The sequence below is a fragment of the Ostrinia furnacalis genome, unplaced genomic scaffold (assembly GCF_004193835.3).
Source record: "Ostrinia furnacalis isolate ACB-3 unplaced genomic scaffold, ASM419383v2 OfSCF7334, whole genome shotgun sequence".
In the NCBI taxonomy this organism is placed as follows: domain Eukaryota; kingdom Metazoa; phylum Arthropoda; class Insecta; order Lepidoptera; family Crambidae; genus Ostrinia; species Ostrinia furnacalis.
Genome location: NW_021137573.1, coordinates 28,318 through 148,105, shown reverse-complemented (window position 1 = coordinate 148,105; position 119,788 = coordinate 28,318). Strand labels below are relative to the sequence as shown.

At 36.4% G+C, this 119,788-nt stretch overlaps 8 protein-coding genes and 1 long non-coding RNA gene across 11 annotated transcripts; 2 read left to right on the top strand and 7 right to left on the bottom strand.

The window, feature by feature from the left end:
- Positions 1-1,386: 1,386 nt before the first annotated feature.
- On the bottom strand, positions 1,387-1,873 carry MED21 (mediator complex subunit 21; the record flags this gene model as incomplete). Its single annotated transcript, XM_028319807.1, has 2 exons — positions 1,742-1,873; positions 1,387-1,665 (listed from the first exon to the last, which is right to left on the bottom strand). Coding segments are annotated over exons 1-2 (321 nt in total), but the record flags the coding sequence as incomplete, so codon positions are not given.
- Positions 1,874-7,643: 5,770 nt separating this feature from the next.
- spir (spire type actin nucleation factor) lies at positions 7,644-73,017 on the top strand. Its single transcript, XM_028319805.1, has 14 exons — positions 7,644-7,688; positions 9,042-9,263; positions 10,863-11,035; positions 11,174-11,237; positions 12,337-12,451; positions 47,044-47,159; positions 58,445-58,562; positions 60,867-60,978; positions 61,586-61,733; positions 63,101-63,247; positions 64,818-64,919; positions 65,167-65,301; positions 67,412-67,611; positions 68,466-73,017. The coding sequence occupies exons 1-14, from the start codon at positions 7,644-7,646 to the stop codon at positions 68,665-68,667; spliced, it is 1,899 nt and encodes a 632-aa protein (XP_028175606.1). The 3' UTR covers positions 68,668-73,017.
- Positions 51,353-53,436, bottom strand: LOC114363911 (uncharacterized). The gene is made up of 2 exons (XR_003656817.1): positions 52,840-53,436; positions 51,353-52,553 (listed from the first exon to the last, which is right to left on the bottom strand). It is a non-coding gene; the product is annotated as an uncharacterized LOC114363911 (long non-coding RNA).
- Positions 73,018-73,091: 74 nt separating the features above from the next.
- LOC114363907 (Rieske iron-sulfur protein) lies at positions 73,092-85,264 on the bottom strand. The gene is made up of 4 exons (XM_028319799.1): positions 84,945-85,264; positions 84,713-84,856; positions 75,200-75,377; positions 73,092-73,454 (listed from the first exon to the last, which is right to left on the bottom strand). Exons 1-4 carry the CDS (start codon positions 85,147-85,149, stop codon positions 73,169-73,171), a joined length of 813 nt encoding a protein of 270 aa, XP_028175600.1. The 5' UTR covers positions 85,150-85,264; the 3' UTR covers positions 73,092-73,168.
- Positions 77,523-80,646, bottom strand: LOC114363910 (hsp70-Hsp90 organizing protein 3). Its single transcript, XM_028319803.1, has 5 exons — positions 80,279-80,646; positions 79,995-80,148; positions 79,817-79,917; positions 79,286-79,409; positions 77,523-79,042 (listed from the first exon to the last, which is right to left on the bottom strand). Exons 1-5 carry the CDS (start codon positions 80,522-80,524, stop codon positions 78,945-78,947), a joined length of 723 nt encoding a protein of 240 aa, XP_028175604.1. The 5' UTR covers positions 80,525-80,646; the 3' UTR covers positions 77,523-78,944.
- LOC114363906 (UDP-GlcNAc:betaGal beta-1,3-N-acetylglucosaminyltransferase-like protein 1) lies at positions 81,381-82,488 on the bottom strand. The gene has a single exon (XM_028319798.1). The coding sequence runs from the start codon at positions 82,424-82,426 to the stop codon at positions 81,386-81,388; it is 1,041 nt and encodes a 346-aa protein (XP_028175599.1). The 5' UTR covers positions 82,427-82,488; the 3' UTR covers positions 81,381-81,385.
- Positions 85,265-91,434: 6,170 nt separating the features above from the next.
- On the bottom strand, positions 91,435-93,363 carry LOC114363905 (solute carrier family 35 member G1). The gene is made up of 2 exons (XM_028319797.1): positions 93,150-93,363; positions 91,435-93,069 (listed from the first exon to the last, which is right to left on the bottom strand). Exon 2 carries the CDS (start codon positions 93,052-93,054, stop codon positions 92,014-92,016), a length of 1,041 nt encoding a protein of 346 aa, XP_028175598.1. The 5' UTR covers positions 93,055-93,069; positions 93,150-93,363; the 3' UTR covers positions 91,435-92,013.
- A 155-nt stretch (positions 93,364-93,518) lies between these two features.
- Positions 93,519-98,520, top strand: Rad1 (Radiation insensitive 1). 3 transcript variants are annotated; one of them, XM_028319802.1, is made up of 7 exons: positions 93,519-93,731; positions 93,925-94,365; positions 94,471-94,608; positions 94,853-94,956; positions 95,825-96,056; positions 96,597-96,728; positions 98,272-98,520. In XM_028319802.1, the coding sequence occupies exons 2-7, from the start codon at positions 94,273-94,275 to the stop codon at positions 98,383-98,385; spliced, it is 813 nt and encodes a 270-aa protein (XP_028175603.1). In that variant the 5' UTR covers positions 93,519-93,731; positions 93,925-94,272; the 3' UTR covers positions 98,386-98,520. The 3 variants fall into 3 exon arrangements, with proteins under 3 accessions (XP_028175603.1, XP_028175601.1, XP_028175602.1); XM_028319800.1 differs by having other exon boundaries at positions 93,519-93,854; XM_028319801.1 differs by lacking the exon at positions 96,597-96,728 and adding an exon at positions 97,631-97,762 and having other exon boundaries at positions 93,519-93,854; positions 98,272-98,498.
- An 8,736-nt stretch (positions 98,521-107,256) lies between these two features.
- On the bottom strand, positions 107,257-114,928 carry LOC114363912 (SH2B adapter protein 1-like). The gene is made up of 3 exons (XM_028319804.1): positions 114,830-114,928; positions 110,871-110,915; positions 107,257-108,836 (listed from the first exon to the last, which is right to left on the bottom strand). Exons 1-3 carry the CDS (start codon positions 114,926-114,928, stop codon positions 108,636-108,638), a joined length of 345 nt encoding a protein of 114 aa, XP_028175605.1. The 3' UTR covers positions 107,257-108,635.
- Between the last annotated feature and the right edge of the window lie 4,860 nt (positions 114,929-119,788).

Below are 119,788 nucleotides of genomic sequence, written 5' to 3'. Positions count from 1 at the left end.
CTCTACGCCGAGGCATCTAAAACAAAATGTGCATTTAGGTACTTATATCACCTTTTTATCTACTTATTTAATAAAATACATTAAGTATGTATCTAATTAATACTAATATCTAATTGAAGCCACGATAGCCGAACGGTGAAGGGGTCGGACTGGTCGACTCGTGATCCGGGGAACGCGGGTTCGGTCCCCGCCGCCGCTCGACTATTGTGGTGAGCTCACTCGTGACACAAGCATATTTAGCATAGTACGAGGGGCTAACGGGAGTATTAGTAATTTGTGAAATAACAAATTACTAATAATCTTTTTAAAAAAAAAAAAAAAAAATGCTTAATGCATGCAACTATGAATGAGCCTAGACTATATTTTCAGTAGGTAGGTGTGCCTGTAATTGTAAAAATATAATTGTAAAAATGTAAAATAACCACGNACTCTAAAGTAAACAAAATGCAAGGGATCTCTTACCACATGTGATTATGCAAAATTATTTAGTATTTATATTTTCAATTATTTATGCAAACAATCAAGACGCCATGCGCCATGTCCAAGTTAAGAAAGAGAAAGCGATCTTGTTTTGACGTTAGAGCGATAAGGATGCGTGCGCTGCGGACATAGATTGGTTAGTGCAGAATCGTTAAAACTATAGCTATCTCTTTCATTTGCGTACTATTTCGTATCTTTTGTTTCACTTATCAGTTACATTTGTCAATGTGTGCAATTTGGAATAGCTCGGAACGGATTAAAATCGTAATTTCTATGAACGTAACATATCTATAGTTCTATAATATCATTGGCTGCAAACTATATAACAAGGGATACTGCAAGTATAGTGATTATATTTATGGCACAAAACCTTGAAATCACTGAACTAATAGGTAGGTACTTTGTTGTAATATCACAGAATAATAATAAGTACTAAGTACAGAAGTTTTACTTCGCGAAGGTGTTTAAAAAAATGTATGCTCAATGTCTCTAACAATATGGTGTAATTTAGCCTGTCTCTAGAGTCAAGCACCATTTTGTTGACAAACGTCAGTGATCCGCACTGCGTCGAAGCTATAGGGCTGACTTCGGTAAAATGATGTGATGTGAGGTGCCAAACTGCGGAAAATGGCGGAGGAAATACATGAATTATCATGAATAATATTTATTCCTTATTTACCTCTCAGTGTCTTGAGGCAATTTAAAAAAGTGCATTCTGTGTTTTTATTAGGTATTATTTAGGCAATTAAATACTGAACAGTATTTAGTACACCACTTTCTTTCGCTCGTATGTGAGGCCTTGTCGAATAGTATCCTGTAGGTGGGCCATCGTGCGTGTTTTATTTTCGATGTAAACTCTCGGATATAAACAGGCCTGGTAATATTAACAACATAAAGAACACTTACTTCTTCCAATTGCTCAGCAGCTTCCTTATTCTCCGCCTCCAAACGCCTCAAGCTTTGCACCTGCAGCTCTGCCGAGCTCTCCTCACTCGGCAGCGACTCGATCAGCGTGTCAATATCCTTCGCACACCGCGAAATGAGCGTCGCAAACAACACTGCATAGTCCTCCTGATTCTGCTGTTGTTGAGGCGTTTGCGAACCACTCCGGTCAAACCCAGGGAACTTGCTAGGCGTGGAGAACTGCTGCAATATGCCTATGCTGTTGCAGAAGTGCTCAGCTTGCTGCAGAAAAGAAATAAAGTCAAAACCAGGGAAGAAATGGTACGTACAAAGTTTCCAAGATTTGTAGGTCGTTTACCTGGTTAATGGTGTCTTGCAGTTGTGTAAGACGATCTGCCATGATGAAGGCTTATTGTAATGAATGAAGTAAAAGGATTTGAATATGATTTTTGAAGAAATTAGCAAAATTTTAACACCCACAACTGACACAGCAAAGCAAACAATTTTGACTGTGATTTTGACAAATCTTTGACAGTTGACACTTGACAGAGGCAATGCAGGTTTTTTTTAATACAAAACACGCAAGGGAAAACTCACAAAACACCTTTATGTTCTCCTTCAGTCTCTCCTTGCAATTAGGGCGTTTGCTGTCCACTGTGCACTATGCAAGAATCGTATTAAGACATCAAACTACTTTTTATGTCCTTGTGGCTTGGTCTCAGCCTTGTGTACTATTTTGCAACTAAAATAAAGCGCGGTGTTTGGCATGAAGCTACAGATAAAAATGGAGGGCAAAGTTGGGAACAAAACTTGAGTCAAATACCTACTTATCTCTATCTCGCTCTCTGTGGGCCGACCTCTCTTTTTAGTGTGAACTGTAGTATTGCTATCTTCTTATTTAAATCTCCTTGTAAATTCTTCGAAATAGCCAATTCACTAACCAAATAAGAAGTTAAATAAATAAATTATTAATATTTGAAACTTAGATTACCTAGTTAAATAAAAAATCACAAAATTGTCGGCCATTTAGGCTTAATGTGTTGGCGAATCAGGGAATTACAATCCCAATTTCTGAGGTATCGGTAATGTGGCAACATCGGCCGAATCCGGCCCATCATGGCGGTTGTTTACTATGCAGTTGATTTCGTTTGAGATTTTTCAAGGGACGTTATCATTGTTTTGTCTGAAGAAATGGTGCAAAATTGTATAGTGCGTGGTTGCGGTAGTTCGTGTTATCCTGGAAGTGATATAAAATTCCACGCGTAAGTGTTTATTTCGTGATTTCTGACAGTGGATCATTGTTAACATATTTCTTTGTATTTTCACAGTAATTACTTCCTAAAACGTTTTACCAGTATTTAAACTTATTATTAAATGTTACATATGTCAAGAAAAAGAAGATTTTACATTGAGTTTCATTGACTTTGAGCAAATTTAAAATTTTTGTTTCTATAAAAAATGGCTACTGGTTAACATCGCGCGTTAACTTGGAGCTAAAAATGGGTCAAAGTTACGCGTCGTGTCACAACGCTTATAATAAAAATGTACGAGCACTTGCACAAAATAGTTGTTACAACCAACCTTTTGTTGGGTCTAATTCTCGTCACTACACTGCACAACTTAAAATAATTACGTTTTTTGTCGGTAAAAACGTCCTGGTGACGTCACTTAAGCATTTTTCTTATACTGCGTGCGGTCGTTGCGCGTGCGCACAAAGGAATGAGACCGCTCGGACACCGAGCCCACAGCGTGGTAGGGGTGGGGTGCACGCTCTTTTGTTTTTTAATACTACTACGCTGAATATGTGTGCGGATTGGGTTGTCGTACAGGGGTACTACATGGTAAAATAAATCTCGGAGGCGAAAGCAGGATAATAGACGATAATCACCCTACGGTTTTAAAGATCTTCCTTTTGTCCATGTGGACCTCATTTGGCTGAATCGAGTGGACAAACAAAGTATTCCTTAAAATTGAATGTTGTCCCTGAGGATTTTACTTCGCCACAGCCCTACTGCATTATTGCATCACCAACCTTTGATGACGCTTTCACTGTCGCGTATTAGCGCTTATCTGGGGATAACACTCCCGCTTATGACGCTATGCGATCGCTTCGTTAAGTGAATCGCTATGGGCTCACTCCAGAGGTGACGAGAGCCACTTTCTATTTTATTATTTGTTGATAGATTGTTGTTACGAGCGCATTCGGTGGGAGCCAGATGCATTTGGAAAAGTTTTTATGGTTATGTAATACTGAACTGATCTGGGAACGTTTTAGGGATCTCGGTGAATACTTCGAGATTGAAATTAGAGCCGACTTTTTCTCACCTATTAAGCTAGGTTCACACGGGACTGTGCCGTACGATTTATTGCCGGGTAAACGTCATGGAATTTGCTAGGATAGATGACCATTCAAACGTAAACGTAGAGCTAAATACTCGATCCAATACTCACCGTACCTACCTGTCAAGTTAAATGAATAAACAATGATGTCTATGTCTGCGACGAAAATATTATGTGGTGTGTGCATATTTAATAAATCGAAATTTAATAATTATGTAATACCAATCGACATTTAATAGTATGTAAATCAATCGACATTTAATAATAATAATATGTAATAACAATCGACATTTATAATCTACTAGCTGACCCGGCGAACTTCGTACCGCCTTAGCGTAGAGATTTTCTTAATATTTTTTTCCGTAAGAACCATCCTTGGACTTCCACAAACATTTAAAAAAAAGAATTATCGAAATCGGTTCAGCCGTTCACACGTGATGCCGTGACAACGCGAAACGGGTTTCATTTTTATATATATAGATAATTTGCATGCTAACTGACATTGGCTAAATAGGACTGCACTTTTATAAAATACCATCCACCACTTATGTATTTACCCTATTTATAAGCAAATAAAGAATTTGAATTTGATACGTTAATAACCAAATACTGTTAAAATTTTCTAGTACGATGTCTTGTGAATTCAACTTACTCTTCAAAGAGCTGAAAAAAAACTTTTCCTCCAAACACACCACTGTGTAGAGTGGGCCAGATATACTTCTATACTATCTATTTGAGTATTGTATCTTTTATTCCAGTGAAATGTAGTGGCCAGCCGATACTTCGAAATATTCGATAGATGGGTTTGATGGACCATTGATTGATGTGGCAATTATGTAGAAAAGATATCGGGTTTCATGCATAGGAATGATACGTATGTGGGTCGTTGGATGTCCAGTAAAATTAACTGATTAAAATTTTAAGCTTGACAATAATAGTAGGGTAGACCGGGGACAATAGTACCATTTTTTGGAAATTGTTCAATATTGAGAAATCTAATGAAATGTAACTTATTCTGTTAGGATGCTGTAAAAACTAGACTCTTAAGCTACAAATTTAAGCATGCAGAGTTGAACTATTATTTCGAATACTTAATGAAAAACGAATTTGAACTGTACGATGTCTCATGTTACAATTGACCCCTACAACGGGTCAATTGTACCAATAATATATGAGGCAATAAAAGTAGTTATGTTTATCTAATCATCACCTTTATTGGTATTCTGTTCTCTTAATCTCCTACAATCATCAGTCTTTATTAATTGAGATCGAAAATATTTAGAAACAAGTATGAAAAATCAACACTTAAGTTTAAAAACAACACAATAACTTTTCTTCCATAAAAACGAATAAACTAACTGTTTCTACATAATATGCCATCTATTTGGCTCGGATATTGCTTCTGAAACAACAATAAGCATAATAACAATGATAGAAATATCAAAACTGAAAAATCTATTTTTGTATGAGGGTACAATTGACCCCTGGTACAATTGACCCTGATTATTTATACCTACTACTGCTTCGACCTTTTAAGATTTTTTCATAAGCCTGTTCATAAAGGAATAGATCCGTTGATCCGCGATCCGTACTTTTGACTCTACGCCGAGGCATCTAAAACAAAATGTTCAAATACTTAGTTACTTACTGAATTAAGCTAAAATGTACATATTCAGAAGGGTTTTAGAAACCTATATTAAAACATTTTAAGTAGGCATTTAGGTACTTATATCACCTTTTTATCTACTTATTTAATAAAACACATTAAGTATGTATCTAATTAATGCTTAATGCATGCAACTATGAATGAGCCTAGACTATATTTTCAGTAGGTAGGTGTGCCTGTAATTGTAAAAATATAATTGTAAAAATGTAAAATAACCACGTGAATGTTTTATAATAACTTATCTTATTATAAGTATAGGTACTTTAAAACCAATTTAAAATATTATGTAGTAAGTATAAAATAAGGTTCCGGGGGTTAATTGTACCACGGGGTTGATTGTACCGCTACAATTGACCCCATGGAGACTGGTACAATTGTTCCAAGTAGGTAGTCAAGAGAACTTCACCTAAAATTCAGTCATTTTCACAGAGAATGCCAATAATTCGCTGTCATTACAAAGTTTAGAGCCTGGATAAACTATTGACAACAATACTTTGGTAACAAATAGCATATTAGGCAACTTATGGGCTCATATATTTGACATAAAAACTTACTGCGGCTGGGCAAAAAACAAAAATCCTTCCTGTACACCTTCGTTTCTCAGCACAAGCGCCGCCGACTGGTGAGCGGATGGAAACACAAAAAGCGCATATTCTGACGCTATGCACACAATCTAACGTCGCTTGTATGAAGAAATATCGCCGATGGTACTATTGACCCGTGGTACTATTGTACCCGGTCTCCCCTACTCAACTAGTTATTTTGAAACTTTTACTTGTCATTAAAATTAATTAAAAGTCTTGCGCTCTAGTGCTGTAACTGTACCTGAAACTAATAAATATTCCCAATAAAGGAAGTCGATTTTAAACAAATCAAATAATTTTAAATTTTAGGTGAGCAAATAAATACTTTGACTTTGACTTTGACATACAACATTTGTAGTGCCCGTAATTTGACAGGCAATTCATGCCGGAATTGCGTGATGCGTTTTATTTATTTTTCTATGAAAGAAGCGTAAACATGGGTCCGTAAAGAAAACAGCCCCACAGCCCCCGTGTAAGGAACCCGAAGTGGGTCAGGGGGTCACCTCATCAATACTAAAGTAGTTCCCTGTAGTTCTGCTGTAAGATATAAACTGCTGTATTTGTGCCCGGGAATTTGATTATCTCGAGGAAAATGGTTGAGGAAATCGTATCATAAAGATGGCAATGTTTTTGTCGAAAACTAGACGATCTTTCAACTTAATTATGGTCTCTTGACGCAAGCAAAAAGAGAAAGAAGATAATATTCTGTGTTGTGTTTGTTGTTTGCTGTCATCACCATAATAAAAATAAACTTAACACTGCAATGACTGTCTAGAAATACTCGTAGACCGTTTTGTGCAACTCGTAAATATCTCATAATCCAAAGCATTCCAATCCAGCCGGTGCATTTAATCTGACATTGAAATAACAATTTGTACTCGCAATACTAACAACAGTAACAACCGCACTAAACTGTGGCAAACGTCCACGTTCCGGGCAAATAGCCGCGATTTCACGCACAAAATGAACAACAATTAAGAGTTGTCAAAATGTCCGACACCCGTCCATAAATCCGCATTGATTTGCGATAACAACCGTGCGCCGGCGATCGCGAACGCCATGCTTGGTTAAGTCAAGACCACACTGTCTGCAGACAAAGTAACACCCGTGACAGATTCAATTTCGTGATCGCTCCACTAAGCGTAGTTATTATGAATTAAGAGAAGTTGTGAAGCGATCACGGAATTGAATCGGCCACAAATATTCTCTACCCTGAAAACACTGAAAAGCTTTAAATATTAAGTTAAAGGTTTTCAGTGTTTTCAGGGTAGAGACACAACTTTGAGCAATCTTAGTTTAGCTAATAAACTAAGATATTGCTCTTTCTCTTCGTTACCATGAATATACTCGTAGTAAGCTTTCCTGCGTCCAGCGCTTCCCTGCTACCTTTACGATGTCGTCGGTCCACCTTGTAGGTGGACGTCCCACGCTGCGTTTTCCGGTACGCGGCCTCCATTCCAGAACCTTTCTGCCCCATCGCTGCCGCTACCAATCGATCAACATGGAAAGCATTGGGGGTGGCCTATGTTCAGCAGTGGACGTCCTGTGGCTGAAATGATGATGATGATGATGATGAAGCTTTCCTAGAAAGTTATGAAATTAATTGCTTTACAGTCATTAACTTGTTCCTGATGATAAACCTACAAATCGTAGTTAAACGATTGGACATGATGTCTTTTAAAAAGATAGCCATCCTCAAAAGTTCAGATCTGAAGGTTTACCAGTCAGAGACTAATTTAGGTAGCTAGAGTAAGCGATATAAGCCGGCCATCATGGCGCTTAAGCTGTCGCCTTCCACTAAACCGTGAGATGAAGCGGCTGCAGTGTGCTCTTAGCTTAACTTGCGTAACCTTGCATCCATAACTCATATTCGTCGACGCATAACTCACTGTTCGAACCAATTTATGGACCGCGAGCAGAGTGGTAATGATAGCTCACCGCGCTGCAGCGTCAGCCGTGGTAGCTACAACTTTGTTGTGAAGCTTATTCAGCTTTTTAAAATAAAAAATGTTTCGCCAATAATTTTACACACTTAAAGTTGCAATAATTATGTAGAGCTTTGGGTTAAGAAAAATGACGTGCGAATCTATACAAATCTAATTAATACAATGTAATTTTATTCTATGTTCTTTATTGGTATTTTATAGATTACAAAATATATCAAACATTATAAAAGTATAAGCAATAAACTCGCATTCAAATTTAAATGGTCTTGAACTCATGAAATTGACAACATTTCGAAATTTTATTTGAATCGAAAGCAATTAGATAAAATCCAATTTAGTTTTAATGATACGACATGTTAGTGACACTTTCGAGTTGATTTGACTTGAGGTAAGCTACTATTGTAGTTTGATGTCAATACACCTGAATCTACAAAGCATAATGAATTTCACCTTGTAAAATGCTTTTACTATTAAATCAGGTTCATTCAGGTGTAAGAGCTAACTGTTTAAGCTTACAATAAGGTTGAATATATTTGAAATTATAATTTGATTGACTTAACATTTACTTTGATCCTACATGGAATTCACAGGAAACTATTACTACGTTAAGTTTGCAAACAAGGTGGTTAATAATTAGCTCCACAAGTGCTGGACAAGTTCACATACACATATTTGTTTTTGAAAGTACTATTATACTCATACATTTCCTGTATTACCATTTACCATATTATTAAAATGCAGAATGATAAAGCACACAAACTTCAATAAGTCGTAATTAATTGATATTTTCGTATAATATTGTATGTCGCCTTTGATTATAATGATCAAAGTTCTTTGTTCCCATTAAAGCGTCTTCAGTGGTAAGCTTTTAAAAGCTCACTGAAACCTTTCTTGATTATCCTATATTTAAACGTGATACTATTATGGCTTAGACGACTTATTGAGTAATTACTCGTTTGATGGCTATTCTGTATTATCAATCAATTTGTAAAGAAAATCATCATTTTAGATTACATGACGGCTGCTGAAGATAGGCCTCTCCCAATTAACGATTGTAGCCTAACTTTGTCATTTTCATAATGACATGATCTCGTGATCTTGATACTTTATACAATAACATAGGTTTCTCTTGTTTTACAGCGATGCGTGTGGCACTGCGGCGGCGGCGGCCGCAGCGTGAGAGAAGCGGCGGCGATGCACTACCGCGCCGTGTGTCGCGCGCTCGTCGCCGAGGCTTTGGAGTTGGCGTCGTTCCTCGCCAGGGTGCGAGTGGGCGGTGCTAGGGACCTAGGGGCTGCTGAAGACTCCGCAACACATCTGGACACGTTGAAGTTCTCTGACTGGGTACGTGTCTTGTTCACAACTTACAGCTTGTTCTAGCACCACAAGCTTTTAGTGCCGCAGCGTGCAAGAAGCGGCGGCGGCGCGCACTACCGCGCCATGTCGCGCGCTCGTCGCCTTGGCTCTGGAGTTGCCGTTGTTCCTTGTAAGGATGCGAGTGGGCGGTGCTAGGGACCTAGGAGCTGCCGAAGACTCTGCCACGCACCTGGACACATTGAAGTTCTCTGACTGGGTACGTGTCTTGTTCACAAATTCTAGCTTGTTCTAGCACCACAAGTTAAAACTTTTAGTGCTGCAGCGTCCGAGAAGCGTCGGCAGCACACTACCGCGTCGTGTGTCGCGCGCTCGTCGCCGACGCGTTGACGCGGGAATGTGTATTCTACACACGCAAAGTATTCTGGAGCGAGATCAAACGCGAAGCTCAAGACCGACCGCGATGGACGACTGTTGGACGCCCTCTGCCTCATCTAGGGGACATAGGACCATAAGTCAAAGTATTCTGACAAGGTGCATTTCATATCAATAAGTAAGTGCGTGTATAGCGCAGTGATCGCAGATCGAAGTGAAATCCATTGCTGCCGTTGCAGTTTCTGACTAGGTAATTTGGTTTTTATGGGCGCGCATGAAGGGCTAAAGGTTTTAGAATAGTACTTAATACCTAGTATACAGTTTAGTGTGTGGTCCCAATTGTAAAAGAAACTGCAAGTTTTCATTGTAATATTGCCAGAGGTCGATCAAAGTTGATCTTGGTATGTTGAAATGCCAATCGTCAACCGTTCATAACGAAGATTGGCGTGCACAACGCACTTCGCTTTGGCAATCGAAAATTTGCGAGTCTAATGCACAAATATGCGGTCCCAGACTTGCATAGAAACTTCGAGTGCAAGGACCTGTGTTACGCATGCGGTCTGCATGTTACCTAATGTACTATGTATTATTAATGTCGTCCCGCTGCTAAGGAATTTAGACTTGAATTAATTAGGGATATGTATGCTAACGTTTACAACGGCAACTTTTAAGTAAATTAGAAATCTTTATACCTTTCTCCTTTTATTGACTTCTTTGGATTAAATTGCATGAAAGTTAAAATCTTCTACATACCTACTGTAAATAATATAAAATTTTTCTAAAGTCTATGTTAAAATCATTGTGTTCTGTGTTAGGCAAGATGTTTGAACGACATTGACCAATCTAATAATGTAACTTTTTCAATCATAGTCGAACCGAAGGATTTGGAGAGCTCTACAAGTACGTAGACAATGGAAAATGATATGAAAGCTTGCTTGTACACTACTGTATGTTGGAACACATGAAGTCGAATGTACATAGTTCTCATGTAGGTGACAATGTAGCAGTACCTACAAACGACCTACTGACCTGTACTAAACCATTTAACTACTTAGTGCATGCGATAGTTACTTTAATTATAGTTAGTTACTTCACTCTTGTCGATATATGTAAACCTACTAACTGTTATATTATTTTAACTTATTCTCGTAACTTCCATTTAAGTTGGTCATTTACATACACTTCACTGTACGCCTTTTGCTTTAGCCTAGCAATGTTGCACCAAGAGAACTTATTGCTATTTCGTTTTTCCAGGCGCGGTTTTGGATGCAAGTGATCGGAGAACTGAGGATGGGTGTAAAATTAAAGAAAGTAAATTATTCAAGGACTCCAATAGAATATGAACTGACCCCGTACGAAATTTTAATGGATGATATCAGATCTAGAAGATACACACTGAGGAAGGTGGATGGGGCGATACCTCAAAAGTGAGTTAATTTTTCCTGACACATTTTTATCATCCTTCTTGATTGTTTCTAAACTCAATATTCTGAACATTTTGATATTGAATTAGTATAAATTGTATTTAACATTATTTTATTAATTTTCTTTTTCATTGTTTGCAGCGTGAAGAAAGACGCACATGCCATGATACTCGAATTTATTAGAAGTAGACCGCCACTGAAAAAGGTAAGCAAAAATATCTTTATAAGCACAACAAGTAAACAGTAATTATATCATATTTTAACGAACCCACGTCGAATAAATAACGATACTTTAAAAACAAACCACATGTTGCTATGTAGGTATCTAGGTTTATTTTAAGGCAAACTTTATGAAGTTGTTTATTATAACAGTAGCTGAAAGTAATGCCCCCACTAGTTCTTACACAAGAGCTTTTCATAAATGTAGAGCCTTTATAGTTAAGCTTGTTATCTACGAGACACACACTGATCGAACAGGCGCTTTAAAGCTTTTATTCCTTCCAAGCTCAGAGAGCATTGTGAGCTTAATCCACCCTTTATCTGGTGCGTTCAGCATTCAGTCGTGCACCAGACGGAAAAGCTTTCCAGTTTTAATACCAAAGCTTCAAATGCATTGTTGGGTTGCTTACACAAAAGTAGGTGGTTTGATTTTGCTGGAATATAAGTGATTTATACAATAAAATATACTTACTTTGATTAAAGAATTATTTTCAATGGAAATTCTAACACACTTTATTCAAAAACCTGAAATGTAATCGCTGTGTAATGAAAACAAAGTTGCTATAAAACTATAAGTTGTTTCTTTCTCACTGTATAGAAATAAATCATTCTATACTTCACTTTGATGCATAGTTTCTCTTTCTTCATACTCCTCAAATGATACCAGATATACTTTATAGACAGTTACTTATATTATAAGATCCCAATAAATTCGTCATTACAAATGTTAATCATTCACAATGATTATGGTAGTCTACAAAGACCACTCTACATTGTAGAGTTCCAATCAAAATCAAAATCAATAATATTTTATTCAATTTTGACCACTGGTGGCACTGATGAACAATTAGAAATGGGTATTGTATAATATGTATGTATTTACAAAAAAAAAGTAGGTATGTTTTTATCCGTTGTCTAGTACCCATAGTACAAGCTTTGCCTAGTTTGGGACTAGAAGCGCAGTGTAAAATGTCCAAGGATATTTATTTTATTTTTATTTTATTTTAAATGCATCGCTTAATTTCGCATTCAGCCTATAGTTTTACTGTACCAACCTCTCATAACCCACTTGTCTTGTTGTGCAGGCATCAGAACGAAAACTACCACCACCACGGCGGGAGACCACGCCAAGAGAACAGCTGCTCGCCTCGATACAGGTCGGCCGGACGCTGAGGCCGACGCCGTACTCGAGAAGATTATGTGAGTACATTTGTATTTTAATTTAAAATAGAAGAAGCGTGATCGATGTTGTCGAATAAAGGACACTTATTAACCCGGAAAGGGATCGTAACCGTATCTTTTCGAGGCGAAACTCCATGAAACTCCATACTGCAACGCACACTTATCCGCCCTAACGCCTTGGCTCGCGGATGACAGCGCGCGAAAGGCGATGACAGCTTTCAAAAGGCGATACGGTGTTAACCCTTTCCGAGTTGATAAGTCTGCTATGATCTTTATCGTGTGTTGTATTTGGTCCTCAAGTGGCTGGGGACAGAAGTCGATGGAATGGAAGGAGGCCTAGGTTTAAAGACGAACCCAAAGTATAGATAGTATTCGGTCTCTAGGCTAAAAATATAATTATAAGAGGAGATTAACGGGCTTTTAAATCACCCGGTGTTAAGCTATCACCGTTAAATAAGTAAAATACTTAATCCCTTCCTTTTTACTCTCGTTTACAGATTCCCTATCCTTCCCGATACATCCTCTCCCCGAACGTTAACTTTCAATCCTGAAAAGAAGAATTTTAGCATGCAGTTTTTGAATCGTTTTGTTTATTTATTATAAGAACCAGTGAGTGAATAAACTTTTACTAAAAAGCTTAATGAAGTGCGTATGATTTCGTATTTAGTTTCATCTTTTAAACCGTATAACAGGTATATAACTCGTCATGTATACATACACAGTATTTCCATTTAGCAATATACTGAGATATCATTAAATGTAGAGTTTAGAGAGCTTTTAAGTACTTTTAAGCTCCTTATAGGAATGAGTTATAAAAAGCACGTTGTTTGCACTCGTTGCTATGAGTGTTTTTGCAGGCGTTTTGGTGCGAACTTTTTTCAAACAAAATAGAGTACATAAGTAGCTTTAAAGTATCTCGCTATTATTATAAAGTTATATTTTATTTAACTAAATAACTGCTATTTTTATTTTACTTTAGTTATGATCTCGACTAATCATACTCTGACAAAGGTAATAAATACTACATAGTAGGTCGTTTCATGTCTTTGTCTAAAAAAATATGACAAACAATATCACGAACCTATTTTATCAAGTACCAAGTGTTCTTTCACAACACGTGTACTCCGTACCCACGTACTTATCAGATCCAGTTTCGCAAGGCGCCACACAATGCGGCGAGTGGTGCAGTGATACGCATACTTAAGGTCATCTCTCACAGCATTCGTTGTTTTTTGAACTCTGATTTTATCAAATGCTCATAGGAGGTATCTCCCGAAATAAATGTATGGTATTACGAATTAAAAAAATCAAGAATTTTACTCCTTTTCGTGATCATGATAGAAGTTATAAACTGCAAGTAATTGATATTTAACAAGTCAAAATCGATGAATAAGTACATAATCGTTCTGCTGTGGAAAACTGCGCCGAATCATTTTCAGGCTGAAACAAGACAGATCCATTTAATTTTTGAGGTGAGCAGTGTGCATTATGTTGATAGTAAGAGTACAAAGTGGTACAAAGCTCTTCGCTCCGCATTCACTGACACAGTATGTGTGCTACCAATCCTTAGTGGCATTGAAAGTGAGTCTGGACTGGTTTCGATTGTTGTATTTGGAGCTTCTTAAAAGGTCTAAATTGTAATAACAGTAGCTTCCTGCAGATTAGTATTTAAATATTTCGATTTTATACTTATACTAGCGATCCACCCCGCTTTTGCACGGGTGCTAAGTATACATACTCGTATAAACCATCCTATAAAAAATCTAATAAAAAAATCATGTAATAAAAAACACACATCTAAATTCGTTGCGTCGTTTTAAAGATTTAGGTAAGCATACATAGGGACAGACAGACAAGAAAGCGACTTTGTTTTATACTATGTAGTGATGAAGATAGATAAGTATATCACGGTGACCGTGAGGTCGGGTCTTATTAGGGAAACTTACCTCAGTTTTGGCCCCTTCTCTAAGTTACAATGTTCCTCATCATACATCTACCTTTCAGCAAAATTGTTCAGATGTAAAAACATATGAACAGACGGAATTATTACTAAGTACCTACATATTATGATGACGATTGAATCAAAGTCAAGTTGTGGTGAGAACACAGTATCGCTTACCTATTACCTGGGATGTCCGAGTGCGGTTTTCGTTAGAGGATAGGGTTGTTTTTATTACTAGTTTCTAGCTAAAGTGTCTCATTAATGTGGGGAGTATTGTCTTGTGAGGGCCAAAGAAAGGTCTATTCTTGATAAACTATGATTCCATTTTCCTTTAGGTGGAGTATTTTAAATTTTTCGAGTTACATAGAGTTTGTATTTTAAACAGTAAACAAATACGAGTAATTGTTACTATATAAATAAGATCATAAACTTCCATCATACTCGGAAGGAATGCTCGTGCTCATTACAAAAACCTTAGACCGCGGAGAAATTTACAATACAATAGAAATAATACCCATAATGTCAGCTAGCGTTATAGATAATCTGGACCCCGACTAATCAACTTTATTTTTCATTTTTCATTTCGTCACTATTTTTCAAACATGATGTTGGATGTCAACAATATTTCTTCTCAGCACTGCAACTGGCCTATTTATTGTCCAGAAGCAGTGGTAGAGTTAATACTGGGACGTGTAAAAGTGCTTTTTAAAAGCCTATTTGCAAAAATAAATGAGTTTTATGACAAGAGTTTTTTTTCAGGCAGCCTTTAGATGTATTACAATAACAATATTATTAATTGTGTGCCTATCTGCCTACTACGCATGAAATATCGCAAACATGCACAGCCGTGACCTGAAATTCGCTGCCCTATTACACGGCATATTTCAGTTTACAGGCGGAAAGGTTCTCGCGTCGAAAGCGAATGATACTCCGGCGGATGAATAAATTCTTCGCCCACGTTTTGTCGTAAAATGAGGCCTTTCGTGAATGGAATACTTTTGTATGGAAAGGGAAATGATATGATATTTAGGCATTTTGAACACGTGTAAAAATAAGGCAGCGTTGTCACACTGAACATTTTTAATCACGAATTTACATACTTTTACTTACGTGACCTACTTTATCAAAATCAGTAATGAAAACAAAGCTTTTTTTGTGTGTACCTAGGTGGTTTTGTTATTTTTGGTGAGTTATAAATAAAAGTAATTTAATTTTATTGATCTATACTAGTACCAGTATTCAAAATTTACCTTGATAATAATTGATAATTATCATTTAATTTAACCCAATTACAGAACTTTACATTATTGACTAATTAACATAACTATAGTCTTTTTCACGTAAGATGATCCGTATGACACTTCAAGGTTATCCATATTACGCATACTACATATGCAGAATATTTTCGAAAAAATATTTGTATTTTATTAGCAATGTAATAAAAAAAAATTAACTACTTGTCTTGAAATATATAGTAAAATCTGAGTCTATTGATTATATTTTAATTAAATACGATGTAAAAATATGTTTTATTTAATGTACGCAATGTGTGAAACGGAATAGATTTAGTGCTGGGGTATTTCTTGTATAATAAAATCGATTATTTCCGCGGTTCATTAATCGATTGTGCAGTGAATACTTAGTTATTAAAAACATCACGAAAATCAACTATATTTTTCGATTATTGACTTTAAACGCATTGAAAATTAATTAATAGTTTTTAATTTAAAGAAACAGAACCAGTACTTTTTAGGAATCGTTTTTTTGAACACGAACCATGAAATTTGAATATATTCAATAAAAAAATTGTAACAATAATATTTGTAATTAAAAAAAAATGTTTTTGTTAAATAACACCTATCTATACATACTATACTTCTCGAGTGGCGACCACGGGCTGGAAAACGTAGCGTGGGCAGGCCTCCTACTAGGTGGACCGACGATCTGGTAAAGGTCGCGGGAAGAGCCTGGATGCGGGCAGCGCAGGACCGTTCATTGTGGAAAACCTTGGGGGAGGCCTTTGTCCAGCAGTGGACGTCATTTGGCTGAAACGAACGAACACCTATACAAAATAATTCTCTAAAAGTAGGTTTTACTAACTCTTCGAAAAAAATCGATAGATAAATCGCTATGGTTTAGTTATGTGACATCTCTAAATCTTTCAAACTCGAAACGTCATACGGATCATCTTAGGTGAAAAAGACTATAGATTGTATAGAGTTATCTCATTATTTTTGTACTTTATCCACATTAAAATGAATATTCCATTAGCGACATTTAACTAATAATTTAGTCGAACAAGTCGTCCAAACCAATTATGTAGGCTGGAGACGAAAATAGGTCATCTGCCTTAATCACCAGCAGTGGCCCGTCTGCGAGAGCCTAGGTATTCTAGGGAGAGGGAAAATTTATGTTTGGTACCTATTTATGTAAGCCTTTCATTACTTGGGATGCCTTTTTTCTAAATTCACAATAAGCCTAAGATTTGCGATCATACATAAGTATGCAGCAGTAATTATGATAAGTGTTATTCTTCAGGCTGTTGATTTCATGAAATATCTCGTGTAAAGTAAATTGGTACTTAGTTTTTATTAGATGAAGGGACTGCATAATCCGAGTAAGCTTGAGATTTTGGTTGATAAATGTGCAGCAGTAATTATGTAATTAGAAATATCTCTTCACGCTACTGATTTCATGATAGGCAGCAGACGAAATAAAGAAAGAAAGGACTCAAAACTTATAGATTGAAAACTGTTTGAGGCACACATCTTTAAGTCTCGTCGCAGATTCAATCTTGAGTGTATATTCGTGCTTAAGTTGTCTCATAATACGGCCCTTGTAGCAAAAAGGAAGAACACAGACCAGTGAAACCGTGAACTGTTTATATCAAGAGATGGAATTAAACCAGAGAAGTGGGTCATCGGTAATACGAGGCGCCGGGCTGTCTGGGCACCTATTCCAGGCTAGGCCGCGGGAACATTGATCTGGAACTTCTAGATGTTATGTAATCTATGATCTTGGTGTTACTTAACTCATCTTGGCAAAGAAAATATTGTATTTACATGTCTTAATTTGGAAAAAAAATAAGTTTAAAATGAGCCTGTAACTTGACCTTCACCAGAATCGGAAACGGAAAATAATGAAAAAAATATACTTAAATTAAAATTCAGAGCTTAATTTGGTGATACCACTTGCTATTATTGACTCTGTAACCCTGGTGCCAAACATTTCGCTTCGTAAAAAATACCGCAACACATAATTAAAATCCAGCGTTTCTCAAAGGGTTATTCATTTTAATTCGTTTTTACTATCGAACTCATATTATGTAACTATAATAAGGCTGCTTGAAGTAAAAACTCCGAACTCAATTTAGAATGCTGTGTTGTATCGCAAAAACGCGTAATGAGAAAAGTGCGGTCGCCGCGGGGTACAATAGATCTGACGAGAAAAAGGAGCAAAACGTTGCTAAACAGGTTTGTTGGTCTCGGGTTCGGTAACTTTACGACGAACAAAGCCTGCTTTATTACTGCAGAAACAAAAGTTTGTGATTTCCCCAAAGATTGGCCGTTTAAATGGCACGTAAATCTGATCTTAATGTTACAGATAAAACCTTTTTTTTAAAAGAGGATAAATAAATAATCCTATTGGATATTACATACATCTTGTCGTAGTGTTGATTGATGTTGAGAACTCAGATAAATTGTTTCAGTTACAGTACGAGTATAGTTCATATACCTAATGCCTTTCAATATTGTGGTATTATCTCACCTTATAGATGTTAATAACTTTACTTACTTAACCTAGTTTAACAATAATGTTGTTTTCAGCTATAATAGTGAAAACCCAAATAAAACTATGTCAATAAGACACAGCTAACGCAAACAAAAATACAATTGCACTAATCAGAAAATCAAATATAGCAGTCGCAGATTACTTATTCTATTGTATTCTTCTCGTACTCGTATTAAATAATATGCTTGAGTAGTAAGTCCCACCCTGTATATTGTTAACTGACGGATACTAATCGATTTACAAATTCGATAGCATAAAGTTGCAAGAATATGATGATGAAGTTGATAGATCCTTTCATTTTAAACGGATAAGTGCTAGCCAAAATTATATTATGCAGAAAATCTATTAACGAAGTTTGAGAAGCGCTGCTGCAAACCAAGACGTAATCTTTTGCCGCCGCAGTCTCTGGCGGGCGGCACCATCGCGCGGTTGCGTGTGCGCGCTGGAAAACTCGGCATTTGAAAACTTAAATTCAGAACGAGCATTTTCTTTTTCCTTTCACGTCAATGCGGCCAGTGTTGTGGTGATTTTTAATTTTTTTTTTGGATTTGGACAACTTTGAATATTTCCGGGCAAAGGAATGTGGACCTTAATTAGATTATCAGAAGCACCATGTCCGGCTTCCTTTCAACCCTTCGCGTGAGGTTACATTCGCGTTAATAGGATTTTGTTTTATGTAAAGTGTATGAATCTCAGTGAGATCGTGTTGTGTTTCGCGGATTTTTCATTTGTCACCACATCTGACATTTGTCGCGCGTACTGAAGTTCGATTTTCAGACAGTGTTTTGTTTTTCTTTTTAAGTTTACGTACTTTTTAGTAATGGGTGTTTGTATCACGAATACGCTCGCCATGGAAATCAGCCGTAAGTAAAATTATTTCTACTATTTCTTATATCACCATACGTCAATACGTTGCCCCAGTGCCCATGAAAGTAATTGGTTACACTATAATAAAACCAATCAAACATTTATTTTAACCTTTTTAATCAGAACTGGAATAGCGTCTACTTTTGAATGTGAATTAACTATTCTAATATTTTATGAATTTACTGCGGTGAACTAATATTTGTCATTCAAAATGGGACTTGATAATAGGTAGATATTTCGGAGTTTTAATTAACGTTGACTGAAAATGGCAGTGAAGGTTAAACATTGATGGAGTAAACAAGCAATATCGCCAAAAATACGTGCTTATCTTAAATATGAAAATTGTGGCTATGAATTTTGCTTGTGTAAAGAAACGGGCCCAACTTAACTAAGGCTATAACAACGGGGCTATAAAAGAGATTAATCTACTTCAGCTTAGGCTGGGTTGCACCATCTTACTTTAACTTTGACAAACATCAAAAATCTGTCAAATTCTATACAAAAAACCACCGGTTGTCGTTATAGTTACGGTCAAAGTTAGGTGGTGCAACTCAGCCTTAATGTTTTGTTATATTTTTTGAGTGCTATAAAATGATTCAGCCCAATATTATGTTGCCCTACCTTCTAACTTATCTTATGAGCATCGGGAGACACCGTTCTTGTTATCTTATCAAGATAAGTTATCAGGAATCAGTGTTTTCAGAAATTCTTTAACCATCTGTAAAAATGTAAGGCCTTCTGAAAATTCTTTTGGAAGTTTACACAAGTGTTTTGAATATGAAAAGATTTTTTATTCAATGACGTATGATCTGAAATAATCGAGTAAGTAAGAGCTAAGAGACAATCGTAGCGTATTAACAAAGTAAAGTGAATTGTCGATAGAGGCGTTTGGCTCGTATTTCGGGATGCTGTAAAAGAAAATTGATTTTCTCGTAGTGTAAATTTTCAGGCAAACGGCATACCTACTATAGAAGTTATGATTTTGGAAGAAAATAAGCTATAACTAAACAATATTTCAACTACTACTTATTACTGGATATTTTAGGCATTGAAGTAATATTACTAGCGTAGTACATTATAACTCAATGGTTTAGGGAAGAAACGAAAGACTACTTTTTGGTACAGGCTGTGTTACGAAACGACGTTAAAAATCGATTCAGACTGAAGCTTCATATTGTAACCGGCTATTAATATTTTGCGAGTGACCATAAATCCTTTACTTACACCGGTTACTACCAGTATTTTATCGCAAAAATGAATGAGGCAAGGCCCTCCACTAGGTGGACCGACGATCTGATGAAGGTCGCGGGAGGTGCCTGGATGCGGGCGGCGCAGGACCGGTTGTTGTCGAAATCCTTGGGGGAGGCCTTTGTCCAGCAGTGGACGTCATTTGGCTGAAACGAACGAACGAAAGAGTGAATATCCACCAAGGCCATAATAATTATAAAGAATCCGCGAGAATTTACAGACTCCCATAGGTACTTATGTTACTTAAGCTCAGCTGTTACTTCTTTCTGAGAAATCGCTTCGTTGCGGGTCATTACGCCGCCATTTCATCAGAATCGCTAGAAAGAATCGAAACTTTCGATAAAATGATGATTTATTACGCTTTTGACTCCGTCTGCGGTTTATCGAAGATTTAATGGTTAATATTGTTGTCTGAAATACGGAAACTTGGTGAAATGATGATTTAAACGAGGAATATAATTTTATTTACTTTCATTTTAAAGATCACTGTGTATCTTTATTCTTTGCTGACTCAAAGTAATTGGAGATTCAAAAATGTATTTTCCGTGTTTGGGATGGCTTCATAATTCTCGGTGGTCGTTATTTTCGAGGAATAACCAGCTTTTTATGTAATCAAGTTGAAAAGGTATTCGAAAGGGCAGTCATTCTTGTGAAATACCTACGTATCCGTCAGACAATGATGATAAGTTATTTTTAACGGCAACGAGCCTTAAATAATAAGGTTCAAGGATATAATTTTCGTGCTACAGAGATCTTCACGAAATGAACGGAGACATACGAGTAGATTAATCAATTTTGTGTACCAATTAAGCTAATTACTATTTTGTATTCATGAGCCAATGTTTGATTGCAAAGTAAATAATTTTGCTTTTACTAAGTCGATTTTTATATTTATAATCGCTTATAGGCAGCTCAAGTTGAGGTACAGGTACTGTAATAAGTAATTTTGTAAGTACTTAAAGTTGCAACATCTTCCTTTCTTCTCGAGTTGTTGTGTCGTTGACATCAAGACAGACTATAATGAAGCGGTAATTATGGGGACCGAGTCTGCGCCGTTCGTGGTTACTATCGGTCGGTAATGCGGCAATCAATTTTATGTAACGTATGTACAGTCAGCCTCAAATTTGTGGCACCCAAAGTAGCCTAAAAGTTCGCAACACTTCTTTGTTACAATAAAAAAACTCATAAAACTCTTTTATTTTTGCAAATAGGCTTTTAAAAAGCACTTTTATACGTCCCAGTATTAACCCTACCACTGCTTCGGGACAATAAATGGGCCAGTGCTGAGAAGAAGCAGCTCAAGAAACTCAGTCACTATTGTCAGCTTCCTTTTCAAGGGTTTACAGTCTTTAAAATATACAAATTATAGTCGTAAGTATTGATGCGAGCTAGGCAGTTAAACATTTGACGCTGACTTTACGGGCAATGGCACATTAAACTATACATTCTTGTTGCAAAACCACATCTATTACAAATGCATAGAATACCACAGTATTTAGCTTGATGTGCTTTATTGATACGTTCACTTCATGCAAAAGTGCCGCGTCCTTGCTAGAACTATAGATAAAAGGCGAGTAGAATACAGTTTCATTTTACAAACAAAACAATCTGAATCTGAATTTGCATAGTTTGATCACGGAAATTTACCCAGGTTATAGCTATAATTATTAATACAAAATGCTTCCTACAACCTTAATTTCAGTCGACGAAGTATTTCACGTTCAAAAACAAAACTACTCACATAATCACAAAACGCAAGGTTTTCCATTCAACAAAGAATTCTAAAAACAGAACGTAGGAGTTTTTCAAAGTAGGCAAACAAAATGTAAAACAGTGCATGTTCTCCCCAAAGGAATCCACTTTAATTTTCACATAGGCACGTAGAACAATACCGCCATAGCTCACGTCGAGGTTTTATCACCGCGTTTTTAACTTAACCTACTTTTGGCCGCCATTTTTAGTCCAATCGTGACCGAAGACGGCGCCTTGGCTAGGCTTACGAAATGACTGCAAGATATGCACTTCAAATGTACCCACGACTTAACTTTGATTGTAACTGTACTCACAAATAACACGATAAGATGACAATCATAAAAATAAAAACAACAAAAAACCGAGGGAAAGATTCGGATCTTTACATTGACTAATGATTAAATGATTAACATTGTATAGGTATGTAGTAACAATATTTAATTTTAATTTTTCTCTGCATTTTTTATCTTTATTAGATAGATTCCCTTAATCACGGTGGTTCTTAGGTTTTAAACGACATTTCAAGTGTCAGTTCTTCGTTTCTTTAAGGTAGCCACATGCACCTACAGCTTGCGTAATATCGTAATAGTTTTTGACATTGCCCTTTCCTTGCGATAATATTGATATTGGGTAGGTACAGCTGGTAGGATCAAATCTTTGCTGTAGAGGTACTACGTTGAAATACTCAAACATCATCACCAACGTCCAACCGCATCTTATCTCCGATGCAGCTATCTATGTATCTGCGCGTGCGCCGATCTTGAGAAGCTCGCAGGCGTGAGACACGCGACTGACGAGTCACGAGACTTGATAATGGACTCGCCAGAATCTTAGGTTCCCTTTTATTTCGCAAGCAATTCCGCGAAGCCCGGGCCTGAGGTCAACGGTGACCGTTCTAAAAAGTGAAGGCTTAAACGAACGTTTGCAGTTATTTTCTTTTCAAACCAAAGAATTTAAAAAGTTATTTTTTTTACAAAACTTAAGAGGCTTAATTTGGCAAATGTAAGGAGCAAATATGGAAAATATCCTTATGATATAAAACGATATCATCACGTCACACTATACACACAGATAGCTTCATATTATTATTTTCAATAAAAAAATACCTTCAGAGGACCATAAAATTTAACGTGCGTGCGCCTGTTTATAAAACTGAAGTACTTTCAAAATCAGAAGAGTGCTTGTTTACATGAAATCAATTCATGAAAATAACTACCACTTATCATTACTATCAGATGATAAAAATCAGGATACTCAGACTCTACGACTCTACTAAGTATGAATCCACAAATTAAGCATAGATTCAAGTGACTGGTCTGGCTATTGAAATCATTCCAATCACAAGTTTTATACGCTTGAATTTGAACCAAAAGCTTCGATACTACGAGCTTCAGCCTGTATTAAAAGCAAAAGTTACGTTTCATTTGCGTCGTGAATGCAAAAACGAGGCATTGAACTGTTCTGATTGTGAACATTGCGAATAGAAACTGCATTTGGGTCGGTTATCTGTTGTGCAAACATAACTTGACTGCCGTTTGACACGCTTGTAAGGTTACAGGTCAATGAGCGTACAGTTTAGTTATTCAAACATTATACTGTAATAAGGAGCTAATTTTAACGAACACGGAATCGAGTTCGAATCTATTTTTAACCAAAAACTTATTAACTTAATTGACTCTACATTTTAAAGCATTAATGATGATCAAATGATAGTTTTATTAATGTTTATGTAAGTTAATAACTTCGTAACCACAATAAATATTCAAAAGAGTGAATATTCAGTTCGGTGCTTTTAAATACCTATTACAAAGTCATAAATAGTAAATAAGTAATTATATTTCGAATCGTGATAAATGAATCGATATCTTGTCAATTCAAAGACGTCGTGCACGAGACTGGCCTTGCTGTAATGAAAATGCTTTATTTTCTCATGGCCGATGTGTAACAGAGACAGATGCCAAATTCACTAAAGCTAAGGTCACACTTAAGACATCTGTAAAAGCTCTTCTGGAGCTTTCAAAGCAGTTAGTTTCTTGTTATAATTCTTAAAATTTCACACTTCTGTAATTGTAACCTATTGATATTGACTGCCACTTAGAAAAACTGTAGCGCTCACTCAAGTTAAGCGAATTAAAATGTGCTATACTCAATTAATTCCTGTATTTGGAACTGACGCAAGTTAAACTGATTAGACTAAATCGGTTGATTCTATTCTTGATACTTGGAATTCATTCCACGATACGGGCCTAAGTTTCTTTGTTTTTATTTGCCCAGGTCTGTTCATGTATCTTTTACGTCAGCCAATATTCTTACAGAGCTGTTTACTTTTTCGGATACGGATCACGAGTAGGTAGAGAATTTTATTACTCCCCAATTGATGCCAGCTAACTTTATCTTTGATAACTTTGATGCCATGAAAAAGCTTGCAAGTTCCAAAATGAGTATAACAGTCGATTGCACAGTTTTTCAGTAAAATAATCTATCTTTTAGTGTGGCTAAGGCTTAACTGGCAGAGATAAAAACTAATCTGTTAAAGGGGATGTTAGGCTTGGAGTGTGGCCAAGTCAGCTGAAGTCTGCAGCCGATGGCCTTTGTCGCTGAACGGAAATTTACTGAAGCGAATTCTTCTGTTAATTGCGAAAATAAATTGCGACTTCAAAAACAATAGTATGTATACATTTGGTGTTCAATGCTAACAACAAAAACAACTTACTACAAATGAAATTAATAAAAGCTGAAATTTTTATGACATCACGACAGAATTTATTACATTTGCAAAAAGCAAGTCGGCCATATTTAACGAGTTCTACCTCTGAAATATTAAATCTGAGTATCCAGGTCAAGATTGATGTCTTATTAAATGTTAATCTTGAATTCATATACATATGTTTTTAAATGAAACGATGATGAGTTTTTAAAGGCGTTGTTTTATGAAAACCTATGAAGCAGCTTTCAAGTCATTTGTGTCAGACTAGCTCTTATTGAAAGCTGGAACGCGGACGAATGCTTGAGGCAAAATGCCGATAGTGATGGCCCGCGTTCCCGACTCATATGGCTACCGAGGGCAACGTCAGGTTTTTAGTGGGTAGGCCCTGCCCTTCTGGCAGGGAGAACCCCACATAACCCACTAACCGCCCCCCCGGGTGGTGGGTATACAAATCAATGTATTTTCCTGACGAAAAAAAAAAAAAAAAAAAAAGCTCTTATTGAAAGCTAGGTTAGATAGAAACTGTTTGTGATTAAGCTTCAGTTTTTGCTCGTGTTTGTCTACGTCGCTTTCTCAATTTGTCAGCGTCAATCAAGACCTGTATTAGAGATACCTAATTTTAATTTACTGGTTTATGATTTTTCTAATTACATTTACGTTTTGTCGGCCGTTTGGTGTAGTGGTTCGAAGCGGACTACTATTCCGGAGGTAGCGGGTTCGATTCCCGCACAGTACAAACATTTGTGTGCATGAACATATTTGTTTGTATTGGACTGGGTGTTTTCTATGTATAATATGTATGTATTTACAAAAAAAAAGGATTTAAGTACCTATGTTTATATCCGTTGTCTAGTACCCATAGTACAAGCTTTGCTTAGTTTGGGACTAGAAGCGCAGTGTAAAATGTCCAAGGATATTTATTTATTTATTTACATTTATTTGTGAATTTCGCACAGATAAACTCTCTGTAGAGTTTTCTAGAAAAAGGATAGCTAAGTATCAATCTATGATATCTTCATGTTATCAATTTAGCTAACATAACAATCCATCATGTTACAAAACATAACTACCTCCTTTAAATGAATCGATTTACTATTGAGGATATATGAAATTCGACCCTGGTCAGTGATTTCAGATTAGTTTTAATTGTATCGCTCAAGATGTATATCTCGATAACCCATTGTATCGATAAATTGTCAAGGACACCACTCACTCCGTAACTCGATACAAGCGTTGTTGCGGTCCGATGCACGTATTCATTTGAACGTGTGAATGCGGTATGTTGCAACTTTGAGTAATTTGCGAAGTCAGATCGATGCGGTGTCGTAACAATGTAGAGAACATACAAATTATGTTAATCGATTATTTTATTCTAGTGACAGTTAATGAATAATTTGCTATTTTTAGCAATAATCAATTCTGATGTATTGTGTTATCACAAATACGAAAGTAACTCTGTTTGTTAGGTTTCACGAAGAAACTATTGAAGCAATCTTGAGACCCAGGAAAAATGCATGGTTTACTTACATTTCTCGCTAAAATACATTTTAAATGGGGGTGAAATAGGGGATGAAAATTTGTAAGGTTACATTTTTATTGTGCTTCAGATTAATAAACTTTGAAGATTGTGCTTTTGTACGCCGGACGTGAAAAAAATCTTTCTGTGACTGACCGAAATCTGGAAGAAGCTGCGGGCATTAGCTAGTGTTGAATAATTGCAGTCTCTACATAAATAAACATTTATTACCTAACCTAGATGTATCAAAGTTTGAACGGTTCTCAGCGATTTAATTGGTGTAGGGGTAATCATCCTTACAACCGCAAATCTCTAGGTTGCTCAACTAAAATTGCTTCAAGGATGCAATGTAAAAGTATTTTAGAAAAATACTAACATGAAATAGCGTATTTTTTAATGTCTAGAAGGCTTTTGGGATTGATCTTCGAACAATTTTTGATCGAAGGGATTGATTTTCAAAAAAGTGTAACTTTTTAGATTTATTTTTATTTTGTTTAATATTTATACCATAGTAATATTAAAAATAAATAAATAAAATAAAAGGTATTTAATTCAGGCATAGCCCATAAAAGTGTTAGTAACAAAGGCCTTAGAAACTAAGTTAGTAAATCACAATAATTACACATATTTAAATTAAATTAAATTAAAATGTTGCCCTAAAAGGTTAATTTTTTGTCACTTTTGTTCTACTAAAAGTAACATCATTCTACCGCATACAAATTGTACCGTCATTATGGCTCCATCATACTCTGTACCCATCAATTATTTAGGCTTAATTAGCTTTTAGCTCATCACATAACATTGCGTCACCGCCGATGCAACGTCTTTTGTTTTGTCGCCACTAATTGCTAATTATTATGAAACGTCGGAGATGTGTGACAAAAATGTTTTGGATATGATCACATTTGACTATTGAATGGTCCGGTATTGAAATTGGCGAATAATTGACACACACTTTTTGACGTCAGTCCAGGAATTAATATTCTCGAGGAGACTTTTTATGAGCAAAATAATATTCAAAGATACAAAAAATATAGAAGCAAAGAGATGTAACATTACTTACTTTTTTAACCATGTGAAGGGGGCCGCGGTACTAATAAGATTACTTAAATAGCTCTACCATAATACAAAGAACTATAAAAGAAAGTGACATGCGTATACAAACGTTATACAGGGAATTATGAGTGACATGTCTATGTGCGTCTAGTCCAAAAAGTCGGTCAGACAGAAGTGTGTGGTCTAAAACTTAGCATGGGCCATACCGTTACTGTAAACGTTGTGTGCTCTCCAATTATTGCCGCTTAAACAATTGACACACGATTATAGAACCGTTGCCCTCTTTCGTAATACGATTTGAAATTGGAATAGTATCTTTTTTTTGTTGGTTTGAGGCGAAAGAGTTTTATAGCTGCCAGTTAGAAGTAATCTAGTGAGTTCTTAACTGTAAACAAACTTGTGTATGAAGCAGTCTTTTAGTACTTACTTTTGTATCAAATAAACGCTGTTAATACAACATAATCACTTCGATAATACAGTAATTTCAGCTGGCAATTTTCATAATAGTTTTAAGTAATTCAGAAAACAAATTAAAATACCATTAGTCAAAATTGCCCAAGATACTAAACTTAAACATTAAGCGGTTTTTAAATACCCACATGAAGGACGTAACTTAATTTGAAAATGGATAGTTTTCAATTACAGTTATTAATGTGTAAATTGTTGCTAAGTTAGATTAGACATTAAACATTGTATGCACGAATGCAAATAAAGATAACGTAGTCGATATCGTAAAATTGGCTGCTGCAAATGTCAGAAGGCTGGACAAGGCTAGCCACTCACGGAACGCTCGAGGAATTTCAAGAACTGGTTGTAACAATAACAGAAGGGACGTAACCTTTATAAACTACATAATAACACCTTCAAGGTAGAAATGAATACGCTACTCATTATCCTGACGTGTGCGGAAATAGAGAAACTGGAAAAATAAAAATTTCAGGAGCTTTTTTATAAGTGTGATTCGTATTTTACGCCGACTTTTCCTTCGTGACAGGTGAAACGGAGAAGTCCGGTCATTTCCCCGGGAAGGTAATACTACAAGATAATTAAAAATGTCAGTACAAATAAGTCTTACTTAATAAATATGTACCTCCACAGTGACCGAAAAAGTGTTTATATGAACTTAAGAGGCCTGTAACATCTAAACAACACAATCACAACATAATAAGTGATTTCGCTTGCTATAAAAATTAGTCACATATTAATCACCTATTGTTAACAACTTTAAGTTTTAATAGGTTATTGTTATGATATAAAATTAGTATTATCTGTGAGCTTGCACAATTTAATTGGTGTTATAAAGTCGGATGTGATATAACGGGCTTCTAATGGATCAATTAGGCACAATAAAAACAAATGACTACGCCAGCATCCGTCTTCGAACCAGTCTCTAAAAGTGAATGACCAATGCTATGTATTGGATAGTGGTGAGCATTTGGTTTTATTTCAATTAACAGGATGTATGTATGTAATGTATATTACTTAGCTTAGGCGCAGACCATCGATTTTTCGTCGGCCGATAGTTTAGTCGGGCAGTTGATCAGTATAGGCATGTATGGAAGTGCGCACATAACACCGATTTGATTTGGCCGATTCTTCATACAAATTAAAATCGGGCCCAACTATCGATGGCTCCTACGTATACTGGCGTAAGTGAAAAAAGTAAATTTTACAGGAGAGCCATTTTAGTGGCCAGAACCATATTTTTGGGTCATAATCTTCTGACCTATTAAAACGAATTTAATGAAATTTCACATTTAGCCTTAACATGTAATGCTTTTGGTACTGCTGTTATCAATTTTTATATTTTTCTTATATATTTTGAGATTTTACGCATTGCCCTTTTACGTCGTCACATTTCTATAATTTTATGTATATTTTTCAACGTAAAGAGACTTAAATGACAACATAAATATAATATTTTAAGCGATTACTCTCTTTATTTATGCATGTAATTATTTTAATTGTTATCATGTGCTATATCAATAATAAATCAGTTAGAAAAAGTTGTTTAATGTATCGTTATTACGTTTTAACGCAAATACGCCCATATACTGTGCTCGAGATTTAGTTAGGTCTTTTAACATAATGTGTCATATTTTTAAAAATTATAAATAACTTGAAAAAATCGAACTGCCTAAGGCGGGAATTGAACCCACGATCCCTTAGGCAGTTCGATTTTTTCAAGTTATTTATAATTTTCAAATTAGTTTGAGATGCGACTCTTAACGCTAAAAATTAAATAACTATATAATGTGTCATAATTTATAAATAAAACAATTTGCTAAATATTTTCATTGCTTTATTTAAGATTTGGATTATAAAAAATATATATTTATGTAAGCAACTACTCGTATAGATTGACGAATCGTATGATTGGGCTTTATACGTGGCGTAGTTTTGCACATACGCCTATTTGCCTAAAATTTTATTTTGTATCTAATGGAAAAAAATTTTTTTTTCTTACTGACGTTATAGATTAGAGCAAAATGAAATCATTGCTTAAATAATTGGAAAAAGGCGTAAGCGGCAATTTCGCCTTTATACGTAGGAGCCATCGCTATCGGCCAACTAAAAATCGGTGTTCTGCGCCCAGTCTTACGAGTACCTAGTAAAAAAATCTGACATTTTAGTTTTAATAAAAATCATCGCACGCTCTTATTTAGCTGTTTGATGTTATAGAGGATGATAGGCTATCAGATCTTTTTATACGACTTGCATCCGGCTCTTTTATAATTTTCTTGTCTAGTTAAAGCACTGTAAGAAAAACAAAAATGCATGTATACGAAAAGCATACGAGCACATAAAATAGAAACCTCTTTCTATGTTCTGTGTATACGAATAGTAAAATCTATTTATCGAACTCTTTCATTTAGTTTGGTTTAGTAATCAACTAATTAGTTTCATACGCTTAACTAAAACTGTAATAAATGGTGTTTAATAACAACAATCTCTGAAAAGCTTTAACTCCAAGCGCAAATAACAGCAATTAGTTAGCTCTTTTATGAACATACGAGTACATCTGTATATCATTTTGACGAGCCATTGGTTCAGCGAGCGTTAACGCCACTTTCCCTTGTGGCATGTCTTAAAAGACATGAGAACGCTTGCAAAATCTTTTTATGAGTTTCAATTTCCGCACAGATAAATGCAGATTTTCCCAGGCCTTATTCTGTTGTACACAATGCTAACAATTCGATATAAACGATCCAGATAATAGAGGGATTTGTAGAAAAGTATCAAGTATTCATATTATGTTCCTTTCTAGCAAATCGGTCGTATTATATCGCGTGAATTGAATCTGAGAATTGCAAATACGCAGATATAGAGGTGCTATTGTATACTCGTTCTTGCCTATTTCTTATTCATATACAGGAGCTTGGTCATACTTATCTTTTGGATTATCTAAAAATGTAATTTAAATCAACTCAGTCAAAATACGGAGTTTTTTGCGCTGCTTCTTCTCAGCACTGGCCCATTTATCGTCCTGAAGCAGTGGTAGGGTTAATACTGGGACGTGTAAAAGTGCTTTTTAAAAGCCTACTTGCATAAATAAACGAGTTTTTAAATAATCACCACTCTAATTCACCACATTATCTTATGTTTGTATTAACATGTTGTTATAATTCAGCTACTAAACCCCCATTTAGGTGCCTCCATAATAAGGCCTTTTGACAGGTCAGAAGAATGACTGCCCTACTTTGATAGTGAAAGAACAACTAAATATGCTAGTGTAGGCGCCTAATATTTGTAGGCGTTACTTAGAATTTGTAGTCCAAATTGGCGGGGGCACTGCCGTGCCCCCAGATGAATAGACTTCGCGATTGAAATAAAAACTACGTACTTAGATAATATTATTTAGCTGAGCTTTTCCTCATAGATCTACTGTGCTAGGTTGTCTGCTGCTTTTACGGATACCAAGGAAGAGTCCAAGAAAAAGAAGCCTTCTTTTTTCTAATATTTAATATTACGTTAAGCTTAGCAATTTTAGTTAAACCGTATCCCATTGTGCAATATGCTTCTAATAACCCCCTTTATAATTGGTTGTCCTTATAAATGACTCTAGAACGCTAAATTTCGTAATTTGTACCACAGCCACAATCGGTCAAGTGAATCAATCATATTTTTTGTGGGTCCATCAGGTGACGAGACCAACGGTACGTGGTCTTTAGAACATAAACAACACTTTTTGTAAGCTAACGGTACACTGGACCCTCCTTAAAAAGGTGCCGTATTGCTTAGGCCTGCGGCAAATTGAGGCTGGGAGGAGGGTCTGCCTCCTAAAGCAGATTGACAAAGATAAGGAAAGGTTCGGCCAAACCAACGCGTGTAACCTGCGTGCGCGATGGCGATCAGATACATTTGTAGCGATGAGTTCACATCAACGCGTCCTGTCATTAGTCACGGCGATCTATGCACGCGCAGTGATCGCCATCGCTATCGCCGACGCGATCTGCACGCGTTGGTTTGGCTGAAGCTTAAGCCACAGCCAGATGAGACTGCAAACTAATGTCTGCTATGGTCCTGGAGAGTGGTTATGGTTTAGACCCTATGGTTCTGGAGGAATTTATGACATTTTTATTATTTTTTAGTAGTTAAACCTCATTTAATTATGAGTGTCCAGCCAGTACCTAATCATTACAAAATTTAATAGAAAAAGAAGCTTTATTGCGTCGGCTATATTAACTGTAAACTGAGTGACGTCATGACTCGTTGAAGGAGAATCTCACAATTATTACAATTTCCTACACGATAATGAAATAATGAATACGAAGATTAATCAAACTTAAGTAGAATCGCGTGTATCTTAAAGGGTCATTATTTCAATTGTTAGATAGTTTTGTAAGATACGAGAATATGTGTTAAATTGATAATAAGCAATGCATTGCTTGGCATTAAGTACGTCGTCCGATTCATAAGTCGCAAATGAAGAAATAAAAACCATTGCAAAAGCTTTTTAGTAAAAGGGGTCAAAAGGGGGCATACAAATTTTAATTATAGCAATAAATAATATCTTTACGTAAACACACACAACAGATAATAAAGCGGTTATTAAAAATGCAATACGTAAAGCTCAAGGTTCTTACTTGCCCAAGTTCTATTGTAGTGCGGGCACTTATTCTTTTTTAAGTGGCGCAATGAGTTGGAGCAGAAGAAAATATGGCAAAGGCATAACGTAACAGACTTACAGTTCGCACTTTCAACACGCTGGGAATTCGATGATATCAGACTTACTCCTAGTGGTCTAGTTAGGCGATCTTGTTAGGAATGTAACATCTCCCACGAACTGGCTGAATTGTTTTGTTCATTTGTTTTTTAAGAACGTTACGAAAAAGTTTAATACGCATGTTCACATGGCTCGTATGACTACGTAAGTTTACTGTACCTACTTTTATTCGAGTGTAGGATCTGAATATGTAAATAGAAATTGCTGAATAATTAAAAAATACACTAAAACACTTTTAAAGCTCTTTTGAAAGTGTTTTTGTATTTAATAATGTAAATTCTAAGAACAGCGTTTGAATTTTAAAATAAGCACGTCTCCCAAGTTCCCTTTGATTGACGTAGGTCCGAGGGGAGAACAAACATCTCGCGTGAAGCCTCGCAATTTATGACGTCATTTGAACTTGTCCCGTCAGAAAATACATTTCGTTGTCCAACGAGCAGTGTTTACACTCACCCCAGTTTCCCTCCAAACGGCCCCGCAGTATGTATCTATTCACACTGTGGCGGTACAGACAGACTACGAGGTGGCATTTTGAATAAAGAACCCTCGACGGGTCCCGCGCATGCGTCAATTAGAACAACCCTCGCTTTCCAATATGGCGACAACCGCCACAAGTCAAGCACGCGCTTGCTTCTATTTACAATAACTTGCGCTTACAATTTTTCATTTCATTGTAACACTATGAATTAACAGTATCACGTTTGTTCCAATTTTCATCGCGGAGTGGTTTTCTAGTGCGATTCAAAAAGTTTAGCGTTTGTTTTTTATCCGACTATTGTTTTAATGGTGACGCAGTGCGATCAGATGTGTTGATTGTGTTGTAAGGTGTATTTATTAGCTCCGGTTCAGTGGTGCCCCTGATTGTGTTGTTGTATCAATAATTAGCCAATTTATGCGGACTAGTTTGCATTATCGTATTTTAATTTGTTGATCTCGGATGTGATATTGGAATAGCATTAATTGTGTTATAATGAGTTTGGTTCATTAGTCAATTAGTAATAACATTTACACAAAGTGTATAGTAATCGTTTATTTCACCGCAAAGGCAATCAACCTTTTTGGTAATTCGTGAGCAAAAAGAGGAAAATAAATTCACCAAAGAGTTTCAAACAGAATCTTATTAAGAAAAAAAGAAAAACCTCAAAACAAAAGAAAAAGAAAAAATAGAACACTCGGTTCGGATTTCAAAAATTGGCGCGCTTTTTCGCGACGTTGGATCTGCCCACGGTCAAGCTGCGGCGCTCGCGGGTGTCGCCGGCGGCGCTGCTGCTCGGCGGCCGGCCGGTGTCGGGGCTGGTGGAACCAGTACGGAGCCCTGAGGAGCCCCCGCTCGACGTGGCACAGGACAAGGCGTACTGGGGCAGCGTCGCTACTGCTATGACTAGTAATAATTTTTGACTTTTGTAGATTTCTACCCAATGTTGCACGGGCTGCATTTTGTATTACAAAGTCACGAACGACTTTCTTTGTCTATCATGAGCCCCTCAAACTAAACCCTCTACAGGGCTAATTATCAAGTGAGATTTGACCAAAATAAGATTTTTTTAAAAGCTCTAGTAAGCAAGATTTTGCAAACTTCAACCAAACGCCCTTTGAGCTCAGAACTCTTTCCGCTTCAAAGTTCAACTAACTGCGAATAATAATCAAGGTGCTAAAACCAAAATCTTAGTGTCAAATACAAAAATAAAATTGAAGCTGTATCCACTTGGATAGTCTAAACATAGAAATAGACGAAAATGTAAATAAACAGTCGAACTCTACCGTTTACGCTGCGTAGCTAACTTATTTAAATACACTGTTGGGTTTTACGTATCACTTCACTGGGTAAACCACAAACAAACTTATGTGTTGAGCAATATTGAACAACAACACTCAACAATTTTAGAAAATAACTCACTCTAAACAATGTAGAGGTACATTTGTAGTTTCCCGAAATTGTAATTTATTAAAATTTTCCTTGTAATGTTCTTCTCTTGAGTATAACTCAATAAATGCGACCCGTTTTCATTAGATGATAAATAAAGGTCAAATTACATCTAATCTTGTCTCCGTAAAGGTCAGTTGGAAGGCTTTCTCTAACTTATTAATGTGTCGTATAAGGGAAAAACAATTTCGCTTTTATTCAAGGAAATACCATGATTTATTAACGACCAAGCTTAATTTAAAATTTCAATTACGCCCAGTCTCAAAAGTTGTTATAAAACTTCCTCATAATTTGAGTTAACATTATAAGTATTGTTAAAACTTTAATTCATCAAAGCACTAACATTAATCTAACGTTATGTTGGATCAAGCGTTCTTAACAACGGTAATTATCTAACTAACAAGCTTAGATAATGCCGCAGGATGTTACTCTAATGCCAGAGAAAATGCAGTTAACATCTCACCTTGGGAATTGAGAAGATTACCTCGGCAGATGCTGCTTCTATTACTGTACAAGTCGTTATGGAATAACTAATATCACTTACCTCCCTTAGGAGACTTGCAAGCAGAAAAATCTTAGAACAATTTTTTCGCGCTGTACTCTTTGGTCATAAAAGTAATTTATTTTCTGCAAATAGGCTTTTGAGAAGCGCTTTTATCGCCCCAGAATTACTTTAACCCTACCATTGCTTTGGACAATAAATGGGCCAGTATTGAGAAGAAGCAGCGCAAAAAACTCAATATTTATTCGAAGTAACTTTAAGGTTGGCGAGAGTGAACCATAAATAATTCCATCGAAATGCGGTATTATCTACTTGCCGCTACATATTCTGTGTCTTTCAGGAGTATCTAAGCTAACCTTCGTATGGCAGAGGGCATGAGAAGCGATCCGCAGTCGTCCCGCATAATACATATAGTGGGTATTGGAAACTCGCGGATGCTTTTAGCGAGGAAGTATACTTGACGACTGACGGTGAATACCGCTGCCAATCGTCAAGGGAATCCTATATTTTTTTAGATGTAGGGAGCAAGTAGGAATAATGCATATCGGAAACTCAAAATTAAGGTATATGGTAGCAATTCCTGACAGTAATAATAATAATGCATATCCTCTGCGTAAAAAAGAAGTATTCACTACAATGAATAGGTATCGTTGGAGAAGGATTATACAAATACAATTAAAATTAATTATTGTGATTGCGTGTTGGTTAGGAATCACGTCATTGATGCACGATTAATTTTTTGCTTTTACAATTCCTGGCGTAATATTGTCATTAAAAAAGATAAGATTAGATTAAAAAAGTAAACGAAACGCAAATTAAAATTGAATTTTTAATCCAAAACCAGGCAAACTCGATAAAAATTCAGAACAATTTTCATACATCGTCAGTACATTACAACTACGAACTCCAACTCGATCACTGGGGAAATATCCTGCAGGAGTTAGTCCGTGGCACATTCAATTACCTTGCCGAGCTCGTTGTGGCATGAGGAAGTTACGGAACTGAATTTTGAGATCGTGATCAGACCTCCTAAACATTTGTGAAGGATATAAACATATTTTAAGTTCTTTGACAACTGTTTCTGATGCTATTTCCCAGTTATTCCTTTTGGAAATCAATTTGATTGGTAATTTTTCAGATTAGAATTCTTCTTTTGGGACATTTGACTATGTTGCGATCCTATTGAGCCACAATAAATTGGTTTTAAACGTCTGACTCCAAGTCTATGAATTCAGTTTTTATACTATAAAAATATTTCGGTCTTTGGGTGTTTTGAAGTGTTTCTGATTGCTCGACACAAAATTAATTTGAACTCTATATTAAGAACAAAACTATCCATAAACAACAACTTACAGAGGCTTACAAGGATTTTACAGCCCACGAAAGTACTTCCCCGAAGTTCCCTTAGTCCCTCTCAATCTATTAATTACTCCGTTAAGCCAGGTCGAAAATGCGATAGACTCGTTGGTTTTATGCCCTTTATTATTGAATCAGGCCTCATCCTCATCCCTGATTTTATTAAGAGGAAAGGTTGTGTTTATGAGTGTTATTGACACCACTGATCTGGATGATTATAATAATATTATTATTATTTGTTTGCTTGGGGTTTATGCCCTGTTATAGGTTTGTGTGCTAGTGACTCTGTGCTGGTGACATCGCTCATCTATTTCAAGATAAATAATAGAAATAGCGATAGAAAAATAACTACTTTTTAGGTGTGTGACATGGACTAGGATGTGTTTGGCACGCAAATTGGCTCTTGCTGCTCATCTTAAAAGCGTGACGTCACACAAACTAACTTTACTATTTTTAAACTCTTTTCAAAGCACGTCAGCTATATAATATTCGTGGAATTTAATCCCAAATTTCTCGGGAACTCAGATAACATTGGTTATCATACTGAGAAGTTTCCCCATCGCATGTCACTCAATTTTCATGCTCAAATCGGATTATTTATCGACACGTTTCTGATTTATTTGATTCGCACGGAGATAACCAGATGTAAGATATGGAATATGGAACGGCACGCGTGCCTTGAATAAATGAATGTATAGGTTACGGAAGAGTAACATTTCAAGATTTGACTTCAGAGTTTTTAATTTAGCACTGAGTTTCTGACAATATAGTGACTTACATCCGTATTAACAAATATTACTATGAGGCCTCACAGTGCGCGTGGACGCACAGGGTGACATATGAACAGAGCGCTATTCCACGCTGCGGCATCGTTTGTAAATACGGGCGTAAGTTTCTTGCGCTGTTTTTTCTCAGCACTCCATATTACTGTCCCGTAGCAGTTACATAGGAAATACCCATACTACATATTTTTATCATGGAGTCGAATAATTAAAAAGTTTGCTATCATTCAGTGAGCAGAACTTGTTATCAAAAGAACCGTTATATTGGTTAAGCGTTATCATTGTAATAAGTATTATTAGTACCCCAGACGGAAAACACCCTCGTCCAATAACACCGAGTGAGTCACTTATTACTCGTTTCCTAGCGACGGTATTAAAACGCACGCAGCGACAGCAGATCAAGCTTAACTATATTATTATGGCATCTTATGTTTTTGAAATAGGTTCGATTTTGCAATAAAAATGTTTACTCTAAAGAATTTTCCGTACAAAGATACAGAAATGCAGAACAGCTATATTATGCTATCTAAATAATATCTAGTAGAGACCTACATACGGTGCAAATTGGTAAACAAAACATTATTAACCTTTACGGTTGACTGTACTCGATTTTAATATGAAAATCTGAAACGTATACGCGGCACGCTCCCATTGATTTGCGTTATTAACCAGCTTTATGGGACAATGAATATGCATGGGAACTCGTAACGGGCGGAATACTCATACCTACGATACACGGCTTTTGTTGTGGTCTTATATGCGCTAAGTAGCAGAAGTGAGTGCATTGCGTGATGAAGTAGGTAGATTCGTGTGTGTGTCACATCACACATTTGGTTTGGCACTATGGGATAAAAGATGTGGGCTTATTACCACAGAAAAACTGGAAAAAAACTGGCCCAGATCGGTACAGTAAATTGCACGCACGTTATTCTGCGTTAAAAAGAAGAAGAATGGAAAAGTGATTTAATATTTTTAGTATCACTATAACCAAGAAAACAAGATTTGTTCTAAAAAGCAATCCGAAATACCTTAAGCCATCAATCTGCTATCTAGTGATCCCATTTTTTTACCAAAATGAGAATTTTTTAGGTTTTCCTTCTTGGCAAAAATAAAGTGGATGTCTTAGAAATATACATTTAGGAAACCTTATAGCAAGAACCTAAAAAGATACAAAAACCTTATTCACGAATATCGTTACAGATTTAATTAGAAAACCGACAAATTAAAGAAAAAAGAGTCTGAGTAATATTTTTCCAGACGATTGTTGGTTTTGTTTTTGTATTCGGTTGAAATATTTACGAGGGATTTGGCTATTACCAAATTGTTAGTAAAGATTAAAGGTTTCAAATCCCTGTTGGTTGTTATAATAATTTTGTTTCTGCTGAAATTCAGAAATTACTTGGTCGCTACGGGTCGGATTTAGGGATTACAAGTTTCTGACAGGTTTTGTGGTATAATACGAATATTAGTGTAGTCCTGAAAACTACATACATGATATTTATATGTCAAGTAACTCAAGAGCTACTAAGCTTTTATAGCAGAAGTCAAACTGTCCATTTCATCCAGTATTTTAGTTTCAGCGCTCGTCTCCAAAATTTTCCAAACATAGATGTACGTAAATGTCTCAAAAATGCAACATCTCCAAGTCTAGTTAACACAAAATCTAATCCCCAGTTTATATTCTGGCAGATTATGATACTTTGGTAGAATCTGCCATTACTTTACAACTCGTTAAAACGTGGAAAGTTTTAATTGTCGCTTCTGTATAATCTGTGAGCACGATGCTAACCAACTTCGGAATTGATGGCCGACGTATATCAGAGTAATTGAATTTGTCCGATGTATGGGAAGGGAACTAATTGGAGATGTTCCAGTAATTAGATATTGATGTTATAGACTACATGCTATAGTTATAATTAATGTCAACGTTAATGATATTGTTTGAGAGTTGGTTTCACAACAAAGGTAAAAAAAAAAAAAAGTAAAAATTATTTTATTTGCCAACAAAAGCGTGACAAAAGGTTTACAAAAGTTAACTTTAACTTCATATAAGGCCAACTGCAAAACCTAAGTACATTCCCAAAGAATACTTAACTACCTAACCTTTTCTATACATCAGTAATTCTCAACGAATTTCGGCTCTACCGCGCGAGGTAAAGGTCAAAAATTAAATTAAAATGTATACTTTTTGCGAACCTTTTTTTGTGTGCCAACTTTTTGAGTGCCAGAAGTGAGTTAAGGTATATCGCAAGGGAACGTTTTATGATATTTTTAAAGTTAACTTTAACTTCATATAAGGCCAACTGCAAAACCTAAGTACATTCCCAAAGAATACTTAACTACCTAACCTTTTCTATACATCAGTAATTCTCAACGAATTTCGGCTCTACCGCGCGAGGTAAAGGTCTCCTAAGCCATTTGTTCCCATACATAAAGAAACCATCAATAATACGGAATTTGGCACACAGTTAGCCCCAACCCAACATAAGGAGCAGATTTGGGTTCGATTCATACATAAGGATGTTGTGAGAAACTTTCGAAGGGGGCGGAATTGTTATGGCAACCCTTGGGTGTTATTGATATGCTAATATTTACATACTCTATTAGTATAATGCCTGGTTCATATTTCTACTAGCTTTTGCCCGCGGCTTCACCCGCGTGAAATTTAGTTTTTCACAACAGATCGTCATAAATTATAGCCTATAAGTTATTTTGGGTTATAAACAATAATACCGTAAAGTTTCATCAAAATCCGTTCAGTAGTTTTTGCGTGAAAGAGTATCAAACATCCAGATATCCATACAAACTTTCGCATTTATAATATTTGTAAGATAGTAAGATATTCACTGCTCAACACGAATGGGATCAAACAACTAACACACAAAATATTTTATTAAAATATATGATTAGGATAGAATTCTATCCGTAGTAGGTTACATAATTATAACATCGTGCGTGACGATCATATCAGAGAACAGATTTTCTAGATCAACACACACTTCGAAGAAAACTAATTACAATCTCGGCTGTTTTCTTAAAAGTTTAATTACAAATTCCGTATAATTACTTTTGAAGCTGATTAAGTGAAACCTGAAACCCTCCACGTGCCAGCCGTGACGTCACGTTCCGCGCTCCTCTAAATGCCAGGGTTCGTTTCATTTACGTCACTTTTGCCACCCCGTTACGGGTCGTACATTCGTACACAACAAACTAAATACTGTGGGATCTTATGTCGTTGGAATAAGCTCGATTTTACAACGAACGTGTGTTTTATGTTATCACCTGTCTGTCTGTACCGCCGTATGCAAATCAAATTACATGCTCACCTGAAAAACATTTTCAATTATGAAGAGCAGGATTATTTTGACTGTTTTTAGATGTAAAATCTTTATTAATAACGTCCCTTTTTACCTGACTGCGCCAGAAGGAGGGTTATTAATGTTTTTACTTTGAATTTTGAGCTAGCAAACTTTTAAAGAAGATTTTGGATTGTGCTTAGCGAAGTATAATAAGTTTAGATTGAATTTCCAAATTAAATTAAGCTATCAGAATCAAAATTTATTTTTAGCTCTCAGCAAACACATAATTGAGATGGATTTGCTAGATTTCGTAGTAAACATTTTTATATCATATTTTAATTAACAAAAGAATTTCCAAGGAATATCGTTATAAAATATATAAGCTCTCGCCCGCCCACGACTTTTTCTTTGTGATACTCGTACATAAAGTTTAGACAGTTTAGTCTCGTTTTATCTGAAGTGAAATATTGTGTTGGTAAGTAGATTCACACTTTTTATGTCAGTATGGAGTGTTTCTTTAGGCTATAGAAGATTACTTATAAAGTTCTTTTGTGCTAGTGTCTTAACATTTCATTTCTAATTACTTAAATATCCTTGCTGTATGAATAAATAAAGATAAACTTTTTGAATAATGTTTGGCAACAGATGATCGAATAAGTGAAAACGTAGGGTTGTCACATTTAGCTCGCAAGCATTTTTTAATATAAGATAGCTATTTAGTTAGATTTACTTATTTGCTCAGGATTTGGCGTCTCTACATCACCTAAAACATCTCTTATTTCCATTTTTTTAAATATATTTGACAAATTGACCCAATTATGAATGAAAACCTTGGCTCTGTTACATAGTACCTACATTTCTTCTTTCTTTTTATATTACTTTAGATATTAGACCCAATCGCCAACCCCATCTTCATTTCGAAGCGGCCGCGAGTTAACGACTCAGCTGTAAACTGACGGACAAATTGAATGCTGTCTGTATTGAAATTTTTGAGTCAAACAATGGCGGCCTTGGACTATGATTTAGTGCTAGGGCACAATGGAACTAGACAGGCTATCGTACACCAGGTAGACTTGATTTACAGTCTATCAAAAGAAGAGTTAATTTATTACTACTGTATGCTCTTACTAAGGTCATGTTATAGCTAATATTTAAGGCTCTCTTGATATGTTGATTTTGAAACAAGTTTTGTACCTACATTATTTTGCAATAGGTCATCATTATATTATCATTTCAGCCACAGGACGTTCACTGCTGAACATAGGCCTCCCCCAATGATTTTCATATTGACCGGTTGGTAGTTAATGGGCAGGCAATTAGACAAATTGCAATGGGTTCTACGTGCCTTAATTCTCTATAACACTGGAAGTAACTTAATATTCCAGTGTTAAGAACTTTTTTATTACACTTTATTGAAGTTTTCATAAAGCCGAAAAGACCTTATAAAATATTAGAATATAAAAGAACAAATACACCGCTCGAAGTCTTTTACATACGATCAAGCAACAAGTTTGAAAATAAGACATGTGTTTTACAGTGAAAGTAAATTGCACGTCGTCTGGCGACTTGCGTTAGTTACTATGTACTCGTATGTAGAATGTAGAATAATGATTGCGGTATCAATGGCGTGCGGTGCATACAGGCAATGCCTTCGAATCTTAAGAGTATTTACTTCCTGCTTAGAAAAAGAAGTTATTAATTGCCCGGAGTTTGGCGGGGTAGAATAAAAAAGCCTTCAAAATAAAACACTTTTTTTAAAGATTTCATACGCACTTGAAATGGTTGAGTCTATTGAAAAGGTATGGCGTTCCTATTTTGGACAATGAAATTAAAATTCTTTATTAGTATGTAACTAGGCCCCTTTCAGGACACTTATGTACACGTCCCACTATATCCTGCATTGTTGCCACTTTGAGACGACATAAAATACATGTTACGTGACTAAAGCTACCTCATAGAGTTTTCCATCGAATTTTCCTCTCATTAAATGAAATAAAGCAAATATTTCGTCCCATTTCCAACCCCGTTACGTATGCTTATTTACTTTGACGCTAATTGGCTCGAGCTGAATTCTCACGAACTGTTTTTGTCAGGCTCACACGATACGTAATAGAGCCGGTTATGTAACGTAATGGTTTTGGGATCAAATCTGATGCCTAACGTACGTAAGTTCAAATAAAATAAATTGTTTTATTTTGACGAAACCTTTGATTTTCATCAGCAACAAAACAAACAAGAGCTTATCCACTTTTTATAGCGTTTTAAGGGCCTTTGTTATATGTATAAACTAAATATTTAAGTTTCACTGATCACTGAAAAAGATAAATAAAGTTTACTGGTACTTAACCTTTATTGGCTAGATAGCATTAGTCAGATAGCTATCTGAAACTTTATCAGGAACTGCTGAAATTGCGCCCTAATTCTTATTTCGTGTATCATAATAAACAATGAAACCCTGAAAGCTCGCTGAAATAAACCGTAGCAACAGAACTCATTTTGTAACTTTTATGATTTTTACGTTTGGTTTAATTTGCTTCAGAATTAGTAATACCCAAAGAAATCTATTCACAACAGTACGTTTCTCTAGAAACTTCCTGCCCCTTACAACCAAACTGTGGAATGGACTGTCGTCTGCGGTGTTTCCGGACGGATACGACCTGCAAGCTTTCAAGAGGAGAGCGTATCTTCACCTTAAAGGCCGGCAACGCACCTGTAACGCCCCTGGGTCTGCGGGTGTCTATGGGCGACGGTAATCACTTACCATCAGGTGATCCGTCTGATCGATTGCCTCCTGTCACATAAAAAAAAACAAAATCTGTCTTGTGTATTTTTGTAGTTATGTATCAAGAAGCTAAGCGTTCTAATAACTGTGATTGTAACGAAAATTTTACTTATTTCCTCGCCTACTACCCTCAAATAACGTTACACAACTGCCCTGTATGTCAAAGGTTACTGTGCGGTCAACTGCGGGTATTTATAGATTCGCGAAGGTTGTCATTAACACGCAACCTTTTCCGTGTCGTGATAACACTGCGGTTTGTAATACAGGGTGTTTGGCGCATCGTGTGCCAAAATGATTTGGCGGATAGAATGGGTCATTTCCTATATTTTCAGCCCCCATAACACGTTCCATGTCAGGCGGCTACTTTTATATTAGGTAAGTTTTTTAGTAATTTCACCAAAATACCCAAATCGCATCATTTAATTTCGATTTAAAAAAAAACTACTAAGCGTAGCCTCAAAGTAAATATTTTGTTTTGACGTGCATTGATATAGGGTTGCATCAAATCTAAAGTTACTGGCAAATATCATCTAGTTTTTTTTTAATTCAGCTTTGAACTTTTCCGAAAAGTTAAAAATGGACTGAACATTTAAGTTTACATGGCTATAAATTTTTTTTTAAAAGAGATAGCGATCTTCGGATTTTATCAAAACTTCTCTAGTCTATCCCCATTCAAACGGTATACTAATCTTGTTTAAATAATAACAACAACTTCACAAATTCCCTAAATTAGTGCATTGACTCTATTCGGACTGATTTGCGAAATTTGTGTTTATAGCCCCTTTTTGTGTGAATAACATGTTAAATACCTACAGGTAAAAATGTTATTCACACAAAAAGGGGCTATAAACACAAATTTCGCAAATCAGTCCGAATAGAGTCAATGCACTAATTTAGGGAATTTGTGAAGTTGTTGTTATTATTTAAACAAGATTAGTATACCGTTTGAATGGGGATAGACTAGAGAAGTTTTGATAAAATCCGAAGATCGCTATCTCTTTTAAAAAAAATTTTATAGCCATGTAAACTTAAATGTTCAGTCCATTTTTAACTTTTCGGAAAAGTTCAAAGCTGAATTAAAAAAAAACTAGATGATATTTGCCAGTAACTTTAGATTTGATGCAACCCTATATCAATGCACGTCAAAACAAAATATTTACTTTGAGGCTACGCTTAGTAGTTTTTTTTTAAATCGAAATTAAATGATGCGATTTGGGTATTTTGGTGAAATTACTAAAAAACTTAATATAAAAGTAGCCGCCTGACATGGAACGTGTTTATGGGGGCTGAAAATATAGGAAATGACCCATTCTATCCGCCAAATCATTTTGGCACACGATGCGCCAAACACCCTGTATATTATTATCTGGTTTCCAGACTTGCCAGCAATAAATAAGTTTGAGTTACGGGGGTGTTTTAAGGCTGACGATACACTGGTTTAACAGTTCATAAATCAGTCGATAGCATTTCAAACCAGGTTAAGTTTTGTATGTTATTGCAGTATGAACTGCATGTACCTATGTAGTTCATGCCCTATTACTTTACTATCACTAAACATCTTTTTTTCCTATACAAAAGACCGCACACGGACGCCTCCTTGGCTATGCAACACTGGCGACCAAGAAACTAATTTTTTTCTCGACGATCAATATTGATGCTCTTTTGTTTTTCTTTATCTCCTCTCGAATATTGGCGCAATCAATTTCCACGTTTCGATTTTATGTCAAACTAGCTGACCCGGCGAACTTTGTTCCGCCTTAATGGCAATAAGTAAGCAGACTTTTTTTTTAATTTCGAACGGGATAAAAAGTATCCTATGTCCTTCTCCTGGCTCTAAACTACCTCCCTGACAATTTTCAGCTAAATCGGTTCAGCCGTTCTTGAGTTATAAGTGGAGTAACTAACACGACTTTCTTTTATATATATAGATATTTTAAAAGTTAAAAAAATATCTATCAATTAAATTAAAGGTGTGCAATGCCTAATGTGAAAATTCAACAAAAGAAATATTCTCTTTGTGCGAAATGAGTTAAGGCGCCAAAAGTCACGTGATTTAGAGTAGGCGCTCACCGTTGATTTTTCGTTGGCCGATAGTTTAGTCGGGCAGTTGATCAGTATGGGAATGTATGGGAGTGCGCACACTACGCCGATTCGATTTGGCCGATTCTTCATACAATTTGAAATCGGGCACAACTATCGGCCAACTAAAAATCAACGGTGTGCGCCTACTCTTAGCGATGAAAATAATTTAAGAAAGAAGATAACTAGATATAGAAATCTAGGACCAAATGAAAGCGATCTTCAGTGTGTATTAGTTTCTACCTACCTTCTTCTAATACTTTTATTTATTTTTGAAGATTTTTCGATTTAGAATGTTAATCTTGTAGGTATAAAAAAAAGTAATTATAATTTAACCTAAATAATTACTGACCTTCACGAAAGCCTTTCGGCTAGACGGATATTACAGCAACATTGCAAACTCAGTTTAATCCCACTCAAACGCTTTCAATATCTGATTTGATCTTAGCATAATATTGAGTTATGCTAATTTGTAAACTTTACGCATAAGTAAGTAACTGCTGATATCAATCCGATCTTGAATTCATCATTTATAAGCAATTTTATTAAAATACTTTTTCGTCTCTCTCCTGAAAAGTTCAAAAGAATATCACTGAACATTTTCTCTGTGTTGTTTTTTATCTTTTTGACGCTAGCAAAGGCATAAAACAAATACAGCCAATGAAACTTTTTCACGTCATGCGTTATCTTTGGTTATGACGTGTTCATGGCCCATTTTCTTGTTTCTTATCGATTTGATGCCTTTATGTTCCGGAATAATATGACGTAGCGTAGGTAGCGTTCTCTTGGCGTTACTTCTGTTTTTTTAATCATCATCATCATTACCTATTACCGCCAATGGTATGCTTAACGTTCCTAATTAAGTAATTAATATTTTTGAAGAAAATTTCAATACTAATACTTTCAAGGGAATGGGAGTGACACGCAGTTGTTTCATTAGTTAAAGAGTTGAGGCTTAAAATGTTTATAAATTATTCGCATTGTTAAACTTGTATCTGTAAATACATTAATTAAGTCAAAGTTCTGAATCTAAATTTGTTTGTATTCGCTTGAGAATAATACCTATCCCAATAGCGGTTAGCTCAAAGAGTATGGACTAAATCACTTTAACCTAGACGGTAGAGTTAGGATTTTAGGATTTAGCTACTTCAATATCCTGAAAGGAAAACATTGAATCACCCGTATATTTGCCCCAATGTTTGGTTAAGGAGCGAGGGCGTATTTGCCTTGCCTGAAATCCAGCAATCACTCGCAGTTCGAAGGGGAGGAATGAAGTGATATCAAGCGATATTAAGCCTTCGGAATGTTACCAAGTTACCATAAACTTTGTCAACTGTCTTCGTAACACCTGTTTTAATTAATAATGCGCGTATTTCGTGTACCCTTGAACACTAATTTAAAAATAGACAGCTGAAATGAACATTCGTGCTTGAGTTGGAAATGTTTATTTTAGAGACAATGAAAACTGTCCTTACCCATTGTTTTAGAGAAAATATAAATACTGCCGAGATATTAAAATTTTCTAACATAGGAGGTACGCGAAGGTTCATGTAATGTACTATTCGTGGTCCCTTAACCATGTTCAAAACAGTTGTTTACTTATGCGACTTTTATTTTACTGTTATTGGATTTACCTATATCTCTATGGGAATTATCACCACCTTAAAAGAAGCACTAGGTGATTTTGTTTTCAAGGTACCCATATATTGAATGAAATACATATCTTTTTATTACTTTTATATGGTAATTTAATATTTAATTTATCTTCTCTTGTTACAGCAACGAGTGGGTCCGGCAGCGGGCCTGGAGGGGGTGAGGCGCGGCGCGGGGGTGACGTCACGCCGCACGCGCAACCTCAGAGGCGGCTCATCAAAGTCGACTTCGACAACCTTGAGGTCAGTGAAAATACCATAATATGTAGGTACATTTTGAATTTCAAGTACACACGTTAAGTATAGATATACCTTTAGTAACATAGGTACTTTCATGATAGGCATGCTAAGGCCTATGCTAGGAAAACTGCTAGTAGTCATTGAAGTAAGTAAGATACTGAAGAGAAAAGATGACACAATTTTTTTGAGGTGTCCACAGATCGGTGTCCACGCGCAAAATGTGAAAATAAAACTCATAAAATAGTTCTGTCAATTTTCACCCCACTGTTGCATATTGCAGCTCAAAAAATACTGCTTATAGCAGACTTTGTTTCCTCATAAATAGAGAAAACAAAGAGCTTGCTTCTTAGTTGACATTTAAATACAAGAGATTGTTGATTATTACACAGTCAGATCAAAACAAGATGGCCTTTCGGATTTGAAAGTATGAATTGCCTTAGGCACTGAAGCCTCTTAAGTTTTCTGTGCTCTAAAAGGTTTTTAACTAGATGAATATGAATGTGAATTCGAGTTTGTACTTTGTTTTTTATACCTTATTGAAATCATAGATTCCAAGAAAAATATCAAACGGTTCTAAAGTAGAAGGCAAAGTTAAATGAGAAAAACAACTCGTAAGATGTGTGTTAAAGTAGTTTGCATTCAGGTTACGTTTCTCGGCAGATTATGCGCCGCGGCGTCCTGCATATTTTTAGTATTATAGCATTTTCTTCGCTAGCCAACAAATCCTAAAGTCTGCATATTTCAGTATGCTAGGTTTCGTGACTCGTACAAAGAAACCGCTTTGAGAAAAAAATACAAAAACAGAGCAATATAGGTGCCTTTACCTTATTCGAACTTGCTTTCGTATTCCGAAAAACCAAGCAATTTTAAACCTTGTTAGCTGTGCTAAGTAAATGTCTGCACTGCAACTCTGTGTTCGACTTTAAACTCTACCTCGTTGAGTTAAGATGACTCTTCTTAAAGGAGCTCTAGATTGCATATTTCTCGCCTAACTTGGCATATCGTAAGTGGCTTACTATCTCTTGCGGATATGTACGTACAATGCCAAGGCCATCGTTTATGTAGAGACATAAATATTGAGACACATTAAGTAGACTGTGTTTTTATAACTTGAGAAACAGCATTCAACTGACCTATATCAATAAAAGTTTTGATTGGATTAAAAAAGTAAAAAAAAACATTCAAACACCAAAACTATATTATGTAAATAAACACCTTCCTTTTCCTGATTTTCAGGGCTGGCATATAATTTTACAGAACTTTTGAATAAATCATTTAATTAAGTATTAAAAAGAAAAATAAACAAGAAATATTTATTATAAATACTCTAAAGAGTAATTTACCTTCACAATTAAAATCCCGTTCGTGCAATAGAGTCACCGAGGGAATTTAAAAATAATTCAAATCCTGGCCACTTTTTACAGTCACGAAATAAATCGCGTTTATGAATAAAAAGAATATAACGTGAAAAATGTTTATGAAAAATTCGTAGAGCCAAGGAATAACTTCACGCTGCATTCTCTGGCGCTATACTCCCGGGGGAGGGAAATAGGTCAGGTGCTATATGTGATCCGATACGCTCGCTATCAGTTACAAATTGTTGGGGAAATTATTTGCCTTTTTAGAAATTGTTAGTGTCTGTTGCACGATTGATCTTTGACTTTTCACAGAATTTTTTCTCGGATGAAGATGCACGGATAAATGATAAATTTGTCATACCTAGTTGAAATATTTTTTGTCAATCAATTAGTAAGTGCGTGACAAGTAAAGCCCCTCTTCGTCGCCGTCGTTTCAGCAAAATGACGTCCACCGCTGGACAAAGGCCTTTCCCAAAGATTTCCACAAAGACCAGTCCCGCGCTGACCGCATCCAGGTTCTCGTCACAAATTCATAATGTCTTTTTCTTCTTCTCTATATGGTAGTAGTTTTTACCAATGTCTACTTAAGAACAACTCGTTTTATGACCATTTAAGCTGACTATTTATTAAATCTGCTACACCAATAAATCATTGCGGAAGCCAGTACGATGTATAATAGTAAAGTCGACCGTGTTACGTGCACAAAAAAGAAATTAGTTTTTGCTCCCACGCTAACAGGGCGATGACTCGAGTTTTAGTGCTATTGGTATACCCGATCGAACGGAGAGATTCAATTAAGAATAGAACTGCTTAAAATCTGTGGGTGATAACTAACCTAGACTTTATCTGAACAAGTGCAATGATACTAAATAGGTTCAGGTTCTTGTTGTCAAGTGAAAACTGCGGCAAAAATTCCTTCAAAGTCGAAATTGACATTTGGTTTTATTTCCAACGCTATTTAAAATACTTTGATGCTAATAAAACTCAAAGGACTCATAAAAATGTTTTGCACAAACGCTTTTTCCATCCATTAAAATAAGCTTTTAAGCCAATAACTTTATTTTCCCTATGAAAGCTTTACTGAGTACAAAAAACCTACTGAGCGTCACTAACTGGCTTTGTATTCGGCCTTTCATGCGATACCATTAACATCAAACACTTCAGCTGAAAGCCTTCGATACAGTTTCAAAAGGCTGAAGTATGCGATACCTCCTCTACGTAGCTTTATTACTCGATACACAATAGTAAAAGAAGGAACTTTTAGAGCACCTTTTAATGTGAATGAAAGTTGTACGAAATCTAAAATCTATTTAAGTTTTCAATGGCAGAGATGAGTATTGTTATCTTTCTATAGAGACATCGTTTTGACTTATCGTTAGTAAGTAGATGATTGCTTATGTCAACACTCCTCACTAAGTAATAAGTAATCTAGTTCAGGTTCTAAAGATATAAACTTAGTTACAGCGAAGTAATATTTAACGGCTTACTTAGTTATTACTTTTCCAGGACACCTCAGTAAGTACAGAATATTAGCACTTCGAAATTTCCTCTAACGGTACTTAAATATCCTTTAAAAAGAAGACGGTCACAACTTACACTTGTGCAAACCGCGCAAGGCTCCCATGCCCCAGTTTTGTTACAACGGGAGTGTCGACCTTGTGAGTCACGACATAAGACCGTTAGTTCCGTGAACGAGTGTTTCGCAGGGTAGCATCATCGGTCCGGTCCGTTTTATACTTCCAAGTGTTTTGTAAGTTTTGTAGGTTGTGAGACACAGCTGGAAAATGGGAGCTCTATATTTTTTTGTATACAAGTTTCTGGCATAAGTTACGAATCTAGGACTAATTTTAGGAGTAATCTTATTCAAAAACTTTAAAGCGACTACACTGAAGGTTGCTAATGTAGTCTCCATTCAATCAAACTTTTTGTTTGTCTATGTGTTGAAGAAATCAGAGAGCGAAAGCCTTTATCGTCATAACGTATGGTGCAGCATCTTAATCAACGTTTAGAAATTAGTTTTCACCTCATGATGACACTCATTAAGTACTGACAAGTAAATATATTGTCGACGCCCACTTCGTCCACGTGAAGTACTTGAGTAAACTTACCCTAATACAGTTTTAATATCTAATAGATAGGTAGATACGTACATACTTAATTCCTTCATCATTAAATTGGAGCTCAACATTGAATGAAACAAAAAATATCTAGATGTCTCTACTAGTTGTTTAATGTTCAATGAACAGTCTTTTATTTTATTTGTCTAAATAGTTTCCACTTAAGTTTAATCATCTACCAACCTACTTTCAGTTATGACGCAAACATCTTTACTCAACTTTTCGCTTGTTATATTTTCTCTTACACTTCAATTTCTTTTGAAGAAAAAACAACTCACTATAACCGATTTAGTATTTCGTGGAACACATGTTTGAGGCTGGTAAAATATAATGAGCAATAAAAAACCAACCTGAGATGGAATTGTGTAAAGCGATCGTTATCATTTGACAGTTCATAACGTACGATTATTCTGTCAAACGCTTTGTTTAACTAACTTTATCGTACGTTATGAACTGTCAAATGATTACCAATCGTAATCATTTGACAGTTTACACAATTCCACCTCAGCAGGGCTAAGATGCGCGCCGTGATAAACTGCTATCGCGGCGTTATATCGATTTTGACGTCACTATATCGTTTTATCTACCGGCGCTAACATGGCACCCCGAAAATTATCATGTCATCTGTCAAAATGTGATAGTGATAGATTTGTTTTTTTTTTTTGTGATAAACCTGGCAAGCCCTAACATGAAGCGCTAACTATATCATATTTTGACATCACGATAGGATAGGATGTGGTGTTTTTATCGTCCTCGATCCTTGCCCACGATAGCAAGACGATAGGAGATTAACTTTTTTGCAAGCTACTTTAACTCTATTTATTTATCATTTATAATGGTAAATGACATTTTACGACTAATTTGAGGCTAGTAAAATTCAAAGAAAGGAATCTAGCACCTTTGTGATACTTTTACTTCTAGGTGGAGATTGAGTTCTAGTTCAAGAGTTTATCAGTGTGAGGCGAATCTTGCGACAGTTTATAATCGCTAGCTGCAAAATCTTAGTGCTCCCACAGTCCCACCCACATATTAATTATTACATTACCTACCTTGTAAAATAACCATTACTTACCTACTTAGGTAGGCAGTCAACAGTACATCAGACAATACATATTAAGTTGCAAATGTCGTGAGATACCCCACAGTGTTTAGCTTGATTTAAGTACCTACTGTCATCTGTACATAATCTTGTAAAATTATTGAAAATGGGGCGGAATGTGGTGACCGAGCTTCTTGTGTCTACATCAAACAGTGGCAAGGTCATTGTCAGAAATTAGCATTGGGTGGGATGTGTAATCAAACTTGCTATAATAACAATGAGAATAAATGAATTTTACTAATTTTATAACTTGATGGTGATACCATACATACATTCCACATTACTATCAATCTAATTCCTCCATGTGGTCTTTTTTAAGGGCTTTAATGTGACAGGATGATAATCTTGTACAATTTATTCCATTATAATAAATTCATCATCATCTCAGCCATAGGACGTCCACTGCTGAACTTAGGCCTCCCCCAATGCTTTCCATGTTGCCCGATGGGGCAGCAAGGTTCTGGGGTGGAGGCCGGGTACCGGAATACGCAGCGTGGGACGTCCACCCACAAGGTGGACCGACGACATCATAATGGTAGCAGAAAGGCGCTGGACGCAGGCAATAAATTCATTATTGCAGTGTAATTTCAAAATAATTCAACCATTATTTACAAAATCTTTATTTGGAAAACTTTTGTTTTACAATAGCTATTTATAATTTCAAATACAAACAGAATTCCATGAATTGGTTAGCCTAGCCAGTACCCTTGAAGTTTTTCTTGCTGATTGTTATTGTAAATTTTCATGATAGTGAGCAAGACTTGATTATGTCTGCTTTAGAATGAAATAATCACTCATAATCCCACACTTCTTCATCCACTGTCTGAAAAAAGAAAGAATATTATTTAAACACAATTATAAATATTACAATTACATAAACAGTTCATAAATAGAAACATTTACTTAATCCTATTTGTATTTTAAGTTTACATACAAAATATTGATCACAGTATTATTACACGGTGAAAGAACTATGTGAAATAAATATAGGAAAGAAGGTGAAAGCTTATTTGTAGGAATAAAGATATTTTTCCTTTTCTCCGGTGCTGTTACTTATGAAAATCAAGATCTGCGGAGTATAGCTAATATTTTAGACTTTAGGTACTTACTTTGCTACTTATGAGTGTAACTTTATTTCTCAAATCTCAATAAACTTTCTGACTGCTTCATGTAAGTTGAATAATTACTGTAAACCTCGCATTATGGGGTAGGTAGTGGAGTTCGGTTATTCTGTTAATTTTGAAGACTTCATTCTATAATACTATCGGTATGATTAGGAATTCTTCATTGTTTTTCTTTAACTTGGTTATCTCTTCGTTTGATATTTTCCGTACTTTAGAAATATTAAAAATAAGACTGGAAACATAAAAATACAATTTTAAAAACACAAACAAATACAATCAAGCAGTCATGTAATGTCAACAAAATTGACATAACTTTTTTTTAATGACGTTCTCACTGCTTTAAGATATGTGTTTTTAGCCGAATTAGTAGCAGAAATGAACGAGATTGAACGAATGAGCTAAAATATTTCAAGGTTGGCCAACATAATAACGCAATTTTTTCTTAATATGGCAACAATTCGGTTATCACGCGATAGCGGTCGATAGACTTTTCCATCGATGGTCCCATGTTAGGGAAAATGATAAAATTATCTACGTGATCGAAAATTGTCTTATCATATCATGTCATTGTCGATGCGCGCATCTTAGGCCTACTGGTTTAAGTAAGCTCAACGATAAAGTTTAATGGATCCGCCATATTTTTTAAAATAATATTTCCTTTATACCTAGTCCGTGGAATGGCGTGGAACTGCATATTTAGAAGTTAATTAAAATTCAGCACAGAAATAATTCTGCATTTACCAAAAAGTCGGTTTTATTGTAAATGTGGGCTAAATTGGGCACTAACATAATAATGAACCGCGATAAAAGTAGCCACTCACTGTGTTATTCGATTTTGAACTTTCCCTCGAGGCATTACGTTTGGTATTATTACAGTAACATAAGTTTTCACCCCTAAGTAACAAAATAAATACTGTAATCTCATGCACATAATATGTACGTTTCGTTCGCCTTTTGGCTTCGTTCCAGCCCATTTGCTGCACTAAACGGAATTACCACTCCCGAACGAGAGGGTGTTGGAATTTACGACAATATGCCTTCGCCTAATTGATAAAAAAGATTTTCTAGAAAAGTAAACTCTATCACTGAAGCGTAAGGCATTCTAATTATTTCTACTAAAGCTGACTGTGCTACAAATTTTCGACTGGGCTTAAAACAGCAGGATGAGTTATTTCAGTAGACTTATAGAAATTCCTGTATTTGTATATTTCAGAAAAGTCTTTATGTAAATTGCTTTACAGCTTCATGACTATTTTATGAGCATTTACGAATCATTCTGACATAAAATAGGAATCTGTAAAATATCTTGTTGTATTTCCTTGTTCTTGTTTTTGGACGCTGAATTATGAATGATTTGGGTATTCAGCTGTTTGTTTACCGAATAAAATAACTGCTTAAGATTCCTGAAACGGCTAAGCTTTTTGTGCCAACCATTTTTTGTACAAAGGCATGTGCTGCTCATTATAATAAAACTTTGATACTTGAGTAGGCAGTAGGTAGGTAGTACTTTTCAGACTCCATTTTCAAACAGTAGTTCTTTTCTGAAATAATAATGAGCGAGACAGTTAGCCAAGACTTAAAGTACAGAATTAAGAAACATTATAGGTACTCGAGAAAAGTAATCTCATGAAACTAGGTAAATGTAAAAACTTGAAAAGCAGTTATTTGACCTGTAAAACTTTTCCTCTCCAAGGACAATCGATGGGAAGTTGTGGACTTAAAATGCACTTAGTTAGAACTTTGGTCTAGTTGCAAAATAGTTCTGCACCACAGTGCGAACAAGGAATTCTAGCTATTGTAGAACTTAGGTACGTATAACCTTCATCCTTGATAGATCAATGGCCGAATTGATGCCATAATTGTTTTTCTTAAATATTTTAAAGGGTTGAGTTGTGAATCATTTTCATTGACTCTACATAATTATGTAATCACAAATTAATGCTCTCTTGAGCAATGCTTTGAGTATAAAGTGTCAATACTAGCTGGAAAAATATACAGTCAATGTTAAAAATACAGCTCACAGTACCAGTACATACAAAGACATCAAGAACGTGTAGGTACTAAAATCAAAATAATTTAGCCAAAAATATTATATTGTGACTTATAAATTCAGAAAAAATAAATAGATCACCGAAAGTAACATTATTTTCATTAAGTTTTAGCGCGTTCTGAGCATTAAATTACGTTTTCGAAGCTGGGATAAATCAATCGGTTAGTGTGTAACATTTTTTCACCCGACTGTATCCACTGCAGTGCACCATGCTTTATGCTCTTTGGCATTTGGCCCTTATTTGCTTTCACTGCGGAAGACTGCCGTATGATTACTGGCAAACAGACACGATAAACATGGGGACTGGTATTGAGATTGCACGAGTGATCACGATAGGGCCCGTATTGTGAAATGACATTCTAGCTCAGACGTAGGTTGGCTAGGTAATTATGAGTCTAGGGTTTAACTGAGTGCCTGAAGTATGGAAGCGGCACGGGAGGGGTGAATGTTTAAAAAATGTATGAAAATTTTAGTATTTGAACGTTTCCCGCTAGGGGCGCTGTACAATCCGTCATACATTAAATGTTATTTTTTGAAGCGCTCACTAGTAAGTGCGTTTGATGTAAACTCACACTAGGCCCTCTGAAGTCTCGCTGACGTTTCACATCACAAAAACACCCTCTCCTGTCGCTCAAATATTACCTCAGGCACTGACTTAGTTAAACGACCTATAGCTTATAAATTGGCTCAATCAAGAGTAGATTTCATCAGTAGGCCTAAGATGCGCGCCGTGACAACTTTTATCGACGACAAAATGTATGGGCAAAATCGATAAAATAGCGTGATAACCGCTTATCGCGGCGCGCATCTTAGGCCTAGGTACAGCTCGTAAGTGTTGAATTTGTTTAATTTTATCTACTTTTGAAACAACACTAAAACTCAATCAAGTTTGATTAATCATGCATAGGTAGGTGAATCAAGCCTGGGGCCGGTTAATTAAAATAATTAGACCAATCTATTTATGATAAACTAAAGACATAATCACAATTACTTATTCATGAATATACTTGTGCATTAATGGTAAGTAATGTAGGTATTCAGATATCAGACAAGATCACAACATTAATATTATTGTCATTATCAATCGATCAAATTATACTTTTCCGACATATTACGATAGCTCTTATTGGATATACCTACATACTATAAGTTAGGTACGTCTAGTAGTAATAGTTAATCTTCCCTAGGGCAGTACTAGCACTCAATACAATATGAATATCTAATTTATAAATATCAATTAAGCAATATTTGTATGTAATCAGATATCCTTATGTCTCTATACCGTGATGTATGTGGGCATAATGCTTACGAGTAGGTAACAATCCTAACTCTTTGGGTAAAACCTGACATGATGTCTTTAGATGACTGTTATGAATCAGTGACTCGTGTTTAATATTATGTCGTTTCATAACTAAATAGTCATTAAAATTACAGTAACCAGCCCTTTTGTGTTAACATAAACCCCAGTAATTGTTAGAAAGAACGAAATAAATCAAACGTTGCAATTTCCGAGTGCAACGCGGGGTTCCGTAGCGTGCCAAACGCGATTTTTGCAACCGATTCTAATCTGGGTACAGTCGACTTCAAAAGTCAATGTGCCTTTTAAAAACGTCTGTAAAATTACCGTGGAACTAAACGGTCATTTAGCCATTTACAAAGGTAGGTAATTGCGTTTGAACGTGCCCGGTGAAAACAATAGTTCAGAGTTTGTGGAATGGTTCTGCAAAACAAAGTGAAACCGTCAATAAACTTTGTTACCAACTGTACCAGTATTTATGTGCATTCCTTCACGGTTCTTCGTTAAATCAACTTTCGTAGGAAATTGCGCACCTGCCCTCATTGAATACTTCAAATTCAAATATTTTATTCAGTACATAGGTCCTTTCCAGGGCACTTATACTCAGATCTCTAATTATGTATAAGTATGTCATTTGTAAGCTTTGTAAATTAGATTTATTGTAGGCAATCATTGAAGTAATATTACTACGTAGTACATTATAACCCAATGTAGGCAATAGCAAGATTTAGTACAAAAGCAATTATATGAACTTGTAAAACTGGCTCACTTCACGCCCGGGAGCTAATTCTAAGTGGAATGGATAATAATTACTTATAAATAAATTACCTAATAGGTACACGTAATGGTTTAGCTCGCTCTATTTCATAGATTATATCGTACCTAATCATCGGGTGAGATTGTGATACAAATCTACTACAAATGAAGTCAGCGCCCATGGAAATTGTATTGTTTAAGCAGAGATGGAACTATCTGAGTATCCCAAATATTACTACACCACTTTGCAAACAAAGACAGCTCGGTATCAATGTTTATCAACTTTTTTTGTTGCAAAAATTGCCATTTTCTACGCTGACTATACATAAATCACAGATTTTATCATTTCCAAAACCTATTCACGCACGCAGACTATACGTGCACCTTTGAACAATGAAAGTAGCTGCAATTTAGGTAATTGAAAAGAAATTACGATTGCCATCTTGCAACAGCCAGTGACTCAACAGCTTATGTAAGGAATAGAACCTGCGACCGCATTGTGGTCGGTAGGATGAGGTGAGCCGATTTAGTGACAGGTTCTGGGTCTTACGTGTGATCTAGAATATTGTGTGTCATAATTTTAGATGACAAATATGGTGAAGCCATATAAATGTGAAGTGAATGGGTATGATATAGGAAGTAATATGTAGATGCGATTTCTTTAGAAAATAATGTTTAATGTAATTAAGTCATGTTTAATGTTGTTAAGTATTTAAACAGGTTCAATAATTAAACACGCTAAAAGTACCTTTCACTATTAAAAAATATTGTGTACCTATAAGTATCTTAAACTAAGCTTTTGCTACAAAGTTTCCTCAATTAAAAATTAGGCAAAACGCACTCATTTTTATGGGAAAGGGCTATGCAGGTCTGATCGAATTTGATTTTATGGCACATTCACGGTTTTGTAACCAGGCCACTGAACTCACGGAATCTGAATAGGCTTAGCAATAACTTGAACCCATTAATAGAACCTCAATATTTATGTAAACCATACTTTTTTCATGGTAGCACTTCATGCTTTCTCATATTACGAAAATAGAATATTTTGAACCATGCTTTAGAACACTTTTTTGTACACTAAGAGGATTTCAGGTGACTTTGTAGTAGTCCCCAAACTAACTAGTCCTGTCTTTTGGGGATTATAAGTAGGTTTCACTGTTATCGTTTGTGGTAAAAGACAGTGATAAAATGAATCAAATCTTGTTTACAGAACAGACATAAATAAAGAGACTAATGATTGAGTGTCCAGCAGAGCCTCACGCCTTATGTGTCTAGCAGAGCACAGAAGAGCTGTTTTCTTCTCTTGTTTCTTACACGAAATGCTGGAATAACTTACTGTCACCAATTCGAAACCCCAAATCAAATGCTGTTTTCAAATGTTCTAGCATATATGGTATTCATTGATGTTTGTCCAACCTTTAGAGTTTAATTAACGAATGCCCAGGCAACAAATTGTATTGAAATATGCCCTTCCTTGTCCCCAGGATGACGAGGACGACGATGACACTGAAACCTGCGCAAGCCCAGAAGTCCTCGCACCCCAGCCCTTTCCGAGGCACACGGCGCCTCAGCAACCCGCACCTAAGCCTTGGAAGAGAACCGGTATGTTACTTACCTGGTGGTGGTTGAATTGCTGATGCTATATTTTGAACTTTACTGGGATAATTTAAGGACATGCAAAACCTTATTGAGGGGTTAAGTAATGCTGTCTGCAACACTTATGCTAAAAGCTTTTCTACCAATGTTTGCTAAAAGATAGATGGGGGTGAAGAATATGAGAGTGAAATTAGGGGATAAACATGTCATCGATTTCATACTTACCATCAGGTGATCCGTCTGCTCGTTTGCCTCCTGTCACATAAAAAAAATACCTGGTTGGTGAATGACAAGATAAGTGTGTGAAGTGGAGATGTTAATGGAGGGCCTGTTACATTATTGACCGTGAAAGTTCTGCGTTTCTTACTTTATGTCCTAGACTTAGTACTGTGTGATGAAATCTAAACTTGTGAGTGCTTCCTAAAGTTCTTTATATTCTTGTCTAGCTCCTGCAAGCTGAAGAAGACCACTAATGCGAATTACTATACAATTTTGAGCCTTCGCTAGCTACATTTTAAGCACTTTTTCCTTCCCCATGCACCCTTGATGACGTCACAGAGGAGCCACCGCGAGCGCCGCCGCGCACGCGCATATCCCACGACGAATACCACCAGTTCTGCGACGAGACCCTGGAATGTATGACGCATGTCGTGTGTTAGCATGGTCTCACGCTTTTTCTGTTGCAACTGTTAGGGTAGTCGATGTTTTAATGTGCAAAAACGATATTTAAGTTCACTGCCGTTTTTCATGTCATTTTCAGCAAATTTGACTACACATTCTTTTTACAAAACCGCACATATTACTAACTGAATAACATGACATTGTGTTTAGTTTAATGTACCATCGTCTGTCTGAGCTACAGTATGAACGAAAAAATATGCCAGCTGGACTCTTAAGATGCAATTTTTCCATACTTTGTGGTGCTCTACCATTGGAATTTATTCTGTAGCCCAGCGATCAATTAAAACTCATTAAGCTTGAAAGGTAATCTAGACTAAATAACTTAGCTTATTAATGTTCCCCTTTTAAATATTAATCGTGCGCTGTAACATCATAAACTTAGAGCTGAAGCGCTGAATTATTTTCAACATAAATATCGTTTATTGCACGAAGTTACCTAATTAATATTCTTGGCAACGATGCCAAGTTTATAATCACTATTTGAATTCAATGTTGTCTTTATTATTTTATGTGCCGTGTCTAAATGTTGTCATTAGGTTTTATCTTGGCTTATGAATTCTGTACCTTTAATATTAATTTGTCGTATAGAATTATTGTTGTTTTGTTAGTTTAACTTGGTAGTCAGCGTTTAGTTATTAAATTTTATCTGTCTAGACATTTAACTTATTTACTAAGTTATAAACTTATCGGCTTTGCAAGATCATCATCTTAAATATCATCTATTAAATATTGTTCATCTTCAGTATCTCCATCACGCAGTTTTACATCAACAATATTAATAACACCGTGTCTTTTTTCTCTTATCTCAACTGATTTAACAAGATTTTTCTTATCACTTATCGTATTTTTTATCACATCACACATCGTTTCTAAAAGTGTTGGTTTGTGTGTAACACTAGTCACAAAGTTTTCAATTTCATTATGTTTAACCTCTATTTGACACAGCTGTTAAGAAAGTATTGTGTTAACCCAGTTCCACTTTCCACTTCATTTTCAATTACCGATAGAACCAAAATTAATTTACCTGTCTCCGGCACTTACTTTAATTTAGAGGGATCAACACGAAATACCCTTTTACACAACAACTTGTCAAATACCTTATTGCTAATTGAATAATTAAACCCGACGGTTCTTTTCGACGGTTTCTGATAGTAATATTTTAGACATAATTCCTGAAAATTTAATCAAATGCCTTTGAACGTTTGCGATGCCTGAAAAAATAATTACTCAATACTTAAATCTTGATAATTGAATCAAGGAATTATTTTTTTTTGTTTTGCATAAAGTTGCGGTTTGTCTAAGCTGACTTTTGACTAAGTATTCCTCTAGACATCAGCAGGATAAGATACATTTTATTAGTTCGAAAAACATTCACCTTTTTTAAGGCCCATATTACCAAACGACGTTTAAAACTCGACTACATCTTGGCTACAGATTCCGTTATTGAAGCCTCAATAAAATAAAGCTTGAAATTGAATAGAGTTTGGAGCTTCGTTTTGTAATACGCACCTATTTTGTCCTGTCAGATTTATCAGACACCATAATTTCTGTGCCTTTCTTATTTTAAATTAATTTTAGGGTATTAAATTCTTCTTATTCTTGTATTTCTAAAGTTTTTATATGTTCCAGCATACGACCTGGCGACGCAGTGTCCTTCCCGTCGCGCCTCCATGCGTCGGCACACCGTCACGCACGCGGCCTGTCCTCCCACCGACGGCGCTCATTCGCTGCCGCACTCAAGGTATGCCAAGTCGCAGCCAAGTACTCATCATTAGAGGCTGAATATTCTGAAACAGTCCCTCTTTCCTAGAACCATTAGTTGGACCATAATACTCGTGCCTCTTCACTTCAGTTAATCCAAAAATATGAACATGAAAGTGAAAGATATGAGGAGTTGGTGGGTGTTAGTTTGTCAAGTAGAGGAAAGTCCTGAAATTCAGGATTTCATTAATTTTTCCTATACTTAATACCTTCTCTTTTGAGAAGGTATTCTAGGTAGGACTTCATTTTTTTTAGATGCAATGAAAAGTTATAATTTCAGCCATAGGACGTCAAAGCACTACTGAACACAGGCTTTCCCCAATGATTTCCACAATGGCCGGTTGGTAGCGACCTGCAACCAGCACTTTCCTGCACCTTTACGAGGTTTTCTGTCCACCTTATGGGTTTCACCGTCTTACGCAAATAAATTGAAAATCATTCGGGGAGGCCTATGTTCAGCTGGTGGACGTCCAGTGACAGTTCATTATCATTCATCATTAGAAGCTTAACATAATACTATACTTATTGTACAAAAAAAGTCATTAATTCCTAGAACCCACTCAAAAAAGACCCATTTTCCCCAACAGGCCAGGCTCCCGCGCGTCGTGCGCCGGCGCAGCGTCGCTCGCGAGCAGCGACGCGGACGCGCAGCTCGGCGAACTTTCGTGGTCGCGCTCGTCGCTACAAGACGAGCTCATCAAGTCGGTTAGTGGCAGCCCCACGCACGGCTCGCATGTGAGTAGATTAGTTTCACCAGGTGGTGGGCGGCGGGAAGGAGAAGGAAGGATATTTTTTATTCTTTGACGATTTGCAAGTACTGATTTACTAATTAGTTCAGAAAAATAAAGACATTTTTGATCATGATTTTTTTTTGGATGAAGTGGAAATCTAGTTTAGATGATTAAGTATACATGTAGATAAATTTGTTTATGATAAGTACTTACCTTGAGTAGGTACTTGATATCTTCCTTGAGTACTTGGTACCTAGTCCTTGATACCTTAATTTAATTGTATAAGGTAATTTTGTCACAAAAGGAAGACTTCCATCTTTTCCACAATACTTAGTCTCGATTATTTCAAAGCTCCATTTAAACATTACTTACCTAATTTCTGTGTCGGAACTCTATCTTTGTCACTGTACGTATAAAATGTAAGTGACATTAACTCACTGAAAGTTATTAGATCATTTTTTAAGATTCAAATTAGTTCACTTTCAAAACTCATTCAAATTAAAGTATATTGAGGTCAATTTAAAAGTATAATTGACCATTTCATTGCATAATTTAAATGACAAATTGCTAACTCTAACCACCGCACTTGGTATAAAGTAGCTAAATCAAACAAGTCGCAAAACCAGTTCCATGCAAAGTAGAGCAGATTAAATCACACTAAGGAGTGTATCAACTTAAGCATATCGTGAACTCTACCCACTCTTAGAACTTACCAAACTAATATAAGTAAAAACGGCGGCACCTCAAGTTACACTTTGGCTTCTTATGTACTTTTAATACGGGCGATTTTGCAATCGAAATGTATTCTCCAACGTGCTGTAGTTTGTATGTAACTATGTAGTAAAATGTAGTGTGTGTTGTCGTAGCCTAGAAATCCGTAGATGATCTGTTTTTGCATGTATTCACTTGTATCATAAATAGTGCACCTAATAGTGATGTAGAGTTTTACATGTGCGAATAGGCAAACAGAAGCCCCACAAAATAATGTAATAGGAACACATTATGATTAAGTCGGTATAATTAGTGTAGCGGCGTTGGTTGTTTACCTTCAGTAAATTTTTCAAAAATTTATTCTGATATTATCCAACTCACTGTCTTTAATTTTAGTTAGACGAACACTAGTATTATATTACGAACACGTTTACATAAACTAGTATTATATTATCTGTGCCTAAACTAAAAATAACCCGAGCTGAATGAAGTTATTCACTTCTTCTTGATTGAATTTCTCAAAGCTTGACTGGAATAAAATTAAATTATTATTACGAAAAATAATAGTTACTCTATTATTTATTTATTGACATTAACATTTTAGTTTAAGTTACGCGCTCTTTAATAAATCCGTTTTTGACTAGAATTTTCCTTTTACAGAAGCAATGGCAAGACGCGATCATGTCGGACGACCGGCTGTCGTTGACCCTGGAGGAGATCGTCCACATCAGGTCGGTGCTCACCAAGGCCGAGCTGGAGGTGCTGCCTGTAGAGGGCAGGGTCAAGGAGGACGTAGAGAAGAGGAGGGTAGGTGTAGCATCATCATCTAGTCATAGGTCATAGCACACGTAAACTCAGAAAGGGATCGTCACGGCTGTGGTCACGATATCGCGTTTCGCCTCGCAGTTAAATAGGTGTCACCTTAACGTAAGCACGTAACCAAAGCGGATCAGCAGCATCGGTACGTCGACTCAGCTTCGGCGGCTATTCTGCAGGCAGATCGCGGTAGGGGTGAGAAAGGTAGGGGTAGACGAAGAGACATAAGCGCGGGGACGATGAGCTGTAAGGCCTCAGCCTCGAACTTAGCGGGCAGCGGGGCGGCGGCGGCGGCGGCGCGGGAGCGGGGCGGGTAACGCAGACCCGTTCTCGAAACCAGCGNATTTGTTTTTATTCGCAAACGAAATGTCTGAACAACGGCGACAATTTTATTTCGATTCAAATTTATTCCTAACGCTCGATTTATTGTGGGCAAAAGAAGGAGTGCGCTCCCCGCTCGATGCCCGCTCCCTCGCCGCTGCCCGCTCGTTGCCCGCTGCCGCGCCGCTGTTTTCGAGAACCGGTCCATTTGATTTTACGCATAAGATCCTGCCGCTCCCGCGCCGCCGCCGCCGCCGCCCCGCTGCCCGCTAAGTTCGAGGCTGAGGCCTAAGACCTCAGCCTCGAATTTAGCGGGCAGCGGCGCGGGAGCGGCAGGATCTTATGCGTAAAATCAAATAGACCGGTTCTCGAAAACAGCGGCGCGGGAGCGGGCAACGAGCGGGCGGCGCACTCCAGTCTAGCGGCGCGGCGTCTTCTTTTGCCCACAATAAATCAAGCGTTAGGAATAAATTTGAATCGAAAAAAAAAAAATTGTCGCCGTTCGCGTTGTTCAGAAATTTCGTTCGCGAATAAAAACAAATATCTCGACTACACAACCCCGAACACAACATTTCGCCGCTAAAGCGCCGCGCGAGCTGCCCGCTTGTTTCGAGAACGGGTCTGTGTTGCCCGCCCCGCTCCCGCGCCGCCGCCGCTCCCGCCCCGCTGCCCGCTAAACTCGAGGCTGAGGCCTAATTGCGAGAGTCGTTAGTTGACCGACCGACCGGCTGTCGTTGACCCTGGAGGAGATAGTCCACATCAGGTCGGTGCTCACCAAGGCCGAGCTGGAGGTGCTGCCTGTAGAGGGCAGGGTCAAGGAAGACGTAGAGAAGAGGAGGGTAGGTGGAGCATAAATAATGTGGAGGATTTAAGTCTCATTTGGTTTTTGAATCTTCACCTATCATAATAATATCAGACTTGTATGAACCACGTAACACCAACTATTTTACCTTTTGAGTCCATCCATAGGAAGTTGTCTCATAGACGTGTGGTTTTGGCAGTGCAGGACCGCCACCACTCTTCTCATTGATATTTTAATAGATAACTAAGGGACTATTAAAATGTGAATATCAGACCTCATCAGATCTCGTCTGACTAGCGTAAAGAGTAGTGTAGGCCAATTTAATTTCTTTCAATTTCTCTTTCATGTGCTCCAGTAGTGAAAACCAATGACTTGATGGTGATGATTATGATGACTTTTTATAGTTGAGATGAAGCTGATTCATTATTATTGTTTCAGGTATGCTTCCTATGTTTGAAGACTAGATTCGGCATTTTTGGCCCCTGGGGTCAGAAGTGCAAACTATGCAAAAAGACTGTCTGTCAAAAGTGTTGTTCAAAGGTGAGTAAACAAAAATTTTTAAGTGCGACATAGAATACTTTGTAAAATAAATGGCCCCAAATCTAATAAATAAACAAATGCTCTGTTAACAAAAATCGGGTTTATTCAAAGAGCTTTTAACATTACATATGTGCCACCAGAAATAATGACACTCGCGCGATGTAAAACCCGCAAAGCGCCATCTCTTGGTGTCGATAAGAACAAATTATTGTAGTGCTTTTGCTTACGACTCCATAATATCTTCCAGATGCGGATACCGACGGAGCACTTCGCACACGTGCCAGTGGTTCTGCTGAGTCCGTCGCTGCTCCCGTCGCCGGAGGACGAGCACTCCTCCTTCCCGAGGAGCCTCATGTCCCGTTTGGTCTCGCCCGAGCACACGGTAAGGAGTAACTAGGTACTAATGAATCATCATTACAGCCTATGCCAATTTAGTCTGAACGTCCAGAAGCCCTTCTGATTAATTTCGTAAGGTCCAATAACAATTTACCTTTAGCCCGTGATAAACTTGGCCTTTGCTGGTCGGGTTCCTGGCTACAGGAGTAGCAGCGATGGGAACGAAAGATGAGAATGTTCCCAGGAAGCTCCGAAGAATTCTACAAAGCACGATGGACGCAAAACGTTTTCAAGGTTCTAAGATGTTTGGAATTTGGAATGCTCTAAGGTTACCAAATTAATGATCTTCTTCGGTTAGTCAGATTTGGGGGCTTATTCCACTATTCCCCGTTGACAATCCCCGTCAACGGGGATTAGTGAACTTTTTGTTCACTATTCCCCGTTATATTAGGATTTTATTTTTAACACCTTCGCTGCCAGCCTAAAAATGGCACTGTTCCGTTCGGGCCATGGGGGACAATGATGGGCGACACTTTAACTTTCCGTTCGGGCCGCGTCGGACAATGATGACCGCGAGTCAGACCTATGTTTAAACCTCTGTATTGAGCCGATGGACAGCATTTCTTCAATAATTCTCATATAAGCTGACCCGCGCGGCTCCCAAGATTAGTGTACGTCACTTGGTTCTCAGGTAAAGCTCGGACTTAGAAAAAAAAATGTGGATAACGGTAGCGCAATGAAACATGGTAATTATACAATGCATTTTTGCAAATTTATCAACTTTTTAGCAAGATAATAACGGTTTATTAATTAAAACATATCGTTTACTTATTTTATATAATTTATAATATGCAGGACAATAAAAAAAATCACTTTCATTGTTGAACAACCACTTTGTATGAAGGGTTGGTACAGGTACTAAGTTCTTTGTACAGCTACAAAACTTATGCCATTTAAAACCTTATTAGTGGCATAAATTATTGTACTTATTATATGCTTACACCTAGCAGGATTGTCGAGAAAAATAGATTTGTTTAATGTATGAAAAAAACATTTTTTCTCTTATCAATACTCTATTCTAGAACTTTTTTTTATTATTCATGTTGGTCAAAGTATTGGCATGTTAAATCAGCTATGTCATTATAATTATTTTTAATTTTAAGTATATTTTTAAATATTATTTGTAGATATATTGACAATTCAATATTGTTTTGAAAAAAGAACCGATCGAAAGTGACACTACAGTGATGGATGAAAAATTCAAAATACAGTCAAACAATTTCTAAAACGTCAAGTCGCAAAAATTGGATTAATAACCCAGTTGTTAGTAGCACCTTCCTGTAAATTTCATAATTATATGGCTGTCCAACGAGGCAAAAATGGGAACTAATAGTTCAGTATTGATAGTAGCGCCTTCCTGACAATGCCATAGCTGGGACGGCTCAGTTTTGGACAACTTTTATACGAATTATTGATAAATTCAATTTTTTAAATAAAATTTAAACCTTTTTTAATTAAAACAATTTGAAAAAAATCACTTTTAGCGTTCCTTTTACGGTATCATCGATTTATTTATTATTATTTTTAATCACTGTTTAAGACTTATCCTGCTAGTTTCGTTTCTCATTTTATACCTTATAATATTCCTATTTATGCGTAATATAATATATCAAAAACCTACCAATGTACAACTCTTTATTTTTTTGGTTGTTCTCTTTTTTTTTTTGGATGCGAGCGGGGATGGTTGACAACATGACCGCGCGGCCCTACGGAACGGATTTTCGAATTTTCGCTCGCTGGGGCCATGGGGATCAATGATGTCCGACGCTTAATAATTCGATGTAGAGACTCAAAAACAACTATATGTTAATAAAATCCTTTATTTATGTTTATAATGTAACGATTTAACAAAAAAAAACAATCGACGAAAATTGAAAAAAATTGAAATTTTTACTTGGCCTGGTAGGAAAGTGCAGTGTCGGACAGCATTGACCGCGTTGGCGTTCAATGTGTTAACATTATAAGCTCCAATTGGCGTTAACGGGGAATAGTGGAATAAGCCGATTTGGGTATAGTCGTCGATACGAGGCCTCAGTGCTGTGACATCGAGTTTTCCTGAATCCTTGCTAATACAAAGTCCACCTTATTATCCACAGAGCATGGTCGAGAACAGCGTGGGCAGCGCGCCCAACAGCCCGAGCAGCGCGCGGCGGCACGCGTCACACGCGCACAGCGCGCCGGGATCGCGCGGCGGGTCAGCGCTCGGGTTCAGCGAACCCGCTCACGCTGCTGTCATGTCCCGCAGCATCGATGGGCCTGGGAGCATGCCGTTGCATCTGGCGCCCGTGGACCGCAGGTAGGAAAAAGGAAGAAAGTTTTTTTTTTATGCTAGACAAGGCAGGTATTTGACCGCAATCGCACCTGGTGTTAAGTGAGATGCAGTCTAGGATGGTACATATCTGCCCTGTAAGTGAGTAAGTAAATATGTTATAAAGCCTGGCCCGTGAGCACGTAGAATTTTGTCCAATGACCCCAAGCTACCCATCCTTATCGCTCGCGCGTAATTATGTTGCTGTCGCGCTCGCACACTCACTGCGGGCGCCCGTCGCACAGTCGCGACAGCAATATATTTACGCGCGAGCGATAAGGATGGGTAGCTTGGGGTCATTGGACGGGATTCTACGTGCTCACGGACCAGGCTTTAGTCAGTCACACGAAACACAGAACTAGTAATGAATGATGCTGGTCTGTTCAGACCCAACGCTGATGCTGGTATTCCGAAGGCAATAATACCCTTCACATTCGATTGCAACGAGCTGCGCACCTCAACTAGTGACGTAGTACCCTGAAACTGCAGAAAAACTGTCTGCCAAAACGGCCACATGGAGTAAAAATTAATGGCCTTGATAGTAAGGTGCTTCATGATCCCCTTCAATGAGTCCACGGCTACTGTGGATATGTGTAGGAGCAACTATTGTCTCTGCAATGGAATTATCCTGCCTCTCGTTACTCCTAGTGAGAATCTACAGCTTGATCACCAATACGAACCAATAGGCTACATCTGGCACCTGCATAAGAGCAACAACGCCGATAGTACCTAACCAGTGCCTATAATAAAATTTGCACCCCACGAATGTTACACGAACTTATACAGCCAAATTAGTGTTAACCACTACCCATTGTCTAATTTACCCATGCATTTTTCCACAGCCGATCGCGATACAGTCGAACCACCCCCGGCGTGTCAGCAGCGGAGCGGCTTCGCGGCGTGCAGATGGCGGTATGCCACGACTGCAAGGCCATGGTGCTGCAGATCATCAAGAGCTCCCGTGCTGCCCGCTCGGCTTCCCGCGACCGTGCTCTGAGACATCTCACGCTGGACCTGGCACCTGTATATACGGCTGACTGTTGAACGCACGATTTGCAGCCTATAAGCTCTTCTACAGCCTAAAAAAATTTGTTGGTCGAGCGCTCGTTTGGGACTCAAAAAGCTATAGTGTTCTTCTCCGAATCCTCTGCGACCTTGCGCTCAGACATCTCACGTTGGACCTGGCACCTGTATACACGGCTGACTGCTGAACCCTGTCAAGGAACCATTATACGCCTGTTCTACAGCCTAAGCTCTTAAGGACTGTTGGTCGAGCGCTCGTTTGGGACTCAAAAAGCTAGTGTTCTTCTCCGAATCTTCTGCGACCTTGCGCTCAGACATCTCACGCTGGACCTGGCACCTGTATATACGGCTGATTGCTGAACGCTGTTGGGGAACCATTATACGCCTGTTCTACAGCCTAAGCTCTTAAGGACTGTTGGTCGAGCGCTCGTTTGGGACTCAAAAAGCTAGTGTTCTTCTCCGAATCTTCTGCGACCTTGCGCTCAGACATCTCACGCTGGACCTGGCACCTGTCTACACGGCTGACTGCTGCTGTTAGGGAACCATTATACGTCAGTTGTACAGCCTAAGCTCTTAGAATCTGTTGGTCGAGCGCTCGTTTGGGACTCAAAAAGCTATGTGTTCTTCTCCAAATCCTCTGCGACCTTGTGCTCAGACATCTCACGCTGGACCTGGCGCCTGTATATACGGCTGATTGTTGAACACTGTTAGGGAATCATTATATGTCAGTTCTACAGCCTAAGTTCTTAAGGACTGCAAGGCCATGGTGCTGCAGATCATCAAGAGCTCCCGTGCTGCCCGCTCGGCTTCCCGCGACCGTGCTCTCAGACATCTCACGCTGGACCTGGCACCTGTATATACGGCTGACTGTTGAACGCTGTTAGGGAACCATTATACGCCTGTTCTACAGCCTAAGCTCTTAGAATCTGTTGGTCGAGCGCTCGTTTGGGACTCAAAAAGCTAGTGTTCTTCTCCGAATCCTCTGAGACCTTGCGCTCAGACATCTCACGTTGGGCCTGGCACCTGTCTACACGGCTGACTGCTGAACGCTGTTGGGGAACCATTATTACGCCTGTTCTACAGTCTAAGCTCTTGGTTGAGCGCTCGTTTGGGACTCAAAAAGCTATAGTGTTCTTCGATTCCTCTGCGACCTTGCACTCAGACATCTCACGCTGGACCTGGCACCTGTATACACGGCTGATTGCTGAACGCTGTTAGGGAACCATTATACGCCTGTTCTACAACCTAAGTTCTTAAGGACTGCAAGGCCATGGTGCTGCAGATCATCAAGAGCTCCCACGCCGCGCGATCCGCTTCCCGCGATCGCGCTCTCAGACACCTCACGCTGGACCTGGCACCTGTATATACGGCTGATTGTTGAACGCACGATTTCTGCAGCCAAGCTCTTAGAATCTGTTGGTCGAGCGCTCTTTTGGGACTCTAAATTGCCTCAATAAAAACTTGGTGTTCTTCTTAGATTGTGTCACGTATACGCTGCCACTGAAACTCAGGTGCTCTTCAAGATCTTTTATTCAGCTACTCGTTTGGGACTCACACAGGGTCATATTGGAAAGGTGTTTTTCCAAGATATTTTGATACTTCTATGGCGACATACCGGAACTCTGCCTGACGTATGATTTAAAACAAAAATATCTTTTAAAAACATCTTCCAGAAATTTCTTGTTCAGCTGCTAAGACGAAATAAGGCTCGGGTATTCTCACGAAACTATTTCAAGTCAGGTCAAAGCAAACGTCTTCCCTATACCACGTGACAAACTATTGCAGCATGATAAATAACTGAAAAAAATCAAGCTCGACTATTCGTGCGGGATGAGATAGCTTGAACGACATCAGGTACTCGTTTTGGGCGACTGGGGGCCAAAAATATTATTTCGATGGGAAGAACACTACCAGATTTATGCATAATGCATTACGTAGTTTAAACTTAACTGAACAAAAATACATATTCTAACGAACAAAGCCTACAAACAGTTTAGAAGCTAATAAAATTCATAACATGTTGCCAAGTTTTACGAACCAACTCATTGATGAATTTTACCCTAATTTGACATTGACTAAAATATTCTTGACATGTTACTAATTAATTATACTTTTGGCTTTTATCGGCAACATGATAATGATAAATTGTGATTCATAAGAATTTAGAATTCGACCTTATTAACAAACATTAAATTAATTTTACAAATGCACTAATAATGATAAATAAATGTACCTAGTTCTTCTTTAGACCGCCCAGACGAGAGTGCAGCCCTAACACAGTTTGGAAAATAGATCTGAATACTTTAATATGCCTTGTAGTACAGTCTGCAACGAAGCATACAATTTTACCAAAAACTTGCGTTAAAATTTTGTTGCCGACTGTACTCATTATGATTGTCATACGACTAATGGGTGGAAAGGGACTCAAGAGCTTCCAAGGTTGTGTATCTGTCTTGTGGATATTAAGGGCGGACCACTTCGTTTTAAAGTAGACAACAGTAACACTGGTATGACGCTGCAACTCGTGGAAACTAAAATAATGATCGGACACTTTCCAATATCCCCTTCACTAGAAAATACCTATCAAATACTCCTTAAATTAATTAGTTAGGTGAATATACAATTAGCGTAGAAAAGGATACAAGATCAATGTGTTAGCTTCCACCACTTGCAGCTGGTTACTGGTGCTACAAAACTTTTGACAATACTCTTTGACAGACACGATTACCACATTACCTACTTTTATTTATCGCACAAATGATATTAAAAACTGTTACAATTAATTATTTACTCGGGTACTTTGTACCAAAAGTCATTCTTCTATATTAAAATTTAAAAAGTATATGTAATAATGATATATTCCACGAAATTAATATTTTCTCACTGTATTATAATAGATGTATTTATATTTTTCCCGAATGATAGTATGTTTAATATGTCTACAATTTGAATGTAAATCAAGATAATCTGTGTTCAAGAAATTGATGTACTATGGATGTTATTGTATTATGAATATTTATATGAATGTTAAAACTTCATGTAGGCTCTGTGTAACATAGACTTTCAAACATAGTTGTGAAGTATACCACCATTTCCCCCCTTGACTATGTCCCCTTAATTTTTCCTTAAAACTGTAAAGCTGGGTTCATAATTTTTTTTTCCAGTTGATACTTAGACACAAAATTAACTTTACAATATCCTGTTTGTGAACCGGTTTTAAGTTGTTTTAATTTTCAAATGACATTTATTGAAAATTGATTTTGTTTCAAATGATTACAAAGGTAAGTTTTCTGTGCCATAAATAATAAAATTGTTTAATCATTTCCATGTATTTCCACCTGCGACTATTTATTGCTTACGTTATTTCATTTGGTCGCTGTTTATCGTGTTACATTTTTTTACTCGATTTACTGTTTGCATGGTACTACATCTTAAATTACTTATTCATAAAAGTAAAAAAAAAAAAAACAGTTCAATGTTATTAATTTTTAGTTATTCTTTATAGGAAAAACAACGGGCCATAATATTACTATCCATTATTTATTTTTGTAATGATCATGATCAAATTGAGCTTGCTGTATGTTTTCAATCACCATGTCAAAAGATTGTCAATGTACACCCAGCTCTATCTAAAGTCTGATTAAGTTGAAGCGTGTTGTTTATCCTTTATTTGCTTGTTTGAAATTACGAGTATCGCCCATGGTTCATTCTACTTAGGTGTAGTTAAATTATTTTGCCAAATATAAAAACCCTTCCCATGATTTCTTGTAAATATAGATAATTACGTTAAAATTAGTGTCATCCTTTAATCGGTTACTTAATCCTATTTAGAAATAAGTTTCAATGTTTATACATTAAAAATCCATAGATTTACAGCATTTCATAAGCTGAAGTGTCCCTTCGATGTTTCCCTCCGTTCAAGTTTCATAGTTTATACCTTTACATTCCATGTTTAGCAAAACCATAGACTATTTTAATTTGTATTAAAAACAAACGAAATCAGGCCTAATCTTTATTTTTGGCAGCAAATTCTTATGTATAATAAGTTTGGCAATGTTTCTAATCTGGCATTTAATAAATTATTTATTCAAAATTATGTAATAAATGAAATTGTGTAAAAAAACTAATCCCAGTTACGAGTATTTGTAAATGTGTGTAAATTTTAGTAGTCTATATTAGATGTTACGTAGATTGTACACGTCTAAAGCATATTATAAAGTAAAAATAAAAAGAAATAAATATGAACGATAATAAAAAATCATTACAAATCGTTGTTGTATTGTTTTATTAACGCCTACTATTTCACACTGCTTGTTTTATTTATACTTTATATGAATCTATTTGATTGAATACAGTTGTATTAAATGAAATCGCTAAACGATAATAATTATGTTCGGAATAATAACAGATATACTGAAAAATCACAATTGATTAAAAAAAACCCCTTAACAATCGAATCACATTTATTGATTGATCACTATACAGTATGCTTAATAAATAAATTGTCTAAACAAAATAATATTCAACCTACGATGAGTAAGTCGTTGGTGAAAGTGTGGGGGGGTACTTCGAGGTTAAGTGGGGCGGGTCCTTTGCGGATGCGGCCTGAGGCGTCATAATGCGAGCCGTGGCAGGGACAATAGTACCCGCCAAAGTCACCCGAGTTGGCTACAGGCACGCAGCCCAAGTGGGTGCAGACTCCGATGACTACCAAGAACTTGGGGTCCTGGGTACGCTGGTCGTCGCTCTGGGGGTCGCGCAGGGTCTCTATTGGCACCGCCTTCTCGGTCGCGATTTCTTCGGCTGTCCTGTAATGATAGGGATGCGGTATTAGAGAAGTAGAATATTAATAAGAATATTGTCTAGCATAAAAAAAAAAATAAAAAAAAATTACTGTTATTTGGACATCATTCACAATAACATTTTAGGCTTCAAGCCAAATATTGAATAGCTGGACTTGTTACAACTCTTTATGTAGCTTACCAAGGGACAATTATTAATGGATCAATAAGCTTCTCAATATTGTCACTCAACAAATACACCGTGTTACTTTGCATTCTTGCCATATTCACAGAGATAAAAGTAGGTAACAATACCTATTATTTAAGATAAACAAGAGACTCCCATAAAGAAAGTACACAAAGATTTTAGTAAATTTGGTTTTTCAGTACAAATTGGAATAAACCAATTTTGTCTCGCACGTTCTACAGGTGCAAGTGGAATAAACCTAGTGGGCGTGGCCTAGTTCTTAATTTTATGGCTTTGGGTACCAGCCTTTTTATCCAGTCATAATAACTATTTTAAAATACTCTTCAGTTCATTTCAGATTTTCCTTTCTACTTTACGGGCTTAAGACCGTCAAAAATACGTAATAATTAATAGGGTTTCAATTAATTTACAACATTGTACCCTATTTTTACAAATTAATAAATTAAATATGAAATGAAATCACCTTATTCACAATTAATTATTTATTCATAAGTTCCTACTTACAAAGTTTACGTACTGCGAAGCAAGTGTTCAGTGTCCTCCGTTCTGATGAAGGCACAGTCTAGCACGGCGAAGCGTAGGTTTTTCGCTTTAGTTTTCGCAACACATAAACGTTTTGTATCACAGTTTCACTAAAACAATCCTTTCATGTAACGCGTTTACACTGTTTATCTCTTCTGCGCATACCAGTCGTTTCAAGTCACTCCAAAAATCCATTGGTGTCAGGTCCGAGGATCGTGGTGGCCAAGCTACTGGACCCCTCGTCCAATCCACTGTTCACCAAACGTATTATTCGCGCACTTGACGTCCTTATTGTGGGGGAGCACCATCCTGCTGGTAGTAGAGCATTTGGTGTAACGCTAAGGGTACGTCATCAAGCATTTCGTCTAAGACGTCTTGCAGACACTCCAAGCACCATTTTGATTAAATTATTCGTTGTTTGAATACACTTCAGTCATTTTTGTATTATTTATAACGTGATTTGTGTTTGATGGATTTCTCAGTTTTTTACAAGTGTCAAAAAAACATTTTAAAGACAATAGATTGCAATAGATATTTAAAAATACAATAAAAAGTAAAAAAGTCAAACAAAAGTACAACAAGTGATGTGCATGTGTTACGATAATTAGTGGTGTGTTTAACAGATTGTCGATAAAATAAAATACTCAAGATTAAAAAAAAATTTTTTCGGGCATTATTTTTTTACGGATTTGTGTTCAGTATCAGTAATATAGTAACCTCTGTAAATATGGCAAGAATGCAAAGTAACACCCTGTATGTGGGTTGCCTATGAAAAAGAGGTAATTAGAAGACAATTTCAGCGAAATGTGTGACACAACAATGCAGTACAACCAAATCATATCGTATTCCCCGTCACGTCATTACGTCGCAATTTTTTTTTATGTCGCAAAATCTGTCTTTAAAATTTTCCACTCCATACTGTAGCATCACAGTTTTTACAAGTATAATTAAAAAAAAAAGCAACATCTTTAAATTATTATGCTATCTTTCTTCACAATTATGCTTTCATTGATTCACAATGAATGATAAAACTAAAACTGACCTGTGACGGATGAACAGGGGCTTGCCTCGCCACTTGAAGGTGACAGACTTGCCCTCAGGGATATCAGACAACTTGACTTCGATCTTGGCTAAGGCCAAGACGTCAGCGGCGGCAGACATGGACGATACGAACTGTGTGACCACAGACTTAGCGGCATATGCTCCGGCAACGCTGCCAGCTGAAAGGAAGAAACAGCTTATTATTACATTGTTTCGGTTGAATTTTAATATACAGACTGAATATATTAATTAAGCCAAGATACTAAACTAAATGCTTTGGTGTAATAATATTATATTTGTACAAACAACAAAAATAAAGTAATTTTCGACATAATGATGGGATTTTTATGAATATAATACCTAATAAATAATTATTAAACTATTTTGATGACTTGCTCTACATACATGTTTTAGAAGTGTGTCTAATATTGACTATGATTTTGTTTAGTTTAAAATGCACTAGCCTGGAACTTGAGCTACATTATGTAGTTCTACCATAGCATGCAATTAAAGTGAAATATAGGATGATAAGGTAATGAGTAAAATACATTAATTGTCTTCAATAACCTTTCCTACTTGGAACAATTTAACTAATTACATTAGGGTCAAGGAGGCAACAGTGACTCGGTCGGCTACAGTGGCTCAGTCATGTTTCGACCTGAAGGCATAGGAATATATATTTGTCTCTTTTACCGATTCAAAGGTCTTGGTACCCGAACACGTTTAAACCAGTTTGCTCGCCGGTCAAGTGCCGTGCGGAAGGGTGAGGGAATGTTTTTTGTTTTCGCGCCCACTAAATTACATTCTAAGGTGAGTTTCGATTGTTTTCATATCTTTGTTTGTTGCTATAGGTAATAGCCGTTATATTTATCGGATAGTAGGTCTTGTATCAATTGTCTTTAATCCGAATTTTGACTAATTTGTTTTACATCTTGGTTTTTTTGATCAAATATTTACAAAATGGCGTAGAAGTACACAGTGACTCAATTTTAATACTTTATACGAATTCAATATTTTTATAACTTTAAATCGAATTTTGTTTTTTATTTACAGAATGGCTTACGATGTTTAGTTACGAGCTCTTTGATGGACACAGATATTATAGATAACGTTTAAAAAATGGCACGCTCGTTTTCATACATTTCATTCTATTTATTTAACCTATCCAGTTATGTGCGGAAACGTCATAAAATCAGAATAAATTTTAATTTTTCCATCCCGTATCATAAAAACTAAAAAATCAAAAGTAAAATTTAAATAGTAAATATTTTTCATAAACAAGCTTTTGATGCTGTAAAAAGAATAAAATAAAACATAAATTCTTTCAAACCCATCAACTTATTACTTTACTCAATTTAAAGATTAAAAACTTGTCGCGGGATTTACTAGTGTAAAAAATACATTAATTACGTAACTTGATTTTGCTAAAAGTCTGATCTGAGAAAAAATCAAATAGGTAAATTATACATTATTTCTTTATTATTATGTATGATGTACTCTCTTAGGTACGATACAACTACGGATTAAGATCGTTTAGTCGACGCAGCGTTGAAATCGTACAGATAAATGCAGTTTGCGCACTCACTACGCGACGTCAAGCAATAAAAACCTAAAATTCGAACGTCAACTTTTTGCTACAACGCTCTTAATAATCTATAATTGCAGTTGTAATGTTAATTTTAAATTTACGCGTCTGAGTAGTAGAAAAAGGTAGTAGTCGAGAACAATTGGTGTCTTGCGATTGCTACTCTGCACTATGTTTTTGCCTTTCTACAAACTGTTTTGCTCAAGCGATCTCGTGCACATAATATTTAAATAAGTGGGACATAATCAATGCTTCAAGTTGCTCGTCTATGGCCGTCCTTATGTGACGTCATCGTACAGTAACTAAAATAAATATATTTTATTGTGACTTGACATTTGCAAAATAAATAATGGTTGCATTTGAATGTAAAAAATACTTGGTGGCTTGGAAAACTCTTACCAAACTGTACATTTTCAACCCATTATCTTACCTATTTGTTTAATGTTAGGTAGGTACCCCATTGTTGTACAGATTATTTTTGTCCTCCATACAGATTTACGTTAAGTATATAAGGTATCAGGCGACCAAGAGTTTTATTCAGAAGATATAATATTGTATTGATGCAATTTTCGAAATACATTTTACACTAGGATCAATAAAGTATTTCCCCTTTCATTTATATTTTTATTTATCTACCTATATTTTATTTAGGTAAAAGATTCCGATTGGTATATTGTTTATAATTAAAACAAATAAGATGAAATATTTTGTTTTAATAAACTTTTATTCTGATAACTCGAATTTATTATAAATGCAAAGTTGTACATACATAAAGTAAATTAATATAAATCCACTCCAATTACCGCATCTTAAATTAAGTTAACAACACTGGCGATAAAATAACGTAAAAATATAAGTACACTGTGTAAACACCCGATTAATCTCTAACTAGATGCACTCCCATCTCATCCATAGAACATTTTATTTTAGTTTGCCCCGTGAAGGATATGACGCATTTGTATCGTACGCGTACGCGAGTCCTTTAACTTTCCTACCATTTTGAAATCATATTGTAACTGACTGAACACATTAATTTCAAACATCAATAAGGTGTACACAAACAAGGTTCTATGAAAAAAGTTTACTTAACAATGAACACAGACTTATGTGACTTACGACGATTGGTAGCAGGGCACACATATTAGGTTTTATATACAGGATGCAAGGGACAAATTGTAAAGTGAAGTTAAGCTTATTAAAATCCTATTACACTAGGTAGGTATTACAAAATTTTTGTTACTTATAAAAAATGTAACTTTTTGTGAGTTACTTACTTTACATTTATTTGTAAAGGCTACATAACTATGCCTTAAGACCGACCGAGTATTCCTGCTAGTTCGATATGATCGTATAACAACGAACAGTTCAATAAATGCTTGTTAAGGAGATTAGTTCGATACCCGCTACGAACATTCGCGACAAAGGTATAAGTTGAGATGATTCTGTCACACGTGAATCTTATCCTTGTCTTATAATAAAAGTAGCAATTGAAATATTGTAGTATTTATAACCCAGGGTAAAATGTTTCTTTTTCTCAGTCTATTCTATCTAAATAAGGAATGTTAGTAAAGGGCAAACAATATAAACAGAATGAGATTTATAAAACAAAAGTGAAAATAAGAGAACATTTATTATGGAGTTCTAAAATTATAAGAAAACTAAATATACAAAAAAAACCTCAAGATATAGACTAGAGCTGATGTAGATTATAAGGCTACGTTCACATATACGGGAGCTTGGCGGATCTGGTTCCCATGTACTTAAACATTCATGCAAAGGCTTCTAACTCAGTGACAACATGACCGGCATACAATGCCAATATAGAAAAAGTTGTTGACGCTAATTCACATTATGCGGGACGCGCTCAGATCTATAATTGTAATGTAACTACGCCTAACATCACACTCCGCGCTAAGCTCCTCGGGTTTTGAAACGCGCGCGAAAATTTGGAAGACTAAAGTAGCCAATCAAGGATTATGGATAGCAAGTAATTAAATCGTGTTTATATTTTACTGTCACATCAATGGTGATTCCTGGTAACCAGTGCCTTAAATCTTACCCTATATAAAAATCTAACAAAGTCAATAATATATGTAATTCAATTCCTTAAGCTACCCAGACCAAACATCATTAAATTACAAAAGAAAAACATTTTTTATGACTAAAGCTTTCCTTGCTTATACCTTTGGCGTGCTTGGGCCTTGCTGTATTTGGTTTTTTTCTCAGGTATTGTTTCTTCTTTGGAGTTGTCAGTGAAACCTGAAAATAAAATACAAAATCTTTTAGTATAAAAAATGAGAGAAAGGATGGGAGAGTTCACTTTTTGTTAGAGTAATTTTTATGAGATTCAGATAATACATACAGACAAAAAGGATTTAAGATCCAAGTAATGGGCCTGAATAAGTACAGCCTACCTGACACAAAATTCTAATTGGAGTTTTTACATAGAATACTAGCTGTAATGAATTCTAAATATAGGTAGGTCAGGTATTTTTTTTTTACCTAAATCTTCTGGTGGCTGCAAAGATTTGCCAGCATTCCAGCTGCTCATCAGGGTGGCTGTTTTACCCGCAGCATATCCAATCCCAGCCAGAGCTATTGAAAAGGCGACCATACTAAATGGGTGCTGAAAGTAATTGATTTCATTAAAAATTTAACCAATATCATAAATATTTCAAATATTGTAAAGCTGGATAAGTTTCAGTTTATTCCTCTTTATAAAAACACTAGCTTTCCGCCCGCGGCTTCGCCTGCGTGGAATTTTGTCTGTCACAGAAAAACTTTATCGCGCGCGTCCCTGTTTCAAAAACCGGGATAAAAACTATCCTATGTTCTTTCCCGGGACTCAAACTATCTCTATGCCAAATTTCATCAAAATCGGTTGCGAGGTTTAAGCGGGAAAGCGTAACAGACAGACAGACAGACAGAGTTACTTTCGCATTTATAATATTATTAATAGTTGGGATGAGTTTTGGTGAAACTTCATGATCTAATTTTGATTTTTTCAACTGTATGATAACTAAATCCACTAACCGTTAGGGTTGGGTTTGATGTCAGGGTATAATCAAGTATAACCAACAGTATTCCTATAACTAGACCCAAGCATGTGGATATCCAAATTGTATTCTGATTGCCTGAAATAAATGAAGTAAAGTCACATTTTTGTCATAACTACACAAAACATTGAAAACTTCGTAATTTACTAACTTACTCTTCATTCTCTTGTTCTGCATATCAGTAATGCTTTTTATGGATTCAATAAGCTTGGGGTTCTGTGGGTCAAGCTGTAATGCCCTAGTGTATGATATTATAGCTTCGTCATGTAGACCACTTGCTAACTCTACTTCTGCACGGCGAAAATACCCCTAGAAATACAAAGATCCGAAATTAGTTTATGCATAAGGAACTGTTGTAGAATGATTATTTGGTTCACTATTCATCTTTGCTGCTTGGTAGAATATATTTAGTATGAAACACATTTATCTTTTTAATTACCTTGGCCCATTGAGGTTGTAGTCTAACAGTTTCATTTGCATCCTGGAGGGAAAGATAATGCTGGTCTATTTTCAAGAAAGCAAAGGATCTATTGCTGTACAACACGTAGTTACTTGGGTCCATTTTAATTGCTTGAGTATAATGTAAAACCGCTTCAATGAATTTACCATCTTTCACACATTCATTGCCTTTATTCTTGAGTTCTTCTGCACTTCCCACTTGGGGAGTTTTCTTAGAGTCATCCATATTTTAAATTAAGCCTGAGCACTTCTTAATAGCATTAAATATTACGGCAATTGATTCATCTAATTATTTTAAAGTGTTTTTTTGATGCTAAGTAATTTTTGGCAGTGAATGTATGTCAAGTTGACAGTTGTTGTCAAAACTGCCACACTGTGCACTGCGTTCCGAAATTACTGGTTTAGTGTCCGAAACTATGCAAAATCGATTTTGATGGGCTATTTCTGCTTGCTACATAGAGTTATTAACCAACTCTATGCTAACGAACTACGAGACCACCATCCATCCTAAATAATACGCTCCTAATCAATGCTATAATAAGCCATTATTAAATAATAACCCGTAGAAGTAAGAACACACCATTCCCGTTACCCTTGTCCTTTGGGTCTTCTTATATGATTTACATGGTTAGTTGGTGGACTTGGTTGGACTTTACATTCCACAAAGGTCCTGAATTCGATTCCCGGTCTTTTCTAATGATAATGATCAATACAGTATTTAGGTTCCACCTCATTACAAAACTTTCTTTATGTAGGTATTCAAATGTGTTCCTCCTATAATTATGGATTTTATTCCTATTTTGGAGGAAGTGATTATTTATTGCTCAATGTTATGATGTACCTACCCAAAGTTTTTTTTTTGTACTCTTTATGAAGATCTATATTATAGTTTTCTTTCTATTGCCTACTTTAACTTCATTTTATAGCTTTCCAAGTAAACAGACAACAAACAATGAGTTAGAATACATTTATTTCTTAAATAAATTAGGTAATAAGTTATAATTTTTCATGAGTTTGTAAATAATTCTTAACATAGTTAGCATACTTATTTTATAAGTTTATTAGCTAAATAAATTTTATAAGTTTATTAGCTAAATAAAATATAATCTTCCCCTTCCTTGAGATTCAATGATTTGAGATTGCTTTCAAACTGACCTTTAGTAAGATCCAATTTAACACATATAACCAATGGAGGCTTGGCATCTCTAAAATGTATCACAGGTATTTTTTTAATTATAATTCTTTTTTTTTGACAATATAATTCAATAGTGCGGCCAATTTTTTTAACATCAACATCACAAAATGCAGTTACTTTCTCCAAGTTTTCTGGTGATAAAGCTCTAACTAGCTTTCTTCCAGACTTTCCAGCATTCCATACTATAAAGTTTGACCACTTTGGGAATACATGAATCTGCAGTCTTTCTAATTGGATTTGCCATATTAGTTCTCGTTTTACTGAAAATGTTGCAGAAAGCTCATGATATGTATAAATAACTAATTCTTCATCAATTCTATGCAAATCACCACCTAGATCTACATGGTTGTAAAAGAAAATAAGATCTTCAGGTGTTCCTAATCCAGATTCATTAAACCCCCCAACTCGGTCATATACAGATTTATGGCAAAACCAAGTGGGCATAAGTAAAGTTGGTCCGTTAGACATATAAATTTGAAGTTTTAACTGTGCTGGAGTTAGACTATTAGCCCAACGAACAAACCGTGGTGTGGAATTTATTGGAGTTCTACAAACTCTACTACCAACTAAGGTGTTACGATGATAATTAGCATAATTCCATTGTAACATTATTCTGTCTTGATGCATTATGTCATCAATGTCTTGGAAGCATAAAAAAGAACCACAACTTTTCTTAACAGCGCCATTTTTAGCCGCACCAACACCTTTTGAAATTGGTGATCCCGTTATAATTAAATCCACGCCACATTTACTGAAGTGCTCTTGCCATTTCGTTAATAACTTAGCAGAATCGTCAATACTGCCGTCATTGTAGACAACTATTTCAAGTTTTATGTCCGTGCTAATAATGGTTTGTGATGCTATTGATTTCATGCAGTTATTTATCCATTTTACACCATTATAGAGTGGTATTATTATGGATATATCAGTCATTTTATTTACAATTTAAATGCACAACTTTATTTTTAGGACATTTTTGAAAAAAGTGCAACAAACAAAAGCAAAAAAGCAATGTCAAATTGACTGACATTGCTCGCTCGCTAGTCTATGCCCCGCATGAAACATCCAAAGATTATGTAATTTCATTATGAATCATTTATTTAATGCTACGGTTATTATTAAGACTTTATCAGGGTGTAAAGGAGTGGTATACTTATAAAGAGTGTATTCGTCACTGAATTTTTTAAAAATAAAATCATCTCGCTGATAAGCTTATATAGTTCCAAAATACTGGACTGTCCTGTCGATGACATTGACAGTGGGGCGCCACCGTCAATACCGGATCGCTGGTTCAGATTTTTGCCATGTTGGAAACCATATAGTTGAACGATGGTAGCGCCCCCCTGTCATTGAGTTTGGCGGGACAGTTCAGCGTGGGTCATCTATATGTGCATTGCGGTAATTTTTAACGTCTCCAATACATTGGCGCTTCTTCACTAGTTGCGCGGGGCCAAGGTCTCCAATGTGTTATTCAAATCTCCTCTCCTCTCCGCTTCGAGCATCAATAAGGGTGAAAAGGGTGATTAACACAGTTGCTTGTTACCTCACTATCTTTCAGCTGTCAGTTTTGTCACTGTCACAACACATCTGTCACATTTCTTTCTGTTTCTGCCTCTTCGCGTTCACGTCGTCCTCGTCTCGTCATTTCTCAGTTTGAGTTTCGGAATTGAGTGTTTTGTGATTTAAACTATTGGCTTTTTGAACAAATACAATGGGTATCAAGGAAGCTAATATATATCTCGATAATCAACTGAACACTTATTACGCTGGACAAACTGTTAATGGCAGGATTGAATACGTGTTCGACAGTCCCAAAAAAGTTAGAGGTAAGACTCATTGAAGAAAATTATAGTTTGATGCGTATTGTATGACTCATTTAACTTGGAATCCTATTAAAGATAGGTCGATACATTAGTTACTGATATGAACCTCCTCTGTTGCAAATTGTCTATGGTACTTTAAGAATGATACAAGTGACATCTTTGTGGAAAATATCTTGATCTTAATTAACAGAAATGTAGCTCATTTATTAAGTTGAATAAAGCCTAGTTTCTGAAGGCCGTATCTTTTCATTTGTAACAATTTATTCAACTTAATTGTGACAATGTCTCATAACGAAACTGTGTCGTCGAGTTCCATCACGAGAGGTNGTCAAGGAGGCAACAGTGACTCGGTCGGCTACAGTGGCTCAGTCATGTTTCGACCTGAAGGCATAGGAATATATATTTGTCTCTTTTACCGATTCAAAGGTCTTGGTACCCGAACACGTTTAAACCAGTTTGCTCGCCGGTCAAGTGCCGTGCGGAAGGGTGAGGGAATGTTTTTTGTTTTCGCGCCCACTAAATTACATTCTAAGGTGAGTTTCGATTGTTTTCATATCTTTGTTTGTTGCTATAGGTAATAGCCGTTATATTTATCGGATAGTAGGTCTTGTATCAATTGTCTTTAATCCGAATTTTGACTAATTTGTTTTACATCTTGGTTTTTTTGATCAAATATTTACAAAATGGCGTAGAAGTACACAGTGACTCAATTTTAATACTTTATACGAATTCAATATTTTTATAACTTTAAATCGAATTTTGTTTTTTATTTACAGAATGTCTCGGAAAAAAACCGACAAAAAAATAGGGAAGAAATAAATAACGAAGAGATTGAGATGAATTAAGATCTTATAGGTAGCAATAAAAGTACTAAGAGTCGTGTTGAATTGTTGATTATAATAAGAATAGCTTGTGCAGTTTTGTTATTATTTCTAATAAAAAACTACGCGGAATGGGCATTTTCTTTTCATATAAATACTGCCGTACCACGTTAATACTGTGTACCACGGTAGTGAGTCAGTGTGTACACCTAGTAGTCCACAGTGGCTCAATTATCATTTTTTTGTTTTAGGTTCCTACTTTGACATAAGTAGTAAATAATGTAGAATCATGAGTGCTCAGTTACAGTTCAATAGTGTATCTAAAATGTGAGCAAATTTTAGGCCAATATTAAAGCGATATCTATTTTTATTAAGCTTCGAAAAAAAAGTGAGTCACTGTTGCCTCCCTCACCCTACACATAATGAGTCACATATTTATAAGCAAGATGTTTGTATTGCATAAGGTGGCTTAACAGTGTAAAACAGTCAAGTTTTGTCTTCTGAGTTTCAATCATTGTTTTGTTCCAACCGATCTAGTAATACATGTATATATTTGTATTGTATCCAAAACTAACCTCCAGCGATGAGATAGGTGAAAGATTGGCGTCCATCGACATGTTCCTCGGCCTTCACCCTCGGGTCCTGGTTCTCCTTGCGACGGTACGCCGAGAAGTCTGGCACGGCAATGTCACTGTGTGCGAATCGCACCTGAACTGGCACTGAAATTGACATGTGTTATGTAACTTCATTTTCCACCATCACAAAATTACACGCAATTAACATCATGACCCACTACCCTACACTTACCTTTGGTTCCGGCTTTGACCTTCAAGCCTTGGATTGGGAGAGCCCCGTGCAATGTCTGTACCGTCGAGGTTTTTGGTAGGGGCTTGACAACCAACTTATCGGCAGGAGTGTGCACCGCCGCCGCAATTTTAAGCCCATTTGAAACCACTGGTGACGACGCTTTGAAATAGGGAGCTAAGTGTCCAGCCCGTACAACTGAAGTCATTTTGGAAGCTTTTTAATGCGTTTTATTTAAACTTTTATCTTCAAAAGGGCTGGATCCAGCCAGATTTACGTAAAACCTTGACGTGAAACGTCAAATTTTATGTTGCAAGCTTAAAAATCAAATTTCCCCACAGGGTAATAACATTTACCGATTACCCCATAATCTGTCATAAACTTAGATTTTCTCAAGATTTGATAATGAAACTTAAGTAATGCTTCAATAAAAATCATGAAACAAATTTTATAAATTGGGAACTACGTTTCACTCTTCTGTGGCTTTTCTTGTCTCGATTTATTTCAATAAACTTTTTTGTTAACGTGTGAAAAATATTAACGATTCCAGATCATAAGTAGAGAGTCTTTAAGTCTTGAAAATTCATGTACTAAAATTTACCTTTATTATACAACTGAAGTTTTAAACTATAAGAGCACTCTAACACAAAATTTACAATACGTAGTGAAAATAAAGACAAAACGTCTCATTGGATTTGTTTCAAATTTGGGGAATGCAGTATGTATCATGTTGATGCACGCATGAGTAGAACTTTTTAAATTAAAAGGATGCTTGTTAGCGTGTAATATTGGCTTGTCTTCATAACTCTCGTTGCTTGATCCAGGCTTTTGCCTTCGCAGTTTTAATTTTTTTTTAACTGGCAATAATCGATTTACTTTAACGTTCCGTTACACGTAAACAAAAATGGAATAGAGTAATATAAAAAAAATAAAATCATTTATTTATTTTAAAATGAAAAGGTATTTGAAAATTACATGTTTTTAAAATTATATTTTTTTAAGAAATTCAATTTACGATTTGTAATGCATGATGTGCATGCATGTCGGACGTGTCTGACAAGTCAGTCAGTCAGTTTGACGTTTTCATCAACATGACGTTATCAAAAAAAGTTTGTGGAGGAAACTTTTGAATTTTTTTCAAACTATGGTGTTTATTAAATTTTAAATGGTGTTAAACAGTGATATGAACCTCCTCTGTTGCAAATTGTCTATGATACTTTAAGAATGATACAAGTGACATCTTTGTGGAAAATATCTTGATCTTAAAATAACAGAAATGTAGCTCATTTATTAAGTTGAATAAAGCCTAGTTTCTGAAGGCCGTATCTTTTCATTTGTAACAATTTATTCAACTTAATTGTGACAATGTCTCATAACGAAACTGTGTCGTCGAGTTCCATCACGAGAGGTTCTCGTTATCTAAATCCTGAAAAATTTTCAACGGATCCAAGTACGCCCGGTGCAGAGCTCGAATGGAGTCATTGGCTGCATACATTCCAAAACTTCATATCAGAAGAGATAAGTAATGCTAGTCCTGACTTAAAATTAAAGCTACTTATCAACTATTTGGCGCCTGGAGTTTTTGCTATAATAAAAGGATGTGCCAGTTATGACGAAGCAATAGAATTACTTAAAAAAAATCATACGAGAAACCTCGGAATCGTATTCTGGCTCGGCACATCCTCTCAACAAGACAGCAAAAGCCTGAGGAATCTATACGTGATTATGTTCGTGCCTTGAAACTGTTAGCCCAAGATTGTGATTTTCACGCTGTGACTGCCGAACAAAATCAAAACGATTTCATGTGTATTGCATTCATATCGGGTATCAACTCTCAAAGAATCCGTCAAAGACTGTTGGAAAATTTGACATTGTCATTCGATGACGCACAGAACCAGGCACTGACACTTGAAACCGCCGAAAAAAGTTTGCACTCTTTCTCAATTTCATCTAATCCGACCTCATTGCTTAACGCTATACCGGTTCAACCAGAACAAGAAAAGGAGGTCGATGATAATTTAGCCGCTGTTAATTTCGGTCATAAAAAACGTCGATGTTTTTTTTGCGGTGGTAATGTACATCAACGTATAAAGTGTCCTGCGTTTCATTCGCAATGCCAATTATGCTCCAAGAAAGGACATTTTGCAAATGTATGTCGGAGCAGTGGTGGAACGAGTCCTAAAATGAATGCTGTAACTCAAGATACACCTACGGAGGCAGCGTCGGTAATTGCAGCCGCTCCAGGAAGTCTGCGAAAAGCGACTATCCCCATAACTATTAACGACTACCTTGCAGACGCACTCGTTGACACAGGAAGTTCAGTAAGCTTTATTGACAAAGGTTTGGCTGAAACATTAAAACTAAAGAAGAAACGTTGCAGTCAGTCTATTACACTAGCATCGCTAAGCCCTGTGGCTAAGCCATACCTCTATCGTAGAAGGATCGTGTTCCGTAACTTTAAAGATCGATAAACATATTTACCCGAAACGGAATTTGCTGATTGTAAACAACTTGTGTGCAGACGTCATAATTGGGCATGATATATTTCGTTAATAAATCGTTTTGATTTTGTTCGGCAGTCACAGCGTGAAAATCACAATCTTGGGCTAACAGTTTCAAGCAGGCCCGCCGCTAGCTGTTTCGTCGCCCGCGTGCAAAACCGTTTATGCCGCCCTACGACTACCTACTTAATGAGTTTTGTCAAAAAAAAGGCTAATTTAATTGATGTTTTCTCATTTTTCATGCTATGACATATTTTCTTAAACTTAATAGTCCAATCAATTGGTATTTTTTTCCTGCAAAAGGTGGAAAGTAAAATGTTTTAATGTGTATTAAGTATATTTTTATGTATGGGCTAGTTATGAAAAAAGTGTGTTTTCGAACTCGAGAGGTCAGAGCGTTAGTCACCATCTTGAGTTAAAGGGCCGAACATTAATTATTTTTTACATTTAACGCTTCAATAGTTGACTATATGAGAAAAATGTCTTTGAGAAGTATAAAGACGATAAAATTTCAATTGTTTAAGTATTTTTATTTATTCTGTACGTCGCGTTGATAAAAAGTTATACAAGGTAGAAAATTTTCATTTGCACAAAAATCATTGTAGTAGCCTCCCCATCCCTCTTGGGTAGAGGGACGGTGCACACGAGTGTGCGATAGCAGGGAGTGGTGGACGTTTCGTGTGCTACTCCCGCTCTAACCGCACTGGAGCAATGAAGGGTGCGGGAGCGACCCGCTCAATTTCCTCTCCCTTACCCAGATGGGCGCTTACCCGCTTTGATCGGGAGATGGCCAAGGAGGCTGCATTCGTATGCGATAGTCACGGACGGTGATATGGCGGCCAACCAATTAAGAAAATCGTTAATTGAGGTGTGTGATGTTAAACGAAGTAACAACCAAAATAGCTGCTATGAAATCGCTTTACATATACATGCTTATTTCTGAGGAATAAGGGGACATCGCATAGCAGCATTTCCAAGAGTTGTTGATTTGTCAATTTGATGCTCTGTCAGTCAACAATGATAAATGTCAATTGTGGTTATAGATGACCCACGCTGAACTGTCCCGCCAAACTCAATGACAGGGGGGCGCTACCATCGTTCAACTATATGGTTTCCAACATGGCAAAAATCTGAAACAGCGATCCGGTATTGACGGTGGCGCCCCACTGTCAATGTCATCGACAGGACAGTCCAGTATTTTGGAACTATACGTTTCGGTCCACGATCGCCACTTAATAGATTTCAACAATAAAAAGTATCATACAAAAATTATTTTTTTAATTAAATAAAAATGCAAGCATTATTATTTGTATATGATAAAACGAGATTTATATATAATAGAAACTAAAAATAAACTGTTCTATGTTAAGTTGATTGAGTATATTTCCATAAAAGACAATACATAACCAAACGATGCTGCGTGTAATGGATAAAAGACGTAAAGTTATCATTTGTGTAAATGAAAACATACTTTTTTTGGTAAATGTTGCCATTATGTAAACATTTGAGAGCTGCTTAGCTGATCACGGCTTCAAATCCGTTGAGTAGCTTTTGAGAATACCATTTAAAATTGAAGGATACTTAAATTTAGGAGCCCGTCAGCTGAGTGACAGATTTGAGTAGTGTTTCAGTATTCGGCCGTTAACTTCATAATCCTTTCGTTACGTGTGGGATTTTGCTACTACCATGCCAGAGGTCGCAGATTCGTTTCAAGATAATTGTTCGCGATCGCGAGTTATATAAAACCTATTTGGATATTGTGACAGTGAAAAATCATACGGCATTCTTTTGTTTTACTCTCTGTCGGTTGGATTCGATCAGTACACAAGTCTGTTGAAATTATTTCGCATTTTTACTTTAAAATATACCTGATTCCCTTCATGGTCCTGGATCGAGCCGGATAACTATTGCAATCGAGGAAGTTACANATTTTTATCTTTAGCTTCATGGTCTAGACCCACAATATGAAATTTGAAATGTGACGTGACGTCGTGACAGTGTGTGTAAACCGTGAAATGGTTAAAGTGAATCTTCACTATAAAAATATTTCGAACTAAGATTGTGCTAAGATTTCGAAGGTGTTGTTGTATTTCGATATTTTTCAACTTCCTTCCTTCTTTCCAACAAATATAATTATGTATAAATTTAATTTGTCTGAAAATGATACACAGTAAAAGTGTACTTTACTACTTTTAGGGTACTATAAATTGTCGTTTTATTACTTTTACCTACCCCTACTCTCTTCATTTTACTCAGAAAAAAAAGTACGTAGATCTACGTATTTTCTATAATATGGAAATTGTACCATTTCTACGTAATTTTCTAATCTGTCCTACGACTATTTCAAAATCCGAGTTGGCAACACTGGAGGCAATGCAGATTTTTTTTAAACAAAACACGCAACTCGCAAGGGAAACCTAACAAAACGCCTATAAGTTCTCCTTCCGTCTCTCCACTGAGCACTATGCAAAATCGTATTCAGACATTAATCTACTTTTTATGTCATTGTAGCTTGGTCTGAGCCTTGTGTACTATTTTAAAATAAAATAAGCGCGGTGTTTGGGCGCTTTATTTTACCTTTGCTTGCTAACGTTGCGCAGCACTTGGCGGCAAGTTTGAATGCGCCCACGGATGATAGGTCGTCGTCGGGTTTGACTCCAGAAGTCGAATCAATATTCAAAATACCATGAGCAGCAGAGTATGATTAAAAAACTATTTATTTCTTTAAGACTTTTATTCATTCATTCATTCATTAAGCATAATCATTTCCATCTAAATGTATGACTAGAAGTAAAAATATCACAATTTATAACATTATATTTACATACCTATATTTTAAATCAAATTCAAGCCTATGCTAAATAATAGTGTGCTTAAATAACACTACACTCATTTTATTGTGTATTTTCTGTGATAATGATAAGTTACGTTGGCAAAAGCTACGCAGTACCTACTATACTAATAATTTTAATAAATCATTACATAGTTTTAAAACATAATTTTATAAATAATGAGATATGTAACTATATCAGAGATGAAACGGATATCTGGTAACTATCCGGTAGGCCGGATATCCGGCCCTAATTTACTATCCGTCCGGATACCGGATATTAAAAAACTACGACAATAATTTCCTATTAATAAAATGAAATACATTAATCTTTGAGGTAAACATCAATAAAATGACTTATAATAATGACGGCTTTTATTTAAAGTCCAAAAAGTTACAAAAAGCCATATTAAGGGCTTTAAAAAAACTAATTTCGTTTTCTGGGCTATTCACTCTAATGACGAATACATAAATAGTAAATATGTATCTGTTAAGTCGAAATATTGCCAAATAAAATAGGCGATCTTTTGTTCACTGATGGTCTGATGTCATGATGAAACTAATTTAATTTTCACTATTCAATCACACTCACGATGGCAACCGAAATCGCCTGAATTGATCTGCCCCCTAGACAAGTGGCAAAATCTGACATTCTTTTCGGACTGATTCGATTTTAGAAAAGTGTGACTAGTCTACTAATAGATCTGATACTGATCGCGTTCGAAGCACCTGTGCGGCGCTAAACTCGTCACGACATGCAACGAGACAATGAGCCAACTATCCGGCCGCCGGATATCCGGTTATCCGGCCTAGCAGTTGCCAAACAACTATCCGTTTCATCTCTAAACTATAAATATATAAATTGACCAGCAATAATAATAACATTTTTGTGACATGATATGTAATGGTACTAGGTTACACTGAAACACTGATCATTAAAACTTAACAATAAGCCAATGTATATTACTTGTAAAATTGTATAATATTTAGTTGATAAAATACTCGCATTATTTGATAAAACGGTATGAATCGATTCTTTGTGTCAATAAAAATAATTTATACACTTAAAAAACTTACATGGTGATAGTGAGTGACTAATTTAATAAAAATATTAATAACAATTAACAATAAAAACACTAAGGGTGGGTTGTACCACCTATCTTTAACGGTAACTATGACGATAACCGGTGCTTTTTGTATGGAATTGGACAGATTTTTGACGTTGTCAAAGTTAAAGTAAGATGGGGCAACCCAGCCTAAGGACTAGCAAGATTAACAAAGAGGAACATAAGGCATGCAATGGACAAGTCAGGTAGAATAACTATATGGCTTGTCCAAAGGGCAAAGAACTAGAGGCAAGACACAACACAAGTTCGAGTGGACTTATTTAAGCAGTCTTCAGGGTGAAAAGTTACACTTAAGTACACTAATAGTAGTTATTGTATCAACTCGTAATTATTTTTATCTAAATTTCAAGCATAAATATTTTGATTGCAATGGATGCTACATGGTGGCAGGACTGGGAAATCTTGTTTCCAATCCTTAAATCATATATTTGAGTTATGACTGTTCCCTTATATTTAAAAAATATTTAAAACACCCATTATATAGTAATATTATGTATAGCATAAAAGCTTCAATCTTTTAAGTCCTGCCATTTGATACCATTAGTATTAAATGTGATACTGATAACAATATACATATGAGATTCAGCTGAGTGACTAGATTTTTGATCCTTAAATTATTGTGCTAAAGCCCCTAACTTACTCCTCAATTGAGAATCAGCTGGCAAAGCTAGAGCCCATTTTCGAAGGCCAACAAGAAGGACAGAGCTTAGTACCAAAATCGCCCCACAAATAGAAAATTTACTAGGAATCTCATTAAAGAACATAACTTGCCATAGAAATGCAAATACAATGTCTGCCGAACGGGCAATGGCCACAGGACCTGCCTGTTCCATCTGCAATGACATAGTCAACAATATCTGCCCCAAATAGCTGAACAGTGCTAAGCAAACGACTAGAAATCTTTCAGTGCCACAATTAGGCATACACAGTACACCAAAAACAAAAGAATAAAACAAAGTCTGTACTATAGCAATAGCACCAAAATTGGTCATGATTACAGAGAAATGCAATCCTTTGAGTACCCGTAACAAAACGTAGGCATTCGCCCCAAATATAGTAGACACAAATGCTGCAATAGCTCCTCTTAGGGTATTGTAGTTTTGACTGTGCTCCACGGTGGAGTCACTTCCAAATAGAAATGGCGGATGAGTGATCAAAATAACCCCAATTAACGTCAAAATGATAGAAATCGTGTTCCACATACCACAAGGCTCTTTCAAAAACACCCGTGCGAATAGAGCAACAAAAACAGGCACCGAAAAAACAATAACAGATGCATCAGCCAATGGCATGTTGCGAAATGCGTAAAAACTTAACATTAAGCCCACTGTGCCAACAACCGACCGCAGCGCGAGTAACAATCGCTTTCCAGGAGGAAACACAGGCTGTTCAGTGTAAATTACTATTGGTATTGTGGGTAACAGCACACCTATGAACCGGAACATGGCCAGCTGCATGGGGTCAATGTTAACGAGACTCTTTACGATGACCGAGCACAGTGAGAAAAACAAAGACGATAGCGTCGCCAGTATCAGGCCTAAGTACGGGCATCTTTTGATGAGCGGCCTTTTGTTCTCCAATAAGTTTGGTATCGTCTCGTCACCGCTGCCAGCTGATAGATCGACGAGATGCTGAAGCTCCAAGTGTTCCGGCATTGCCTTAACTTTCACCTGTAACATAAAACGGTGTATAAATAGTTACATCTATTTTTCGTCCCTAGAGCACTCGAGTTGCACTGTATTTCACGAACCTGAGTCTCTATTCAAATGCAATCCTAGAAATATAAAATAAAGCCAGATGCATTAGTCCATAACTGTAATTAATTTATCTTAAGTTTAGTCAAATCCTCTTGGGGTTTCTCAATTTTATTATTTTTAATCCCCGAAATACATGATAAAATTCAGATTGATTGACAGGAGGACAGATAAACGATGACATTGAAAGGACAAAGAAGGACATTGACGTATAACACGTTTTGTTTTACGCACTACACATTTCGATTTTGTCTTTTGGACTTCTAGGGGTGAAAAACATTTTTTTATAATGTTGGCAGTCACAATTTTGTCTATGATGCTTATTTGACATTGACAGGTACATCCGTTTCCGGGCGCGATCAATACGATGCATTTCCGGTCCAGTTTATTTGTTTGCGGCGCATCGTCTCGGCGCATTTTGGCTGGCGCAACGCAATTAATTTATTGATTTTACACTACTACTCGTCCATTTCATCCCTCTTGGATAAGATCAAAGTGTAGTTTTTGGTGGTTTATCATTGAGTGTTAATTCAATTTACAATTATTTTACTTCAGCCGGTGGGGTCAGGAGCAGGCAGGTATAAAAAGTTTTATTTTAATTAAAATCATGAACAATGCTAGCCCGTCTAAAATTCCATCAGTAGCAGAGCACTTTCTTAACGAATTAGAAGCTCGAATTACACTGGCCCAATCCAAACAACGTAAGTGTCTTTCTAACTCACATGTAAAATTATATTTTACAATAGTCTTCATCAAAAAATTCGTCCACAGTTACAGACGAAGACCTATTATCGATCTACTCTGTGTTCGGTCCAGTAGTACAAAGAGCTTTCGACATATTGGAAAAACAAGCCACCCTTGTAGAATACACCGCTTCCAAGTCTAGAAGTTTGATAGAAATAAAAGGAGAGAACGATCGGTGCTACAGGGTGTTCCCAAGAATAAGCTACTGCCCTTGTCAAGCTTTTAAGCACCAAGTTTTAGAGAAAAAAACCGAAGTTTTATGCAAACATGTACTAGCAGCAAGAATTGCCCAGATTCTAGGTAGGACGGTCTGCCACGAAGTAACGGTAGATCAATACTTAATGCTAGTACGTTCTATGTTTGATTCGGAGCATAATGGATGAGGGTATAGCTGATTATTACTTCACTGCATCGATGGACTCTGGGAAGACACTATGCAGTTTGTTAAAAGCTATACAATTTCAAGAGGTGAGTTCAATAAAAAACCTCTAAATCTTAAAAATATTTCTTATCAAAAAATCTGTGTGTAATAAGTTACACTTATCATTGTAAAATTAAACAATAAACTTTTAGACGGCAGTCTTTTGTGCTCTCCCGGAAGGCTTGAAGCTGACGGTAGAGGAAGGGAAATGTGTGCAGGCGTCAGCTTATGTGCCATCTGACAACTTCACAGAATACCATGTCAGAGATGATGTGGATGTCATGTTTAAGGTAATTATTAAGATTTTTGCATTTAACCGATTGAGTCCCAGACGGCATTAATTAATGTCATAACAATTGATTTATCTATTGTGTCTAGATTCGCGGAGCTTGAAGGATTAAGAGATAATCTCTGAGGCATTCAAGTGTTACAATTCACACAATCATCCAAGGCATTAGAAATTCAAGTTTCTTCTGGAATTAAACTACCCAGGGTCACCAACTTCTGCTTAAGAAATATTTCTCACCATTGCAGATTAGCATAGCAGTATTGTCTGAGTGCCTAAACATATTTGGGTCGGGGGAAGAGTCTAGCCTGAAAATGTACTATCGTGGCGAAGGGTCTCCATTATTATTAGTGTAAGTGGGCTCTTTTAATATGGGGTATTTCATGAGTTACTATGAAAACGGTGGTGGGTAAATTATGGTGCTTCTATTGCGATAAAAACTGCCATATTTATACAGGGCAAACCTCAAGCAAAAGCTAAATTGTTAATTACAGAACTGCTTCTCTAGTTTTAACCCGTGTAACCCTAAGCGGTCGCATGAGACCATGGTAATGGTTGATTTCTTTTCTGGGTTCACTTTTACTTGGAGCGCTATGTAGCTTTATTTGACTCATACAAACATAATTTCAGAGAGAAAAAATCCTGGCCAAAACCTGAATAATCGGCCAACCTTTTCCAGACGGCGATGCCGAAGCCTTAAAAATCAATACAGATTCAGTTTAAAATTAGCTGCAAGCTATTATTAATTCTACAATATTGATTGCGCCGTTCTGCGCAAGTCCTCTTTCCACTTCCATTGCGCAGCGCGACACCACCCTACCGCCCTTTTGCTCATGCGTACTAACGCCTTGCTGGAAATCTTTGTGCCCATTTCTGCTGAATCATCTTTGAGTTTCACTGCGCGCTTCTGCTCATGCGTATCAGTTCAATACCGCCCTGCTAGAATCCTTTGTGCTCATTTTTGCTGAATCATCATTGAGTTTCGCTGAAGTGGTTGTCGATTCGCAACGACGTTGTTTCGTGATTGAGATAAACGTGTAAATTCGTCATACATTTGAAAATAAATAGGGCGTTGCATAATCGTCACATTTGCTTTCAATATGAAACATTTCCTCCAAATAACTTTCAATGGAATTGGAACTTAGAGGTGCGATGAATCAAATATAACCCGAGCACCTTTTTTTAACATAAATGATTTAAAACCATAATTTTATCACCAGTCTGCAGCCGCAGTCAGTTCACAACGTGATGACGGACTGCGAAATCGCCACCCAAACGGCTGACTCGGTCCTAGAACTTCGGGATTCAGACTCTGCAGAAGCTGCGAAGTTGGTGCTAAAGGCTGCAGCATTCTTGGGCCTGCTTGCTGATCTGGAGCGGGCCTGTGACGTCATAGAACTCAACCTGTCTCCGGAGCACCCCAACGTCAGCATTGTTACTTATGGGATGCAGGTAAGAACCATTATCGGTTACAGGCAGTTCGAGAAATGGATTTTAGCTTCTATGTTACATCATATTATGTTTTTTTTTCTTTTCTCTGTGCTTCATCTGCAATCAGTCGCCCGACTATGAGCGGATGAGTTGTAGTGTATAATGTAACCAGATTTTATCCCATAGTTTATTCATATCCATTGTGGCTTTCTTTGAGTAAAAGGTTACTTTTAGGTTTTTATCACTGAAGTAAGAAGAATGGAGAAGGGTCGATTTTGCCCCTTCCATTTCCTAGGAGTCCTAGTATTTGAACACATAGGGCTCCTGGGAAATGGATAGAGTAAGACGTCCCTATGCAGCATTAGAGAAGATGATGGCGGCAATTGAAGACAGAAAAGATGTCATGGTAAGAAAGAAGATTGAAGACTTTGTCCCATTGTATGTCTATTGTCTACTTTAATATAGGTACCTTTTCTTTTTAAAAACTTATTGACTTTTGTATAATTATTATTGTATTAACATTGTAGTTTTACCTGTTACTTACCGAAGTATGTTTAACAGGACAGGTCGTGCATCGACATGCCGAAGTCTTCCGACATGGTGCAGAGCTTCAGCTGTGAGGCGCCGGTCACGCTGCGCTACCAGCTTCCCCACCTTCGGCTCATCATGAAGGCGCTGGCTATATCCACCAAGGTAAGTCATAAAACGTTTCATTTCAGCCGGACAGAAATTGAAATGAAGAATTTTAATTTCTGTGACGGGTCTGGGTGTTTTCTATGTATAATATGTATTTACAAAAAAAAAAAAGTATTTAAGTATGTTTATCCCGTCGTCTAGTACCCATAGTACAAGCTTTGCTTAGTTTGGGACTAGAGGCGCAGTGTAAAATGTCCAAGGATATATTATATATGTATATTTATTATTAAATGACTTCAAAGCAGTAGAGGATTTACAGTTTGGCCGCCCGTATGCTAGGGTGGGGTTGGATCTTTATTTAACTTTTATCTTCTGAAATCCGTCCGTCTTCCACTAGTTGGACCGTCGGTCCAACTAGTGGAAGGCCACACTACTGCCTCGGGAGCTGGGCTCGCCCAGTCTGGACGCGGTTTTACGCCTGCCCTACTTTATACTTCTTGATAACGATCAAACCATCTATTTATTTGATCTCAATTCCAAAATAATTATGATCAACTAAGGGCGCTGTCATCGCGCACACAGTGAATTAACGTTATATAGGGTAAACCGTATAGCTATTGCCCACTTAAAGATTTCAAAAACATTGAGATGAAAAATTAAAGAAAGTATTTTAATTATGGACCATTTATGACATTTTTNATTTGAACACATAGGGCTCCTGGGAAATGGATAGAGTAAGACGTGCCTCTGCAGCATTAGAGAAGATGATGGCGGCATCAATTGAAGACAGAAAAGATGTCATGGTAAGAAAGAAGATTGAAGATTTTGTCCCATTGTATGTCTATTGTCTACTTTAATAATAGGTACCTTTTCTTTTTAAAAACTTATTGACTTTTGTACAATTATTATTGTATTAACATTGTAGTTTTACCTGTTACTTACTGAAGTATGTTTAACAGGACAGGTCGTGCATCGACATGCCGAAGTCTTCCGACATGGTACAGAGCTTCAGCTGCGAGGCGCCGGTCACGCTGCGCTACCAGCTTCCCCACCTTCGGCTCATCATGAAGGCCCTGGCTATATCCACCAAGGTAATTCATAAATAAAGGTTTTGTTTCAGCCAAATGACTTCAAAGCAGTGGCGGATTTACAGTTTTGCCGCCCGTAGGCTAGGGTGGGGTTGGATCTTTATCTTTTAACTTTTATCTTCTGAAATCGAGTAAGCGTCATCTGAAATCTGCCGCCCCTAGGCCGCGGCCTATACGGCCTATTGACAAATCCAGGACTGCTTCAAAGACAAATATTCATAATTTCCGCAACGACTGGTCCTGCGTTGCCCGCATCCAGGTACTTCCTGCGACTTTCACCAGACCGTCGGTCCAACTAGTGGAAGGCCACACTACTGCCTCGGGAGCTGGGTTCGCCCAATCTGGACGCTGTTTTACGTCTGCCCTATTTTATACTTCTTGATAAGGATCAAACCATCTATTTATTTGATCTCAATTCCAAAATAATTATAGTCAACTAAGGGCGCTGTCATCGCGCACACAGTGAATTAACGTTATATATAGTAATTTAATTTAATGTCATTTATTTACAGGTGGTGTTACGGTGCAGCGCGAACGGACTTTTACTTCTTCAACTTAAATTGGAAAAAGAAGATCAGAGACAGATGTTTTCAGAGTTCTACATTGTGCCCCTACTTGACGATTGACTTGATGATTACACAATAACAGTCTGTCTATAAAATGTAAGAAAAAAACGTGTGTACAACTGATAAGGTGCAGAAGTTTTGTCTCGTTTTGTCCTAATAAAGACATGCTGTTATACAATTTCCTAAAGGATGTTTGAAAAACATTTTATATGCATTGTTAAGATTAATATTGTGATAAGTAAAATGTTTTCTATTTTGTAAAAGCAACAAACGTTTTTTATTAAGGTCTTAAAGACTGATAAATAAAATAATTTCATACAAAATATATGTTTTATTCACTTTCCAAATGACATACAATATGCAAGGAATGTACCTGATAATAAATAACATATTACCTAAAATAATGTAGACAAACATCAATGATCACTGTAAATATAGATAGAAAAGTGACACGGATTACTTTTGAAAACTTCACGAAAACATGACTTGCTAAAAGTAAATGGGCATTTACAGAAGTTTAAATACACAAGTTTATATATTCAATATACAACGGTAGCCCATAGTCTCGAGTCTATAATGAACGTAGCTAGTTTTTATAGCGTTAATTATTATTAAAACACCAATATAGAGCATGACGCAGAGTAGAAAACATTCACGCAGTCAAACCAATAAACATACTTTTTTACCTTTATCCTAAATCCGTCATTACATAGTTCAAACATTTATGTTATAAATTATTTGATTTTAAACTTTCCTTTCTAATACAGTGATTTTATCTTAATTTTTTCTATTACAACATACTAAAACAATTTTTGTGAGCTAAGTAGGTAGTTTTTTGTGAACTGTCCTTTGATTAACTTCATTTCGTAATTTTCTTCTTTTAATACACACAAAATACTTAAACTTTTCAATTCATCAATTCCAACAACATTTAAGTACAATTAATTTACTTTTACAATAATCGCTCATATTTAAATACGTTGTTAGTATAAAAGTCCGGCTCGAAGGACCAAAAATGTCCTCGAATCGTTATATCTTTACAATTTTCTAACATTTGATTAAACGTGTCCATTTATTTCGATTTACATTAAATTTTCCATTTAACAGTCTGCCATTGCATCCATCCTTTTTTATCTACCTAGCCTAAATGTAAGATAAACCTTAATTTACCAGTACATTGATACAGTATGCTACGTGATATACATAGAACTAGCCCCTGTATGCTAAATTAAGATAGGTACAGTATGACTAGAGTTTTGAAGCTCCTTATTTTGAACACAACTAAGTATTTTTCAGTCAGTTATACGCGTTTCGTCTTAAGAATGTTTAAAATAAGGAGCTTACATGCATCAGCTATATTTTTATATTGTCATTCATACATTATGATATTTTTGCTGCGTTGTATAAGTTCTACCCACTTTAATATTCGTAGCAAAATGTTATTTTACACTTAATATTTATATTAATTAAATCATCCCTTTAGGGTTTTTAAATGAATGAAATAATTTGATGACACGAATTTTAATTGTTAAGCCTTGAATATACATCGCGTAATTAGTCCATACAAGGCTATAAAAGTGCTAAGCAACTTTTAAAATTAAACAATCAATCAGTATACAGGGTGTTAGGTAAATGGGTATATGAGCCGACACTAGCCCATGTCGTGCCCATGTTAACATGGTCATATAAATGGTATGGTGAAGTCAGAAAATTGATATCTTCAATTTAATTATTTAAATTTTCATACACATCGGATTTTATAAAATTTAATTTGTATGAAAATAAAAAAATGATGATATCAAATTTCTGACTTCACCATACCATTTATATGACCATGTTAACATGGGCTAGTGTCGGCTCATATACCCATTTACCTAACACTCTGTATAAGCAAATAAATAGGTAGACCGTATGTGCTACAACATTTACTATGTTCAAGGCTAAAGTCGGTGACACAAATTGGCGAATATTTTGATAACTGGAAAGTATGTCAAGAATAAGTAAATAAGTTAAATAAATACGTTTACTTATGACTACCATCAATAAATTACGTATAACATAGACAAATTTGGCTAAGCCTTATAACTAAGCATTCTTTTACACATTCTTGATTTAACTACTTATGTACCTTTTTGCTAATCAATCGCACACACTGTATTGCACAAACAAAAATTGCTAATTAAATAAATAATACAAACATCGAATTATACACATTATATTTTATAGGGCTTGTCAGGTGACAAAAAATTTCACTACCTACTAATCAAGTAGGATTATAATTATACAGCTACAACGGTGTAGCTGCGTACTGCACCATTTATCATGGTTATAATTCAGTAAGTAACTTGGCATAGGGATTTGTTTTATATTTACAAATAATCAAGATAGTATAAAAATTATATTGTAGGTGGGTTACAACAGGTAATTTCAAAATGAATAGAAAAGTATACACTTTGATCATACGAACGGATAATAAAGAACAAAAAATTATAGCCCAGGAACCCATTAAGTCGAAGAAATAAGATTTTGGATAGTTATGACATCCCATTCCGAGCGCAAATACCATGTACACAGATTATGGTGGTAACTGGTGTGTCAACTGTCAACAAGCCGTACATAGAAGTCTGGAAAGTTAGGCTGGCTCGTGGCAGTTAGGCTGGGTTGCACCATCTTACTTTAACTTTGACAAAAGTAAAAAATCTGTCAAATTCCATACAAAAACACCGGTTATCGTTAAAGTTACGGTCAAAGTTAGGTGGTGCAACTCAGCCTTAGAAGGGTTTCGTAATGATCTGTAGGGCCCAGAACAGACGGTGAAACGCAACTGCAACGAAACTGCAACTGCTAGTTACTTTTGAGTTGCATCTAAGTTTCTGCCATAGCGTCCATTGAGAGACCACACATGACGCGACCAGTTTGAAACTTTCAGTTTCATTCATAAGAATCATCAGAAAGTTGCAGTTTCGTTGCAGTTGCGTTTCACCGTCTGTTCTGGGCTATGTTAGTTTGACGGGACCGCCTCGTGTAGAAGATTTGTCTTTTGTTGAAGGTCTGTCTCGTATGGAAGGTCTGTTCCGGGCGATTCCGACGTCATCACACCCTATCCGGCCTACCAGTGGCGCAGCACGCAGCTTTGACCGCGGCCCACGGCTACACGAAGCTGTATTGGTTATCCACGGCCCGAGTGTCGTGAGGAGCGCCGCTGGCTTGAAGAAGCGCTTCCAACTCCGCTCGGCGCATACGCACGTCACTCCCGTGGGTCACGTTCAGCTGAAATCATGGGGTTTATATGATTAAAAAAAAACGTATATTATAAGTGATCAGGCGGGCTAGGGTGCGCACCCATGATCAAATATTATCGACCATTTTAGACGACAAATGTATGGGCTTATCGATCAAAGACCGTTCATTATGGAAAACCTTGGGGGAGGCCTTTGTCCAGCAGTGGACGTTATTTGGCTAAAATGATGATTGTTCAAAATTGATAAAATACCTCGATAAAAGTTTATCGGCATCCTAGGCTTGCTGGAGAAATGACTTTAGAGGCAAAATATTTACAACAAAAAATACAAGAATGGACTGAGAGATTACACCAATTTGCGCCACAGTAGAGTTAGGTCCGTGGTTAGGTCCTATCACACTTTTTTTGACCATCCACATAACATTTATTTAATATGAATAACTAAAAATTAAATATAATCACATTAATGCAAACTAAACTAAATGTAACATTGATGCAACAAATACGAAACAAAACTAAAATAGCGTGAAAAAANAAGTGATGTATTATGTAGCTACTATGCGTATACTACTTTTAAACTTACTTATTTTATTCTTCACTTTTTAAGGTTTTGAATAATTTAGTCCTAGTCCTAGAACCTACCCGAACAAAAGAGTAGAATCTACCAAAATGAGGAAATAACGATTTTAGACATTAAAATCTCGGAGATATGGTTGCATTTTTGGCGTTTCTTTTCGTGGCGCTTCTACTTCATCTATGGTTTACAAGTTTTTGCGTTCCATTAGACGAAATATTTATTTTTTGTTTACTAAAACTCATGAAAAACTCTAAAAACTCTACTTTACTCAATTGCCGTATATTTTGATACGGTAATCAAAGTGCTGCCGTATACCGTATTTATGGTGCCTAAGATGCGTGAATGCCGTATATTACGGCAATTGCCGTATCCAGAACAACACTGCGCGCCGCGCGGCCAGGCCGGCCGGTCGAGCGTTGCCACACGTTGCCAGCTCTCCGCTCGACCCGCTCTCCCGCAAAATGTTTACGCGCTAAGCGCGGTAACCACACTACGTTATTAATTGGTTAGGAAAAAAATAGTTGATGTTAAAATTTGACCTACCTATTTTTTATTAAAAATGTCATCTATAAACGATACCTAATGTCAGGAAAAAATTTGGATACTGATACAAAAGTCACCCTGTATAGGGCTTGTCAGGTGACAAAAAATTGCACTACCTACTAATCAAGTAGGATATTTAATACAGCTTCAACGGTGTAGCTGCGTATTGCACCGTTTATCATTGTTGAGAATTCAGTAGGTAACTTGGCGTAGGGATTTGTTTTATATTTACAAATAATCAAGATAGTATAAAAATTATATTGTAGGTGGGTACAGCAGGAAAGTTCAAAATGAATAGAAAAGTATACACTTTGATCATACGAACGGATAATAAAGAACAGAAAATTATAGCCCAGAAACCCATTAAGTCGAAGAAATAAGATTTTGGATAGTTATGACATCCCATTCCGAGCGCAAATACCATCTGGAAAGGGGCGTGGCAGTTAGGCTGGGTTGCACCATCTTACTTTAACTTTGACAAAAGCAAAAAAAACTGTCAAATTCCATACAAAAACACCGGTTATCGTTAAAGTTACGGTCAAAGTTAGGTGGTGCAACTCAGCCTTAGAAGGGTTTTGTAATTATCTGTAAGGCCCAGAACAGACGGTGAAACGCAACTGCAACGAAACTGCAACTGCTAGTTACTTTTGAGTTGCATCTAAGTTTCTGCCATAGCGTCCATTGAGAGACCACACATGACGCGACCAGTTTGAAACTTTCAGTTTCATTCATAAGAATCATCAGAAAGTTGCAGTTTCGTTGCAGTTGCGTTTCACCGTCTGTTCTGGGCTATGTTAGTTTGACGGGACCGCCTCGTGTAGAAGATTTGTCTCTTGTTGAAGGTCTGTCTCATATGGAAAGTCTGTTCCGGGCGATTCCGACGTCATCACACCCTATCTGACCTACCAGTGGCGCAGCACGCAGCTTTAACCGCAGCCCACGGCTACACGAAGCTGTATTGGTTATCCACGGCCCGAGTGTCGTGAGGGGCGCCACTGGCTTGCAGAAGCGCTTCCAACTCCGCTCGGCGCATACGCACGTCACTGCCGTGGGTCACGTTCAGCTGAAATCATGGGGTTTATATGATTAAAACAACGTATATAAAAAAGTGATCAGTATTGTGGTAAAATACCTGCCTTGTTTGTTATGCATAAAAAAGTAGGCCTAGGATGCGCGCTCGATAAGCGGTTATCGCGCCATTTTATCGATTTTACGCGATAAGCTCATACATTTGTCGTATGTCGTCTATAATCATCGATAAGATTTTATCACGGTGCGCATCTTAGCCCGGCTGGACAGATTATTCGGGGACAAAATATTACAACAACAAAAACTAATACAAGAGTGGACTGAGAGATTACACCAATTTGCCACAGTGGCAGAGTTAGGTCCTGTCACTCATTAGTGGAAGACAGTGATGTTAACTGAAGCGGTAGGAGAATAGTAGATTAAGGATAAAAAAATACAGGAACGAATTCAATTTGCTGACTCTCTTTAACCATCCACAATAGATTTATTTAATACGAATAACTAAAAATTAAATATAATCACATTAATGCAAACTAAACTAAATGTAACATTGATGCAACAAATACGAAACAAAACTAAAATAGCGTGTAAAAAAAGACACTTACCACAAACGATGTGCAAATTCAAAAACTGGCAAAGGAAATAAAAAAACATACAGCAAATAAAAAGTCAAGCCATTCCATACCATAAGTTTAATATGTAATAAAATTTACAACCAAGGTATTATTTTAAAGCTCGGAAGAACATGATTGTGATCTGTACAGACATACAAACATACATTTAAAAAATTCCAATAGAATGATGCAAACTATATTTTATACTCATAAGAAATCAAATTATTAAATAAACTCATTATCTAGCTAGGCCGATTAATACACATACAAAAATTTATACATTTTCATTATACAATAAGTTATCAAAACTGTACAAGCATCATACTATTTAGAATAAATATTATAAAACATACTTTGTTAGTAGGTACACTTTATTAACAGTCAACATAATAAAATCATATTATTATTATGACATTATATTTTATAGAAAACAATAAGTATAGTTAATTTAATGTTTCATTTAAGATACTTAAATAATATTTTCAAAATAATAATATGAATACATTCCCATTGAACAAAATCAGTCTAAAACTACATACATGGCGATGCTTTCAATTAAATAAAACAATATATCGATAAAATGCAAAAAAAAGTTAAATAAAACTAATTCTACATGAGACTATGGTTAACCTATACATGTAATAGTAACATTATATCTTTTGTCGATAATGATGCAGTTAAAATCCCTAATATGTGTTCCGTAAGTCATAGATAATCCTATTTTATAAAGGTGTCTAGTTTTCAAGGCTATAAAATTTTTGGTGCAAAATGTACCTTAAAATATACAATTTGTCAGCCAACAGTTAAAGGTGTGTTTCCACTAGGAAACAACACGTGACTGTTGTATGTTGCATGATTTAGTTAGTTGACACCACAAAAACTGTGACATTATTCATATTTCAATAAAACACAAAATAATAACTTTACAATTTTATCAATATTGTAATGTATTCAAGTATAAAATATTTTTATATAAGATATTCCATTTGTGTCACGTTACATGAATAAAATCAACAAAAACGTATTGAAACTATGTATTTTTAAAATATTTAAATATGTTTGTGCATTCAAAATCAAGAAAACTGGTGTTTGAAAGCTCATAAATTAATAGGCAGTGAAAATATAAATATTTTGATTACTTTCACGATGAAAAATTTTACCTTGATAGGCCAGATTACGGTATACAATATTCCCAATATTTATTAATAAAAAATCAGATCTACATTAAACAAAATTCTAACAATCTTTTAAAAAAATAGAATGATTTTTTGTTATGTATTAAAACATTGCAAAACACATTACACCAAATAAAAACGATAAAAACAAATTAAAATCGTGCAACAAGCATATAAAGCTAAGTGGATGATATAAACAATAAATAAATTCTTAAGAATTTCTTTTCGTTTCTTCATTCCTTGTTTTGAGAATATTTATTATACTGAACTTTTACGCCTGTAGTCACAAACATTACTATGAGGTCTCACAGTGCGCGTGGACGCACAGGGTCACGCGCGAACCAATCACAGAGCTCTATTCAACGCTGTGCGTTCGAATTGCTGCTTCACGTAAGCAAGCATCGTTTGTGAATACGGGTGTTAGTAAAATATCAAGACAGATAAAATATAATTCAAGTAAATGACACTTGGTACTTTGAAAAATCTACTTATATTTAAATGGCAGTTGGGAAGTAAGAACACTTATCTACTAGTAGCCTGTAAGACTAAACTTGAGTTGCATTGTTACTAAAATTATAAAACTATTTCTTAGGAGATGTCATATTGGGACAAAATTTCAAGTTATTTATAATTTTCAAATTGGGACAAAATGTTTTAAAAATCAACTAATGCTTAATTTCATTTGTTCGCTTCAATTCTCAAAATGAATAGGTATGCCGTTAATATTGGTCTCAAAGCTTTAAAACGAATAATTAAAATATTAGATACCTAAATAATTTGTAGTTTGACGTCCAACTAAATTATATTTACAAAAGAAAAGAATAAGATAAATAATTGTTTTTTTTTCTCGAATAAGACTTTTTAGCCACGGTGTAATCATTATAGTTCTAGGACTCAAAAATTAGGAGGGGGTTAGCAAAAATTACACTAAAAGCTGACAACTATATGCTACAACATTAAAAATGCACATTCCACTTAGTTTGATCAGTACTATCACAGAATGCGTGTTTTATTGAACCAATATAATTTTAGAGGTTGGCACTGAACGTATAAAATTTGTGATCTTTTTAAAATACACAGACCATTGAGCACGGTATTGCATAAGCCTTGGTCAAACAGGTAGCGTTCCTAGCGTATCATGACGTCACGAAACAACAGCGTAACGTCAAGTGGCGACGTTATAGCGTTACGTCACGAGACAGGGCTATAGCTTAGCGTCAGGTGGCGCTAGTGTGCCGTGAAACTGCGCTATCTTAGGAACGCATTGTGTTTAAGAAGGCTTGTTTGTATAAATATGAATCATACAAATATCGTAGAGCGCCTTTTTGTCTTAATAAAGGGCATATATTTTAAACATTGGTAAATGCTTTTAGTAAGTCCAGTGGTTAGTGAAGTCCATTTATAAAATTATATACAATTAAGTTTGTAAGTATAGTCTTGCTAGGAACATTCGGTGGGACTTTAATGCCTCTTTGAATTTACAGAGAAATATAAATTGAAGAATATGATTAATATCCACTTTCAAGACTAAATAATATAATAGCTCAAGGAGCTACAATATTCAAAATATTTAATATAAGATTTTATTTTCTTCCTAAATATTGAGTTATGTAGGATTTTACAATAAATCTTATTAGGTAATACTAGCTTTCCGCCCGCTGCTTCGCCCGCGTGGTATTTTATCTGTCAAAATGAAAAACCTGGATAAAAACTATCCTATGTCCTTTCCCGGGACTCAAACTATCTCTACGCCAAATTTCATCAAAATCGGTTCAGTGGTTTAGGCGTGAAAGCAAGACAGACAGACAGAGTTACTTTCGCATTTATAATACATATTAGTATAGATTTATGTGACATTTTATAAGTGTCTTATGAAGTTATGATGACTGGGCAGTAGTTTCAACGAATGGTTTCAATCTAAAAGTTAAAATAACAGTAACTGAAAAAACTGTGATAATTGAAAACAAAATGTTTTACGAACATTCATACAGATACAAACTACTATTTAAAGTAAAGCTTGAGCAATAAATACGAAGTACATAAACATAATGAAATCTCATTACATACAAGCGACACTTCTAGTACGATTGTGGATGTTCTCGATTGCTTTTGACGAATTGCGAGATATCCAATATAATTTGGATATACATAATACCCTACAAGTTTTCTAAAATCTGATATTTAATGTATGTTAATGACACCTGTTTCTTTTAAGGTCCCGAAACAAAAATATTGACTTGTCTAGCGATGTGTGTCTGATGTCGTTAAGACGCATACATAAGTATTCTGTTCTGTTTAGGTTAGCGATATTGAAACTGAATCTAAATACACTAAAACAACATTTCGCCTTTCAAACCTAAAAGTAACGAGCACACCTTGAGTTCCAAAATAATCGATTAAATGTCTCACAATCATAAGACAATCGACTACACCAAGAAAATTACAATATTACGTCAAAACCGGTTTATTCTCAGTGAAAAAAGCGTTTGATTTACACCATCAAATTACTTTTCTAAGCCATAAACGACTTGTTTCGGTGAAAAGAGCGTTCGATTTACGTAATTTCCTTTTGTAACGATTTCAAACCGAGCACAATCACATCTCGCGTCCAAAAACAATCGATAAAACTTCCCACAATCGCCTACGCATTCGAAAACAATCGAGCATCGCGCGCCTAGTCTCTCACTTGTTGGCGGCCCGCGTCCTGGCACGTACTTGGTCAGCGTGACGTCAGCAGCGCCGCCCGACTCCAGCGGTATGAAGTAACTCGAGATATTGTCCCGATTCAAAATAACAAGTCTTTTGAGTAATCAAACCAGAGAAGACGATATAAATCGATCATACTTGACGAAAGAAAAATCGAATAACAATATCGAACGAATTGTCAAATAAGACTCTGACTTAGCAAATGTTTGCTAATGCAACCTGACACGCAAACATTTTTGTGGTATACGCCAAAAGAGGTCATTTTCTGTGAAAAGAGCGCGCAATTTACGGTATCGCTATCTACCAAGATCTCAAAACCGAGCACAATGACGTCTCACGTCCAAAAGCAATCGATAAAACATCTCACAATCGTAAAACAATCGACTACGCATCTCGCATTCTAAAAACAATCGAGCATCGCGCGCCTAGTCTCTCACTTGTTGGCGGCCCGCGTCCTGGCACACGACGTACTCGGTCAGCGTGACGTCAGCAGCGCCGCCCGACTCGAGCGGGATCGGGTGGGCTCGGAAGTGTTCGAGCATGTCGTGAACGTTCGGGAACCAGAGGTGCTGGACCCGACACTGGCCCGAGTCACTGAGCGTCATGCGGAGATGTTTCGCGCGGCCCTGGAAATAAAAGGGTTGTAGTTAGAAAGAAAGAAAACACTATTGACAGGATATGAGAGACGCAGGAGGATTCTCTATGACGCAAATGGTGGATTTGGCCTACACTCACAATGAAAAGGCGGGTTGGGAGTAGGGTTTCTGCTCGAGCTTTCTCGAACTCGAGAAAACTCGAGAAATTTGGCTTCATTCGAGACGAGAAAAAAATTACCGGAGCTCGAGAATTCTCGAGTTTCGATTTTGAAGCTTTAATATTCTTGAAAGCCTATTTTCTTAGACAAAAGTAAGTTTTTAATTATTTAATAGGTCAACGTTGCTTTTAGACTGGCATAGTCTTTCCTTTTTTATTGCAAGCTTTTTATTATTATTACAAGCTTTATATTGACTTCACTTGTTAGTAGGTATGTGTGCGACAAATCTTGCAACTGAAATTAAGACCAGTTCTCCTCAACCGATTGAGTTGAAATTTGGTATACTTATGTAAGTACGATGACAATGCAATGTTGTGGTACCATTGAGCTGGTCTGATGATGGAGTCAGGAGGTAGCCATAGGAACTCCTAAACGAAACGGCAGAATCGCATCGAATTTGGGTTCGTTGGATTTGTCTTTTTGAGCACTTTAGTGATAGATGATGTCCAGGGTTATGATGATGGAGTCAGACGGTGACCATAGGAACTCATAAACGAAACGGCGGAAACTTATCGAGTATGGGTTTATTTGATTCGTCTTCCCGAGCACTTTGGTGCTAACTGATGACCAGGGTCCGAAAGAGTGTAAAATAAAATTATAATAAAAAAAAAACTTTTTTTAAAAACAAGCTTTATTCTGAAATGCAGTTGTACTAAAATGAAAAAAATAATTGTATGCTTATGTTCAAGTAATTTCAAAAGCTTGAAGCGCAAACAGAAAAAAGAGGAATAAATACCATGCGCGATTATTTTTTTCATTTTAGTACAACTGCATTTCAGAATAAAGCTTGTTTTTAAAAAAGTTTTTTTTTATTATTATAATTTTTTTAACTGATTTGATTTGCAAGTAATGATCTCAATCGAAACTAAGTAATAATGTTCACCAACGATTATGATATATTTATTATGATATGCTTAACTCTGACTGATTTAAAGACTGAAAATCTTGTTAACTAGACAGTTACCTTACCTAACAGACGTTAGGTTAGGTACTCGTGCCTCCTCGAAAAGTTTATTCAAGTTGTTATCTGTAAGAAATTAAAAAAAATATTAAAAAGTTTTTTTTGCTCATAAAAAAACTATTTGTCGTAATTTTGCTATTTAGTGTGTGTGTTCTTTAGAAAACAAGTGATTCAATTGTAGCTCCAGATTTTTATTGTTATTTATCCTTAAAGTACACGCCACTTTATGACTTTTGTTATGATTATAAATATTAATTATGAAAGAAGATTCTATTTTTTGTTTCTTTCCTTACCAAAATAAGTGGTACTAAATTCTAATATTGATTGTTGTGCATAAAAGTAGGTATGTTAGATTAAAAAAACCTGTTTTTATTAAATTTCAACCGATTTCAGCAGTTTTCATTAAAAGACTCGAGACCCGAGAAAACTCGAGACTTTGGCCTCGAGAATTCTCGAAACTCGAGAAAAAAAATAAGTCGAGAAATCAGAAACCCTAGTTGGGAGCCTCTCCAAGCTTTGCTGGTAGCCAGTTGTTATTCTAAACATAATAATAAACATACTACGGACAGATGTTTTAAAAGATTATTTATAATTTTGTTTTTCATCTGTCATCTGCTTGTACTGGAGGGATTCGATACTTGAACTCCTCCTATGTTCTTTTCCTGGCTACATAGAGCTGCACAGAAGCTACAACTTCTCCAATGCAATAACATAGGAGTTACACTCTGGCTACAAAGGAGTTCAGAAGTTACAGCGGTAGTGCCATGCCGCGCCGCTATGCCAACAGAAACTCACTTGGAAGTTGAAGGTCAGCACATACTCCTCCCAGCGTACGCCTGTTCTGTGGGAAAGGTCAGAATAGCCTCGCTATGCCTACAAACTTACTTGGAAGTTGAAGGTGAGCACATATTCCCCTCGGCGCGTCTCGCTCTGGTTTAGACCTAGGTTACATTAGGCCTACATTCCCTTTGAAGTCCACGCGAGGGGGCTTATGCTGGTTGCTGGTGTCTGATGATCCTTAACTTCGAGCTACTCCTATGTTCTTCTCGTCCAGGCTACACAGGAGTTACAGCGGTGGGAACGAGAGGTGTTCTTGTGGAAGAATGAGGAGATCCTTAAACGTACTACTTGCTGACGTAGCCCGACGGATTAGCAGCTGAAATGGCTTTGGAAAGGGCACAAATCATGAACTGACGGCCGATAGGCCGGAAAGTTCTGGAGTGGAAGCCACTTACTAGCAAGCGCAGCGAAGGCTGCGTAGGTGGACAGAAGTTCTCATAAAGGTAGCTGGAAAGGTGACGGATAATCTGGAAGTCATTGGGGGAGGCTTATGTGCAGCAGTGGCCGTCCTATGGCTGAAATGATGATCATCATANCCACCTCTACTACTTATTTCAAGAAAAATGATGCTGTTTTTCATAAACTTATGTTTTGTAAAAACGAATTGAATGTCATGGCGAGAGTTGTGATAAATGCAGAGGATATCTTAAGTTATGATACGTATTATTTATTTTATTTTACTCAGCCAAGGGTCTCAGTGAAAATGTAAGAAGTGTGTTCGGGTTTTCTCGTGAGATGTTTTAAATAAAATTCGATTTAGTATTTTGGAGACTTTCGCTCAAGCAGAAAATTTGCAAGCGTAGCTTTATGAATGCATCACATCCAGTCGTATACTATGAAGATCGCTTTATAAGTAAATGTTGCTGTATTTTGGTGCAATTTGGACACTGTTTTTCTTCGAAAAGATATTGCATTGCATTAAGGATAGTGGTTAGAATATATCAATTTTAAAGTCTGTCCTTGCACAAAATTGTGAAATACTTACTTAGTTTATTTATTTACTATTTTCAAAATAATAAATACTATTCCTATAAAATTTTACTCGGCACGCTATGTCAATTGTCTAAGCTAATTCCATGTCTTTAATGGCAAAAATCTAAATAGACCCTACGCCAAAATAGCTCATGATAGGGCAATAACAAAACAAGCATTATTTTCAGAAACTCCTGAGAGAAAAATCGTGTCTACATCTATCGAACACATGTGACAGTTTTACTATTCATATCGGCCAAAATCTATCGTAAATCTGAGATCCTTGGCCTACATGTGATATACCATTGGCAAAATTGCCGCTTGATATTCTTCCAGGAAACCTTAGTACTCCAAGTGGTCTTTAGTGGGGGAACTAGAATTTTATCGAAGTATACGAGCTCTTGCCGTTGCCCGAGGGTCGTAAAAATAACAGTCAATAAATACGGATAATGTGCGTTGGGCATCGTCAAGAATCGATTACCTTGTTGGAATTGAGTCGTTATCTTTGTATCTGGCGACTGGGCTTTGAACGGTTGGAAGTCCAGGAATGGCCCTAATTTCTAAACGCGGGAAGTTCTGAGATTGGCAATAAAGAAAAATATTTCACCAGTTACAAGTACTGTTGGTTGTTGATATTACAACTTTGATTACACGACCACTAATACTGATTTCAGAGAAAGCGGAATTATGAGGTAAATATTAGATACTTTTATGTGTAGTAACATGTAACGGATACTAATGCAAAAGCAAATTTTATTATTCTTGTTTATATTAAATAAACAGCTTCTTAGTTAAATTTAAGTTTATATAACTTGATTTGTTCCACATTTTATACCTAAATAAACGAAAAGTTTCGTTGATCTATAAAAATCGGACTCTATGTAGCGTAGGCACTCGTATGTGTCAATATCTATCTACGCTTGTAGTCCAGTCAATGAATGCCTTAACGACGGTGTAGAGAGAAATCCATGGAACACAATTTTTGACCTCGGGACTTTATTTAGCCTAGTTAGGTGGTGAACATAGCAAAAGTCCCCGCCCTTAGCCCTTGAGCCGCCGGGGAGAGGGGGGTTTAAAGGTACCACTTTTCGGTTTTTCGCTTAATCCTCGGAAACTATGCGTCCTAGTGACATGACTACTATGAACCAAAAAAAGCTTATTCAATTTGCTACAGGTGAGACAGTCAAGTTTTTCTATATCTTGTATAGTTTTTGCGGCATCTGCTCTAGAAGGTCTGTAAAATTGGAAATTTTATTGTTGTCTCACATGTTCCTTTCAGGAGAAAATCGACTAAATCAACATTGAGCAAACACTATAGACATGCGGGAGCATGTTAAGTCTAGTTCCAGGGAGGGGACTGCACCGTGCGTATATTTAGACGAACCAATTAGAGCCACTTTTGACTCCTCATCATTCAAAAACTACTGTGCATTAACACTTCAAATTTGGCTCATGTATTGAGACTTGCAAGATGTACATCAGCTTCAAATTTCATAAATATAGCTCAAACGGTTATTTAGGTATTGACGTTCAAAAATCGATATTTAGAGCACTACTAGCTATCTATCACATGTGAAATGTTAAAATTTACTGGTTTTTTATTTGTTCCTTTGTATTTACATAACTACCTTTCTGGATGCCAAATTTGAACCTTCGAGGTCATCTGGAAGTGGTTAGAATTCGGTCTATAGGTCAAACATGTAGATTTTTGGACGTCAATATCTAAAGAACCGTTTGAGGCAGATTTATGAAATTTGAAACTGATGTATATCTTGTAAGTCTCAACACATGAGCCAAATTTGAAGTGTTAATGCACAGTAGTTTTTGAGTGATGAGGACTCAAAAGTGGCTCAAAGTGATTCGTCTAAATATACGCACGGTGTAGTCCCCTCGCTGGAACTAGGCTTAACATGCTCCCGCATGTCTATAATGATTGCTCAATGTTGATTTAGTCGATTTTCTCCTGATGGTAACATGTAAGACAAAAATAAAATTTCCAATATTACAGACCTTCTAGAGCAGATGCCGCGAAAACTATACAATTTATAGAAAAACTTGTCTATCTCATCTGTAGCAAATTGAATACGCTTTTTTTGGTTCAAAGTAGTCATGTCACTAGGACGCATAGTTTCCGAGGATTAAGCGAAAAACCGAAAAGTGGCACCTTTAAACCCCCCTCTCCCCGCCGGCTCAAGGGCTAAGGGCGGGGACTTTTGCTATGTTCACCTCCTAACTAGTCTAAATAAAGTCCTGAAGTCAGAAATTGTGTTCTACAGTTTTCCATCTATAATGCTTTATTGACTGGACTATTGGCACTAAACACGCTTTGTAAGTGTCCACTTTGGTCTGTCTACCCAGAAAACATTTGGCACCCATTGGAGAGGCTTTTACGCTATTTTTAGGCTACTTAATCTCAAATCATTCTTCCCATCGAACGTTTCCATACAAACTATTATTGTTTCCATGACATTTATCGGTAGACCCTCTCACTGCCGAACGGACTGCGAATATAGATGATCCATTTACCAGCAAGGAGTCGTCTTTATCCCTACTAAAACGGTGCTTAATCCCTGCCTCAGATTTAACACGTACGCGCAGGTTTTTAGAACTAAAGTAAAATTATACTTGGTTCAGTTCATTCGGCCTGTTTTCTTAAACCTGAGAGACGTCGCTTAATTCTGAGGGTAGTCTGAGTGCAGTTTCAACTTATATACGAGTATTTCCTGTACGTATTTGCTATTTTGTAGAGCTGTGTATAACTAAAGAATAACCTATCTAGAAACAAAAATACTTCCAATCTTTAGTAGGCAAACAAAATGGTTTAATTGTTTTACGCGATAGAGAGATATAAGAAATACAGATTGTATCTAATCCAACAAAATGAGATGAACTCTATTCTGTTCCTTCCAAATCAAGTTATCGCTAGCGCCAGAGCCTGCGTGATTTCCCGACAGGAAAGGGCTAAGACCGACCCGGCTGTCAATCATACACAATCGTTTATTAGGATCGACGGAGGCCGGCTGATGCCTGACCTCGTCGTACGTCGTACATTTATCATCTGTACGACGTTTAATATGTTTCGGTTCGGTGACAGGGGGAGATAACGTGACGTTGCGGTGACGAGCGATCATAATTTGCGCGTTTTTTCCGCCGCCCGCGTTTTGGGGTTAATGCGATAATTTGCGGTCAGATTTATTATGGGCTCTTTATGAGATGTAACAGATAACTTGTAGAATCTGATATCTTAATAATTAAAGGAAAATGTGGTTTAAGATGAATACCTATCGCCGACAAAAAGGGTCTAAGGAGCGGCAAGGTAAGTACCTACCGTCGTACCTAAAAATGCTTTAAAAACTAACGTGACGTCGTTCTTCAGATTTTTTTATAATATTTCATGATCTTAAGAACCAATTTGACCTCAGCCAAAAGTTTTACAATAGTTAATGATATTGTTTTCACAACTACGCCTATAACAATACATCAATACAGTACGATTCAATTCAAAGAAAGGAAGAAAGCCATTGAATCATAACACAAGTGAATGCGATAAATCAAGGGAAGTATTCTTCTGGCCTAGACACGAGGAAGTAAATAAATATCAGACTCGCCCAACGACTTATTGCAGTCTCTTATCAATTATTTGGTCAGAACACTTAGTTGTTACTGAGAGGATTTGGACATATTCCAATTTGAACAATAACAATAAGTAACATTTAAGAAACATTCAACAAACCAACCAACTTACACATATACTTAAATCAATGTTTAGACTTAGTTTCTATGACCATAACGCTAGACGCACGAAATATACTTTTTATGTTGTAAATCTTGTAAAAATCACACATAACTACTTATGCCTAATGTTTGACATAAGTAACTTAAGCCTTTTAATGACAAACCCCTAACCTTGTTAAGTTGTTAGATACTACCCAAGCGTCATACTTTAAGGAACATACTTAGAGAACTGCTTATTTCGAAAAAAAAAAGTAGCAATATCTGTGCTGTTGATTAAACAACAATTAAACAAAATGAAGAGATGAGATGGTCAATTCTGTGTCGTTATAACCATTCAAACTCTATTGAGGGCGATTCGAAAAATTAAAGCAAATCTAACGATTCTCAACTCGAATCTTTGGAAGCCCATCACGTTTTCGATTTCATTTTATCGAATGCGACATTGCAGCCGATTGTGGGCAATGAGTCGATCTAAAGACAGACAATTTGCTACTATTTACAAGGCGACGCTGAATCAGCGCCATTTCTTTATTTCGAACCGATCGGCGAGTTCGACAACAGCACGAGAATTATTATATGGGAAAGATTCACTGCGTTTGTTGCTCAACCAGCGATGACATAGCAAAATTAGATGAGTATGATAATTTATTCAAAAAAAATGTAAAGCTAAAGATATGTTTCTAGAAATACGGATGGAGAACAACGCAAAAATACCTCTAAGACGAAACTACCAGGACTGATTGTCTATCATAAACTACAACTTTTGGTTTCACAGGTTTTTCATTTATTTCATTTCATTTATTTATTCCAAAAACAAAATACATTGTATAGGAAAATTAGTTAGACATTAAAATTCACACAATCTGCAATTCAATTAAAATAAAATGAATCTAATTTAACCCTAAAATTTCATTTCACATACTAGAATTAATATAAGTGTCAGATTAAATAAATAAATAAAATTATTACACAATACATAATGTCAAAATTAAATAAAATAAATCCAATCTAACCCTAAAATTAAATTAAATTTTAGATGAAGGTATCTGCCAATTATGTAATATTTTCTATAACTTAATCAAGTGAGTGAAACTAGTCTTAGGCTCGGTTGCACCATCTTATTTCAACTTTAACAAACGTCAAAAATATGTCAAACTCCATACAAAAAGCATCGGTTATCGTCATAGTTACGGTCAAAGTTAGCTGGTACAACTCAGCCTTAAGGTTTTAAACGTTACTTTTAAAAGTTCCAGTAGGTATAAGACCATGCTAACTTATCTATTTTTGCTATGGTTATACCCATCCCTTATTTACGGCCCTTATTTTGCTTTTAGCGCTACCCTTTCATGGAATATGTCGTTACAGGAAAAACTATCCCCGAGCGTGTTTACAAAACGTTTGGAAAGACCCCGAGCAGCATCGCCAAGGCATCCGGAGGTTAAATATTTGGGAGAAAAGTTAGCATTCATATACAAAACATACTTAAAATTTTTGTAGTGCCAACACTTACATTGGCTAAAACTATGATCGATCCTCCGGTAACACTGCCAGAATTGTGGTTTTTATTTATTTATTTTTAGGAAGACCAGGATTTACATAGGTAGTACTCGTACATATAATTCGTTTTGAAATGATTGTTTTTTTATGATTTTCGCTTTTTACTATTTGTACAAAGTCTCTAACTGCCTTTTGCCCGTGACTTTGTACCGGTAGATTTCAATAAATAGCGCTTTTTATAGCTTATGTTTATCAAAATACATTCAATAGTTTTCGCGTGAAGGAGTAAAACACATCCATCCATCCTCACGAACTGTCACGTTTATGATATTAGTAGAGATCCCGAAATTCTGTTGAGATTCGTGTAGTAGGTAGTCGTAACTTTTTATAGCGCTGCTATCTTTCGTCAGCATCGCTTCCCTGTAAGAACAATTCAGGATGAACCGGAATAAGTAGAAATTTACTACGTTGTACGTCTCCAGGTATTTTATTGACGCCAAGACTGACGCGGCGATGTCAAAATAAGATAAATAAACCAACAATGCAGCTCCTCAGTATAAACCAGGGGTTCCCAACCCTATCAGTGGTCTACGGAACACCGGTGGACTGAACGAGTTAAAATATGGTCCGAAAACGATTTTAAATTTCAAATTTACATTCTCAAAATTCATATTGGTAGGTACAAAACTACAAATGCATATACCTACCGACTTAGTTTATTTGGTACTTATTTGATTTTCTAAATGCAGATATCTTCCTTTTGAATAATACCTACTAACTATTTTAGATTAGAAATTGTGGTTGAATTTTATTTAAGGATTTTTAATTTATTTGAAATGGTTCCTGTGAACAATAAAGAAATCAAAGTGGTCCCTGGTCCAGAAAGAGTTAAGGGACTATTCCCACCTCTCGTTCCCACCAGTTCCAGAGAGGGTTGGGAACTACTGATCTAAACTGACTGAGATTATTCCGATATATGGAGACGGTGGCGGCCATGCCGTTAAAATGTCGACGAACCTCAACGAGTCGAACCTCAGCTTTTTCAATGGTAATGTTTGTCTGCCGAAGCCCCAATTGAATGATTGTCTTTTAGGAATTGCAGTATTAAGAGAGTGCTCGAATGAGTAATTTTAATCTCCCATGATTGGTGTACGAACTTGCCAGACGATCTGTCCAAATTGTTAATGGGTTCAAGTGAATCAAAGTTCGTTCGCAGAAGCTTGATGCTGGCAGTTTCAACTGCCATTTTGTATCATTTTTATATCTTTAATTCTTATAGGTATCTACTTAGAGTCAATCCCAATACCTGCGTCAGTGACTTAAAGTCATATTATGATGTTTCCCTAGTAAGTAGCATTAATTATCAGTCGGTACATTGACAGTCAAATTATCGTGCATCATTTAAGTAACATTATTAAGTATTTCTTTATGTATTTACTTCAAACTCTATCTTATTTATGACATAAAAACCAACCCAATTCAAAACGCCTATACATAGTAATATACATTAATCCGTCACAGCTCTAGCAGTTCGTGTTACTGAAACTAGATTTTTTACGAGCGAATCTCATTACACTCGCTAAAAGGGGAAAAATAAATACGGAGATCCTCTCTACAAAACCAATAGAATCACGGTCCGAAGGATGATATTCCTGTCGTGTCGAGAACTTGGGCGAATATATTTGTCGGACTTCGTTGGCAAACTGAATAGCAGAAAATTTACTTATTCATTGGAATTCCGAATCGAATGCAGGATCAATGAACCGGTCAGATATCAATTTTCAGGTACGCGATCTGATCGCTCGGAATTTTGGAGTTTGTGAAGCTAGTGATCGGTTTTATTAAGAAAGAAGTGACTTATTCTTTGTGTTTGAGTTTCATAACAACGTAAACACTTTAAACCATTTCAAACAGTTTAAGCACTTACTGCATATAAAGGAATTCTTCGTACCTAAATCTAAAATCTGAATTCCATGCCAACATGGTGATAGAGGATAGAGTTTTTTTAACAACATCGCATGATATGAAATACACTTTCGGGTTACATACATAATTGTAATTCGGATGCAACAAAATATCGCGAATTGGCCAGGAGTCCACAATATCTGGGACTGGCGGAATGCCGAAGTTTGCCAGATAACAATAAACAAGTTGAATTATTGGTTACAACTGACGGCAAACAAAAGCCATACGCTGGCCGAAGTCAAGCGTTGATTAATATTCATATTCACATTGAACTTTTTGTGTTTCTATAAGAATCTAGAATCTAGTCCACGCATTTGATCTATGAGGGTGAGTTGCACCACCTAACTTTAACGGTAACTATGACGGTAACTTTTGCATTTTGTATGGAGTTTGACAGATTTTTGACGTTTGTCAATGTTAAAGAAAGATGGTGCAACCCAGCCTAAGAGTAGGTACGCAAACGCAAAAGAAAAAACATCATACCTACCTACTACGTCTAATTAAATAATCAATAACTCCCCTTTGCATCACGTAGTGTCGGACAAAAAGTTAGTTTTCGCAAATACACTAACAATATGGAATTTATAATGCATACTAGTAATAACATAGCTTAAAATACAAAAGCACAGTCCTCTTGGACAGTTGGGAAAGGATTCACAATATGTGGAACTGGCGCTCCGCCACTAACCGGAACGTTTGCCGAATAATCGTAAACTTCACGGCCTATCCACCCGTAGAGACAGAAAAAACATGCACCATACACTTTACTACACGCCTATTTAGGGCTTCTTCAT

Excerpts from the sequence above, each read along its gene's own strand:
- spir (XM_028319805.1), top strand. The coding sequence starts at position 7,644 with ATGTCTTTTAAAAAGATAGCCATCCTCAAAAGTTCAGATCTGAAG. Across the intron at positions 7,689-9,041 it reads TCAAAAGTTCAGATCTGAAG|GTTTCTCTTGTTTTACAGCG; the intron begins GTTTACCAGTCA and ends ACAATAACATAG. Across the intron at positions 11,036-11,173 it reads GATGGGGCGATACCTCAAAA|CGTGAAGAAAGACGCACATG; the intron begins GTGAGTTAATTT and ends CATTGTTTGCAG.
- LOC114363910 (XM_028319803.1), bottom strand. The coding sequence starts at position 80,524 with ATGGATGACTCTAAGAAAACTCCCCAAGTGGGAAGTGCAGAAGAACTC. Across the intron at positions 80,149-80,278 it reads TACAACCTCAATGGGCCAAG|GGGTATTTTCGCCGTGCAGA; the intron begins GTAATTAAAAAG and ends TTGTATTTCTAG. Across the intron at positions 79,410-79,816 it reads CATCAAACCCAACCCTAACG|CACCCATTTAGTATGGTCGC; the intron begins GTTAGTGGATTT and ends AATTACTTTCAG.
- LOC114363906 (XM_028319798.1), bottom strand. The coding sequence starts at position 82,426 with ATGACTGATATATCCATAATAATACCACTCTATAATGGTGTAAAATGG.
- LOC114363912 (XM_028319804.1), bottom strand. The coding sequence starts at position 114,928 with ATGATCGCTCGTCACCGCAACGTCACGTTATCTCCCCCTGTCACCGAA. Across the intron at positions 110,916-114,829 it reads AATGTACGACGTACGACGAG|AGCGAGACGCGCCGAGGGGA; the intron begins GTCAGGCATCAG and ends GGTCTAAACCAG. Across the intron at positions 108,837-110,870 it reads TGCTCACCTTCAACTTCCAA|GGCCGCGCGAAACATCTCCG; the intron begins GTAAGTTTGTAG and ends TTTTATTTCCAG.
- LOC114363907 (XM_028319799.1), bottom strand. The coding sequence starts at position 85,149 with ATGACTTCAGTTGTACGGGCTGGACACTTAGCTCCCTATTTCAAAGCG. Across the intron at positions 75,378-84,712 it reads CACCTATCTCATCGCTGGAG|CTGGCAGCGTTGCCGGAGCA; the intron begins GTTAGTTTTGGA and ends TCTTCCTTTCAG. Across the intron at positions 73,455-75,199 it reads CCCCTGTTCATCCGTCACAG|GACAGCCGAAGAAATCGCGA; the intron begins GTCAGTTTTAGT and ends CTATCATTACAG.
- Rad1 (XM_028319802.1), top strand. The coding sequence starts at position 94,273 with ATGGATGAGGGTATAGCTGATTATTACTTCACTGCATCGATGGACTCT. Across the intron at positions 94,366-94,470 it reads AAGCTATACAATTTCAAGAG|ACGGCAGTCTTTTGTGCTCT; the intron begins GTGAGTTCAATA and ends ATAAACTTTTAG. Across the intron at positions 96,057-96,596 it reads TTGTTACTTATGGGATGCAG|GACAGGTCGTGCATCGACAT; the intron begins GTAAGAACCATT and ends TATGTTTAACAG.
- LOC114363905 (XM_028319797.1), bottom strand. The coding sequence starts at position 93,054 with ATGCCGGAACACTTGGAGCTTCAGCATCTCGTCGATCTATCAGCTGGC.